This window comes from Xenopus laevis, chromosome 8L (assembly GCF_017654675.1).
Source record: "Xenopus laevis strain J_2021 chromosome 8L, Xenopus_laevis_v10.1, whole genome shotgun sequence".
Lineage (NCBI taxonomy): Eukaryota > Metazoa > Chordata > Amphibia > Anura > Pipidae > Xenopus > Xenopus laevis.
In genome coordinates this window covers 81,511,212-81,618,961 of record NC_054385.1, presented here as the reverse complement: position 1 = coordinate 81,618,961, position 107,750 = coordinate 81,511,212, and the positions used below count along the sequence as shown (strand labels likewise).

General features: G+C 38.4%; 1 protein-coding gene across 2 annotated transcripts; it reads left to right on the top strand.

Moving 5' to 3' along the window:
- Positions 1–16,817: 16,817 nt before the first annotated feature.
- ccdc85c.L (coiled-coil domain containing 85C L homeolog) lies at positions 16,818–93,330 on the top strand. Of its 2 annotated transcripts, XM_018241578.2 has the most exons (6): positions 16,821–18,252; positions 71,287–71,363; positions 83,315–83,410; positions 90,497–90,592; positions 90,974–91,072; positions 92,956–93,330. In XM_018241578.2, the coding sequence occupies exons 1-6, from the start codon at positions 17,550–17,552 to the stop codon at positions 93,043–93,045; spliced, it is 1,161 nt and encodes a 386-aa protein (XP_018097067.1). In that variant the 5' UTR covers positions 16,821–17,549; the 3' UTR covers positions 93,046–93,330. The 2 variants fall into 2 exon arrangements, with proteins under 2 accessions (XP_041428967.1, XP_018097067.1); XM_041573033.1 differs by lacking the exon at positions 83,315–83,410 and having other exon boundaries at positions 16,818–18,252.
- The last annotated feature ends 14,420 nt before the right edge of the window (positions 93,331–107,750 follow it).

Here is a 107,750-nt window from a genome sequence, read left to right as displayed (position 1 = left end):
GCCACAAATTTTTTGGGACACTCCGGGTTTTTTTTCATCTCCAAATTTTCACAGCAGTTCCGCAAAAACATTCGCCGGCATCGAAACACGGAAATTCCCCGTGAATCCATGCCTGCCGAATTTATTCGCCCATCACTTCTCACCACCAAAGTTCAAAGATATGGATGAATTCTAAAAAAATAGAAGAGTATGATGAGGTAATGTTCAGTCCACACACATCTTTACATGCTTTCAGTTGTTGAACTAGACACCCACAGCCCCCCACCAAGGAACTACTCACCATTCCTTTCAAGTATTATCACTGGCTTACCCCATTGGCCAGTTAAATTACAGTTGTACCCCCTGACTAACCAATCAAGGGGAAGAAAATCATGATCCACTTCAATAGATTTTTCGTCAATATTGTTTTGAAATAACTCAAAATCGATAATGAATAAATCAGTCTTCCCCTTCAGAGAGCCTTGGAATGTGCTTTATACACATCTGCAAGGTATGTGATTAAACACAATATTGAGTGTGTATCTCTCTCTCTTTCTCTCTCTCTCTCTCTCTCTCTCTCTCTCTCTCATATATATATATACATATTATAATATTATATTTGGTTCCTCAAATTCTCAGCAGTGGAAATATCAGCTTAAACATAAATAAGCACCCAGCTTAGACACCAGTTAGAATAAAGGAAACATGTTGGTTCTGCTGCCAGTAAATCCAGACACAACAGTGTTCCATGTTATACATGCTTCTAGTCATTACTTCAGCTACCTAAGGCTAGTCAATGGTGCTTATAATGATGCTATAATGCAGGTATGGGGTATGTTCAAGTTTCTATTGATGGAGCCTAAGCAATCCTTGCCTCCAACCCCAAAGCATTAATTCCAGACTCCATCAGTCTGAAGACTACGGGTACCAATTTTAAATCAACTCAACTGAAAACATGACAAAGAAAATTGCCACTTCTAAATGCTGGATTCTTCTAACCAAGGCAGTATGAACAGTTTCACCAGTCAGGGACTGATTTGTTTGGGAATAAGAGAACGGACCATGAATATAAGAGCAATGGCACATGTTGGGCTTTGTTGCAGTTATTGCCTAGGATCTGTTTACCAAGTGACTGAAAGGTTTGGTAAATGATTCCTTAGTATTTTACATTAGTGCATTTTTGCCTATTTTTACTACTTTAGGCATGTTTATAAAGGAAGTAAAAATTGCTGCATCCCTGCAGCTTTGTTGTGTTCTGTTTCATGGTTCATTAAACAATGAAAAAGTCCTCCTTTTATTAGACTTTTTGTTCTGCCAAATTAAAATGCAGCATGCTAAGATTTGCACTTTCTTTGAAGCGAGAGAAACTAACTTTTATATAGAGAGTGGCAGCCTGTGACAGTGGTGCTTACCACGGGCAGGGATCTTTTCTGAATATCTTTGTCCTTAAACCCAAGATGTTCATCAAAGATCATCACCTCCACTTGCTAGAGACCTTTATCCTGCTTCTTTGCTGAAAAGCTCTCCTTTAACCACGTCAAAGCTACTGCTACTACAGTCCAAGCTGGCATTCACTCATATGATTTGCAAAGGGCCTGCTCATATGCCATTAGGCAACCTATCAAAGTGCAGCTCTGCTGAATGGATCTAGATTTAGAAAAGATGGATTCCAGATGTGGTCCTCACGGGGGGGGGGGGGAAATACATGGGTCGGGGATGTCCAGCTTGTACTTTCATGAGTTATTGAGCTGTAACTACCAACCTTCAGTTGTGGGTCATTAGAGAAGTTGCAGGTCAACAAAAGCTTAAGCATGGATGTTATATGTATTGATCATATCGAACAATAGTATACAACATCATTTCTCATTTGTACATTAGCAAAGTATCTTTCTGCACTACCATAAAACCATCCCTCATCATAATATCTCACTCTAATGCTACTGACTTGCCACCTCGCAATGACATTTCAACCCAGTGGAATCTGATGGATGGGCTGTCCATGCTCTTCCCATATTCTACCCAGTGGGGAAAAGTAATTCTGGAATCCAAAAAAAGAGTTATATTTGGCTGGTTGTGTAATGAAGGCTTTTGTTTAAAACATTACACCAAGTATATATATATATATATATTTAAATTGTCTTTTTCTAGGGTGGAAATAGGATAGATTGTCATTTACACAGGATTTTAAAACATGATTGTTAAAATTCAGGATATTCAGCACTTATTCAGCAATAAGGTTATTTGGAGCCTAATATCTGCAATACAAATTAGGTCTCTTGTCGCAATATTTCAATAGAAAATGTACCATTTAATGATCTTTCTATAATGACATTTCCACTGGGCACTCTGGTTGGATTGAAATTTAATAGGCAGTGGCACTGTCCCTTTGGCATTCAATTACAGCCTGTTCCATGGGAGTCCAGATGCTGAGCTTGCTTTTGATTAGATCCTTGATTAGTGCTAGGCAGTGGCAGATATTAAAAGGCTCTTTAATCTAAAAATGGAAAATCAATTAGTGCAACTGGGATTTGGATCAAGGTATAATAAATAATTTAAAAAGGCATGATGTTTTAAGCACAGCATATCTTACAGTAAGCCATTGGAACTAATGTAAAACAATTTGTAGAACATTATGTAGGAAGGAATTAAGTCTCCCCTTTTTAAAATTTGGATGCTCCTGCTCTTAATCCTCACTAACACTTTTGGACATAGTGGCTTGTCACATAGCTGTAGCCCAGGAGACAATTTAATTCGCCAGACAAGCAGCTCAATTGCAACTCATAGGAGGAAGCTTTTTGCCATGCTAAAATTACATAAATATGGTTTTAAACTATAGATCCAATATATTAGTGGATTGGTTTATAAAATAAAGATGTGGTCTGTTTAAATTATTTTGTATTGGCACATTCATTGAATCCTACCTATTAGCAGCATTTTCTTTAATGTTTTTATTTTCTGTCCATCTCCTGCCGCAGACTGAAGAAGGTGATCTATTTAAGTTTGTCAAAGAGCCACAGTTATTTTGTAAAGAAAATAACATACCAGAGCAGAAGTCAGTGAACTCTGACATTCTTCTCAGACTTGTCATGTGAACAACATTTTAGGTGAAATGTCCTGTCAAGGTCACATATGCCAGTGCAGTTGTCCATTGATGGCTCCTTTGTTGTTTAACTTATTTAATGATTGTTATGTTGGCTAAAGTTTTATAATAGAACTGAGATACAAGAACTGATGTGGCCCCTCTTCTCTATTAGCTCTACACTCAGTGGAGTAACTAGATGCTACTAGGCCCCACAGCAAATAAATTTTAGGGCCCCCAATATTTCCAGAGGTTGTCCTGTTTTACCAATATATATATTGACATTTCTCATTAATTAGGGCCTCATAGGCCCCCTATACCTCCTGGGCCCCCCTGCAGCCGCAGGGTCTGCTTCCTCTGTAGTTACGCCCCTGTCTACACTGGAATCATTCCATACAAAGGAAATCATTTTCTTAAATATCCTTTGAAGTTTTGTGGTTTTTTGAAGACTTCATTTTATGGTATAAAATGACTGCTTAATAGAAGAAAAACTGGCACTCAGAGCTCGATGCATGCGGGCAAAGCCCTGCGTGTTTATTACAATGTAACGTTTCGGGGGCGGGCCCCTTCGTCAGACAGAAGGGGCCCGCCCCCGAAACGTTAATATGGAAAGTCCTGCTGGTGAAAATGAGATGCTTTATTAAACATAGTACTTTAGACTTCTGATGCAATGCATGAGCAATTGCTTACTACTGTTACACAACATCTTGCTGTGACTGCTAATATACTGGCTGTTTGCTTGAGCATGGGTTATACATTTAGGGGCACATATACTAAGGGTCATTGTGAAATTTCAAATTAAAAAACTTCGAATTAATTCTTAGTAATTTTTGGGTACTTCAACCATCGAATAGGCCAAAATTTGATTCAAATAGAAAAAACTTCAAAAATTCGACCATTCGATAATTGAAGTACTGTCTCTTTAAAAAACTTCGACTTCGACCTTTCGCCACCTTAAACATGCCGAATTGCTGTTTTTGCCTATATAACCTATGTGAGTCTTTGGCTAAGTTTTGAGAAGTTTTTTTTTTGTAAAATCATTTGAATGGAAGGATTTAATCATACAATCGAACAATTTTAATTAGATCGAAAACAACTATATTCCATTTCTTTGACTATTGTATTACTAAAATTCAATGGTCAAATTTTGAAGTATTTTCACTTCAAAATTCGACCCTTAGTAAATGTGCCCTTTACAGTACTTTACAGAAATGTTGATTCACTTTGGTTGAGTGACAATACTGTATATAATATTAGCCCATATGTTATGCCTACTGCCATATTCTAAAGAAGCAAACACCATAACATTGACTTACTAGTGTGTATTATGATAAGGCACTTGCACTGGGCTCAATAAGACATCTGGCAACAATAAGACATAACAGATTGTATTTCATGATTGCAACAACAACAACAGCAATACAGATTCTCAAAGCCATTAAATACAGTTCAAATGCTGATGAATACAGGAGGTAGAGAGAGCTCTGCTCATTAGAGCTTACAGCTAACGGCGAATATAGTGCTAGGTGATTTATTCACTGGTGCAGGAAATGATAATACTGCCCCCTCTCTGTATGAAGTGGATGGATTTTGGTTTAGAAAATATGCACTTGAATGGAATCTAATGGTTATTTTCTCCCTTTCTGTTTTTTCCACTGGAGGAAGAAGAGGTTGTGAACTGCTTTTACCAGGCTCAGTACCCTTAAGTTACCCTGGCAAAAGCAGTTTCCCCTATACTGCATGAGTAGAGTACCGAACTTTTAGTATGTTATATAATAGCTAATTCTAAGCAAATTTTCAATTGGTCCTTTCTTTTGTATAGTTTTTGAATTATTTGCCTTCTTCTTCTCTTTCCAGCTTTCAAATGCGGTTCACTGACCCCATCTAAAAAAGAAATGCTCTGTAAAGTTACAGGCTTATTGTTATTGCTATCTTTTTATTTAGACCTCTCCTATTCACATTCTAGTCTCTTACTCAAATCAGCAAATGGTTGCTAGGGTAAATAAGACCCTAGCAACCAGATTGCTGAAATTGCAGACAAAAAAGCTGCTGAATAAAAAGCTAAATAACTCATAATTCAAAAACCAAAAATAATAAAAACCAATTGCAAATTGTCTCAGAATTTCACTCTCTATATCATACTGAAAGCTAATTTCTGGAGGTGGGAGGCCAATTAACAGTGAACTGCAGTAGTCAATATGGGACTGTGAATTTTGTTGCATCTTATGGGACAAACTGTCTTATTTTAAAATGTTGCATAGGTGAAAGTGACATCATTTAGTTATTGATTGGATATAAGGAGTGAAGGAGAGGGCAGAATCAAATATAATCACTGGCCCTGGGCCTGGGGAAACAGTGTGATAGTGGCTCACTTCTGGCTAATGCTGTCACCCAAAGGGCTTATTTAAATCTAGTATTCTACAAACATATAGGGCGAAGGATGCACTTAAATATTGTAAAGCAACATAATGAACTGTATTAAAAGTATTGCACTACCAATAATCCATAGTTACATTAATCATACAACCACTGGTCCTCCCAGAGATTTTAACAGTCCAAGGTTTGTTGAATGGTTGCTATGGGTAAGTTGCCTAGGATAGTGTAAGCTACATAAATGTATCATCTTATCTAAATTGAATTATGATGACAGCCAGATAGGATGGATCAACTAGAAGTTACAAAGAGATTACATGGAGAAAAGGTTTAACTTCATCATCAAAATGTCTTTACATATATCTATGTATGTAACGATGATGTTTTAATCATTATATGGAAGAGAGTTGTACAAGCCTATATAAAAAAGGATTACAGTGATTTAATGCTGTCCAGTGCCTGGCATAAAGTGACGAAAAGCTCCCAGCGGGATAGCTTCATATTATTCATGCTCACTTTAGCTCTGATTCACATCTGGAAAAGCACATTTTATTTAGCAGTTGTTGCATTTTTCATAGGCATTTAAATTCTGTCTAGAACACGTATTTCAGGTCTCCACTGTGCAAGGGACGAAGTTACTAAGCAGCTGACGGCTTCTCTATCTCATCAGGTTTCCAGGGAAACTAGTGTGCTGAGCTAAGAATGACGTTTTTAGCAATGCACATAAATGACTGGTATTCAATCTTTTTTTTTTATCTTCTTAACTTGCCTTTTCTTTTTAGCAGTTTCAGTCTCTCTCATTTCAACAAATATATGTAATTTTAGGTTTTGCCACATTGGAAAGTCTGTTATACACAAACCAATACAGTATGTTGGTTTTAGATGAACTGACTGACCATTGTTGAAGCACTTTGTTTAACAGACCATCCTGTGATGAATCCTGTAAGAATTCTAGCTGTCTGTCATGGCTGAAAATTTGGTAAGTTGATTATATATATCAGAAAGAGTGCCAGCATATGGGGGAAAAAGCCCCAGTTCTGTACTTCTGCTTTTGGTATCCATTGTTTCTGTCAGAAGGCTAATAGGCCGATTACTAAGGAATGAACTTATATATGGCTATTGTTTATTTTGATACATTATTCTTGTATTGGACTTTTTTTTCAGCCAATATTAAAATTAAGGTTTTTCAGCTGATAGGATCCTTAAGTTCATGCCAAACTGGTCATTGAGTCTAGTTTGTGTTTTTTTTTATACCCTTTCCAAAATCTAATTTGCATATCAAAATCTGAGACATATCAAAAAAAAATAAAAAAAACAGAGCTTTGTTGTTTTTAGTTGTCACATGTCTTTAAGTGTTTAGATTTGGTTGAACTAAACACAAATGAGATTATGTTATAAAATATGTAATGGAATAAAAAGGTCAGAGTCACTAGTTTCTATGAGGTACTGCCTTTCACTAAGATCCGAAGTTGCGCCAGCGACAGAATCACCGCACTTCACCAGGCTTAGTTTCCCCAGCGCTACGCAAATTCACTTAAATGCGAAGTTGCGTTCAGGGAGGCGAATGATAGCGAAGTTGCGCTAGCGTTAATTCATCAAGCAAAGCGAAGTAACACTAGCGATGCCTAATTTTCATACATCGGCAAGTTAAAGTACAATGGACGTATATGTAGCAGCAAATACATTACACTACACAAGCCTGGGAAAGCTTCATAAAATAACATAGAGTTGTTATATTGCCCTATACATGTGCCCACTGTATAGTTTAGGTGCCATATGTTAGGAAATGTAGGGGGAAGGAGGGTACCCCCAAAAAAAATTGACGATCTTTTTCAGCCTATCACTCTTAAAAAAGGAAAAGACTCCAGCGTTTTTTGGGACTTGGAAAATTTTTCAACTAAATTTTTAGGTTATCTACTCTATTGCACTTCGCCTGGTCTGAGGTGGCGAAGGTAAGTCTGGCGCAAGAGGTAACATTCAATAAATTACAATAAATTAGTGAATTAGCGTAGTTACGTCCCGTCGCCATAGCGCAACTTCACCTGGCGTAAGGGTGCGAAGTAGCGATAGAGTAGGTCCACTTCGCTATCGAATTTACGGCAGCGCCCGTTAATAAATCGGCAAAGTAACGAAATTACGTCACGCTGGCGAATCTGCACTAGCGTTAGTCGCTTCGCGCTTTAGTGAATTTGCCCTATAGACTCTAGCGCTACTTCGCATTCTTACGCCAGGCAAAGTTTCGATCTGGCGAAAGAGCATTACTTTGCAAATTCACTAAGATGCACATTTTACTGAACATTACCTGAATGTTCGCCAGCTCAGACCAGACGTAGTGCAATGAAATGTATAGGGCTTCTTCAATTTTTTGTTGAAAAATTTTCTAAGACCCAAAAAACGCTGGCGGCTTTTAGTTTTTTCAGGGTGATAGGCTGCAAAAGTCCATAAATTGTTTGGGTATCCAGGCTTCCCCATACTGGCACATATAGCACATAAACTATACACTGGGCACATGTGTAAGGCATTATAACAACTCTATTTCATTTTATTAAGGTTTCCCTGGGCTTGTGTAGTATAATGTATTTGCTGCAACTTATACTTCAATTCAACTAGCCGTTTGCAAATTAGCTAACGCTATCATAACGTCGTTTTGCTTGGCGCAGTAATGCTAGCATAACTTCGGCGCCCTGGACGCAACTTCGGATTTTAGTGAACTCCTGTTATCCTGGCGAATCTACGCATGGCGAAGTGTTGCAATGTGAGCAAAGCCGTCGCTGGCGAATTTACGGAGGTTAGTGAATTTGCTCCATGGTGTTACTTTTATGCTGCATTTTTACCTTGATGTGCTTTTTAGATTCAGCGTTGGTATCTGATTTGCTCACTACTGCCCCACTGTATTCTTGGGTGTTTCTGCCACCTAGGTTTTACTTTAATTAATTTTTTTGGTAATATGTGACTTTGTATGATATGATAAGCTGAAAAATAAACATTTTATTTAATCCTAAATATAATATGTAGGACTGTGCAGTCAGGATCCTGTTTATCTGAGTTCAGCCGCAGGCAGTCAGCTCTGCACCATGCCTAGCACAACACCCTGGAGAAAATAAAGAAGAAAGCTGCAGGCTAAAATGTTGGGTTTATGGTGAACAAAAATATTTTTATTTTATAATTTCCAGAGGTAGTGGTAATTTCCGTTTAGGACTCCAGTTTGGTTAGCTGCTGAGCTGTCTGCTGTTCTTGCACAACTAAATTATATTTTATAATTTATATTAAAGTCAGGAAAACATAAAGGTGAAAAACAGCTGTAGATATTCTTAAAGTAAAACAAATGCCAGTGTAACAACTGTTAGTTATTTAGTGGGTTAGTGAAATTATTTGCCTGTTTGAGACCAAGGCTTCCTGTAAGTATTAAATTGTTGTTTTTTTTGAGGGAACAAAGAATGAGTATATTATTGCATAATTAGCAAAATGAGCATGTTTTGTCTATTTAGAAACATATTATTCATGCGTATACCATAGTGGTCACAGTGCTTTCTTTTTGCCCCTAAATCATAGTATATGGCATAATTATGCATACTTTTATATACACATATACAGTATTTTACCACAAAAAAATTACAGTATTTTTATTACATGAATTTTAAATTGCACTGAGGTATCACTTTGCCTTTATACTATTTTAAATATATGCACAGAATTGGCTATTTAATCCTTTACACAAGTGCACACAATCACTCTGATGAAGTGCCCAGCTATGGGGCATGAAACGCGTTACAATTGTACATCCTCCAATGTTTTCCTTCTATGTGTGAATAAAGCCGAATCTTGATGTTAATTGTGCCGGATTCCTGATATTCTTGATCAGCGCCTTGACAGCGGTCTGTGGTTTTGAAGTAGAAAAGTAGTATAGAGTGAGAACAGCAGAAGGTTAGACAGAGCTTTAGAGGAACTCCAAAAGAGAGAGGGAATTTCAGTGGAAGTAAAGTTATAGACAGTTACTTAAAAGAACTACCATGAAGATAAGACTTAAACCAAGAAAAAGCAGTGTCACAAATGCCAGCTCAGTAGAAAATGTCTATGAGGAATGGGTGGTCACATGTGTAAAAGGCTAAAAGAATGAAAATGGAGTTGTGAATGAGATATTGAACCAGGCAGTTGTATAAAACCCTTTCCAACAATTTGGATGCAGATCCTGAAGTAGGGAAACTGGACAATAGTTGGTGGGATAGCTGTGACCAAGGGAAAATTTTAGTGAGGATGGGACCGATTAAGTGCTTGTTTATATGAAGACAGAAAAGTACAAGCAGAAAGTGAAAGGTTCAATAGGTGGGTAAGTACAGGGCAGAGTGTCATAATCAGAAATTAGGTGAATTAAATGAGGTCAGAAGGTATGGGGTCAAGGGAGCAGGTGGTGGGGTTGGAGCAGACCAGACATTTGATAACTTGATCTATTGTTGCAGGAATGCAAAATTATAATATAAATTGTAATTTAAATTAAGATTGTCATTAAATAGTATGCTCAGTCTAATGTGGTTAAGTTTGTTCTTAAAGAATGATGAAAGGGGGTGAGAAGTCTCAGAATATAAGATCAATAGCATGGGCCTCACTAAGTAGATGAGTAAATCCACTGAGAAAGGCCACATGAAGTTGTTAGTGAGAGGCGTTTCGAGGTACTGTAGCTGGAGAAGCACACAGGAGAGAAAGTGTAGAAGCCAAGCAGCAAAGGGATCCTGGAAACTAGAACTGGGACCAGGGGGAAAATATATGACTGCAACACGTAAAGAGATTGGGGAAATAAGTGTATTATGTCGAAGTGAAGGAAAAAGTTGGTGGAGTTATAAAATGAAACCTACATTTGAGGAGTGAAGAATTTAGTTACACAGTGTCACAAGGTGCAGGTTGTATCTGGCAAGAAATTAGAGTATACAAAAATGTTGCCCCATAGAAAACAATGCAAACTAGTAACTCCTACTGTGCAATAAGATATCTGTGCTATGAAGGCCTTAGGGTCGGACTGGGTCGGTGGGACACCAGGAAAAAAACCCTCATCTCTTTCAGCACCGGGAAAACATACGTGCACATGTGGGGCCGAGAAGGAATCGGCAGCATAGAGGAGTTTGGTTAGAGGAAGCAGTGGTCAGATATGCAGACGTGGCCTAGGAATAGGAAGAAAATGTTGGTTTTTTAATGGAGCAACATTGTTCCTCTTGCATGTTTGCTTACAGATTGACTACATAAATATGCATCATGAATCACAGGAGTGCAAACACATAGAAGCCTAAGATGAGAATTATAGGACATATTCATTTATTTACATGCTCCAGAATTGGCTGTAACTTATTCTGCAGCTAAGGGACTAATTAACCAGCGTCATATTGTTTACAACAATGTGGCAATAATTTTCTTTGTCTTTTTATGTGTTCACCCTCTTCACTATCAGTACATAGACATTTTGTTCTAGAGGATGTGCAGGGGAAAACTATTCTGAAACTTGAGGGCCTAGGGGCTTTCTTGTTAATGGTAATTGATATCTCTCAGGTGCTGAAGAACTCAAGCAATGTTATATAACCCTTGTGCAATAGAAATCATTAAATATTTCTCATCCAGTACTGCTAAGGGTGAGATGTCTGCATCCTCAACTTCTCAAACTATTTCAGGCATAAATCATTAAAATGTCTTACTGTTACATTCCATTTCTTCATTTTAAATTGGGTTATATTTAGAAAGTCTTTTACTTCTGTATGTTTACTAATATGTATTTTGTGACATTTATGCTGCACAATCGCACACACGTGTGTTTATATATATATATATATATATATATATATATATATATATATATATATTAGCATCCCAGCATTCTGTGTGATTCCATTTAACAGTACATTTAACATTTAGCTATTAAACAGATCACTTGTAAATAGTTTTTATTGTTTTTTCCCCATCTAAGCTAATAAATGACATTGCTTTTATAAGGCTATTATAACATTTTCACTGGCAGTAAAGATTTTACACCTAATACAGTTATTTTTGATTTTTCAAAAGCTCTATGCCAAGAAACTATACCAGGCACAAAGAAAGAGATTTTCTAGACAGCTATAAAATCCTACACTGAACAAATCATGCTATTTTATAGCTTCTCTTTCCCCCAAAGTGCCAGCTAACCCTTTTTTTCTTTCTCCCTCCCTCCCTCCCTCCCTCTCCCCTTCTCTTTCTTTCTCTGTCGCCTCAGATGGAAAGAACATTCCAAAAAGTGACTGTGACTCATCTTCTGCATGGTTTGTGCTGTGTTCAGTACTTTACAACCAATGACCTGAAGATGAACAGTCCTCTGAGTATACTGGCTGGGTAATCCACTGAATTATTTTTATTTGGCCATACCTTACACGTTACATTTATGAAGCACTGAAAAAAGCTTTGGTAAAGCGAACATAGACTAAATCTAACTGCATGCAACCCCAATGTCCAAGTTCCTTCTTATTACATAAAAAGAAAGTCCACTTCAAAAGTCAAACATACAGGCCTTTAACTGCCAGGTTGAGGTAGTAATCACTTTTTAAATATTGGAATCACTTCAGTTTTCTTCCGGTCCATCCCCATTTATAAATAATCTTTCTATAGGCTGGGGTACAGTTTATTTAAAAATTGCTCACAATCATGTAGTCAACATATGTTATTCTCAGATGAGATGACATCTACATAGGTTTCATATGAGTTATAAACCCTTTTTGCCCAGAGTGTTTCTGCCATATAAGTAACCTGAACTTTAATACTTCAATATGTACTTTTCTAATGTAATAGCAAAGATTTTCACTGAAAAATTTAACGCACTCATTATGTGTGCAATAGAACATCATGGGAAACCTTCAGAGCATACTGTAAGGCATGCATAAAGTTGGACTATTGGACTATTGGACACATAGCAGGATTGGTGCTAAACCCCATATCAAATAATTGTTCTGTTACAATAAAAATACACATACATTTACCTATTTGAACTAGAAGTATGTAATTTGCACTTTCACCACTAGATGGCAGAACATCCTTGGTGAGCATTGGTTACAAATATAGGATTGTGTATGTATGTTGTGAGCTAGAAATGTATATTTAAGTTCTGAAAACAAAACAGGGAAACACTACTACATTATTTTCTTTAGTTAATGTACAAACTGTCCCTTTTAACATTTATGAACATGTTTGGCAAAGCTACCAGTACACCATTTATTACAGTATACATATAAAATATCACCTTTTTGGCTGATAAAAAATTAGGCAATAACTAACAGAAGAAAAAATTCCAGCTGTTATGGAAATTTGTCAGCCGTAAATCCATAGCAATTGTCAGTTGTAGGTACAGCAGACAGAACATCAGTTCTTGGTCAGACTCACAGACCAATGCAAACAGCTATGTTCCCTCTATGCTTTCCACTCATGCATATAAACACACGTTAAGATACCAGCAAACAATATATTGTGCCACAAACTGGAAATATTGCATGCAAGTATACTCATTGCTTGCTCAAGCTAGTTTCAAAAACATGTGCAAGAGGCCTATAAGAATATTGGTACATATTATTTGTACTCTACCTCTAAGAAATAAGAGGGAACAAATTGATGCGCTTATGAATTGAATATGAGTCTGTGAGTTATGCTTGCTGATGAAAATTCAAAGCTTTGTATGTTTATGTAGAATGTATATAAACATAATGTACATCTACAACTATAGTAGTATGTGCCAGTGGATAATCCTAAATAGAATAAGGGCCACCACCTGGGACCATACAATTCACAGGGGACACAAACAAGCCAAGGGCACACATACATGTTAGGTCACATGAGCCAATTACTGAACAAAGATTTGTCTTTTACTTTCACACTTCTTTCCATTACAGTTAGAGCTGTAGTATTTCTGGTCAGGTGATATCTGAGGCAGCACAGAGAATATATTTAAATAGTGGCTCAGGGTAAAAGATATAAAAAGGGCAATATTTCCTGATAAAGATATTTCCGTTTGGTACGATTCTTTAATAGGCCACTTAATATGATATAAACTGTTGATTCTGGAGTTCTAGTTCTCCTTTAGGGTAGCGGAACACAGCTCGCATTTTTTTCTGCTCGGCTTCGGGCGACAAATGTCCCGAAAATGCCTCTCCATTGCCAACAACTGAAATCGCTGGCAGTATGCCCAACATATCACTAAATCGCCCAAAGTTTCCTCCGGAGGCAACTTCAGGCGATTCAGCAATAAGTTGGGCATACCGCTAACGATTTCAATTATTGGCAATGGAGAGGCATTTTCTGAAGATTTTTAGCCAGCAGGTGAGCATAAAAAATAACAGCCAACAAATCTTCCCATGTGCCACTACCCTTAACAGCCCTGCTTATCTAGCTATAGAAAGTGTCAAAGTCTGCAATAGAAAAAATGATGGATATGTTCAGAACTTTTCTGCATGATTGCTTACTCTTCTCTGCTCTTTCCATTTCAGCGGCAATTGCTAAATGGCATTAAACATAAATGACAGTAGTTTATATTTTTTTTTTGTAAAGTGAGTGAGTGAATTATCACAAAACCAAGAAGTATTGGTATTTTTTCTTTTCAAAGGAATATAAAGAAAAGAACATACTGTAAGTGTTCTAGAAAGTGGTACTATAATGATTTTTACCAAAGGCAGAGGAAGAATTACAAGGACAGTGGGACACTTCAACTAAAGCCATTTATAGTTCTTTTTTTCCCTTTTCTAAAGAGGATTGCAGCTTTGGAAACCAAACTGTAAGAATATTGAGCTTGTTCCAGGAAAAGAGGTGCTGGACTTTACAACTGCCTGTGGCCTTTTATGCTCAGTTTTTGTACATGGGGCCCTTGAACAATTCTTTTAGAGCCTCCTTTCTTCTTAGTAGGACATCAGGAAAAATATACTATGCTGCAGAACAGAAATGGGGGGTGTATGAAAGTAAAAAGTAAGAACTGAACCGGAAATAGAACACAGGTGTAGATTCCCAGCAATGCCTTAGGCCTCCTGTACATCTGTGTTTTATATGTGATTGTAGTTGTTCAAAATCAGATGTTAGTGCTCCCAGAGGACTCACATTCACTGAAATTGTTTCATGTATGCAAACAACGAGATTTACTGTATTTTCACTGTCACACCAAAGTTGTGGTACACTGCAACTCAGTAGCAAAGCTGCAAGTGGAACCCCCCCCCCCCGTGCCACTGTAGGAGTGAACTGTTCGCACTCATATCTGTTTTTATTTGTTTGAAGTCAGAAAGACTGCAACCACTAAAAAAACACACATACAGCCAAAGGCGTCTATGCACAGACTCATAGGTATGATCAATTGTATACGTGGTTCCTTTTCACCGCTAATCTAAGATAGTATGAATTGCTCCAAGGAACAGTACATCAAGTTTCATTAAAGGGCACATGTGGCCCTAAAATATATTCCCCCACCAAAGGTGTGGGCTAATAATAGTGCTAATAGAGCCCGCACTCCAGTTGGGGTAATAGTAGTTTCTTTTTTTTACAAAAATTGCCCTGCCAGCGCTCGGACACCTACACTTACAATAGTATCCCACAGATGCGGCTGAGAAATGTATTGACTAATGTAGCAAATTGTAAGAGTTCAGAATCTGTGCCTCAGTTATTGGGCCGCCAGAATGAAACACTAGAGACAGGAACATTATACTTTAAACTTCAATTATGGTATGAAAACAAAAAAATGGAAAGCAGTTGGAAAAAGTCTTTATTTCTGGCGAACAGAACATAAAAAAATAGTTTGGAAGGTGAAAATCTCCTTTAAGATACAGATCATTACAAACATTGCTAAAGCTTCCAAAACAAATTGTAATGCCAGCAAAATATTAAACACTGCAGCAATGCCCAACATATCACTGCAGCAATGCACAGGATCAATGCATAACTTTACAATTAACAGCTACACATTGCAGAAATGCACAATGCATGACAAATCACTACAGCAATGCATAACAAAGCACTGTAGTAATGTATAATGAACAATGCAGCAATGCACAATTATGTACTGCAGTAATGCACAATTAAGTACTGCAGTAATGCACAACTGTAGACTACACAAATGAGCTCTAAAGCAACGCACAATTGAGCAGTAATGCACAACTGTAGACTACACAAAAAAGCTCTACAGTAACGCACATCTGAGCAGTAATGAAAAACGAAATACTACACAACTGAGCAGCATCGCACAAAAGCAAGGAAGCAAACACTGCAGCAATGCACAACTAACCACTGTAGTAATGTATAATAAAACAGTGCAGCAATGCACAATTAAGTATTGCAGTAATGCACAACTAAACACTACACAACTGAGCAGTAATGCACAACTAAACACTACACAACTGAGCAGTAATGCACAACTATCAGTACACAACTGAGCAGTAATGCACAACTAAACACTACACAACTGAGCAGTAATGCACAACTAAACACTACACAACTGAGCAGTAATGTACAACTAAACACTACACAACTGAGCAGTATTGTACAACTAAACACTACACTACTGAGCAGTAATGTACAACTAAACACTACACTACTGAGCAGTAATGCACAACTAAACACTACACAACTGAGCAGTAATGCACAACTAAACACTACACAACTGAGCAGTAATGCACAACTAAACACTACACAACTGAGCAGTAATGTACAACTAAACACTACACAACTGAGCAGTATTGTACAACTAAACACTACACAACTGAGCAGTATTGTACAACTAAACACTACACTACTGAGCAGTAATGTACAACTAAACACTACACTACTGAGCAGTAATGCACAACTAAACACTACACAACTGAGCAGTAATGCACAACTAAACACTACACAACTGAGCAGTACTGCACAACTAAACACTACACTACTGAGCAGTAATGCACAACTAAACACTACACAACTGAGCAGTAATGCACAACTAAACACTACACAACTGAGCAGTATTGTACAACTAAACACTACACTACTGAGCAGTGATGCACAACTAAACACTACACAACTGAGCAGTAATGTACAACTAAACACTACACAACTGAGCAGTAATGCACAACTAAACACTACACTACTGAGCAGTAATGCACAACTAAACACTACACAACTGAGCAGTAATGTACAACTAAACACTACACAACTGAGCAGTAAACTGCCAGTACTGCACAACTAAACACCACATAACTGAGCAGTAATGCACAGGAGCAAGGAAGCAAACACTGCAGCAATGCGCACAACTAATGACTGTAGTAAAGCACAACAATATACACTGCTGCCGTGTAAACTGAAAAGTGGATAATTCAGTGCCTGTGCTGTAGAACTGCCGCTGCAGACAAAACACCTGACATACAGAGTAGGCAGGAAATCCTTTTTTAAACACCTGTCTTCTTGCTACACCCCATAACAGTACAATGTAGCGGCTTCATAAATCGGCTAATAGAAAAGTTCAGGCTGACACTGGCTCACAGTGTGAGGGTTAGAAGGCTGGTGTGGAGTGATTAGATGTGTGAGCTGCAAGCCCTTAGCCCCGTGTCACACACTCCTTCCCCGGCCGCTTCTCAATCTCTACAGTCAGTGGATTTGTTATTTTTTAACCAGAGCTGAACGTTGACCTAGTTACATCTCAGTGAATACTGCTCACTCTTCGGGACACGCCTGCGCGCTGTGAGTGCCAATAAAGCTTGTTTAAAAGAAGAGGTAAAAAAAAAAATCTCCGGCACAGACAGAGGGAAGGGGGAGTCTGAATGTTTAGTTGAGAGGAGGCAGCAGAGCGGTGGGATCGAGTTGGAGGATTATCAGCCGGCTGGACATCACCACTGAGGGAACGAGGCACCTTCTCGGCGTGTGGACAAGAGGCACCGGCTACACATGAGCCCCTGCCAGTCCCTGTTCCCCCCGGCGTTGTTACTCCGCTCACTGTTGTGTCTGTCCTGCAAGTTCCTAGGACCCTGGGATATGTCAGCAATGAATGAAGCTTTGCAGCCAGGACTCTGCTTGATTGTAAATCCATTGTAAGAAGAGACATGGCTGGTTAGTTAGACTCTAGCGGAGGATAGTCCTATTTCTGCTTTAACTCCTGAGTGTCGGCTCAATTGCAATGGCCACACATTGTCCTGGAGCAGAAGACATCGGCACCATCTCGGACGAGGAGCTGCTGCGCTGGAGCAAAGAGGAGCTGATCAAGAGGCTGAGGAAAGTGGAGAATGAGAAGATGAGCCTGATGGTTGAGCATGGGAATATGATGAAGGATGTCAACAGGAGGCTTCAGCTCCATCTCCATGAGATCAGGGGGCTAAAGGATGTCAACCAGAAACTTCAGGATGACAGCCAGGAGCTAAGGGAACTCTGCTGTTTCTTGGATGATGACAGACAGAAGGGCAAGAAACTGTCCAGGGAATGGCAGAGATTTGGTAGGCACTCATCCACTGCAATGTGGAAGGAGGTTGGGGTTTACCAGCAGAAGCTGAAGGAGCTGGAGGCAAAGCAGGAGTCCTTAGTAAGGGACAACCTGGAGCTGAAGGAGATCATCCTCATGTTAGATGAGGAGAGGAATGGTGCTGGCTCCAGAAGCTCTATCGATAGCCAGAACAGCTTGACAAATTTGAATGGAGGTTCTGGCCCTAGAGATGTGGGGGATGGCAGCAGCACTTCCAGCACTGGCAGCGCAGGTAGCCCCGACCACCACCACCACCACCAACACCACATTAAACCGACCGAGAACAAAGCTGGGACAATCCGGAAATCAACTGATGATCTGTCCATCCCCCCTCACCACAGAAGTATTCCCAATGGCTTGAATGGTAAGATCTCTTCTCCTTGAGTGCTCTGCACATAACCTTTTTTGTCATTACGGTTACCCTGGTGATGTATCCGTTTATTTGGATGAGTGTAAAGTTCTCTGTAAAACCCAGCGTTTTGCACATTTACATATGAATGAAGTTTTAGGTTTGGGGTCGAAGTTTTGTATCAACTATATTCTTTATCATTATGTTTAAAGAAGAATGTTCTATTTCAAAAATACTAAAATTTTTCTATAGTAGTGAGGAATATAAAGAAATAATGTTATGAACAAGCAATGCAAAAGGAAACAACCCAATATAGTAGTCCAAAGACCCAGCCTCTGACAGCTTGCAGCTCAGTGACCCAGAGTACACCACATCTAATAATAATATTTGTAACACTGATGGTGTGAAGTGGTTTGTGTTGTACACAAATGCCAAGGTCAAAAAAACATTACTTAAGTTTAGTCATTTTCTTCAGTTTTGAATAAATATTTGTTGCTTTCAGATGACAACTGATACAGACATAGATGTAAAAATTATGGAATGCAAATAAACATTGCCAACCAGCACTTTCGCTGCAACAGTGATGGAGTAATATGTCCCCAGTGTCTATAATATGATCATGTCATTCATGTGCAGTTGTCATGGGGCTAGCAGTCCTACATTATTAAATCAATTTATTTGTCAGTATACATAATAGTGATCCTTCTGAATATGGAATTCCATTAACTCATGTTCCTGGAAATATAAAAGTGCCTTGGCTAATTCATTATGTATTATTCGCTGTTTGGTGTGGTCACATTTTTATTATTGACAATGTTTTTTAATATATAGCATATCTTTTTACATGTAATTGGGGCTGTCTAGAACTCCCAGGAGAGCAGTAGGCTGATGATGGTGCCAGGGAATATAGAGTGGTACCACCAAATTGGCAGGAGGCAAACTGAGTCCTAGCCCATATGGTTAAAAATACATGTCACAAGTAAATATGGCTGTAAATGGGAGAACCCTGTGTTTTGTGTTAAAGATTTGCGATTTAAGTGTATATTTGTTAATTGTGTACCTATAACCCAATCATTTTCACAGTAATGAAAACTGCAAATAAGGTATGTGTGTGCATACCCTATGACTTGTGCAACCTCAAACTCTATAGGGAAGACTTATGCTTGACTAATTGTGTACTGTGCCGTGTCATGTCATAGCAATCATTTAATTATACTGTGTACCCTGGATAAATCCATAGAAAGGATATTTCATTATCTAGAAATTAGAAACAATTCAGGCACTGTCCCAGCCACATTGGTACCACCTTATTCAGAAAACAGAGTATCTCTGTGTATAAATAAATAACTAGTCCAGTGTGCATGGCTGCAAGGGAACCTTAAATTGGACACCTGCATTTAGCAAGCTTCACTTACACAGCTCTCATTTTGTGTTGCACCTTCACATGCTAATGGTATTTTGAGAACTGTGAAACTTGCACGTGATTTACCTGGTTGAATGCAAATTAGTGTCCACGGTGGTAAACAGAGCTCAAGTTTCAATGCAAGCTATTTAGGGAGAGTTGCACTGTGGGTAAAAACATGCAGATTTACATGTGTTTTAGCATATGCACATAGTATAAATAAGCTGCCTAGTCTTTTCAATGAGTCTGTTATTTTGATTGATTTACCAGTAGTAAGTTAGGCATATTTGTGTGGGTTTACACCTTTCAAGCACTTGTGTGGGTTTACACCTTTCAAGCACTTGTTTTAAGGTTGTTCACTGGAAATAAATACTTTTGTCAATTACTTCCATCTTTTATTTTTTACAGTTTTACCAAAATCTAAGTTTAAATTTTAATGTCCCTGTCTCTGGTGTTTCAGCATGGCAGCTCAGTAATTCAGGCGCAGACTCTAAACTGTTACAGGTTTGCGATATGTAATTGATACATTTTCATCATCACCTTTGGAGTATTAGCAACTATTGTATCAATTTTAACAGCTGCCTTTAAAGGGGTTCACCTTCAAAATAGTTGTTTTCAGACAGATCACCAGAAATAACAACTTTTTCCAATTACCTTCTATTTTCTATGTGTCACAGTTTTCTAATATTGAAGTGTGAAGTGTAAAGTGTAATTTTTCACCTTCTGAAGCTGCTCTGGGAAGAGGGGTCACTGACCCTCTAAATTGATACATTTAGTTGATACAATTCTTATCTTTGGCCCTGCTGAGCATAATCCCTGCGTTTCATTAAAGGCAGCTGTTAGGATTGATACAATAGTTGCTAATACTCCAGAGATGCTGCTAAGAAATGTATTGACTAAATGTTGCAAAATTGTAATCGTTTAGAGTTTGCGCTTGAATTACTGAGTTGCCAGACTCAAACACTAAACTTAGACTTAGATTTTGAAAAAACAATAAAAAATAAATAATGGAAAGTAATTGAAAAAAGTGTTTTTTTCTGTGGAAGAATCTGAAAACAACTGAACTGAAACAAGTGTTTGGAAGGTGAACATCCCCTTTAATGACCCCAGAGATTCTGCTCAGCAGCGACAAAGGTAAGAAATGTATCAATTTAGAACAGTTTACAGAGTGCCCCCGCCTCCCAGAGCTGCTTTAAAAATAAAACGTTACACTTAAAATACAGGTATGGGACCTGTTATCCAGGTCAACAACCCTTTAAATGTTACTGTTTAGTGGCACTTGAGGTTAAGTACTGGCTTGTCTGGTTGTAGCAGCTTGTGGCCAGGAGGCATAGAAAATAACGTGCTCATTATGGTGATATGTAAGATTACTTGTCTTTGGATAGCAATGTAATTGACAGGAAAAAAAAGAAATATGAAGATTTGACACATAACCTTTGTTTGCATATAGCTGCTGAACCCACAGGCGGCTGCTTTTATTCAAATGTATGGTATGCTTGTGTGTGCTTTAATGTGTGGCGCTGCATGTAAAAATAAGCTAATTGAAGCTTATATGCTGAACCCGCAGTAAGTGGGGATCCGGTCCACTTTTTTCTTGGTCTCCGTGTGGATGATTTTCAATCATATGTGTTTAATTGTGCACCCATAGAAGCCAATCAGGTCTTTGCTTTAATTTTCAGTATCACATGAGTTGTTTTCTCTGCCAGCGTAAGTGTACAATGACAAGCACTGAATGCTACCTGGGCATTTGTATGCTGAAATCTGCCCTGTGTGTGCACTGACTGGTGGATACCATGCTTGTTTTAACAGCAGGCGTTATCTTTAAAGTGCTTAAACAGAGTCGTTTTCCGAGGGCATACTAAGGACAGCTTACATCTCGGCAACATTTTATCTAAAGCTGGCCATAGATGTTGAGATTTTTAAAAGATCCGATCCGCATCGTGAGACCACGATTTTCTCGGTACGATCGTACGAATTGACCATCAACTAAAAAGACCAATTTGCCAGGAAAACAAAGGGGAGCTGCCTGCTTGGCTCTGCAGTCTGCAAACATAGATAGATTGCACTTCCCTAAAATCGGTCGTTCGGCAAGAAGAATCGCGCGTCTATGGGGAGCTTAAATCTCTGCATCAACCCAAGGGGCTTTTTGAAAATATTTATAGAAATAAAACTTATCAGTTTTCTCACTATTTCATCTGCCTCCTATTAACCACTGCAATTCTTCATATAAATCTTAGATATTTTCTTTCTATAGCTTGTGGTAGATAACCATTGCCAGTTCTGCCACAAATAAGTCTTATATACTACAGGAACAAAAAACAAAAAAAAAAGCACAGCCACATTAATAAATAAGGCGTCCAGTCTTTGCAAAAGATTAGGACACTAGGAATCAATCAATCTTTGCAGAAAACAATGGAAAACTAATTGTGATAAACTAATGACTGGCAAACCAGACATTACACAAGCCATAAGATAAGGAAGGAGAATCCCGTAATACAGCAGCTGAACAGCAATTCTTTGTGATCATGTACAGGATTTGGGCTGCATCCTATGGCAAACAAACCTCTAGGTTTTCACGTGTGTGAAAATGAAGGAAAACCAACAATGCTTTCTGGTATCTGTTGGTGTGACTTGACCAGTATATGAACATTTAACTTATTTTTTTGACTTTTAAGCAACCTTTTGTGTCACATAAGGGCCAAATATTCTGGCAACTGGGGCCTACACATGATCAACAAAATTGAAAACCTTCAGAGAGGTTTCCCTCACGTACAAAGCTGTAAGATTAATCTTAATCGTTGCTAAAATTACAGGTTTTGAGGCAGGTTTTAAGAAGTCTTCGACCATTACCCGAGCAGGAACAATATATGTGTACATTAGACATGCAGTCAAATGGACATTAGGAGCATTAGAGTGGAAAGTTGGGATTTTCACAAGACTACATTTTGCAGTGTGGGTGCATGGGACCAACAGACTTGAATGTTGCATGAGAAATTTCTGCATGACATGCAAAATCTCCCTGCTTCAGTTTACTTAGAAACAGAAGCCACACAATGTGAAGGGGGAAAAAAGAAAGCTTGAGGATATTAGCATATGATCATTCTTCCTCATGGATACTGGGAAAGTACAAGTCAATTGCTCTGTAAACAATGGCCTAAATGAACATACGATTAGAAATATAAGGCATTCACAGTGCATGAAATACATTTTATTTTTATTGCTAAGGCACACCGCTTACTTTGAGTTGTAACACACTGCAATAATCAGCCCCTTGCTGCATCTGCAGTACCACTATGTAGAATGGCTCACTATGCACAGATATTTCAGCAATGCTTCTTTGCCCCTGGTTTGATTCCCATGCTTATTTTATTACCAAGTTACTCTTTGCTTGGAATATTTAATCACTGCCCTCTCCTAACAAGCCACAGGAGAAGGCTTGTGTCTGCACTTGGCTACAAATGAATATGGACTTACATGACCAAATTTGGTTGGGTAGTTTGGTATATTTTGACAATGTTGCCGACCCACTTTGGCATGTACAGTACCTTGAGAGTGAGTTTCAATAGACTATCTAGTTGGTCGTTCAAGTGCAAGGGGTCTCAGCAGATGAGGAAGTAAAGGATCCCCTCTTCACTTCACTGCAGTGTTATTGTTACATGTGAATATCCTTCTCCGTGTAGCATATTGCAAATCTTGAAAACACAATATATTACAGCAAACTAGACTGGCTGGATTCCTTGTACCTTCATTCCACACTGTACAAATACATTTTGAGCTGCGTATACTGGAATCCCATCAGTCATAACTTCCTCCTTGTCTGTCACTCACTGAACCCTTGACTCTGTGCCTCAATACACTTAACACCGCATATTAAGAGTGCCAACTGATGAGCATTTATGACATTTACAAGAAATAGTGCTATTACTGTTTATAAGAAATGTTCTACTTGTTTCTTTATCCATTTAAAGGGAACATACAGCCAAAAAAATTCAGCTGTAAAACATATGATGCTTAATTAGTGGTTATAATATTATATATAATAAATGGGTGTATACATTAAATATACACAAAAACATACAAAGAAAGCTACCAAGAGGTAAAGGTCACAGGAGCTTCGAAAGAGTTTGAGGTACATACTTCAAAATCATCACCTGTGGTTTTTGGTAAATTGTTTGTCACGCTGGTACTTTAATTGAGCATACATGGGCCCATTTTACTTGACCAAGGTGCCAGATCATTGGTCCATGTGTAGATAGATGAAAAAAAATTGGCCAGAAGTTCAGTTCTCTATTGACTGAATGTTACAGTTTCTACATAGGGTTCCTACATATGATCCAATCTTTAGTCCAGGTAAAGGAGCAGATCCTCGTGTGCTTTATTTTAGGAAGCAATCATTGACAATCCTTTGATTTGTTTAGACCTTTCCTAAGTAATCCAGATTTACAAGTTCAAACAATAAAATAGTTAATGGTTAAGCAGCATTAATTGATTTTTTTAGCCACTATAATTCATTCCTGTTTAGACTTCAATAATGGCTTAATGGAACAATCACTCCCTGCAGTGCTAACCCGATATCCCTGTGTGCAGAATATAATATGCATAATGTGTCAATGAACGAGAAACGTCCCCTGTGGATCTGTATTGATTTCATTTAAAGCTCCTTTGTATTAATCTTGATCTTTAACCTGTTAAGCATTTTATTTATAGACTTCATCATTTGCACATTAAACACACCATGAATAAGCAGTGAACTTCTCACTCAGCAGGGCTTTTGGATGAGATGTTTTTCATTATTTATATTATACATATGGTACCCATGCAGCTGCTGGAAAAACACACTCAGGGAAAAGCTGATCTACACATAAGACATTCCAATGCAAAATGGCATGGCTGTTACATTTTCAATGCAGCTGATGTATTTCAATAAATAGATTATGAAGGGGTGAATGTGTTGCATTTTTAGGACAGGCATATTTGATTATGGTACTCGGAGCAATCATCTCTAACTTCTAGGTTCCTTTAAGAATTTAAGGCCAAGTATAAATATAATATTCCGGGGCACTATTCCAATTTAATCCTTAACGTTCTGTATTGTACCGGTTCAAATGCTTTAACAAAATCTAAGTAGATAACATCCACTGCCATCCCAATTTCTAGGCTTCTGCTCACCTCCTCCTTATTTAACCAGCCATCAGTTAAATTAATGGAATTATTTTAAAATGTAGCCTGACCAAGAACCCAGAATTGCAGTGATCCCACCCCCCTTTGTGTACATGTTTGCGGAAATTATGACCCTTTATGTGAGTTTACATTTTGGACATATTTTTATACAAAGATGGATCTCCTTTATAGCAACACAATTAATCTTATCGAAGTTTGAGTGAAATATACATACTGGCTTCAATGCAAAAGAAAGCATCACTGAGTTTATCTGTCAATTTCTCTCTTTTACTTTTCTCCCTTTCCTTCCTTCCACCCACCTTCCCTCATATAACCCTGTGTAATACAATGAGTGACAGTTGGGGAAGGGATAGGCAAAGCAACATTTGTCTAGTGCTTGCAGCAAGTTGTAATACAATGTACTAGCAAAACTGTAGATAGTAATAATGCCCAATTGCTTATTACTGCAATGGAGTTTATTATAACAAAAATATGTGCTCAGCCAAAAGTTGGTTCTGTTCTTGTTCAAACTTGCTTGCTAACGGTTTGAATTTGAAAAACAAAGCAAAAACATCTCATCCTGAACCTTGCTGAAATGACACGAATGTCAAAATATATCTTCAGGAAAGGCTTACTATAATATTTGTGGATAAAAATGTCCTCGATTTAAGTACTTACCAGAAGTACATTTATTTAACCCATGCTTCCCCATTCTGACAACTTTTCCCTGGTGGAAAAGGGAAAGCAGGGAAAATTAACAAATTACATTTTAAAACAGTATTAAAATGTATATGTAAACTCCCCTTTAATTTTGCTGATATTTATTAGCACTTCAAATGCATAAGTGGTTTTAGGAACAATAAATGGCCTCTGTAGCTTTGCCACATGTCAGCCCTATCTAGACTACTCATTATATAAACCTGCCATATGCTTCACATGTCAGCCCTCTGCATCATAGACAGACACAGATGTGTACCCCATGATATGGTGTTGCAGTGTTCATGCAAGTCACTGTGTGATACAGATTGGGTGATGCTAGATCAGTGGAGAAGCAATTCACAAGTACAGAAGGAATCACTTGTGGTAGGAGAACTGTTTCTGTACTGCTCATTGTTAGTGTGGCTTGATCAGTAAAATATGGCATCTGGTCGAGGAAGTGGGGCAGTGCAGCAGAAAATTGCTTTCTTTATTCAGCTGAAAACTAGAACTAACATTCATACAATGACAATTGGATCACAGAATGGACACCAGTGAATGCACCAGTGAGCTATTTTTAAGAAAATGCAATTTGTATCTTAGTGCAAAGGTGGGTATACGCAGGGAGAAAGGAACCAGATTTCCTCCACAATCAGGAAAACAGCTCCAGCACAATCTGAGATTTTGGATATGTTTCTATATGCTTCAAAGTTGCTGGCTGCAGTTATCTGGCAAATATCCATACTGCAGATCTAGTTCATTTTTAAAGATACCAGTGTTAATGATCAAAATGACAGCAGGTCTCTCTTTGTACTACTTTGTTGTTTTTTTAGCATAATTTTTTTAATATATTCCTCAGCACAATTGTGGGAAAAGTAAAACTGCGATGGAAGCAAAAGAAACAAACTAATTCATGGAACACTGTAACAGCTTCCTGACTAATTAAAGAATATGGAGAGCACTTCTCAATAGCAAAAAACGCTGTGGTTGTGTTTATTTTGGGCTACTACACAACATGTTTTGGGTCATTACATACCCTTTCTCAAGTGACACTTGAGAAAGGGTATGTAATGACCAGAAACAATAAACCCAACCACAGTGTTTTTTGCTATTGAGAAGTGCTCTCCTCATTCTTTAATTTGCTGCCGGATGTTGGGATAGCAGTGTACCCAAGTGAGGATTTGATGCATTTTTGACAAACTGAAAGGGCAGTGCAGAGAACGTCTTTTGCTTATTCTGCAGCTTTCTGACTAATGTTCAATTGGCTGTTGTCTAATGAAACGGTCTGCAGAACACCAGAGCTTGAATACTGAGCCAGTTCACCATACACCTGCATCTTTACATAGTTACCTAGTTAAATCAGGTTGAAAAAAGACCAAAGTCCATCAAGTTCAACCCCTCCAAATGAAACCCAGCATCCATACACACAATCACACCCGACCCCTCCATACACTCCCATAAACTATATATGCACCAATATCTATACTAATTGTAGATTTTAGTATCACTATAGCCTATGATATTATGCTTGTCCAAGAAATCCTCCAAGCCCCTCTTAAAAGCATTAAAAGAATAAGCCATCACAACCTCTTCTGGCATTGCTTTCCGCAGCTTTTGATCTGTTTATTTGAATTTAATAAACCCCATAACTCCAGATTACGTTCACTTATCAAATTATCTCTCTGATTAGTTCCCCATTTTCTTTGTGAACCAATATATATATATATATATATATATATATATATATATATATATATATATATATATATATATATATATATATATATATATATATATATATATATATATATATATATATATATATATATATATTTGTGCATGAACACTAGTTCCACTCTATACTATTTATGTCAGAATGTCACTATTTAAATAAACACACACACATACAAACTGGTTTAGTTTTAAATAGCTAGTTTCTCTGCTTTTAATACTGTACATGTATGGTGCTTTTAGTTATTAATGTAACATGTGTTGTGTGGTTGTGCAAAGCATAATATAACTGTGCTCTGCACCTTTTGTACAAATACAGCTTGCTTCATGTTTTTAATATTTATGACTTGATCATTTTCTCAAGTGCCCAAGAAAATTGTAAAACATCACACAAGGTTTCCATAGACTTTAATAGTAAGCCAACTTTAACATTTCTAAGAAGTCCTGAGATCTCTTGAGTAACAGGAGAAAGATTTCCATTCAAACACTGATGTGCCCATTGGTTTGAGTGGGTCTCAACAGCTTTGAACTCCCTAACCTGTAAGAATTATTGATAAATACCTAAAATCCTCTACTTTTCCTGGAGAAACCCGTTTTTTCCTTTTTTTTAATCAAGGTTGAACTAAATTCATTTTGTTTTTCGGGTACTTGAATGTGTACTATTTAAAGTTCCATTGAAGTTAGCAGAGCTGATAACAAGCACGCTGCAATAGCAGCCTGGCCTTCTACTTGAAAGAAATGTGTTTTTTTTTTTTTTTGTTTTTTTTTTTAAATATACATGATAGGGGAAAAAAATATGTTCTGTAAATGTAATCATATTTGCTGTTACAGGTCTGTTTAATCCGGGGATTTTGCTTTTGCACAGTGCTATGTAATATCTTGCCTTTTTGTTTATAAATGACTGTAAATGTTTGCAAAATTCATAAAGTGGCTAATACATGAAGGCCTATTTCTCAAAAGGTCAGATTTTAGTGGTTTTAGAGGTTTTTGAAACCACGTCTAAACTCACTTTCTCTAAAATAATGAATATCATGACATTTATTAAAAAATCCAAATAAAAAATGTAAAGTTAAAAAAAAAAAAAAGTCAAAAGTAAAGGAAATATCCGAAAACCTCTAAAACCATAAATCAAAGAAAGATCTCCAGTTGTAAAATGGACATCTGCCACAGAGTTCTACATGTTTTGACAGGTTTTAGCTGGAGTATTGTCATGTTGAGAATTGTCGCAGTTTTGTCTCATACTAAATCCTGAAAAAGTCACACTTTTTCCCCTGCAACTTTTTCAGACTTTTGCTGTCAAAAAGCACAATCCGCACAAATCGCAGCTTCACATTAGAACATCCTTTGGATCATTAAATTTAGACAGTTTCATTGGTAAGGGCAATGCTGGATCACTTTTTGAAATGTATTGGAACAGGAATGCAAAATAGATAAAATGGCACCTTATCAAATGTGAAGTTATATTTGGACTTTTTTCACAAGCCTGGTGTGATAATGTGAATCATTGTTGCTTCAGTGTAGTCCACAGTCTTGACTCAGCAACTGAAGCTTAAATCTATATGCAGATGTGAAGTAGAAATAGCGCATTAATGCAAATAGGTCTATAAACTGCCTTGTTTGGGCTTTTCTAAATGTCTGTTCAGTGACACCCCCCAATCATTCTGCCTCCACATAAAGTACCAGTATGGGATCTATTGTCCAGAAACCTGTAATCCATAAAACTGCATTTCCCCTTTTTTGAAATAAATCTTTATTTTTGTCTTATCTGTAAAAACACAATAACTTGTAACTTAACCAGCATAAATCCACATTAGCGCAAACAACCCTACGTTTTTTTTTTTTTTTTAATATTTTTAGTAATCCTAAAACATGGTTCTCTGCATTAAAGAGAGACCCCCTTATGTGGAAAATTAAATGTCCGCATCCTGAATAATAGGTTTTCTAGTTTAACCTACCAATATAGCTGTTGTATATCACAGATCTATTGTTTTTAGGCAAGCAGTGCATTGCTGATGTCTTTTCCATTGCATAAGCATGGCACCTTCCAAAAAAAATAAAATGACTGTTCTATTTCCATGTTATTTTTGCACCTGCTTGCCAGTCCCCAGCAGTCTGTGCCAGGAAAGCCTGTGTGTTATTGGGTAAACATTCTGCTGTTTTCCCACACTTCTGCACATATGTGTGAAGTAAAGCAATTGATTATCTAGCTTACCCGTCTGTCGTGCTGGCTAGGAATACAGCCTCTGTGGGCCGTGTTACAGTTTAACGTTGCATCGTTTGAACCTAGCTACTCTCACTGAAGGTCCTAGCACAGGTCCTAGCACATGAGAATAAGTAGTGCGCAAGCACACACTATGCTTAGAGCATCATTTTACTGTATAGAATTGTTCTCTTTGCCAAATGAGTGTGAATGGGTTAAAGTTCTGTTCCTAAAATGAATTAAAGTTTAAAAAGTCTTGAGAAATTAACCCCATTCTAATAGCAATGAAAACAGTAGTAAAAGTATTTATAAAAATTATTGGTTATTTAATAGGACATGTAAAAGGGTAATTTGTTTTGTACCAATGGGCACTTATAAGCCTATTGGCATGAAACGAGTTAAGCTTAACATGTCCTAATAAATGACAGCTGGCTTTTAGTGCATTGTTTCATGTCTTGCATAAATGTTTGGGTTGAGTTCCCCTTTAATGCAGAAAGAAATTAAATCTAATGCAAGGTATTTTCAGCATACAGGATGGTTGTGGCAATACATTAGAATAGTATAATTTTGATGCTGGAGTCCTCTTTACTAAATCTGGAGTGAAGCTGGCCATCTGCAGAAATTTATAGTTACCCTTAAGGAAGTAAATGTGTCAGAAAATAGACTTGTCACTGAAGATGTTTTGTTTTACTTTCTTCATAAAATTTACAACCTTTAACTGTAATATAAACATCATTGCTGTTCAGTTCGCAAAAATTAGTTCAGGCACTACTATCCTCAAGGCAACCTGTTCCCAATACAATTTTCATTGAAAAAGTTCAGCTATTTCCTAACCACAAAGTGAAAATAAAGCAGCAGGTTTTAAGTTGCTTTGTGTCTTTGCACTTTAACCATTTAATAGAATCCTTAGCTGTATCCCTAGCACAGTATGTAATAAAGATGAAAGTTTTGTAGTACCACTTGACTGATCATGCTTGATTTGCATCGAATTGCAAGTGTTTCAGGCTTGTAGGATTAAGAAGAAAAGCTAAAATCATTGAGTTTCTAATTCATTAATAAGAGCTTCTAAAGGGAACACGGAAGAAGTCCAGATTAAGTGGCAAGACTCATGTAGAGCAAGTTGTTTTGTGTTACCACGGGGAATGAGTAAAACAAATACCTAAGCATTAAACCTGGTAGCTGTTGCACAATGACGCCAGTCACTTATTTAAATTGGGCGTTACCCTGGCCAATTATGGATTTAGAAAGCAATACATGCTTTGCCATGTGTGAAATAAATAATTCATGCAAAACATATTGCTAAATAGACCCACTGGGCACTGTTTCATTGCAGAATGAGGTTTACCTGTCCAAAAGCCCTGGCAGCCGTTACTTATAAAAGGGAATGCAAATAAAATCAAAGGGAATGTTAAATCAAAAAGAACCTTTTTTACTTTATATTAGCTGTTTCTCTGTTGGCTGCTAGACTGGCATGTCTAGGCGTCATTAAATATGCAGTTGAATTCTTCAGTGCTCTGCAGCTTTGAATATGGCAAATTTATAGCCTCTATTTTCTCTATCTCAGATAATCCAGGTAGCTAAGTTTCTAGACAAACAGGCTGTTCATACGTTATGGCACATGTGGCGTATTCTCTGCTGGTGGCAAAGCTCCTATACCTGGCTAGTCATTACTTATCATTGAAACAACTTATCACCAGTGATGGGTGAAAGAAAACACCATCTTGCTTACTGAGCTGCTACTGGGAAAAAACGAGAGGGGGAAAACAAATTCATCTTTAAAACCGACTTGGTGAACAAATAATACCAGGGTTTGGGCTATCTACTGTTTTCTAACCAGTGTACTAGCATCTGAAAGACAGGGGGCAGATTTATTAAGGGTTGAGTTTTGTTTTCCACAAAAAAACTTGTTTTTGAGGTTCTTTTTGAGCCAAAAATCGTTTTTTCGGGTTAAAAAAAACGAAACTTCTTGTTTTGTTTTTTAAAAAATACTCAAATTTTTCGTGATTTATTATACCCGACCCTTGAAATAGTTAGAATCTGAAAATATACCATCTAAAACCTGTAAGTGTCAATGGCAGATGTCCCTTGAACCATTTGAAGATGTTTATAGCCATTATGATGTTAAAAAAAATTTCATTCAAAAACTTGAACAATTTGAGTGATTTTTTTTCACCAAAAACTCGATTAATTTAAGTTTTTGAGTAGTTAAACCCGAACTCGCTGATTTTCAATTTTTTTTCTTAAATTAGAAACCATTCGAGCTATGAGTTCATTCAAAGTCTAAAAAAAGTTCACATAACTCTCTAAAATTCGACCTTTGATAAACAACCCCCTTTATGTGTTATTTGGGTTAGGTTTAGACAACAGGAAAGGTTTTCAGTCTTATTTAGAGGAAAGTGGCATACCCCTTTACACAGGCAAGGAATGTTTTGGCAAAATAAACATGTTTGTTTAGACTGTGTAAGGTGGAAATGATGGAATGTTTTTAGCCAGCCGCTAGAGAGAAGAATGATGCTGGCAGTTATTGGGAGGTTGAGTAAAAGGTCACTTGCTAAGTAATTGCTCTGGAGCTTCAGCTGAAACTGCAGGAAGGTTTTCAGGTGACTGAACAGCACTACCAGACTGGCACTCTGCTCACTAAATTATAGAGGAGCTGTTGTCAGAAATGTAAAACCTACCTGCATGCATTTGCTTTCTGTGTCTCAGGCTTACAGAAACAAAGGGTTCAGTGAAATTCTGTCAGTAGCCAGCTCCATGCTTTTAAACTGGTTTTCTTGTACTTGTTACTAAAGGACCAAACAATGTCGCACAACAGCTGCATGAGTCTCGCGTCCTTTTTGTGTTGCATCAGGTTTGGCATCTTTAAAATAGATGGAGAGTTACCAGAAACTGGAAATCTTTTACTGTTGTGTTTTGTTCTTCTTTGTATTCCCCTTTTGAGTGCTACACAGTAACTGCTTTTTGTTTGCTGTTTTTATGTGGTTGAAGCTATTACACAACTTTTTCTATTGAGATTGAACGTGACTTACAGTCTATGGGACAAAGCACAGGGGAACTCATTGGGCCTGCAAGACTGAATGTCACATGAATGAGTACTCATGGCTGTGAATGTCAAGATAATACAGTTAAACTGTCTAGGATGTCCATTTGCTTGGCACCCAGACTGTGCACTCATCAGCTGGCATTGGCCTTGAAATTAACTCTCTTTGTACTCTTTCTGAAAATAATGCATGTGAATAGCACACAAGTGCCAGGATAACTCTAGGGCTTCTCAGCAAAACTGTAAAAGTAGCCTGTGGGAAATAGTTCAACACTAGATGATTGCAGAAAAATATTTCACTCATAATATTTACTTAGAACAAATTGTTTTCATTACAAAAACTGCTTGCATTTTTTCTTGCCCAGGAGGTGTAGTGAAGCATGGTTTTTAAAAAAATCTAAGCGTAATGAATTAGTAATTCTGTATTGCATTTTAAAAACATGCTTTTCAAAGTATAACGTGTATTCTTAAAGTATCAAAATATTAAAATAATAAATGTATTTCCTTTATAGCATTGTTTGTCACCGTTAGGGGGGAAAGGGGATGTTCAGGAAACCCCACCTCTGGGGGCTAGAATAGCTCAGCTCAAGTAAAACATATATGATAAAAGTATCAAAATATAAAAATAATACAGTCCTTAGTTAAAGTCAAAGCTTCCTTTATTACATTGTCTTTCCCAGTTAGGGGGAGAAGAAAACGTCCAGGAAAAGCCAGTTTTTGTATTCAAAAGTCCTTATCAGTACATTTGTATTCAAGTATTGTTCGGAAGCCCCTTACATTGAAGAGCCTCCAGTCAACTGTTTTATTTAAGACAATGATTTTTAGATATGATATTATAGAAATAATTATGATCATGCATTATCATTTCTTAGCTGCCACTGCTGTTTTTGCACCTACTCTGTATTTTCATATGTTATTCTAATGCTTTCAGGCTGTAGAATGGCACAAGGCTACGTATAACAAGAACGATGGAGATCTGTGTTTTTAATGGAGGATATGAGCACAGTAGTTTATGTATACTAGATACTGTACTGCCTAGAGGCCCTAGGTAACATAATGCTCACATCAGGCTTCAGGGATCCATAGGGGTTTCTTATGAAGACTGAGTATAAATGGAATCCTTTTTGCTAAGTGCTGCAGTTGAGTGTATGTGGAGGCTGTTACCTGGATGCTCCAAAGAGCTGTGAATTGCTTCGACAGCACCATTCTGTCTGTGCCGTGAATGGGAGGCCACACCTTGCTCACAAATGCTGTGCAACGAGCGCAGTTAGCACTAGGGAACCTAGCTGGGTATTGTTTACATGAAACAAAGCTTTTATTGCCTTTTCCTGACTACTCTATGTTCTCAACCTTTTTAAACCTCTTTAAAAGCTTTGCAGCATTATAGCAGGGTCTGAATCCCCACAGTGTTTCGTAAGGGTTTTCACTTCAACCCACCTCCTTCATGCTGTTCCAATATTATTAAAATAATTCAGGCATCAGTGTCCTTTACTGAGATAACACTTGCTCCTAGTATAGTATCCAGTATGAAAATAACCATAGTGTTTCAAAGATGATCTGATAGAGGCAATGTAATACATCTTCTGGCCATTATCTAATGCATTGGGGCAAACGTAGTACCTTTAATTACATATAATGTTTAGATGTAAAAATTTAAAAAATGCAGATGGAGAATGGGAATCATACATTTAGGCAGATATTGTTTGCTATTGTGTTTTTATTTTTGTCCACACAACATGTTTCGGGCTGCAAAGGCCCTTTCTCAAGTGTGTTTTAATTAGTGCAAAACATGCATTTTAAAAGTGAAGACAGGAAATCCCTCCCCCAGTTGCCACAGTGTAAACCATTAACCCTTGCGTGGTATAGTCCTTTTAATTTCCATCAATACCACATTACAGTCATTAAACGGCAGCTAATTCCACCTCCTGCATTCCGGTTCGTCCCAAACGTGGACCATTGCAATACAAAATTGGTGATAAAATACATACATATATACAAAAGTTACAAACTTTATAAAAGTTAAAAACATTTTTTCAGACATTGCAAAGGAACTGCTCATCTTTAGAGCCTACCTCCAATTATCCTAAGTTCTATCTATATAGAAAACTTAGGATAATTGGAGGTAGGCTCTAAAGATGAGCAGTTCCTTTGCAATGTCTGAAAAAATGTTTAACTTTTATAAAGTTTGTAACACTTGAGAAAGGGCCTTTGCAGTCCGAAACATGTCGTGTTTCGGGCCTGGTTAGTACCTGGATGGGAGACCGCCTGGGAATACCAGGTGTCATAGGCTTTACCCATAAAGTGGATCACCGTACCAGAGGCCACCCCTTTAGACTAGAAGAAAAGAACTTTCATTTGAAGCAACGTAGAGGGTTCTTCACAGTCAGGACAGTGAGGTTGTGGAATGCACTGCCGGGTGATGTTGTGATGGCTGATTCAGTTAATGCCTTTAAGAATGGCTTGGATGATTTTTTGGACAGACATAATATTAAAGGCTATTGTGATACTAAACTCTATAGTTAATATTGGTATGGGTATATAGAATTTTAATTAAAAGTAGGGAGGGGTGTGTGTATGGATGCTGGGTTTTCATTTGGAGGGGTTGAACTTGATGGACTTTGTCTTTTTTCAACCCAATTTAACTATGTAACTATGTAACTATGTAACTATGTGTAGACAAAAATAAAAGCACAATAGCAGACAATTTCTGCCTAAGTGTATGATTCCCAACCTCTTTGAGTTCTCTATATAATACTTGGATGCCTAGGACGGAGTATCCGGGGAACCATTACACAGACAACATTTGTCTCAAACAGCAGCTGACTGAGTAATTACACAAGTGGTTACTATAGGTGATGATAATACAGTATCTGTAGCTAACATTGCACCTCTTACATATTCCCTATAGTATTTAACTCCTTTTATCATCTTATCATTTTAGGGATTACTTACAAACGTATTCCAAATTAATATTCTTTTATCCCACCAACAATGCAATATTTCCAAGCATTCTAGCGTATTTGTCGGCACCTGCTCCTAAATGCGTGTGTATCAGTCACGGTGCAAAATTTGTTCCTATTTTGTATATAATTGTAATATAAACAGGTGCTAAATTCTAAATAACCTTTATTATTTACTATGATTATTACAAAAGTTAGCCAATTGTTCTGTATTTTGCTAAAAGGCCACTGCCTTACAAGCCACAGACTTTTTGTGGTATACACTGAATTTCTGTTTGTCTATATGTGTGTGTACCAAAGAGCCATTGAAAAATAACCCTGTTAATAGGCCCTTTTATCTTTTGTGCTGGATGCAAGTGAATTAGGTGCAAAGGATGAACTGAAACAATGCGACTGGATGTATGGGAATGTTTGAGAATGGAGGTCATCAATTCCTGTGTGCTTGCTGCTGGCCTGGGCACATTTTGACATTAATTGGATTTTAGCTGATTCTGTCCTGCAGTTAAGAACAAGCAAGGACTGAGACCTGGTGGAAAGTGCTTACTGTGTGAAAATGAACCTGAAGTGAAGAGTCCCTGAGACAGTACAAAGACCCTGCCATCCGTAATGTCAGGAGGAAAATCCAGTCATATGGAATGGAGGCAATTAGTGAGCAACATTCAGTATGAAAGCTTGCAAATAGATTACATTGGGGATTAATGTTGCATTTTCTTTACCCCCACGTGACCGAACAGTCAGCATCCCATTGTATGTCGGAGCTTTGTAGAGCATTCTGGTATGAAGACACAATTCTTTGTCTCCAATAAATACTGGAGTTACACTGTACGTTTTTACAGATTTCTTTATCTAATACTTTAAAATACACCATCTTTTCTTTGTTTAGCTGTTTGTAACACAGTAAAAAGCATGTGCAGACAATGGGGGAGCAGATCTATTTAAATTAACATTATTAACGTTTCCTGCTTTTGTGATTGTGTCAGTAAATTTGAATATGTTTAACTGCTTTGAGCAGACAAACTCTATTCTCTGCTATGGGTTGCTAGAAAATAATTTGCACATGCAGTCAAATCTGGTTTGCATCCTGACTTGGGCAACTATTGAATTGTTATAAAAAACAATACCCCTCAAACAATGTAGGTCTCTTTAAAAAATATATTTCTTGAAACAGCTCATATGTAAAACCCTGCTTCATGTAAATAAACCATTTTCATAATAATACATTTTTTTTTAGTAGTATGTGCCATTGGGTAATCATAAATAGAAAACTGCCATTTTAAAAAATAAGGGCAGCCCCCTAGGATTGTATGATTCGCGGTGCACACAAACATACCAAACAAACTACACTTGTTAGGTCACATGAGCCGATTAACAGACAGAGTTCTGTCTTTTGCTTCCACACTTCTTCCTGTTAGAGTTGTAGTATTTCTGGTCAGGTGATCTCTGAGCAGGCAGGCAGCAGCCCTGATGCCACCCCTGCTCCGCACTTCAAACTTCTAGCATTGGAGCAGGTGGAGGAGGGAGCCGCATGGCTAGTGCAGTGAGCGCTATTGCACTCACTACACTAGAAGATCCAAATTTCCATTTTAAAAAATTCAGCTCTTAAAGTTACCAGAGACGGCTTTTTGCTTTCCTGTTTGCCCTGTTTAACTCGAGCAATAACAAAAACTATAGATTGTATATAATTTAAAATACAGGCAAAAAGTATGTTTGTCACAAGCCCCATTATGAATGCAAGGTTGTATGCTGTCCCTTTAAAGAGAACTGAAACCCTCACGCCGCACAACCTGGTACTGTCAAAAGTGTCCCTATTTTTTGTACCTCTTATAAAAAATGAGAGCTGCAAGATGAGGATGACAGGCACCATCTTACTCCATTTTCGGATTATCTTTTGTCAGACTCTTTTAAAGAAGAGCAGTTAAAGCTTTAACTGTGCATTCTCAGTGTCACAGTAGCAATCTCTGATACCTACTCATTTTAAGAGATACATAATACTGTATATATACTATTTATCAATCATGCAAGGAATCAACATGTTCCAAGTAGCATATTTTGCATATTTTGCTTGTGTTCTTAAACTTTGAAGGTTCCAATGCACACAATGGAATTTAAATCCTTATTTTAAAGCCTTATTTTTGTATGTTTGGCTAAATGACTAGTTTTCAACATATCTTTTATCACTCGTAAAACTTGTACACGGTGGTCACAGGGAAGTGGTCAGAGCTGCTCTGATGCTGAGGTTGGGTGGTGGTGGTGAGCAGGTTCAAGGGAGGGTCCCCCAGGACACTAGTTACATTACTGCTTATACAAACATGTCTTCATGGAACTCTGTTGCAGGGATGTCAAACCTGTGGCACTCCAGCTCTTGGTGAATTGATCTGCTTACATGCATTGACCGCTAAAGGGAGCCAGGAGTTGTAGTTCAACAAAGCTGAAGTTGACAACATTGTGAGACATTAGCTGGAAGGCCTCAGGTTAGTTATCCTCCTACACAGGCTTATCTGCTGTGGTCTAAATTCATTGAGCAGTAGCCAGCCCTTAAGTCATAAGAGGTGCTTTGTCACTCACAGGCAATAAACCACCTTAAATACCTTTGATTTGCTAAAATAATGTTTTATAATGTTCCCTTCCACTTTGAAAAGCACCCCATCTGCCATTACCCTCATGTAACAGCATCCTCCTCCTATCCTATTTCAATACTCCTTGTATAAAGGACTTGTTAATTCCTATTTACATGTCCCTTAGGTTAAAACAGGAAAGTCCTAAAACAGATTGAGAAGCTCGATTCCTTCTGGCTTACCCTGTTTGATCTATGCTATATCAACCGCTTTATGATAACTCCGTAATGACTGTTTAAAATGTACTCTTAGTTAAGCAGGAAAATTCAAGCAAACCAAATCTATCTGGTCTTTTAACCCCTGGAGAAATTACTGTTATTTCTAATAGCACATTTTCTATTTTATGCATATTAATAAGAATACTGAGCTTGGCTTGTGTGTTGTTTACCACTGAATGCATCATTCTAAATCAGCTTACAGTTTTGTAGATTATGGAGATATGAGGCGGTTGGAACTAACTGGTTTAAGATCACATGGCTACAATATCTAAGGGGATTAAATACATAAAAATAGTGGCATGTTTACCATGGTTTGTACAATGCACACTACTGTTGCAGAACATAACCTTAAACTGAATTTCATTGTTTCAAAGGAAAAGATGTTCAAGGCTGAAACTAGCTCTAAACCGACATATTCAGTGCTATTCACAGTTCTGTCATATGGATGTATGTTTTATTTATCGCATATTTTTTTCTTTATAGATTGGCAGTAATTATTGGGTAAAGACATGTATAAAACACTCATGCAAAGATCCATGCGTTTGCTCTGTAGCATTCACTGTTCATCATATAAAACTGTTTCCTTGGAGAGGATTGAATCAATGAAATTCTGTGGGTCAAAGAATTCTATAAGAAAGGTATGGTTTTTGGGCAGTTCCACAAGATGTATCGTTTGACCAGCAGACACCAATACCACAATAACATACATATGCTTCCAAATGTTTTCAAATTGTAAAAGTATTTTAGCTGTCATTATATTTTATTTTCATCTAGCATATATTGGTACAGACAAGACTCAAAATCATGGAATGGTTTTAATATAAATATAAGGAAAAAAGACTATAAAACCAACAGAACATTAGATTTGGCATAGCCATACATTAGCCTATGAGTTGTTGTTCAGCTTTATATGATGAGATGCTTGCTATGCTTTATTTTATGGGTAGCCTTTAGGTTTCCCAAAATCAGTGATGTAAAAAAATATATATATATATATATATATATATATATATATATATATCTAGCCATAACCCTGTTATCCAATTCCCATCAGTTTTCCTTGCTCTTAAATGAAATGAAATTTCTGGCTGGGAACTAACCTGTGCATTTGTGTTTGGCTGTCTTCTCTGGGAGTTTGCATACAAGCTGATGTTTCAAAAAATTGCTTTAAAAAAAAAAAAAAAAATGTTTGTAGTAGAATAAATAGAAGGTTAGTACTTCATTGCCATCTTTCTTAGGTGTCCACATTTGTTCCTTCTGGTTATAAATTCAACGCGTTACTTTGAGATGCAACCAGTGTACTTAGGTGATTGCCAAATGGAGTCATAGTTTACCCCATATTTCCAGTTTCACTGATCAACACTAGTGTAGTGCAAAACCTTACTGCAAGTTTTACTTGAAGTACAAGGCGTCTGTGTGCAGTTGCACCCTGCCATGGTAGTTTGTGCACAGTTTCTAATGCATACTACCCCTGGCATGCCTAAACTGTTGCACAATAACATGCAGGCAAAGGGAAGCGTGTGCTGTTAAGCACTTTCTTTGTATGTATGTATAACTTTATTTGTAAAGCACTGTTGAGCAGCACCATACAATGCATAAAAGTACAATATATATATATAAAAGTACACACAAGTCAGAAATAAATACAATAAATATACATGGTACACAGCGCTCATATAAGTTAGTAAGAGCCACAGTAGGAAGGAGGTCCCTGACCAATAGAGCTTACAGTGTAAATTGGATTTCCTGTGTCCATTGTACATGCTATTGTCAATTCCTCAGTGCTTGTCCTCAGAGAGGCTCACTAGTGTTTAATAACATTAAAAGAAATATAAATGGCTCCATCTATCATATTATGCTCTGAAAGCTCACTTGGGACTGATGCCGTGTTACAGGAAATGGGTTCCAATAATCCCTTACACTTGGATTTCAATAACCCTGCATTCATTCTCCGGAGGCCTTTCCTACAGAATGAGACGTCATTACTCAATGTATTCCTGTCAGACACAGGATTTCTATTCACCTTCCTGACAAAATGGAAGACTTCTTTGGCAGAAACATATGCCAGTCTCTTAGAGCCACATATGGGAGGATCTAATACCTTTTCATTTATTTTCTGCCAGGCGGGCATGCAGTGCATTACTAAGTAGAACCCCTGGCAGAAAAAGTTGAAAAATCACTGCTAGTTTTCGCTGACCACTAATAGTACATTCCATAAATTAATAACGCAGCAATAAATGATAAAAAATATTTTAGAAAAAACTTAAATGTTACATAAAAAATAAAATGTTAAATTAAATATAAATTCTCTTAGTGTCTATATTCTGATCACCAGTGTTAACATACTGGCTTTGGGTAATGTAAGCTGTATTTTACTGGCTCCAGAGAAACTATAATTCAGTTAATCAGTTTAGTAGTGGATATTGGGAAATGGAGCTGAATAGCTTCAGTCAATTGGGCACTTGAGCCAGTTTGCACAAAACATATACTGTATGCCTGAGGACCAGTTCTTGCTATGTTTCTTGCCTTGTGATTCCATGGGTGAGCTGATGATTTCTTATTCCACAGAGTGGGGGGGCTGCAACACATCTACAGAGATGCACTTCCTTATTGTATCCATTATTCTGAAAAATATTTTAAAAAAGAATGTTTATGGAATGCATTTGTAAGAACGTGGGAGGAAATCATTGCCTAATGTGTCTCCCTGTTGTTTTAAAGTAATTAAGAAATGACACTAAGAAGAAAAGAAAGGAATGTACACATTTTCCTTATTGCTGTCGTTTCCCCCCACACACACACACACACATACGCTCACATACTCACCTTGTTCCATGTCTAACTATTTTCTGCAGCTCCAACAAGATATTATAGTCAAGGAAAATTCTCACCATTTTTTCATGTTGACGTTTTTCAGTGTTCTTAAGTGTGTTTTTTTCTACATTCAGACCTTGCTGCTGTGATAGATTAATGTACTGTAACATGTGAGCTATGGTCACAAGGTAACCACAGGATCAACTTATTCCTTTTGCCCAGGGAGACATATTTTAAAGAACACCTGACTTTTTGACCCTGCTGGATCTGAATGAGTGATAATTTCCTATTTGCCACAAAAAACGAAGGGGCCTGTGCTGGGTCAGAGGGGCCCATGAGGGCTAGGTCTCACCAGGTTTTTTCCCGATGCCCAGCCAGCCCAGTTTGACCATGTACACAGGCCAAAAGAATCCAGACACCTGTCTGCCTAGCTTTTTTATTTTTTACTACTATAGCAACCCTATTCTGGGAAGGCTTTTACTTTTATTTTGGAACATTATTGGTGGGATAGGTTTTCATTTAGTAACAAGACCATTAATGAGGTTATTCATTGATGCTGGGAAGTCAGGCCAGTCTCATAGCCTCCATTTTAACTCAATATGCAAGTAAGGGTGAGGTCAAGGCACTATGCAGGCCAGTTAGGTTCTTCCACTTCCACCTGGGCTAAACCCATTCTGCATGGGGTATTTGTGCACAAAACTTCTCATAAAGTATGAAGCAAATAATTGTTTTTATTAAGCATGGGAAAAGGCCTGCAGACTATTATTCCTCCTTCACCTAATATAACACTGGTGTTAGACTCTAGGGTTGGTCCTTTTGCATCTACCAGACATGTCCTTCTGAGTGCCAGAAGGTAAAAATATTTAGCTCTCTAGAGTTTGGCAGTGACCTTTACACCACTTCACCCAAATTTTGGTATTATACATAGTGGTGTTTGGCTTGTGTGTGCTGCTCACCTTGGAAACACCTGCTTCCCAACAAATAGCTCTTGATAGCTCTTGTGCTGATGCTGGCTTCAGAGACTGTCAGCACAGTCAATTACAATTCAAGTCATTGGAGATGCAGTACAGGAAACGAAAAGAAAGAATCTCCTAACCTGTATGTCCTTTATTTATCTTGATCTTTGGAACTAGGCCATACATTGTATGTTCTACACCGGAGCAGGAAACTGCATGCAGACTTTTTTCCAGCAATATTCATAAATTCTGTGTGTGTGTACAGTGTATTGTGTGCTGATCTCTAGACCAAGGGTCCCATTGTGCGAATTACTCTGTATTTTGCAGTAAAAAAAAAAGTGTCATTCACTTTCTTACTTGTGCCTTATAATTTGTGTTTCCTTAATTATACTGCATTAAATGTATGCTCCTGCCAGCGATTGTCATGGTAATTAGCTAAACACCATTATTACAAGCACTGCACTTGCATATTATGACTCCCTTTGAAGATTAATCATCTTATACATAAACAGACCTGATTAGGGGGTTGTTAATGGTGGATTGTTTTCCAGATTCCATGTGGTCATTAATTTTGATTACAAGAAAAACTGACATTTTTGCATGGTCATTGTTAAATATAGTTTGATAGATATGGCTCTATGCATCAAACTTCATTGTTCTTTTATGTTAGGTTTCCATATTGATATTCTGGCATATGCAGAATAATCAAATCTAATTGATATTTATATACTATTGTGGGAATCACGAAATTGTGGAAAATTTAAGCTATTCCTTTCTTTAGCTGTGTTCTGTTAGCATTGCCTGCATATATTTGTGTTTTTAGGTACTGTTTATGTTCCAGTTAAAAAAACAATACTCATACAGTATATATAATTTTACGGGATATGCCTTGGTCATCCCTGGCCTTACACTCCTTATGTAATAGTTGCAGTAACCTATAGCAATCAAAAACAACTTTTGCTTAGATTACAGCATAAAGTTAAAAAAAAAACTAAAGAGTTGTTTTTATTTTATTGCTATCCTTCTGCTTTCATCTGAAACTTCCATTCTCAGCCCTAATTGGTTTATGATGGCAAAATTAGTAATTCCACCTTTGTCATTGTAATTATTTTTGACCGAAACATATCCATTCTAATTGCTTGCGCCATGACCTACATCAGTGATCCCCAACCAGTAGCTCGTGAGCAACATGTTGCTGTCCAACCTCTTGGATGTTGCTTCCTGCAACCTCAAAGCGGGTGCTTATTTTTGAATTACAGGCTTGGAGGCAAGTTTTGGCTGCATAAAAAACAGGTGTATTGCCAAACAGAGCCTTAAAGTATGTTGACAATCCACATAGGGGCTACTAAATGGCCAATCACAGCACTTATTTGGCACCCCAGGAACATTTTTCATGCTAGTGTTGCTCCCAAACTCCTTTTACTTTTGAATGTTGCATATGGGTTCTAAAGGTTGGGGGCATTGGAGACGAGCATCGCTGGTGATGTTTCCCATAGCCACCTATGAGATCTTTGCTTTTGTTTTCTAACTTTTAGGTGACTGTTAAAAGCTAATCAATGATTGGTTGCTGTGGGCAAAATCCCCGGTGATATTTGTCTCCAATGTTAATAAATATGCCTCAGATGGGCTGATGCAGTAGTGGATTGTAGCAATGCAATTTTGCCCTCTGTGTAAAATTAAAAGCATAGTTATTTCAGGTGATTGCGTTGATGTAGATCTGTACTTCTCCATCAGTCTTTATATGTAAACATTCTTAAAGATGTGATTTTGTCTTGTGTGTCATCTAACTCCACTAACTCTTAGTTCCAGATGGCAAAAACATTTCTCACCAACTTGTTACATATCACATTGGAAGGCTAAGATGGTTTACAGTTACTTTAACTTATAACCTTAGTGCAAGGATAGCCAGTGAAGGACTCTTATCTTAATATTGTATGTTATTTGATAGGATCTCAATCAAGATAGATTAAAATGCATAACGTAAGCAGTAACTAAACAGCAGACTAAGTAGCCTATGTTCATAACTCCTGCTTTGCTATTATAGATATACAGTAGGATCTATTATTCGGACCTGGGTTTTTCCGGATGAGGAATATTTCCGTAATTTGGATCTCTATACTTAAGGTGGCCATACACGGACCGATAAAAGCTGCCGACAGACTGTGTCGGCAGCTTATTGGCCCGTGTATGGGGGCCCCCCGACGGGCTTCCCCGATCGAGATCTGGCCGAAAGTCGGCCAGATCTCGATCGGATGGGGTTAAAAATCCCGTCGGATCGCGGCCGCATCTGTTCGTTGATGCGGGTACCGCGATCCGACCGCCCGTTTGCGAGCGCTAGGATCCGATCGTTGGGCCCTAGGGCCCACGATCGGATCAGCCCGATATTGCCCACCTCAAGGTGGGCATATCGGAGGGAGATCCGCTCGTTTGGCGACATCGCCAAACGAGCGGATCTATCCGTGTATGGCCACCTTAAGTGTGCTAAAAATACTTTAAATATTAAATGAACCCAATAGGATTGTTTTGCCACCAATATGAAACCATGCAGTTTAGTTAGGATTAAGTACAAGATACTGTTTTTTTTTTTATTATTAACAATAAAAATATCCATTATTTGCTTATAATGAACTCTATGGGAGATGGCCTCCATGTAATTAGCAGCTTTCTGGATAACTGGTTTCCAGATAAGGGATCCATTATCTGTTCGATTTTAGTAAACTGTATGGCAGCGCCAGCCCATTTAGTTAGCTAGACACTAACAACTTAGAAAATAAATTATAGTGGTATAGCTCAATATTTGAAAGTAACATTTGTTTCAAAATGTTAGCATTTATATACAATTATTATTAATAAGCATTTATAAAGCGCTAACTGTGCTGCAAAATACATGGTGCATGAAACATACCATCTACAAATAAATAGTAATCAATATAAGAGGTAAAGAGGGCCCTGCTTGAATTGTGTTCGGAATTCACAATTATAATAACAGTAGTTAGCAGAGGCAAGTTAGACGAGGCAAGCAGGGAAAGTTCTTCCTGGTAAACGTAGCAATTAAATTATTTCTATATAGAAAGAATAATCCAAGATAAGGTAAATAATATTTAGAACATATAGAGTACGTTACTGCCCCAACAAATATGTTCTTTGTTTAGCAGATAACTGTTTTGTTGATGTGCCTTTGAGGCCTGGCTGTTCTCTTTGAGGGCTCTGGAAATCTGACTTAATGATGACCATCTGTTGAAGTCAGATTTTGCAGTAAGTCAGCCTGGATATCATTAGTTCTCCTGTGCAACATCCCACTGAGCACCATATTCCATATTCAGCTATATAAATAAACACAACACTGCCCTGTGAAAGGATAGAAGTTACTCTATCACCAGCAAGTTATTTACTTAAATGAAATGAATGAACTGCTGTCATGATGGAATTTTGATACCATATAAACTGACTTAGCTAGTTGTTTTGCAGTAGTTGAGTGCAGACTAAAATGCTTGAGCTTCTGCCCAGTGTTCTCCCTAGAAAATCCACCTTTCTTTGGAATAATAATTGTGTACTGTGATGTCTTCCACAACAGTAATATTAGAAATTAGCTTAAATGGATACTGGGAAGATGGTTAAAAAAAAAAAAGTTTTCAGTTTCTTTTGTGCTTTATAAAAAGTTCTTGAAAATAAAGATATCAGAGGCCTTTTACTCTGAGAGCTGGCAATCTAGAAGTATAACAACGTATTGTATGGTTTTGGCAGAGTGCATGAGAAATTAATTTTATGCAGGAAAGATAATTGGGGAAGGCAAATTCCTAACATGTAAAACGGAAACACTATTTACCCTGCAGCTATGAAAGACCTGCAGAGCTTGTCCTACCAATAACCCCCCCCACTCCTCCACATCATAAGGGAAAGTTAGGTGAGCAACAGAAAGGGAGAGCTACAGGCACATGGCCATGTGAGTTGTACAGGCCAGACACTATGTACAAGAGAGACAGTGAGTAATAAATAATATTGCTAATATGACTAGGTTATATTATTGTGTTCTACAAGCACAAATACTGCCCTTTTATATATTGTATATAATTATTAGTTTTTTTTTTGTTTTTTTTTTACCAGTATTGACGCAAAGAGCATTATGGTGATGCATTAACTGCATGTAAACAGTCCATTTAAATGCAAATAACATATGAGCTGTAATAATACATGCTTTAGTTTAACTTTAATTAAACTAAAAAAAATATGAAGCACTGCGTGTGTCATATCGCAGGAGACTTTTCATTATAGCCGGCGCAAGACAGAGGGAAGCCGTTCGGGGAGATTAGTTAGAAGACGATTAGTCGCCAGGCGAATAAATCTCCCTGAATCGCAAGGTGTGCCCTTACCCTTAAAGTGGTTGATGGCTGCGGCTCTGTCTCTTTTTGGCTGTTTTTTCCCACCTTTCATCAGAGCATAGAATAAAAGACCAGACAGAGTGACAGAGCATTGATAATTTAATGAAACCTATGAGACTATAATTTTAATGAAACCTATGAGACTGTTGATTTGGAGATGGGAGGACAGCAGATGCCACCATCTTCAGATTATGTGGATGCACAGGCCAAACCCGGCTACACTGTTTCCATGATCCCTGCTGTCACTGGCCAGGATGGACAATTCATGTGAGTGACTTGATTCACACATCAGTGCCATCTGTGCTGAACCATTGTGAATCAGACAAAAGAACCTGGGAATAGCGGGCTCTGCCTTTTCAGCAGCAGCGATTAACTCACAAAGGGGGCCCCTAAATAGATCTGCAATACAGCAGACCCTGAGACAGAGAGAGAATGCCTATTGTCACAGTTATTTTTATGTATATATGCATGTGTGTGTTTATACACATACAGTACAATACAAAAGTATTTACATTTACTAGTTACATGATCTTTTTAATGTATACAGTCACAAACACACAATCAAGATACACAAACATATATTATATGTGTGTGTATCTTGATTGTGTGTTTGTGAGTGTATATTTTGGTTTGTGCATAGCATCAACAGCATTAGAAAAATGCAATAAATACTGATGAAGTTATTTTAAGAGATCCATTAGTAAATAATGCTACTCGGAGGTCAAATAAACAATGTCTAGGATAATGTTTCTTCTTATGATCATTAGTTAATGCATTTCCCAGTTGTGTACCCCTCAATTTTTTTTTAAAGGAAATATATGCCAAGCCTGTGGCACACCAATTGAGTCAAAGGACACTGGCTATTTGAGCAACTACTTTGTAGTTTTTCTTGTTTGGAAATGACCCCCTGCCATGAAGGTAATATATTCTTTGATCTCTTGACTTACACTTCAGCTGGGCACATCAATTCACCATGATCTGCATATCTGTAAGGATCAAACAGAGACTTAAAAGTGGCCTCATTCATTTGAGTTGGGGAGTTTAGCAACAAAGAAATGATCTGCTGTGATCAGAATATCCTGCCGCAGTTCATCCTGGCCACAGGCTTGGTATACATTCTAACAACATATTTGTGCTGATCATGAACTATATACAGGCCCTATTGCTTAGCTGCAGTATACAGTATGTTTGTAGTTTAAGCCCTGGGCACTTAAACTGCTTAATTTACATGAGATATTGGCCATCTTTTTGTAATGCATGGCTGATTATTATTATGTAAGAAAAATCTTACAAACGGGAGGTTGTAATAAAGTAACAACAAAAAAAGGTGCTTCCCATACACCAACTGCTCCTAATTCAATATAGTGTACAAATTAGAGGAGGCACATGGATCTTTCTGTGGTCAATAGCCATAACACATAATTTATTATGAAGCAGAAAATGAGGGAACAAGCTTTTATGGATGACCCCCTCCTCAGTAAATGTGTCTTCTTTCCTTTTTTTTATCTGACCATTCACATCATACATCCAACTACAACTGTATGGGACCCTTCAAGGAAACATGTTAACACATGCACGTTATATATATATATTTTTTTTTTTTAAATAAAGCTATTTCTTTATTTCTGTGGTCATGTTATAACTGGAAAGCTTGAGTTCAGTATTCATGTTTGTTGTGTCTGCTATTATCAGTTAAGAACAAAACAGAGGATATCTTTAGTTGTTCAGTTTGGAACTTTTGTTTTTAATTAAGCATGTATGCATATTTCTAATACTTAAATTAAACATAGGTATATAATCCATTCATGGATCTCCTTTCTGCCGGAATGAAATCCATATGAAAAGAAATAGAGCTGCTGCTGTAGAGAAAGATTTTAATTCCTTATAATTTATATAATAAAGGATATTTGAATGTAAATACTGGTATGAGATTTACATTGAACATGGCTTTTACCAGCTAAGGTTTTTTTCTGTAACTTGGATTTCCATACTTTAGTTCTGCTGAAAAAAGCATTTAAACATGAAATCTACCCATTTGCTTTTGCCACCAATATTGATTCATGAAGCTTAGTTAAGATCAAGGACAACGCGCTGTTATATTATTAAAGAGAAAAAGGAAATCATTTTTTAAACTTTAAATGGACTCTGTGGGAGGGGGACTTCTTGTAATTCTGTGTTGTACGGATATCGGCTTTCCATATCTGTGATTACATTTATCTTTTTAGAATACAGGACCATTGATTTTTCTTCTATTATTTAGAAAGCAGCAACATTTTAAGAAGCTCTGTGTGTGAAGATATTTAAAGGGCCTCTATACCCTCATGAAACAACTGTATGGGGATATTCATAACATACATAGCTGAATAGCTGCAATGGTCAAGTTGCTGTCTAAAAAACAAAAAGTGGGTTGGGCTGATGACATTGGAGGTGGAGCAGGTCCATAATGGGGGAGGAGTCATGGCATGTGGGTATGTTTGTGCTGTGTGGGGATGGAGCAGTGACATCGAGGGTGGGTATCTTTTGCTTTATAACCACGCTGCCTTTGCACGTCCTCCCCTTACCAGTATTCACTTCTTAAAATAGGTGGCAACCCTAGTTAATAGACAAGTAACAAACAAGGTTATTTATTACATTACACCCCAAGGGGCAGATTTACTAAAGGGCGAATTGTCGCCATCGACCATTTCGCACACATCGCACCACTTCACCAGTCGCAAATGCACTACGAATGCGCTTATTCACGAAAATGTGAAGTTTCGTCCCGGGAAAATCCACATTTTAGTGAATTTGTGGAGTAACGTTCGTTCGCCAGAGCGAAAAGTCGCCTGGCGATAGAGTGTGACTGACCGATACCGACGGTCTGTTTCGCTACCAAATTGGCGCCTGTTAGTAAATTGCCGATTTCCCTGTGGGTGGCAACGCTGGCGAAAAGTCGTTGGCCACTTCGGTAAATCTGTCCCCAAGTGTCTTGTGCTGAGGAAAGCATTCATAAACTCTATAATATACCCTATTATCTGGTGACATTTATGTGTATGTGTAAAGAATATAGAAAGCTTTACTGGGGCAGACTTTAATGTAAATTCTTTCTTGGTAGGTCCTGCATTATATGTTGATAATATCATTTTGACAATTACTGCTCTTTTTCAGAAAGGTAGGGCAAACAAAAGAGAGGAACTGGAAGACGTTTTTTGCCCTGAAGATTCATTCACCGTTTATATGGTTACTAAATAAAGCATAGTTGTCTATAGCTAATGCTCTGGCATTACAGTGTTTCCATATTTATCTTGCTGATGCTCAAGTATGATGATACCATAATACCCTTGGTTAAATCTGATATGAGGAAAAGAATATGCTATTCTTTTTGCTGAGATTTGACATTTGTCAATTTCTGTTTTGCACATGTTACATTTGCACATAGGTTAACCCAACCAGGGAATGGGCAGGCCAGGCAGGAGAGCTATGATATTGATGGAAGAGGAATGCACGCTGGTTTGCATTTGTGAGAAAATCACAGCCGCCCTGTGCTCTTACACATTGTCAAGGCCAAGGAAAATATATTTTTCTTTAATTGTGTTTGCCTTTAATGCTACCATCACTTCCTGTTGTATCATGCTGTTCCAGACTACTGTCTCCAGTCAAGGAAGTGTAAGGAGTCTACAAAAAATGTTGATTCCACTTGCCTGCTGAGAAACAGCATGGCTTTTCCAGAACTATATATTCTGATTAACTTTGTGCGTAACTGAGCAATAATATCGGTCATATTGGTGTATAGTTGCCCACTGATTAGCACCTACTCTGGCTTTGCTTGTGGTCTATGACACATGGGATGTTCTCAACTGTTCCGTTTTTCACAGGACAGTCCCAATTTTGACAGCTCCAGTATTATTTACCAAAATGTCCAAAGTTTCTCTTTGATCTCTTGCACTGATGCCAGAAAAAAATACAAAGTTTATGAACCATAATTAAATGAGAGGCTTTTTGGCAGAGAGCCCAGAATACTCAGCACCTGCACTTAGATACATTTGTAACTATTTAAGATAAGCAAAGATACAATTGTAACTAAGATAAACACATCTCTTGGGAAGACTGAGATTTGCAGCTAAAGGGCAAGTCACCTTCATTAACAAATAGTAATAATACATAGAATATGGCCCTGAAACCCCCAAAAATGTGTTCAAGCTTTCCATAACCTGTCAATTGTCAAAACTTTTTGTCCTTTTTTTCTCATTTCCAAATGTTGGGAGGTATGTGTTTTGACTGCTGCTCTTGTCCAGCAAAAGTAGCGGATTTCCACACAAAGATGCTCAATTGATGCCCGTATGTGTAAGGGCACATTCCATTAAATAATATTACGAGCAGAGACAGACTTACTGGGACATTTATTATATAGGCAAACAAAAGGGAAGGGCCGCACTAGCTCACCGCTCTCCCCTCTGATCAGGTGCACAGTCAGACAGTGACCCCACTGTGTATACGACAAGACATTCGACGGCAGACGGCACTTCTGAAAAAAGAGGGTTTATTGGAAATCCTGCTGGAATACACCTAACGCGTTTCGGGAGTTATCCCTTAATCATAGGAACCTATGATTAAGGGATAACTCCCGAAACGCGTTAGGCGTATTCCAGCAGGATTTCCAATAAACCCTCTTTTTTCAGAAGTGCCGTCTGCCGTCGAATGTCTTGTCATTTATTATATATGCCACTGACTGTGACTATTTGCCTTTGGGTGGCTACTACTGTTTTTGTTCACATTTCTGTATCAAAACCCTGAGAATATTTGCCATAATGGCATAATATGATGGGCAATGTTTTTTTTCCCTCAAGCACTAACACTTGCACTTTTGCATATTTCCCATGGGAGTCGTGGCAGTCAGCCATGGGCATTTCTCTTTATATGAGAGAGTAGGCTATGCTGGCATTCATTACATGGCCCCTTGGAAATTGCACTAGAGCAGATGATTTATATAAAGGGCCTTCATTACTTCTAATGCTGGGTAAAAAGCCAACTGAATTTTCAGTAATTAAGAGTAGATTCCTGGCAAAAATTCCTGGATGAACAGACCTTTAGGGAGCAAATTCACGGACAATTCTGAGTTAGTGCATTACTCGCAGCAACTAATAAGGTGAACAACCCCTTTAACACATTGTGAAACACATGCACACTTTTGCCTTCCATTCCTTATTTCACAAGTCTAATGATAAAAAAGGGTTAAAATGATTAACCCTATTGGTTGGTAGAACTTGTGCTTGGGGCATGTTCCACAAATAAATACAATTCTGTCAGACACTTTAGTTTGAAATAGTTGCAGGGCCATATATTTGCCAATGTAATGGGCTACAGTAAATTGGCAGCCACCAAGAATCAAAAGACAAGAGATCAAAAGAATTCTGCTTTCAGCTCAGATAGTTAAGAGGTAGGGATACAAATTAATCAAAATGTATATATCTACCCTACACACAATTTTAGTGACTTTTAGAATAGCAGGGCCAGAAGTAGGGGTAGGCAGGGTAGGCGCCCAGTAAGCACTGAGCAGAGAGGTACAGACTGATCTGGGCTGTGGCAATTTTCGTGATGCTGCTGACTTAGGGGGCAATGCATTGTTTGTTGGCACTTGGCACAACAGGTACAGACTTGGGGTGGGCAATGCATTGATGACACAGACTTGAGGGGGCAATGCATTGGTGACACAGACTTGGGGGGCAATGCATTGGTGGCACAGCCTTGGGGGCAATGCATTGGTGGCACAGACTTTGGGGGGCAATGCATTGGTGGCACAGACTTGGGGGGCAATGCATTGGTTACATAGTTACATAGTTAAATTGGGTTGAAAAAAGACAAAGTCCATCAAGTTCAACCCATCCATACACACACCCCTCCCTACTTTTAATTAAAATTCTATATACCTATACTAACTATAGAGTTTAGTATCACAATAGCAATTTGATAATATGTCTGTCCAAAAAATCATCCAAGCCATTCTTAAAGGCATTAACTGAATCAGCCATCACAACATCACCCGGCAATGCATTCCACAACCTCACTGTCCTGACTGTGAAGAACCCTCTATGTTGCTTCAAATGAAAGTTCTTTTCTGCTAGTCTAAAGGGGTGGCCTCTGGTACGGTGATCTTCTTTATGGGTAAAAAGGTCCCCTGCCATTTGTCTATAATGTCCTCTAATGTACTTGTAAAGTGTAATCATGTCCCCTCGCAAGCGCCTTTTTTCCAGAGAAAACAACCCCAACCTTGACAGTCTACCCTCATAATTTAAGTCTTCCGTCCCTCTAACCAATTTAGTTGCACGTCTCTGCACTCTCTCCAGCTCCTTTATATCCCTCTTAAGGACTGGAGTCCAAAACTGCACTGCATACTCCAGATGAGGCCTTACCAGGGACCTATAAAGAGGCATAATTATGTTTTCATCCCTTGAGTTAATGCCCTTTTTTATGCAAGACAGAACTTTATTTGCTTTAGTAGCCACAGAATGACTGCCCAGAATTAGACAACGTGTTATCTACAAAGACCCCTAGATCCTTTTCATTTAAGGAAACTCCCAACACATTGCCATTTAGTGTTTAACTTGCATTTATATTATTTTTGCCAAAGTGCATAACCTTGCATTTATCAACATTGAACCTCATTTTCCAGTTTGCTGCCCAGTTTTCCAGTTTAGACAAATCACTTTGGTGGCACAGACCTGGGGGGGGCAATGCATTGGTGGCACAACAGGTACAGATTGGGGCAATATTTTGGGTGCTGCTGGCACAGGTACAGATTGGGGGCAATATTGGGTGCTGCTGGCTGGCACAGGTATACATTTGGGGACAATATTTTGGGTGCTGCTGGCTGGCACAGGTATACATTTGGGGACAATATTTTGGGTGCTGCTGGCTGGCACAGGTATACATTTGGGGACAATATTTTGGGTGCTGCTGGCTGGCACAGGTACAGATTGGGGCAATATTGGGTGCTGCTGGCTGATTTAAAAAAACTGTAAGTGATTAGGTGGGAAATGGTCCTACAGAATGGGGGGGGGGGCGCTGATTGAAGTCCTTGCCTAGGGTGCCAAACTACCTTGGCCCGCTCTGACACACAGAATGCCTTTTCGATATTTGAAAACAATGGGGGGGGGAGTCTTGTGAAAGTGTTTATGGTCTGTTAATTGGAACAGAAAATTGTGATTTATTATTTCTTACTGACTGGTTGACTGGGCCTTGTGGATGAAAGGACATTCCTATCCATTGAGAGAAGAATAAAGGAAACCCAATGCCCGACTAATACCAGTTCATTAAAGGAAAAGTCAGTGGTTATTTTATCAATGAATTTCTGGGAGAAGAGCACTTTCCTGATCTAGTCATTATGGGAATACCAGAGCCTGGAGAGAAGGCAGGACCTGTGATTTGTTGATTTGTTCTTTAAAAAAAAATCATGCTACGTCGGCTTTAAAAGTTAAATTGCTGCTATCTTGTAAATAGCAGGATGTTGTCAGTACCACTTTAAATTGATACAGGCATGTTGTGATCACTGAAAGAAGTCCTGTCAGTATTACCAACATTGCAGTTCTACCCTCTCATTCTTCCTCAGCCATATATTACCTTCTCCATCACACTTAACCATGTTATATCAGGAGCGCTGGATAAGTCAGAGATGGGATGGGAGTGATGTAGTCTTCCGAATATGTTAAGGGTATATACCCCATGCAGAGTCCTACTTCAGATGAGCACCCAGCCTTTCTTTATTGGTGATGCTTAAAGTATTCCTGTGCCTTATACGAATATGTTGGTGACAGTAAAGAACAAAAAAGTACATCGTTTTTTTTTAATATTCTTATTTGAGTATTAATGGACATTACTACTAGCTTCAGAACTGCAAGAACACTCTACCATAAGTTCTCATGCTTGGCTCACTGCTTGCTGCTGAGAATTTATCTCTAGAGAAATGCTTGCTCAGGTGCTACCCCAAGATACAGCTGAGAACCCTCATTCTCATCTCAGATGGTAATTGAAAACGGGCCTACAGTAATTGGCAAATTCATGCGGAAATAAAGAGGCCTTCTGGTTCCGAAAAATCACTCTTGCTAAGGGAAGCAGAAGATTAAAACCATACTAGATAGACGTAGGGAAGCACTTTCTGCACAGGCTGTCTGGTTACATCTACAGTGCCCAGAAATGTCATTGCATATCAGTGTATAATGGCTGATCTCAGCAGTGTACAGCAGAGCCCTGCAGAGACCAAACTAGACATGTCTATACAGCTACAACCTAGGTGGGAGCACCTGTTTTGTTCACTGTATATATATTTGGTTCAATGAACAAATATACTTTCCTTCTATAAACATATTTATTGCAAATTTGCTGTGCGCTGTAAAATACAAGGTCACATTTTCCTTGTCTGAAGTTTTTCAAAACAAAGGCTGCCAAATGCCCTAGCAAAAGAATCAACCCTAGTAGAACTTCTGTTCCATGGCTTTGTCATTTGTGGTCTGGTCCTCATTTAAAGACCTTTTCATGTGTGGGAAAGTGACCTTCCAGACCTGTATCATTTACACTTATAAACCATTGTTATTTTCTAGTATGTTTGTTTTTCTAAACCTCCAGCCTCCCCCCCCCCTACATAAAAAGCTCAAAATAAACAAACCTGAACATTTAGGAAATAGCCAGATTAAGTTTATATTAACTAACTGCACTTTTTAGCAAGTCTTAGTTTGGAGACCTCTAAATATTTAGCACAATCCATTCTTTCTTTGTTTACAACTGATAAATAAAAGAGACCAGTCTACTAGAGCTGACTGATATCTCCGGTTCTACCAGGTAGAGAGAGAGACACATTGGCATTATGTGGCATGTGGGGGCGAATAATTGCAGGATTATTTTATTCTGCAATGCAACATAGCTACCTGTCATTATCAGACTTTCCTGCCAATTATAGACTTGGCACATTGACATTGCATAATCGTGTTTTTGTTGTTGGCACAATGCATTTTTTGACTTTTTGCTTAAAATGTTGCAACGGTCATGAAATCATAAGAAGGAAATGTTATATTTTCTTCTCTGTTTGTTAAGAGAAACTTGTAACCACTCTTAACCAACCAGTTTGCTTAATTGTTGTTTGTGCTCAGCTACTCTGTATGTGTACAGCAGAGGTGGACAATAGAATTAATCCCCTTCCTGCTGTGAGTATAGTCCTTCCAAACATGCTGGTGATTGACATTTATATTCGTGTGATTTGTTTTCCCATCTTAATTTCTAGAATGGGTTTTTAAACAACAAAATCAATGTTTTGCGCTACAGAAGTAGTGCTGTACAGGGTGCCTTTAACCTATTAAAAATCATAAAACCAATGTTCTGTTTTCACATGTATATGAATTCATAATCTATACCTTATGGCTGCATAGTAGAGCACATATAAAATTTATGAATATGTTTTGTTTTTTTTAAATAAAGCCAAACATATTCACTCGGGCTAAAGCTGAGTTCTGTGAGATATGTTGATTAAAGGCACTTTGATCAGGCTAACATGTTCTCTGTAGTCTTAGAAATAAGTATTTTTATCATTAAATTACTTTTCTCTCCCCTCTTGTAAAATGTACTTTATTTTATTACAACACCTGCTGTAGCCATCATCAACTCTACAAGTTGATCCAGGGACTAGTCTGATTGCCATTTTGGACTTTTAAAGGAATTTTTCCCCCTGAGGCAAATTTGAGAGATTTCAAATGGGATTTTTTGCCTTCCTCTGGATCAACCTAACTTACTATGTTACTTTGTTACTTTAGCGTAATGCAGTAAAAAGTGCAAACTTGCTACAGATCTCAGGACAACCAATCAAAACAGACTTTTGATTGGTTGCTTTGGTTAACTAGACCCCTTTTTGTACTACCCCAGTGCTGTACATAATTCTGCGGGGCTTGTTTTCAGCAGTTTGAAGAAAGCAGTTTTTCACTGTACCACTCAGACTTTGTATTATTTCCTTTGGCAGCTAACGCCAGGATAGTTATTAGATTTGAATATAGACAAGGTGCAATTGCGTGTGGCGGGTAGTGTGGTTTGCTCATTGCCTTTGTGATATGCTTACAAAAGGAGTTTATTTTACTCTTGCCTTGTATTGAAATCACCATGTATGATCTCGCTTTTCCACCTGTTTGTGTTTCTTTAATGCAGTCACCGTGCTGGGAAAAGGCGTTGTAAAGGATGGAGCTTGTCTGGGGTTTTGTCTGGCATGATCTTATTTTGTGTGTTAAGTTCACAGATATTGCACACAAATAGTTCAGCCTTTGCATAGCTTGAGTAATGTTTGCTCATGATGGCAGTAGGAAGTAATTAGATGAGCATTATTGGAAACCCATATACCGACATTTCTTTGCACAGCAGTCATTTGTTTTATCACTTTATCACCCATTTACAGGTTTCGAGGAATAGTCAGTGGGATTACTAGATGTGAAGAGGGTTCTCTAGCAGAACCCTCTGTACCTGAGATACAAAACATGCCATCTGTTGCCATTATAGTATATGCAATATATATTTTTTAAAATTTTCAAAATGTAAGCCTTGGTTTATGTTGTATATATCCGTGAACTCTAAATTAAGGTTGGCTATTTGGGGATGTGGAAAGTTGCAGTTAACAATAGCCAAACGGCCACTTGTTTGACATATAAAATCTTATATCCCAGGCAAAACTTTAAAATGGGCCTCTCAAAATCACTCTGTTGGAGTTTCTATAAATCCTTTTCTGAATACCCATCTACTGTAATCATATAGTACTTGTTGTTCCATGAAATGCTTGTGGGCATCTCGGCAACACTTGAGCCTACAATGAACAACCTGCACTGCATACACATATGCTAAAGCAACAAACTAAAATAAAATACAGCAAGTAGCTCATATCTGCTACAGTAAGTAGTTTCCAATTGATCTTGCTATTGTGACTTCCATGCAAAAAGACAGAAGCATACTTTGTGAAGAAAATGTCAAATGTGAACACAAATGCTTTTTTAAAATAATTTTTAAAAAATTGGATTATTTTGATAAAATGGAGGCTATGGGAGATGGCCTTTCTGTAATTCTGAGCTTTCTGTATAATGGGTTTCTGGATAAAAGACCCCATACCTGTAATGCAAAAATGGACAGACGTTGCAAAGCAAAAAAAATATCTGAGCCTAGTAACAAACTCGTACATAGTGACCAATTGAATGGTATGTAGAGAGTAGATGTCTGCCCTATGGTGCTTTCATTCTATAATTAGAGGCTGGGTGCTAGGCTGCTCTAATAGTCTGGAGCTAAACATTCCAAGATCAGGAGCAAAGTGCAATGGTGTATTACTAGTCATAATATGCCCCTTGTGAGGTTTCATTCTAAGGCCAATAGCAGATCACACCAGAAAAAGAACATACTTGCTGTAAGTGCACGGACAGGCACAATGTCAGCATTTGTGCTCACTCGGAGCGAATTTTGAGGCGAAAATGTTGCTAAAAATATGCACTGTGTGTGTGCAAGGTGATACATCCTTGCGACTTACAGCAAGGAGAGGATTGGAGTGGATCGGTTTGGGTTAAATATTTCTGTGCCTGTTTCTAAATAAAAGATAAACCGCCTTGCGCGCCATTGTCCAAAAGGAAAGAGAGTATCCTTGTAAGTCACTGTAGAAAAGTTGGTTTGTGTGGGTCATCCCTCTGGCAGGGACAGGTTCCGTTGACTGAGTAAGAGATAAAAATATGTTTTAGGCACCCGCTAGGAAACATCGCTTTGATCCTTCCACTCCCGATTCTTGCTTTAGGGGTTGTACAGCAGTTGGGGATTATCTACATATCTGGTGGACTTGTCCAGTGGCAAAACAATATTGGGCAGAGGTTTATAGCTTACTTGAGCGAGTATTTCAAAAGCATATAGTCCCTGAAGCCACTACGGCTCTTTTAGCCTGCCCATCCAAAGCCCTTACGAAACTCCAGAATACCTTGATGAATCAAATCTTAGCTGCTGCACGAACCATTTTAGCGAAACACTGGCTACAACACGCTATTGATATTCATGCTGTCACTGCAAAAATTACTCAAACACAGAATATGTTATATTTAACAGCTTTATTAGCAGATAAGGTGGAGAGACATATGCAAATTTGGGCCCCATGGAATATGTTTCTACAACCTAGAGCAAAACAATACGTTTAATGTATGTTTCACTACTTGGAGTTGTACTGTTGTGAACTAATTACAATGTTCTGTACTGGAAAAGATATTTACGTTATTCTCTGTCAATGTATCTATTTTTGACAAATAAAAGAGATTACAAAAAAAAAAAATATGTTTTAGGGCTGCTGGTGGAAGGCAGGTGACCTATGCTCAATGCAGTATATAGATTCGTCTCTCTCTTTGCTCTTGGTAATGATTCCCTCAGTGACTGAACATTCATTCTCCGACAACAAGAAAGCAGAATGTGATCAAAGACTATGCCCAAGCTGAAGATTTTTTTTTTTTTTTTTTTTTTTTTTTTTTTTTTTTTTTTAGAGAACTTTGCCTTTTAAGTGAATTTCAAGGCAGAAATGGAAAAAAAAAAACCCTTCCTTATTTAAAGGCTGCTGTAGTATAGTACCAATACATTAGCATTTGTAATACTGCATTTTGATATGAAGCAGCCCCAAGCTTGCATCTTATTATTCTGTTTTAGGATGTATTCAGGATTGAAAATGTCTTGCAGGTGGTCCGCTCCCTCGTGAATAATGGCTGCACTGGTCACCTGTAGGGAGCAAGGTATCCTGTACTGCATAAGGAAGCACACCTGCTTCTTGCTATTGTATCAGATACAGAAAGGCCAATTGCTTTAATGTTATTTTTGAAAAATTTGTTTGCCGCCCTAATTACAAGGGGTTGTCTGTTCGAATGCACAGGGTGCGGTGTGCCAGTGGTCAAGTGAGGAATTCAACCTCTCCCTTTATGAACACAAGCTGTGTAACCGAAGCCTGCATCCCGCTGCCTCGATCACTGTTCTGTATTGGTGTGATAAGAACTGAATCATTCAGTTAGGGCACTGGAGGCAGGGCATACTGTGTTGTTCTATTAAAACCTGAAGAGGAACCTATTTATTCGGTTCCCTTGCTCTAAAATGTAAAGTTACCCAGGATCCAGGGGTTGCACCCAGGGAAATATGTATTTACAGATGAACCTGCAAGTACATGATATTTCTAAGTATTTAACCCATAGGATTGTTTTTGTTGTTAAACATCCAAGGAGAGTAATTTTATTCAGCTGAAGAACGTAGCTGGTGTTATCGTTAGTTTAGTAAGGGATTGTAGGAGTAAATGATAACAGCAGTGGGTGCATAGGAAGGAAATTATTCCCATGTGATGTTAGCTTAGCTGTTTGGCTTTCATCATGCAGAAAGGCCCTTAACCTCTCTCTCTTAGGGGTCCTTTATAGCCTGTAAAGGCAGAGAAGATGATTTCTGTACTCTACATGGAAGGCATGTACGTAAATAAAGGTATGACTGTGGCCCCACAAGTAGAATCTGCTAATCGGCTTGGTCTGCTATTGTGTCATGTGACTGCATGTTACCTCATGTCTCCTGGATTAAACTAGCACTGTGGATGGTAAGAGGATTAGTTCTGCTGGGTACTCGGCTGGTCATTTTAACCCATTCCCACACCACAGCAACTTTAGAGTCTTCCACAATAGATATTTTCTATTTTACTTTCATCCCGATTATTTCAGCCCTGCAGATTGAGCCTACAGGTGTCCTTGTCCTCAGAAATATAGAATGAGGGCATCCATACCTACAGAGCTTTTACAAAGGACATTCCATACATTTACTTGCTGCTGAATTTCTGACTTGTGTTCTGTTAGATACCACATTCTCCAATCTGATCTGGCTGCCTTTGAACTGTATGTGCAACTAGGAGGTATAAAATATCCAGAACTTGGCCCTATGCTATCTAAAAGGATAGACTTTGTGGTGACATTATTCCAGGCTTGGTGGTGCATATACCCAACTGGAGGCACTGCTTACATTGGTGTTAAATCGTATAATGCCTGAGGAGTTTAGAGAATACTAAGGCTAAATTTTAATCAGAAAGGACATAGAATGTGAGCCAATTGCTTCTATAACAATCACAATATCTTAACTTATTGAAATAGTTCTAAAAAAACATGTATGTTTTGACAGTAAAGCCCATGTGAAAAATTATCCCCAACCTATGTATTACAATGGGAACTAAATTAGTGATAAACCCCCCCCCCCTGTTATTCTGTCACCTCCCCACTATTGGAAGATTCCTGCCTTGGAGTTGTAGATGAGCCATTGAAGAGACCCTATTTTAAAGACTGTTTTTTATTTCAAAACATGATCACAGTACAGTGCACACCTGCATTCTTATCATAGGTGTATTCTATCTGTATTGCCAAAGAAAGAATAGATGTTTACATGCCCTTGCTGTCCCCTCCCACAGCAGACCTTCATTGCTTGCTACCAATATGTGGCAATTGAAAGAAGAATGTTATAGTGTGATAGCAGTTTGGATGTTGTTTTATGGAACCTGAGGTTGTAATATTAGTGTATTATCATAGCTATACTTGTAACCTCAGTTAAGATATTGTGATTGTGTCTTCACTGAAAACCCAATATGAGAGAGAGTATCCATGTGGTCAGGAAGTGTTTGAAAAGGGTATGTAGAGATAGTGGATATTTTACAAAGTGATCAGTTCCTCTCTATATTACGTCTGTACAGTAGTGCTACAAAGTTATTCAGCAATATATGGCTGGAATATTCTCATTAAAATGACTAATGTTTGTGCCCAACAGCAACACACAGATCTATTTTGCACTGTAGCAAATTTATTCAGCTCATCAACAAAGCCAACAGTGGCTAACTTGCCAAGAAAAAATAAAGTCTTTGCTACATTTTCAAAACATATCTGTTTTTCCATGGGGCATTAAACTTCAATCATTTTAATAAGCAAAATATAACAGCCCAGTATTGCTGAATAACTTCCCAATGCTGTCCCACCAGTGTAAAATGAAGGCCTTGCTCACTGTAAAATAACCCCAGGATGAAAGCAAAAGTATTTGGGAAATGTTCCATAAAAGGCAAAACAGTCTTTTAGTTCTTAGTGATGAAGAGTTCTGGCACTCTCTGCAGAACATTAACAGGACTCAAAATTCTGTTGCTTTTACTAATGCCAGCCAAATTAAACAGTACACACCTAAAGTGCTTAGTTACTCTCTGCTTAAAAGTTGACTTATAAAGCCTCATACTCACCACTCTGAGTGTGTTTAAAACATTTAAAAGAGTATTATACTGAACGACTATGAATTTAAAACATATTATGGGTTCTGTATAGCTTTATGTGATGGAAATGTCATAATGGGGAGAACTTTACATAGCAAAAGATTGTGCCAATATATATATATAATTAAATACTTTTTTCCCCTCTGCTGAACCTTAAAGGTGTCTGAATGATGTATATTAAAAGTGAACTAATGCCTCAAATTAACTTAGCTTTAATTACATTGTCATTACTTTTATGACATTGAGATGCTATACCAAGTCCCGCAGCTCTATACCCGCATTCTGCCATAACTTAGCTAATGGGCTACTTGTTTGGCCTTTCAGTGCAGTGTACTTATTATATTAAAGGTATGGGACCTGTTATCCAGAATGCTAGCGACTTGGGGTTTTCCGTAATATGTATCTCTGCACCTTAAGTCTATTTAAAAATAATGTAAACATTTAAGTGTTTTGTGGTGGAGTGTTTTGCCTCCAATAAGGATTATGTGTATCTTAGTTGGACTCTAGTATCATGTACTGATTTATTATGGAGAAAAAATAAATACTTTTTTAAAAAAATTTGAGTTAGTTGCTTAGTATGGAGTCTGTGAGAGATTGCCTTTCTGTAATTCTGTGCTTTCTAGATAATTGTCTTATAAATAATTGATCCCATAACTGTGTATCTATTAATACTTTGTGATTTTTATTCTAAAAAGCTGCCTCTAAACATACCATAAAGTTGTAGTGATTTTTAATCGAATGCTGATCGGAATGATTTGACTTAGGATTTTCGAAGTTGATGTAATTCGAGGAACAATCACTATCTTTGTTTTGTCAAGAGAAAGGAGAGTTCTGGTTAGCCTACAGGATTTGAGCAAGTTAAAGTAATGCCAGATCTCTCTGCTTAGTTAAGGCATTTTACACCATTTTTTCTATTCTATAGAATGTCCTTTAAGTTTAGTCATATATCATTTTTGACTGTTGAACCTGTACCTGTTGGAATAAAATATTTATGTTTTGAAGATATATTATCCTTTCATCCAGAGCTGTAAAGCCTACATTTTCCTACCATGTATTTAAGTTTGACCTATCCAAGCCACATCAGTTGTACTGCATATACCCCCTCCATTTGCCAGAGCTATAACATTTTCCTAAAACAAATAGAAGCTTTCACCCGGAGGCCATTTTCCCTCTGACACATCATCAGTAACATTGACATCTGCAAACAGGACATGTATGCTGTAAAGTTCATGCAATGCAGAATGCAGGTTTACACAGGCACAACATACTTGAATAAAAAAGTTCTGATGGTGTTAAGCACTGTAATGGTTAGGCTGAGCTCAGGAAAGGGGTTAGGAGAAAAATTAGGATCAGAGAGACAGAGTTTCTATGGGAACCATCAATGCTGTCTCTTCATTGGTTGTTAGACTGGAGGGTATGTTTAGTAATATGAGCATGCTCATAAGTCAACAGCCAAAGGAAATTCTTGAGGGAGAGGGCCAAGTGGTTTAGAGGAGGTGAAGGATTTCTAAGTTATTAAGGGGATGCTGCAACCTTACTGTTAGCCTTTTAATAACCAGACTGGCAGTTATCTAAAGATTTCAAAGAGGCTGTAAACTGATTACAATTTTGTGGAGGGGGTTAACATGTCCTTTTAAGATGTTAAATTGATTAAACCTAATCTTTTACTAGGCATAACAAATAGCTAGCCTTATGTTGAAAAGGTCATTTACATCTAGTGTTTCCATGACTACCTTATGCTTGAATATTGCATTGGATACTTTTATGTAAAACATTTAAGTGCATTTGTCATATTCCTCTACTCATAATAAACTTGGGTAGCAAGAGGTCTTGCCAGGGAACACAACATGCTTAAATTTAGGATTATTGTCTCTAAAAGAACACGTAACCTTCATATACATACGTATATGGGATCATCCAACACTTTAAATCCATATAAAGCCCAAAATGTCTTTAGATGCTGATCCAAAGGGTTAGGGGAAATTCTCTGTTTTTCATCTGTACCTTTTATTATTAGTACAATTGTTTCTATCCTTGTATGTTTAACACAGTAGTTTCACTTTTACTGGTTTCACATGGGCTGAAGGATGGACTTTGTGACCAATTGTGTTATGGGATGATAGGACATATATTTGTACAGTATACTCACGCATGTGTTAACATTTTTCATTAGTTGGTGGAATCATTCAGCATGAGTGCAATTGATAACTCGGTTAACCTTGTGTTTTGCTGATCAAATTTGAGGAGAGGTTTATTGTACAATTACTAATTTCTCCACAAGAGACTCATCTAAATTGTAATCTGCATGTTAACATTTGAGCAAAAGGCCAAAAATTGCATAATGCAAAAAGAAATTGTCACCTTAATTTGTCCCATAACGTTAAGGTTTTGGACTTGGGTAAGCAGGGTATTCAGGATTCAGCCAAATCTAAAACCTGCAAAAAGTGCTGAAATTCAATAGAATATCAAACCAAATTCTTGATTTTTGTACATCACTAAATTGTAGTAACTTGGGGATGTACAAAACTTAGAAAAGGCTTTCAAATATCATTATCTAATTGGAATTGTTTATGTAGCATTAATCATATGCAGAATATCTCTTCTGAAGAAAGACAACTAGGAGAACTGTGCCAGTGCCTCTAAGGAATGACCTTTCCACTGTGTTCCTTTTGATGGAAACTTAGTGTGTGGCCTATTAATGAAAAATAAACTGTTGGTGCTTGACAGCTCCTCAATAGCCATTTTGAATGATCCAATCAAAAAGAAACACTCACCTGGTGACCCTGATCATCACTTGTATGCGATATTGACTGACCTGATATCATAAGCAGCCCAGGCTCTCTTAAAGCCAAAGTCTCCTGCAATTCCTTGGTCCATTTGTGTGGCTAATTTATATCATGGCTCATATAATAAGATAGCCTGGGAGCTGGTTTGTCTATAGCTACAAAATCAGGTCAATTTGATCCAAAATTGGTCATTTTAAGTTAAACTAGAGCCCATCTCCACACACATGTTTCTCTGAAACCTCAACATGAAAACTGCATAATGTGAATAACTGTCTGTATGTGTGATTGCATATAAAGTTATATGAGAAAGTTGTCTTTTTTGAATCTGCTGTATGGATAAATAAATATCACACTGGAGGTTTATCTGAAGCTCACAGACAGACCTGGAAATGGTAAGCCTGGAGACAGATCTAATGAAGTGGAACAGAGTCTTAATTAGCTGGCTAGGGGATACCTCTCCATAAACTAGGCTCTTGCACAGCAGAGTGGATTTATAGAGAGTAATAGATGTCTCATAGGAACTGCTTTTTGAAACAAAGGGGTTATAATGCATTCACATGATACCTTTTTTAGTTTCTTGCATTTGTTTTAAAATCCTTACATATAAATACTGTATAAATATAAAAATGATTTATAAAGTACAATTTCTAAAAAAAATGTTTGGTGTTGATTTAGAGTGTTCCATCACACGGAGCCCTGACCTTAGCATTACATTTATCATAGACGTACAACTCTCATCATCTTCAGCCAGTCCGTTCTACTAAAGGTGGAATTATAGTCCCACAAAAAATGGGCCAAACAATAACATTGGCATATAAAGAATGTAATTATGTGTTTTGGTTTTATTCAACTGGTAGACAGTTATTCATTTACTTTTATTTGTGTATTGTTTAACCCTGATGAAGGGTATTTTGCAGTACATTTGTTAATCATGATTATTGGACTTGCCACAAATCTATGGACTATAGTATACTAAAATCATACATAGATGTCTAAAGACTTAACTTATTGCTGATATTAGCAATGTCTACGCTAATTCCAGCTCTGTACCACCAAATGGTGAGGCCCTTACTGACACATTCCAGGATGATAAATGATTTCACTGATAAGAAAAAGACACGTCTAAATATTTCTGTGAATGCAGTCCCAATAGCTGGAAAACCAAATCCTTCTGCTGTTTCTGGCAAGTCTGTTTATTTTCATGTCTGAGAAGGGTTGGCTGACATTTCAGGTACTTTAAAGACTTGCTGTAACTCTCAGCAATAAGAAAAAGTGGGCTGCTATATATATATATATATATATATATATATATATATATATATATATATATATATATATATATATATATATATATATATATATATATATATATATATATATATATATATATATATATGTCTGAAAGAGCGGTGATGTTGATTAAACAATAATCTGCGGGTAATATCCTGCTTGATGTGGATGACAATAATGCCTGTGCTACCACATCCCATGTATCATAATGGCCCTCTTTACCGCTTGTTACCTCTTGATTGATTATCAAATGTTTTTGTATTTTTGGTGTATTCACCAATATGTTGTACATGGCTGCAGAATATGTTGACCGTTTATAAATATGTAATAATCCGAAACATAAATCATTCCTCTTGCTTACAATATTTGTCTTTATTTTACACTTTGTCACCCTTTCTCAACCAAAGTGGTAATGGGCATTTTTTAGGCAAGAATCCAACCCATGTGCTGTATAAGTCATTGTTTCCTCCGACTTTAAAGTAGTAGTCATAGAATATCATATGACCTACATTTTTGTTGAATAAGGCGGGACCAGCAAATAAGTAAATAATTAGCTAGAATTGTTCCTTGTGCAGTACTTCTGTAGAGGAGGCAATAAAACTTCTCCAGCGTTTATTGTACACACTCTCGCAGCGTTCAGGTGATGTGGTGTTGCAAAGGCAATAAAATATATAGATAATGAGAACCCAATTTAAAAAAAATGAGTCAAAAACATTATACTTGTGCATTTATTTATTAAGAAAGTTGATTGAAAATTGCATATTTGTGTGTGGCAAAAGTATGTGAGTGTCAGGCCCAAAAGGCTCTGGTTGGGAAATACTGACCAAGGAGGAAGTAGCAGGCACCAAACACAGTTTGAGGTATCCAAGGGGTTAAGAAGTTCAACGTAGTCAAGTTCAGGCAGCAAGAGTTCAATAAACGGTGAAACAGGCCAAGGTCAGGATCAGGAATCAGTAGAAAATAGTAATTAGCACACACAGGAACACACAAGGTAGAACCTATAATCGGGCAATGGCTGCAGGGCTCTGGCGTCTATTTAAGGCCAATTATCGTGCCAAAATAAGTGTGATGACGTCACATTTCACGCTCTGACATTTCGCGTTGAAGCTGCACATTTTGACGCACAGGTGTCGTGACGCGTGCACGTTTTGATGCGTTGGTGTCAAAACGTCACAAAGTGCCACGCGCACCCTCTGGGTGCCACCATCTTGCCAGCGGCACTGAAGATGGAAAGAGCGCCAGCGGGCGCTCATTACTGCGAGGCTCTAGCATTTTTGGGAGCAGAATAGTCCAGATCACTAATGATAAAAATAAAAAATGCCAATATCATTTTAAGGCAAAGAAATGTATACACTGTCTGGTAAAGACTGGAGAGGGAATTCTAGAACATGACCCCATTTTCACATTACTTTTGATCTTGATCATATGGGAAAAGAATTTCCCTGCATAAACTATTCACACACATCCATCTAAACACATTTTCCCCTGGAATTATTATTTATTAAACCAATGTCAAGTGATGGTCCTCTCTCTAAGTGTGATTTTTTTCTGATGGATATAATACATTTGACAAATGTATATCAACAATTCAGCTTATGAATCGCCTCCTGATAATTATCATTACATATCCCAGCATGCAGCCATCTACTAATAATCTATTTTAGAAAAAGATGTTTGAATTAAAGATTATTGTTTCTGGTTAGATTACCGAAATCACCTATACTGCTGTCCTCAAAGAGTTTGCTTTTTATAAGGGCAATTAACCTACAGAAATGTGGATGCCATTTGCTTTAAAAGTATTGAAACTAGGGTTGCACCAAATCCACTATTTTGGATTCGGCCGAACCCTCGAATCCTTCACTAAAGATTCGTCCAAATACCGAACTGAATCCAAATCCTAATTTGCATATGCAAATTAGTGGTAGGAAGTGGAAAACGTTTTTTACTTCCTAGTTTTGTGACAAAAAGTCATGTGATTTCCCTCCCCGCCCCCAATTTGCATATGCAAATTAGGATTCAGATTCGGTTCGGCCTGGCCGAATCCCGAACCAAATCATGGATTCGGTGCATCCCTAATAGAAACTGTGGAAGTCTGCTTTTGGTACATAAACAGAAGACACCTCTAAAGCATGATGCAGCTATCATGGCAACAATTGATATTTGTGTGTTAGTCCTAGATACTGATTGTTATCTTAAAGAGGCATATTGTAAATTACATGATGCTAATGCTAATACATATTGTAAACTGAAGAGTGACCCTACCTCTGGCAATGGTTATGCCCTCAGGTCCCTTGCAGGCCCGGACTGGCTGTGGGTTCTGGCAAAAGTCAGAGGGGCTGCTATAAGGTGCCATAGAAAGTCAGTATTTAGTGGGCTGGTGGGAGCTGTTTGGGCCTCTTTGTGGGCTGATTGGGCCTCTGTGTACCTGAAATGCCAGGGCCTATTTTAATTCTTAGTCCGGTCCTGGTCCCTTGTGTCCTTTGGGGTATCACTCTGTAGTTTAACTTCAGCTGATATCAATTTCATTATTAGAGATCATCCAGTGATACCTATATTTCACCATTTGCCAAAGGTACACAAGCGTCTAAACACGAGGAAGGAGACAGATTCAGAAAACTGGGCATAAGAAATGGGACAAAATAACAATGTGTTTGTAAAAGGCAGATTCTGCAAGCTGAATTAGTAGCACACTTGTAAAAGCAAGATAAAGACCTTCAATGGCATTATCAATAATTAATCTCTTAACATTTACATTAGATTTACATTAGACAAACACAAAAATAAAATAAAGTTAAAAGCATAGGGTGCCTTAAAAGCATTGGAAAGATCCCACTGTAGGTGCTATTGAATTGCATTATGTACATGCGATTGTAAAGCTACACCTAGTCTTTTTATGTAAATGAATTGTATTTTGTTAGTGCCTTCCTCATAGACAGTTGTTATGTCTCTGTAGGATGTCGGTCTGACACCTAGAGGGTGTCATTTTCCTCTTTCCTATAATCAATATATATTTGCTTACAGTTTCTGCCTGAATTGTCCGCTTTTAAGCATAACACAACCCCCACAGTTGATTTTTTTTTGTCTATAACTCCCTACATCGATGATGAAGGCTTTGAACTGAATGGAAACTCTGTTTAAAATGCCTTGTTTTTGTGGAATAAAACGTATAACAACGTCATTCTGTTAAAAAAAAAAATCTGTTAACTTTAAATTACAGTGATGCATTTAGTCATGTTATCATACTCTGCTTGCCTTAAATGAATAAACAGCAGGCTAGTGGTATGTTATGGCTTTTCTCATAGAGCTCTATTGTCTGTTACAGGATCACTGTGAATAAGATACAGGCATTCTTATGTTTATCCCAGTTTAGCAAAAAAATGAAAGCCTTTACAGATTTTTTGAGGGAAAATCTGTAAATTCCAAATAAATAAGTACAACCGTTAAGCCCACACATTGATTCAAATCAAATGTTGAGGTGGGGCAAGTAATAGAAATGTATACATTTAAAGGAGAACTAAAGCTTAACTAAAGAAGTAGGCTAGAAATGTTATACATTATGTTTTGTGCTTCTGTACCAGCCCAAGCCAACCACAGCCCTTTAGCAGGGAATATCTGTGTCTACAAAGATGCCCCAGTAGCTCCCATAGATATATATAGTTATATAGTTACATAGTTAAATCGGGTTGAAAAAAAGACAAAGTCCATCAAGTCCAACCCCTCCAAATGAAAACCCAGCATCCATACACACCCCTCCCTACTTTCACGCAAATTATATATACCCATACCTATACTAAATATAGAGTTTAGTATCACAATAGCCTTTGATATTCTGTCTGTCCAAAAAATCATCCAAGCCATTCTTAAAGGCATTAACTGAATCAGCCATCACAACACCACCCGGCAGTGGATTCCACAACCTCACTGTCCTGACTGTGAAGAACCCCCTACGTTGCTTCAAATGAAAGTTCTTTTCTTCTAATCTGAAGGGGTGGCCTCTGGTACGGTGATCCTCTTTATGGGTAAAAAGGTCCACTGCTATTTGTCTATAATGTCCTCTAATGTACTTGTAAAGTCTAATCATGTCCCCTCGCAAGCACCTTTTTTCCAGAGAAAACAACCCCAACCTTGACAGTCTACCCTCATTATTTAAGTCTTCCACACCTCTAACCAGTTTAGTTGCAGGTCTTTGCACTCTCTCCAGCTCATTTATATCCCTCTTAAGGACTGGAATCCAAAACTGCACTGCATACTCCAGATGAGGCCTTACCAGGGACCTATAAAGAGGCATAATTATGTTTTCATCCCTAGAGTTAATGCCCTTTTTTATGCAAGACAGAACTTTATTTGCTTTTAGTAGCCACAGAATGACACTGCCCAGAATTAGACAACTTATTATCTACAAACCCTAGATCCTTCTCATTTAAGGAAACTCCCAACACACTGCCATTTAGTGTATAACTTGCATTTATATTATTTTTGCCAAAGTGCATAACCTTGCATTTATCAACATTGAACCCCATCTTCTTTTCTGCTGACATTCTCTGTGATGCTGTCACTTACTGAGCTTAGCGACAGCGACCCTCTCACAATATACAGTACACATAGAATAGAAATGTCACAATATAAGGCTGATTATTAATTAATACAGATAATTACTACATGGCAGAACGGAAACCAGTGCAATTAGCAGCAGAATTTCATAATCAGCCCTGTAGCATCATCTTATATTACAGACCAACCTCATTTTCTGCTGGATAATTTGCTACAACCCCTAAGTTTAGCTTCTCAACAGCTGCTCAGAGCCCACTGTGTCGCAGACACTTTCCAAGATGGTGACCCCCTGTGACAAGTTGGAAGTCCAGGATCATTGCTGCTTATTGAAAAGCTGAAACTTTAGGCCTGTGCAATAAGTTCAGTATGTAAAATATGACATTTTTAGCCACATTCATTTTTAAGGTTGAATTCTCCTTTACAAAAAGGTGAGAGCTGACAAGATGACTTTAATCTCATAAAAACCTGCTCAGGGTTTCATTGAGAGATGACCAGCTGAACTGGTATAAAAGACTGAATGAGATGATCCAGGCATATACTTTCAGAAATTGTTTTGTATAAATTCATGCATATTTTTCTTAGTTGTCAGGTTGTAGCAGTCTTTCTAAGCACTCATTACTTCTTAGTGGACTGTAATGTACTTTGAACTATAAAGCAGGAAACAAAATTGCACCAAATTGTACTAAATTGAAAGATAAACCTTTTATTTTGGTTTTTGAATTTTAAAACATGTTTGTTTTCTGACTGATTTAGTCAATGTACTTTCAAATCTGCAGAAAGTACTTTAAAACAAAGTGGCCAGTAAGGGCCAATTTTTTAGATTTGTACATAATTTCATTATACACCACAATATAGGAATTTTGAAGTATACATTTTCACAGTCATAATAGCCTTTTCTGATTACATCTAAGTTTATATAAGAACGGTTCTGGTCTCGACATATGACTTATTCTTTTTATATTTGTCTTTTTTTAATCTAGATTCCTCGACTACTTACATTCGGCAGCTAGAGACCAGAGTCAAACTCCTTGAGGATGACAACAAGCTTTTGTCCCAGGTAACACTTTCTCAATTTCTCTTTAAGCTGTAGCTGTGTATTTTTTTTAAAGGGGTTGTTCACCTTTAAATGAGCTTTTAGTATGATGTAGAGAGTGATATTGTGAGACAATTTTGCAATTGTTTTTAATTTTTAATTTTTGAGTTATTTATTCAGCAGCTCTTCAATTTGCAGTTTTTACTAACCCTGATTTGGTTAAGAGACTGGACTATGAATAGGAGAAGCAATAATGATAAATGTGTAGCCTTACAGAGTATAGTGACCCCCATTTGAAAGCTGGACAATTCAGAAGAAAGCAAATTATTAAAAAATATGAAAAATAACACCAATTGAAAAGTTGCTTATAATTAGACATTCTATAAAATGCAAAAAGCATCTTAAAGGTGAACTACCCCTTTAACGAAATGCTGAGAATCAATTTGTTACTTTTTATTTCTTTCATTCCCAAGGATCATGTTATTTAACCCTAATGTGGTGTATTTAGGTTTCTTGGGGTAATTTGTCGATAACAGTTTATTTCATTTGAAATAATTATGGGCTATTAATCAGGGAGAACTGGAGGACATATATGGTTCTTTGCATCTAATAATAAACATTTATTTAATGTTTGTGTACAAGTGTTTGATGCAGCTTTGTCAGATAAGATTAGCTGCGAGCCAGTTGGTCCTTCTATTCAAGAAAATGCTGTTTAACTCAATGAGAATTGGATTGGCTGTTGCTGAGAGCAGCCTCTGTATTGTAGTTTGTGAAACAGCTTAGGAATGAATGTGTCTTTTCACATCTAACTAGGCGGGTTGCCCACTGTGAAATTTGACCATTTTAAAAACAAATACTCGTGTGACTAAACATTCACTATTTAACCAGTTGACCATACTGGAAGAAGCTTTAGGTAAGCTCATTGTGTTCTGAGATCAGTCTTCTGACCTCAAAAGACAGCAGTTAATTGCAGGGCTGCTTTTAGGGTAGGCCAGTGGAGGAAGGATCCAAGTGGGGGAGTAACATGGGAAAAGTTCCAGCAGCCATTTATATTCCACCATATACAGATATACAGGTTGTAATTCCATAACAGCTAGAGGACACTGGACATTGTTATGATTATTATTATGTATTTTTAGAGCACCAACATATTGTGCAGCACTGACATCTCTGATCGATTTGATTTATGTAATTTTCTCACCCCCTTGGCCTTTCAACATTTGACTATTTTTTCCTCCAACTCTGACCCTGATTAGCCACATTCATTTTATTCACCTTGTTCTGTGTTTATTGTCCTGATCAGAGCTGGGGGCCTGCTGGATGTATATGGCTCCCCAAGGGGTTTTTATGGCCTCCAGCATGCTGAAATCTCCATAATCCTCTTTGTTTTCTGGCTGTGAAACATGTGAACCTCCAGTTACCCAGTGGCATAGAAAATTTTGGAAAGCACTGGTCCATACGATAGTACATGGACACATATGAACATGAATTAAAGCCAAATTAATCAAATATTTCTAGCCTGACAAACATTCATATTGTTTGTTGGGCATACAGGTCCACATAATCACATGAAAGCTCAGATTAGATGTTCAGATCTAATAGTGTATGGATAATTTACTGCATTGCCTGCAAAAGTAATTTAAACACAATAGGGATCACTTATTGTTTTAAATGCAATGTCCAAAGACTGAAGTTGGGCACATTTTGTTACACTTTGAACACTGCTTTCTTTAATAGGGACCTGTCACCCAGACATAAAAAGCTGTATAATAAAAGTCCTCCAACAAAATATTTTAATTATACACTGATAACTGCTACAAACTTGTTTAAAAGTCTCCGTTGATGATATATTACCTGCCCCTCCTCAATCCTTAGGCATAGAGATGGGGCAGGCAATTAATTTCACTTTCTATTCAGCACTTCCTAGATGTCATTTCATTGTTTAGCCAGTGCCTTAGCATGGGCATCAGATGCCCCATTCAAGCACATAAACAAGATTTTTACGCAAAGCTTGCCTTAATAAAAGAATCCACAAAATGGCACCTGACTGCATCATTTGATTGAGTACGAAGACTAAAAAAGCAATGTTTATTTTACTAGCCTAACATAAAAAATAGGATGTGGAATGATTTCTTAGGGTGACGGGCCCCTTTGATTAAAGAATTGTTGCAGGTGACCTCATGTTTAGGGTATTAGGGGGGACATGTCCATGCCTTCAAAATGGACTGTATAGACCTGCAACTACCCCATTGAATACCTTGCACCAGATTTGTTATATTCCGCACAAGATACAAACTGCAGCCAGACTGGAGAGGAAGTGCTTGCTAAATGAGCACTAAGAGCTATGCTCTTGTGCCCCCTAGTGCTCTGCACTTCTTCCCCTAGTCTGTCGTAAATGACCCCTGATATTTTTGGCTTGATCAAGAAAGACAAAAAAAAGTGTTTTATTTTCCTCTATGTATAGTCTATCCAAAAATCTATATATCATGTGTATTATCTTTATATGAACTTATTATGGTGTGAAAGCTGAACAATAATATTCTCTGCACACACTGGAAACTGAAATAAAATACAATATAACAAATAATGGTTTTATCTAGTCTATGGGCATATATATTTAAGTGTTGTTTTCTATTTTCTGTTCCACTTCTTTTCAGCTTAATGGAACTAAGCAAAAATGTGGCCTATGGGCTTATAAACAGGAGCATACATAAATGCAATGGTTTATGGGGCTTTATTGCTTCAACCGTGCTCAGTGGGGCTCATTTATCAACACTAGGCAAATTTGCCCTTGGGCAGTTACCTATAGCAACCAATCAGTGCTTAGCTTTTTGAAGCCAGTTGCAGGTAGAACAATGAATTCAGCAATCTGATTGGTTGCCATGGGTTACTGCCCATGGGCAAATTTGCCCAGTGTTGATAAATGACCCCCACAATGTTTATAAGCACACAACAAACGTCCAGAATATGTGGATGTCAAATGCATAAGTTGCTTTTGACATGTTTGAAGCTTGTTGGTACCTTTGAATCTGATCTTCTACTGACCCACGTTAAAAGGACTGTGAAATTTAAGCTTAAACAAATGGTGAAGTGAATGTGTAAATGCCAGGCAAGCAATAGAAGCACAATTCAGTGGCGCACAGCCATTTGTCTGCATTATTAAATACATCTTTATATACATTTAATTGTGCCATACATTACAGCAGATTGTAAATACCCCAGTACATATGATGATAGGATAATCTAAACTGCCAGATATGGTGTTCTCATATATTAAAGTTTGGCAAAATGCTTTCTTTGGAATGGAATACAAGTTTTTGTTGAGCTGCCGAGAGGCGCAGGTTGCAGATTGCTGATCTATTTATACCCCCTGTTGCTAACAGCGGAGAAGTGAGCTTTTAAAGAGCATTAGCCGAATCTCAGTCAAGTCTAATATTGTAGCTAGAGACATTTATGCTTCAGTTCTTCATCGAGCGCTAGATTGTACTCTGCTAGAATCTAAAAGCCGGGCTTGCTGAATATACCTAATTGCAAAATTGAGCTAGTTAGGCTGATTTTATAATCAGTTGATATTCTGGAAATGCATTTATTCTTTACGCTACATTTTCTTGAGAAAGATGGGCCTGCCCTGCATATTTATATGCTGCGAAGCGGAGTGTGTAAGATATTAAAAACTGTACTCTCATCAACCTATATAACACCAGTGTGTTCTGCAGTGCTGTTCAATTGACCTATGTATGTGTCAAGCCTACAGTTGACATTCAATTAGTGATCAATTTAAGTGTTGAAAAGGGATCTGCTCATTAGAACTTACAATCTAAAAGAGACTTCTAACCATAACAAAGGAGCCCCTGCCCATGGAACTTCGATCTAAAGCTTGTGGTAAGATTTGGTTTTGAGTAAAAGTAATATCTGTGTGTAGGAAAAAAAAACACACACATACAAGTAATATAACCTTTCATTATGTCATTCTGAAGAAACCACAAAACTGTGATTAAAAAGAACTGAGATTGGCCTCATCTTGTATCCTATATATCTGTAGAGTTACTGTGCACATAGATGACATTTATGTTATGCCAAAAAAACACATTTATTGTAGAATAAAGGCAAATTTGTAAAGCAGTTGTACGTATGTATCAATTAAAGCTGGCCATAGACGTTCAAATTATTAGGCTATATTGGACAAATGAATGTCCGTTACAATCTTCCGACCTGCAGCTAACCATTCACATTAATATAAAGTAGTAAAGAGAACAAATCACACAATGCTCAGGCCATTAACTAACAGGCAGCAATCGTAGGACAGTCTCCCATTGATATTGTCAGATGCAGAGATATTATCAGTAGCCAATATAAATCTTTTCATCTTATTGTCTGATCGCCATGGCACGAAAAAAATGTTTGGATAATTCACACACGGTCTGATAATCATTCAAATCTTCATTTTGTATTGAAGTTTCGGCCCTCATTGAGGCCTTTGGTGCCAGTCCAATTTGAACTTTGTATACTACGCTTTGACCAAGCACCCACCATTGAACTACGTACGAGTGCAGGTACTTTTCAAATCAAGATATATATATATATATATATATATATATAGAGAGAGAGAGAGAGAGAGAGAGAGAGAGAGAGAGAGAGAGAGAGAGAGAGAGAGAGAGAGAGAGAGAGAGAGAGAGAGAGAGAGAGAGAGAGAGAGAGAGAGAGAGAGAGAGAGAGAGAGAGAGAGAGAGAGAGAGAGAGAGAGAGAGAGAGAGAGAGAGAGAGAGAGAGAGAGAGAGAGAGAGAGAGAGATACACACACATACACTGTATATATAATTATTTATATATGTCCAGAAAAATAGGTGCACACTGGGATGTATAAAAAAAAATTAAAAATTCCTTCATTTTATGGACGTTTTGGTCTCCCTCTAGTACCTTTATTAAGGGGTCTTGATAAAGGTCTTAGAAGGAGGCCGAAACATTGACCTGTTTTTAAAAGTAATAAATAAAATTATGGACTTTTAATTTTTTTTTTAAAGAAAAAAATCCCAGTGTGCACCTATTTTTTTTGGATATGAAATAACTCAGCATAATGAAGTAGCACCTGGGTCTCCTCCAGTGAACGTGCGGTGGGTGGGTGTGGGTGTATATATAGTATGTTCTCATAAAAGGGCACTTCAAATGCTTATATATAATGTAATTCCATACCAAAGCAAGATATTAGACACATATAGCTTTTCCCGTATCAAAAAAGATTACTTGAAATAAATTGCACATGCATGAGGTTATAAGAAAAATAAAGTAATGGTCCTTGCATACCTTGCTTCATCATCCAATCTTCATCCAGTCTTATAATACCAAATACAGGGTATGTACAATGCTATGGGTTTATGGTATTACATACTCAATATACTATACTATATAGGAGTATATAACAAACTGTATTTTATTATTCCACCTGAATATTTTATCCACCTAAATTATTAAATGTTAACTCTTGAAATAATCTGAACATACCGTTCAGTCTATGTACGATTTCCAAATACTTCCATTGTGGGCAGCAGCACTTGAGACCTTTGAAACCTTGAACAAGTTTGTGCTGTTGACACTGTTCATAACGAACGTGTCCTCATTGCCACTCTGAAACTCTGAAGTCTCTTTTGAATTGTGGGTAAAAACATGGTAATTGAAATTTTCTTTGCATTTGTAAATAAGTCTTTATATTTATATACAGTTTTTTATCTTTGTGAAATATTTTTATTTGATAAAAAAAAAAAAAAGGAAATACACAGTCATATAGATATAGTGTCCCCTTGTACATACAGTTAAGCCCATGAATATTTGGACAGAGACAACTTTTTTTTTTTATAATTTTGGTTCTGTACATTACCACAATGAATTTTAAATTAAACAACTCAGATGCAGTTGAACTGCAGGCTTTCAGCTATAATTCAGTGGGTTGAACAAAAAGATTGCATAAAAATGTGAGGAACTAAAGCCTTTTTTTAACACCATCACTTCATTTCAGGGGCTCAAAAGTAATTGGACCAGAGGTTCGAAAGTAATTAGACAATTGACTCAAAGGCTATTATAAAGAGAAGACTGCATGAAAGTAAATATAAGATAGAGGGTGCACTACAAGGTGCAAGGCACTCATAAGCAACTCGTAAGCATCAAGAATAGAAAGGCTAGATTGGACTTTGCTAAAAAAAAAAAAACTTCTAAAAGAGCCAGCACAGTTCTGGAAAAACATTCTTTGGACAGATGAAACCAAGATCAACCTCTACCAGAATGATGGCAATAAAAATGTAAGGAGAAGGCGTGGGACAGCTCATGATCCAAAGCATATCATCTATAAAACATGGCTGAGGCAGTGTGATGGCTTGGGCAAGCAATGGCTGCCAGTGGCACTGGGACACTAGTGTTTATCGATGATGTGGCATAAGACAGAAGCAGTCAAATGAATTCGGAGGTGTTCAGAGACACTGTCTGCTCAAATACAGCTAAATGCAGTCAAATTGATTGGGAGGCGTTTCATAATGCAGATGGACAATGACCCAAAATATACAGCCAAAGCAACCCAGTAGTTTATTAAAGCAAAGAAGGGGAATATTCTTGAATGGCCAAGTCAGTCACCTTATCGGAACCCAATTGAGCATGCATTTCACTTGTTGAAGACTAAACTTCGGACAGAAAGGCCCACAAACAAACAGCAACTGAAAGTCGCTGCAGTAAAGGCCTGGCAGAGCATTAAAAAGGAGGAAACCCGGAATCTGGTGATGTTATTGCCAGCAAAGGGTCTTAGAAATGAACAGTTTATTTTCAGTTTTTTAATTTGTCCTATTACTTTTGAGCCCCTGAAATGAAGTGAGTGTGTTAAAAAAAAGGCTTTTCACATTTTTATGTAATATTTTTGTTCAACCCACTGAATTAAAGCTGAAAGTCTGCAGTTCAACTGCATCTGAGTTGTTTCATTTAAAATTCATTGTGGTAATGTACAGAACCAAAATTAGAAAAAAAAGTTGTGTGTCCAAATATTTATGGGCCTAACTGTATACACTAGCCATGGTCAAGAATGCTCACATTTCTAATCTATGAAATACAGCATTTTACCTTGCACCTATGAATTCAGGTTATGCTTATGTAAAGGGCCTTTTTTATAGCTTTTTCCATTTATATTTTAAAATGTTGTTTTCCCCCAACTTGGTTCCATTTTTGATGTAAACATGAGCTATGAATCTTCCACTTTACTGCCACTGGAGAGAAATAAGTGATTTAATCTCACTTGAAGTTTTGCAGTAAGCCATCCTGAGTATTTCCATAGCAGCACATTACTTTCGCTTCACAGAAGTTATTGGGTCAGTCTTTCTCTACTGAAAATAGTGTTCATTCTGCATACGCTATGTCACTTCTCTCTGTCTACAGCAATAAATAAAATAACAAACAATGACCCATTTTTATCCTCTGGGGGAAGCGATCAACAAGAAATTTTTAATGGTGATGATTATTTGCTATAATTATCTAATGATTTTGTTGGACGGCTTATTAAAATCCTTTGCAAATTATTTTCATGTTTCATTTAATTTCCATCTTTATATTTAGGCAACTAAAAGAGAACAGTCATAGCTATTAAATTGGTCCCAAGCTGTAGTGAGGGTTTAATATGTCTGCTTTAAAGGGAAAATATATTGCAATATATTTAAGTTGGCCAACCACATCAAAGTCATCCCATATCTGGCCAGTCCTATGCTCAATTTTCATCTGATTCATTAAGAATTCTATTGCTTCATTATACATTTTACAAAGGGACTAAGTTTTACCTGCAACTTACTAGCTGCTTTCAAAGTAAAACTCCCAAACTTGGCTGCCCTTTTATTAGACACAAGTGGGATCACCTGACTATAGCTGGGAAGGGTGGGAGCTACAACATGGAGCTGGTCACTGCTCCTGTATAACTATAGCAAACAAGGGAAAGTTGTGCTCACCACTAATTTTTAAAATCATTAGGCGGGGGTGCAGTGAGGCTGTGACCACAAAATACATATAGACAAATACAAGAGTCCTCTGCACTCAACCCATTATCAATATATTTAAGACAGAGACATTTACTGCTACTGAAAAATGCCTTGCCCTTTAAACAAAACAGGGATTGTTTGTCCATATATTGCAATATATTTAAGCTGGCCAACTACGTCAAAGTCATCCCATATCTGGCCAGTCCTATTGCAGGTCTTTATAAAATAATTTCACATACAACAGCCCACATGTAAAACACTGTTTTGTGATAATAAAGACTTTTCATCAAAAATATAGTACTACGTGCCATTAGATAATCTCAAATTAGAAAACTGCCATTTTAAGTATTAAGCTCTACCTTCTGGCACCAGGGCCACCATCAGAATTCACGGGCCCCCCTACAAGTTAAAAAAAACAAAAAAAAAACCTTGCTTGACATCCCAACCCCCCAAGTTAAAAAAAAAAGTGTTCAGGGCCCCCCCAAGTTAAAAAAAAAAATAGTGCCCAAAATATTCGAAAGAATAAGCACAAAGTCCTTTCCCATGTTGTAAAGTGTGTATATAATGGTATACTACCTCTTTAACTGCTGACAAATTGTATAGTAAATCAGTAAATCAGTTTATTCTCTTGCTAAAAGGCATCCAACCCATTTTTCAAACTTCTGATTACTCACTAAGTACCAGCTTTCTCTGTAAAGCGTTATATGGCTTGACTCCCTGTCTTTCCTATGCCTTAATGAAATTTTTCATTCCTGCTGTCTCTGTATAGCACCGGAGAGTTATAAATCACTCAGAAATGCACACTGAACGTTTTGTGGCCATGATTGTGCCGATGCACGATACTCATGTGTGAATATCATTTATTATAACAATATGATCTGGTAAATTATTTGCCATGTGTCTTCTCTTATGCTGTTTCTTTAAAGGAGAGTCAAAGCCTAACTAAAGAATGATAGAAATGTTGTACATTATATGTTGGTCTTCTGCACCAACCAAAGGAAACCGCTGCCCTTTAGCAGTAAAGATCTGTGTCTGCAAAAATGCCCCAGTAGCTCCCCATCTTATTTTCTGCTGATTCACTGCACATGCTCTGTGCTGCTGTCACTTACTGAGCTTAGGGACCCACTCACAATATACTGTATATACAGAATAGTAATGGCACAATGTAAGGCTGATTAGTAATCGTCACAGATAATTACTACGTCGGCTCAGAAACCAGTGCAGTTAGCTTCAGAATGTAATAATCAGCCTTATAGCATCTTCTTTATTTAAATTTGCAGTGACCCCTAAGCTTAGCTTCTCAACCACTACTCAGAGCCCACTGAGCATTTGATTGTTGCAGACACTTTCCAAGATGGTGACCCCCTGTGCAAGTTTGAAGTCTTGGATCATTGCTGCTATTGAGAGCCTGAAATAGTTTTAACTATATTCATTTTTAGGGTTTAGTTCTCCTTTAAAAATTAACAAGTTAGACGCCTTGTTGCATGAATGGAGACTGTGTGGAATGGAGACTGTGTGGAATGTAATAAAAATAACCAAAAATGTTAAGTATAACATTTTGATCAGGATAAATCCATTTGAGATATTTAACTACTGCATTAGTACAGGTATAGTATTGGTTTTGCGGAAACCAGTTCTCCGGTAACGTTAAATTATGGCATGACCAACTCCCCTAAGCTCTATAATTTAAAATTTTATCATAAATTTCCTTTTTCTCTGTAACAATAAAACAATAGCTTGTACTTGATAGTAGCTAAGATGTACAAATCCATATTGGTGGCAAACCAATCCTGTTGGATGTATTTAATGTTTACATGATTTTTTGCAGACTTTTGGTATGGAGGTCCAAATGACTGAAATATCCCATATCCTGAAAACCCCAGGTCCCAATCATTCTGGATAATAGATCCCATGCATGTATGTTAGTCAAAACAAGGGATATCACTCAGGATTATGCAAGATAGTTACATGGCTACATTACATTACATTACATTACATGGAAAGCTTGAATAAAAAAAACATGACGGCGCATGATAAAAATGCGCAAATCCAACTATTCCTTTCAATTGTCTATATGATCTGGGCGTTCTTTACCTATCCAGTTCACCATCTGCGATTCATCCAGCTATAGCAAAAAGCTTAAAGAAGGCACTCAAGCAATTGGGTTTTCCTTTATCCATGTTCAGGTAACCAGAGGTGCCTGTCTACTTCAATTTTATTTTATATCTATTACTTACTATAAATGCCTGACAGCACCAGTATTTGTATTTATCAGCCTGGAAAAGCAATTTTTAATAACTTGAGGCAATCGGTAAAGCAGATCCTTCTTGTGAATAGATGTAAACCATAGAAGGCATGTTCTGTGCAGACGCTCTATAAAATCAGATTACTACTATGTGCTGTAATTAAGGGAAAAGAGGCTAAACACTACACAGAGGAGGCTATGTATTCTCTCTAAGATGACAGATGCTCGTGCCAAAGAGGTAGCACATTTCTTATCCTCTGCTCGCTGGCTTTACAGGGGATAAACATAATAGAGCGCTTGCCCCAAGACTCGGCCGTCTGCTTCTTGAGTCTTGCTGCCAGCTGGTCTCCGTTTAAATAAATTAATATGTTGACTATTTCACAGCATGGGGCTGCACATTATATTGCTGAAGAGCTGTGCTGAGCATTGACATTGTAAAACTAAAATTAGCAATGGGAGACTTTATTACATACTATATTAAATACCAAAGATGAAACAATGAATCAGTATATATATAAAAAAAAAGGATAGTGATAAAAGCCTTTGTTCATTTTACTCGACCTTTAGAGTAAATTAAAGAATATCAATAGGTCATTTCTTATTTAGATACTCAGTTCATATTTAATACTAGCTATTGGTAGTTTTTATTGCTTACTAATCACTTCTCCTATGGCGAAGGTAGTACCCTGATGTTACCCGTAACTGCTTACTTTATTGTTCAACTTCACATATGGTTCAGAGCATTTAAAAGGATTAGAGACCTGTTAGAGCAGAGACCATGATACAGCATCATATCCGCAATTGAATTACTATGACTAGGGTCTGGAGTGGAATTGATCTTTTATGAAGGAGATTTGCTTGTAGGTGGAAATTTACCATTAGCCAGACATAAAGACCATTTCCATGATGTGTATTTCTATATAATGTGTAGAGTCAGAGGGTTCTGCAATACCATTTTTCTGTCTTGTTTTGTGTTAGACAAATGTCACAAGCCATTGTGATCCTTAAGATTATCCTAACTGGTTTGTCTTTACTTAGGGTTTTTTTAAACTTGCTGAATTGTTTCCTGGATGAGATGCATCCAGTGTAATTGCTGACACTGCAGAACAGTGTGAAAATCCTGGGGTCTGTGTGGGTACCTTTAAACCACAATCCAGAATGCCAGAATATATGGCAGAGCCAAAAAGCCTGGTCACCGGATACTGTCCCTCTAGAAAACTGGCAAAGGAACTTGGCACCTTATTTCAAAATAAGGTTTAAAGTCACTTTATTTCCATGATGTAAATATGCAGTGTATAGACCCAAACACTACCAATGTGAGATGGACTCTGAATGGGCTGGTATATGTTTAATTGGCCCTGCAGTAAATTGTACACATTATATCCCAAAATGCCATCTAGTGCAGATTATGCAATGTGTATAGTGCGTATAATAGTTGCTTGATATGTGCATTTGGGGCAGCTATCTGCCTCATTCTACTTCCCAGAATGTAAACTCTATAACTGCACGTCCTATGCAAAAGCACATAGGGTACTTTCATTATCTAGTCATTTGTAAATAACTACACAGGAGGTCTTCTTATCCGAATAAACTTCACAGTAATGTGAAACATGGAATGTGTTTGTTATTGGCCAGGCTTCTGACATACTGTGCTCAGTGGGTAATTATACAGTGGAAGACTGTCTCATCAAATCTACCTCACACACAACTGCTTTTGTGCCCTTTCTTTTGCAGCACTCTACCTCTGGAACTTTAAGAAAAGGCTTATCTCCATACCACTCTGAATCCCAGCTGTCATCACTGCCTCAATACCAGGAGCCTCTGCAGAACGTAAGGAAACTCTTCTTTCCCACTCTCATTCAGCCAGGGCTTTAACTGAATGCCAAAGATCTGAGTGGATGGAGGAGAGACAAGCCTCCCTTCTTCACTGAAGCGTATTAAAAAAAAATGAATATTTATAAGGCCAGACAATAGGCAGGAGTATTGTTGTCCCTAAATAATGTGCCTCTTGAATATGTATGGACATAAACCCTGAAGTTCCCATAAATTACCCCTGGAACCTGTGTTAAAGTTCTCATGTGTACAGATCAATCTAGTTCAAATAATATTCAGGCAAGAAAAAATTGTGTTACTACTTTAATATAAGGGGTCTTATATGAGATTTAGTATCAAAATGTATTACTGTTTGTGTAGGGGAAGCACAGTTCCTTGGCACCCTTTATTTCATATTGATCTTAGATGCTTTGAGCAGTTTGGATCAAGTACTAGGTACTGTTTTATTATTACAGAGAATAAAGGAAATAATTGTTAAAAATTTGCATTATTTGAATAAAATGGAGTCTATGGGAGTTGGCCTTTCCGTAATTTGGAGCTCTCTGGATAACAGGTTTCCGGGTAATGAATCCAATACCTGTACTGTAGTTTACATGTCTTTTTATACAACTCACGTTACAACTTTCAGGCCAGTAAGGCATAAGGTTTATGAAAAATCCCTATTATTGCCCTGGGAACTTTTATAGGGTGTAATCACACAACAAAAATAAATAATTATTTTCTTGGTTTTCTTGCAATAATATTCCCTGTGAGACCCTGTTGCACCAGTCTTGCAATTATTTTATGCCTAAATATAACTCTGTATAAAAGTAGGTATAAAATAGTTGGTCTATACGGAAAGCTTCATTATAGTCCCTGTTCTCATTAGCATATTTAAAGGTGTGTCCTTTCTTTGTTTCATGGCAAAATTAGACCTTAATCGCATCTTCTTCTGTTGAGAAATTTGGTGAAAGCACTGTATAAAACATGGTAAGATTTTAGGGGTTTATTTTCTGCTATGTTGAGCACCTCTCAGTGATTCAAGTTGGTTACCTTCCTTCCTGGGGCTGACACACAAGTGCAGCAGTATTGGATTGGTCTACCTGGAGAAATCCCAGTGGGCCCTTCTGCTCCAGGTCAATGTGGCAGGTATGTAAATGGAATGCAGGAAATGGCAGTGAGAGGCAATGTTCTGTGTAAGCTGTATGCATGCATGCAAATTTCAAAAGTCCAAAGCATACAACAAACTGTGGTGCACACAAATAACTTTTTGTGACATTATTTTCCATTTATTATGACCTGAGCTCCCAATTTTTAAAAATGTACGCAAACCAAATGTTTAGTTCACATGGCTGAGAAGGAATTAGAGGGAATGTTTGTGAGAGGCATCGGCAGCATGAAGAGGACAGAACTGGGACACTGGGAGAAATCCTGGTGGTCCCCATTGCTCTGGGTTCTTATGGCAGGTATATGTACAGTGGGCAGGGGTTTGTGGTGATGGAGCGGGAGGCATTAGCAGCAAGTAAGGGTTGGTGGGTGACACTGCAGCTCAGGGTACTGTGTGCTTAGCTCAGAGCTTCCATTTTCTTTCCTTCTCTCAATGAGAGCACATGCACAATACAGAAATCTTAGAAAAGTTCTATACTGTACATGCACTCAACCAAGCCTGACCGAACAATGCATGGAAGAGCAGAAAATTAATGGCGGTACTTCGTCCAGTAAACAGTACCCTGGGCTGGTGCATTTTTTGAAAATAGGACCACAATGTGCCAAAATCCTTAAACACTTGTGATATTTTGCCATGCAGACCTCTAATTTATGCAGTAAACCGGTTTTACACTAATATGGGCTGTCCTCTAGGCTTTTCATTCTTCCATACCTGCTCCAGCAGCTCAACAAAGAATTAATTAGTTGGAAATGAAATAAATTTAGAGGAGTGTGGAATGTAGTAAAGTAAGGACAGTCCTCTAATGCTTAGAATTAATGGGGCTGGCATGTCTGCTATTAACCCTCCCAATGCTGGTATGCAAATGACTATATTGTAAGTAAACGGCTTGAGGCTTAGAATGCAAGAAGTGATTTTGGTTTGAATTTCTAACAAATTCCTACCTTTTGTATTTGAATAGAAGAGTCAACTGTTTAAATATTTGCACAGGACTTTCCTTTCAGTGTTTCTTAAAACTCTGCTGCACAGGAGTGTCTGCACTTAGGTCTACTACACTTTCTGACATTGAGCTTTAAGGGAAACATAACTACATAGATACTGAGATTTTTAGGAGAACAACATCGAGATAGCCGATGCTTAATGGGATTTTGTCACTGGAAAAAGACACATCAGTTAATAGTGCTGCGCCATAAGACTTCTGCACTGAAATCCATTTTTCAAAAGAGCAAACAAGATTTTTTTTATATTTAATTTTGAAATCTGACATGGGGCTAGACATATTGTCAGTTTCCCTGGAGCCCCCAGGTCATGTGACTTGTGCTCTGATAAACTTCAGTCACTCTTTACTGTTGCGCTGCAAGTGCAAGTCCCACTGCATCTCCTCCAGTTACATTGAGTAGGAGAAACAATAGCTTATCTGAAAGCAGTTCCATCATGAAGTGTTGGCTCTTTCTGAAAGCACATGATGAGGCAAAATGACCTGAGATGGCTGCCTACACAACAATATTACAACTAAAAAATACATTTATTGGTTCTGGGAAAAAATGTTATATGGTAGAATTAATTATTTATACATGGTATCTTTCAAGCAGTTAAAACACCAACTTAAACTTAAATTAACAACAGACTGACGACTGACTCATAAATAGACAAGTTAAAACTTAACTTTTAATAGTTCAGAAGTAAAATAAAAGTCAGGACCATGCCCTTATACAGTTCCACACATAACAACCAGACTCACTGCAACTTCCCTATTCTGCAGTGCAGAACAATTGCCTTAAAAAAATAATTAATTAAAAACCAAAATAAGTTGATGTTGAAGGGGTAATCAGTGCCCTTTAATTATTTAGCACTATGTTAGTATCTGGATAATCTCTGCTACAATGCGATTTCCTTGTCCCCCACCCCTCATATAACCAATTTCCCAAGGTGCCCAATTCTGCCTAGCTACATTGGGACAGGATGGGAGCTCTCCCCCACCTACACAGGGCTGTAAAGTTGCAGTGAGTCTGGTTGTTATGTGTGGAACTGTATAAGGGCATGGTCCTGACTTTTATTTTACTTCTCATCTATTAAAAGTTACGTTTTAATTCGTCTTTTAGTCAGTCGCTATCAGTGTCGGACTGGGATGCCAGGGGCCCACCAGAAAACCTTTGGCTGAGGGCCCTCTTTCCAAACTATTATACCTCCTCTCCTCACTCAAACTCTTTATTCTCCTAGTCTCTTTTCTCTACATACTATACTCTATTCTTCCATTATGTAGCCACTTTGTTCCCATTAAAAAACAGGGAATGATCATGAAATAGGCCAAATGGTTAGAAGCAAGAGGCCTAGTGACCCCTGGGCCCACCGGGAGTTTTCCTGGTATCCCGGTGGGCCAGTCCGACACTGGTCGCTATAATGAATACCACTTGAACTGGTTTGCATTAGAGTGGAAACCTGCATTCCTTCTCTTCTTGGGCTGCAGCCCTAAAACTCTTCTTTTCTTTTTCTGTTGAGAATTAATTATTTGCAGTGTAAACGGTATACTTTAAAAATAAAAACAACACTGTAAAAATCCCTTTAACTGCCATGTGCCAAATTGTGGCATACATTGTAGCAGTTTATAGGAGAATTAATTCATGTAAAATCCTTATAAAAGCACCATTTATAAGGATCTATAGCAGGGCCGGAACTAGGGGTAGGCAGAGTAGGCACGTGCCTAGGGCGCAATGCTGGAGGGGCGCCAGGCACGTACCTTCTCTGCCTCCGCTATCCCCTAGTCCGACGTGCGCGTTTGCGCTAGTGCGCATGCACGAAAAATACTAGTGAGCATGCGTGAAAAACGAAAGTGCGCATGCGCACTCGTATTTTTTCGCACATGCGCACTTGTCTTTTCGCGCATGCGCACTAGTGTATTGGGCGTTTTGCCGGGCCAGGCTGCCTAGGGTGCCTGCCCGCGTTGGCCAGGCACTGATCTATAGAAGTAGAGGCTGCACATCCCTTTCACATTTTACCATCCTTATAGGTAGTTAAAGAGGTTTCGACTTCCAAACACTTCTTTCAGTTCAGTTGGTTTCAGATTGTTTACCAGCAATAGCAACTTTTTCATTTGATTTTTATTTTGACCATTTTTCTAAAATTGAAAACTTCAGTTCATTTTCAGTCTGGTAGCTCAGTAATTCATGTGCAGCCTCTGAACTGTTACAATTTGCTCCATTAGTTGATACATTTCTCAGCAGCATCTGTGGAATATCAGCAACTATTGTATCATATATAACAGCTGCCTTTAACAAAACTCATTATTCTGCTCAGCAGGGCCAAAGATAAGAAATGTATCCACTAAAAATGTAGCCAATTAGAACAGTTTACAGGGTCCGTGATATGGTGACTCCCTCCCAGAGCTGCTGTGGTAATTGATACAATAGTTGGTAACATTACACAGTTGCTGCTGATGTATCAACTAATATAACAAATTGCAACAGTTCAGAGGCTGCCCTGGATTATAGAGCTGCCAGACTGAAACATCAGAGAAAGGAACATTTAAGAGAAACCAATTTCTAGAAATGTTTTATTTTTTTATTTTTTAAATATTTCTGGTAAACTATCTGAACGCCAAAGCTTTTGGAAGGTGATCAAAGGACCTATTTGGAAGGATTTAAAGGACCCCTTTATATCAAAAAGTCTGCTCCATTAATGAAAAATAACTGAATTAAGCGTGCAGTATTGCTGTTGTGTTCTTTAGGTTTTGTTGTTTTAGTACTTGCACTGCCCTCTACTGGTGTTTCCCCATTTCTGTGGACAAGAGTTGCAACTACATGTATTTTATTTTATTTATTGGTGAGATAAAATTACCCCTCTCCAGACATTAAAATGTTAGTGAAGTTTGATATTTTTGGTGCTTCATCACAGTATCCTTCTGCAAAAGAGCTCACGTATTCACAAAAAGCAGATGTGCTACTTTTTCTCCACTTATTCAATGGGAAGGTTATGTCCCTAGACTCTTTCTCATCGAGACCTGGGCCTGATCATTTCTTATAAATGTTTGTATTCAGTTAAACATATTTTTATATAAATACATTGTCCATTGCAGGGCCTCTTAACTCATACCAGTCTCCCTTCAGCAGAATAAACCCTGAAAGTTCTAGCAGTAATCTCAAATCTCTCTGGCAGGAATCTGGGTAGGGTACCCATAGTAGATCTGCAGAAGGCATGCTGCAATTAAGGCTTTACTCATACAGCCGGCTAAGGAATAGCTGAGGTGCCTCCAGTGCTACACAGTGTTTTGAATCCATGTGCAGGAAGCCTGCTCATATTGTAAAAAACTTGTCATGAAGTTAGTCATATCTAATAAACAGGTGCCAGTATCCTGGGGATTTTTAAGAAAAGTGCTGCATTTTAGAAGGTACAGCAGCCAACACATTAACACCCACCTGCATTCAGCATTTTAGGCAGTGAAGTTGCTGCCTACTTCCATAGCAGCAAGCTGACTGCAACCCGAGCAACAACCTGATTTCCAGTCTGTAAGCAATCAGGTCTATATTTTCAGGATAGTATAGCTCTCCCCCTCCCTAAAAAAAAGTCCTGTTGATATTCCTGTTGATTGGATCCTGGCAATGGCTCTGCTGCATTATTAAAGGATGTATTTCAAGTACCAAAAACATGGTTATGTTAATTTTCACAAACCAACCATAACCACAGTGAGCCAAGTCCAGCAAATCTCTATCTCACTTCAGACAGCAGTGCTCAGTCCTTGAGCCGTCCTTTCCCCTTCTTATGATGGTTTTCCCTCCCTCTGGTTCCTCTCACACCTTGTGTATAACCACCCTGATTCCTCACCCTTGTGCAGTTCCTAAAGGCACTCGCTTACCAGTTCTTTACGGTTATACATAGGGATAGGGAGAGGCTCTCTACACCTGAGCCAGGAAAATAGTGTGCTATGAAAGAGTCCACCATTGTATTCACATAAGCCTGCAGAGATACATATTGCTTTGCTGACATCTTGACGTCACTAGTTCAGAGATAACCATAAGCTTAAGCAGGCAGGTCACTGAACAAACATGCCCTTAGGTTATCCAATTGGCTCTAGATTCCACAGTGTCACAAAGATTTATATTCACCAGCAGATGAAAACACATCTTTGTGAGTGCCAGGCATGTCTGTGGGCTCCTAATACCTCCCAGCGGGAAGGCAATAAAAGAGGCCTCTATCCCCAAAGAACAGTTATGGAGCCTGATTTTCACTTTCCTAAATATATTCAAAATACTTCAGTTACTCTCTTTCCCTGAAATATATGACTGAAATAAGAGGCACTATTATTATCAGCTAAAGCCCTGCTCATATTGTTGTGTTTTGTTAAGTTCATGAAAAAATGTTTTATTGTTTATTTTAGTGAAAAATTATGGAAAACAGTAGAATATTAAGTGAGATCAGCAGCACATAGTAAATGCCCAGTAACTGCAGGAATATTGCTCAATGCTCAGTACAAAGTTTAGTGAGTTTCCACAAACTATAATATAAAATTAGCTCCAGACAGCTCCAAAATACAGCAGTGCTATTTTTCATGGTGCTCTATTTATACAGATCATTAAATTACAGTATCTAATCATGGTAACTTAAGTGCATAAGCCCATTCCGGTGGCCAAACAATCCTATTGAGGGGGGTTCAAAGTTCAAAAGGTCATCCACATTATGGAAAGACCCCTTTCACTGCAAAACCTGAAGTCCAGGTAATAGATCCCACACCTGTAAAGTATCACCATATATTACATGTCATTTTATAATGATAATAAGAAATGTAATCAATATGGTGAAACGCTCTTGTCTCTTCTATCATGCAGGAGGCAGATAGAGGGATAGTGTTTTCCTGATGTATAAATACTTGCTAGCGTTTGATGAGCCTATCTGTCAGGATGTGATGCTAAACATTCTTCTCACTCTATATCTCTCATTCCTGACAGGGCTCCGCTCGCGTTACACCTGAGATTTCATCCACTTCTCCTGCTGGCTACATCCCTGTGGTGCAGAAACCAGAAGCAGTTGTCCATGCAATGAAGGTACAACATGCCTTAGTTCGCCATAGTTCACTCATTACAATACAGAACCATCACAGTCGAAATAGTGATCCTTTATTCAGTAAATTGCACTACATGTTTTGGATCAAACAATCCTTCCTTAGGTGCCTATGTTAAGCTCCATGGAGCTTAGAATAAAAAAGGATTCACTATAATATGGGGAGGGTTGTCTGTTATGTTTCTTATTGGGGCCCGATCTTTCTTCATTGTAGTGAATGCCCTGTTCTTTACCCAAGGTTGTCCCATGTTCTTATATTGTCATAGAAGTCTTTGGTGGTTTCTAACAGAAACACACACACACATATACATACACAAATACATGTTGCAGTAATCCTGGAATAACTATATATTGTTTTTATCCAGGTTCTTGAGGTGCATGAAAACTTGGACAGGCAGATGTCAGACACCTATGAGGAAGACCTCAGTGAAAAGGAGAAGGCGATTGTCCGAGAAATGTGCAACGTAAGGATTTGATTTCAGGGTTTGACTTAATTTGGAAATGTGCTCAACTCGGAAATCCCTAAACTGAATTGTAATTGGTAATGTATCTTTTTTAATTGCATATTCTGATTAGAATCAAGAAGGTGTAGAAGATGGTGGTCTCTACCCAATACAACAGCTGTAGACATCTACATATGCAAGCTCTTGTACACAGGAGTCTGCCACTGAGCAATACAGAGAGTTCAGTTATTTAAACAAAGTTTTCATGTTGTTGCGGCTCTGTCTGCTCCACTATTCTCTTTCTTATAAATAAATCTGCCTTTTATCGTAGCAAACAAAATGAAATTTGTACAAGGTCTCACCATGGAAAATGCCAAAGGAGGTTGATCATTTGTATACTTCTTTTCTCAGCTTGGCAATTGCCTGTTCTGACTTTACATAAAACAGTTTCCCATTTGAGACCTTTTAAATGCTCCTGAGGGGAGTAAAATAATAATTATACCCCAGTGATGTAAAAAAAAGTAGTGATAAAAAGTAAAGCTTTTTAAAATTGCTCAGGCTGCTTTTCTAAGCACTTTTGCAATTTACATTAAATATTTCAAAACTATTTGAGTTTTTATGAACTGTCACAGTAATGAATTTTGTAACCTCAAACAGGTCAGTTCCTGTAACTATACAGTCAAAGAGATAAACCTGCAGGCAGAAATCGGAGAAGTGTGCTGATGTTGCTTTTCAGGAAAGAGATCAGAAGTCTCAGATGCCTTTTCCCATCTCCTTCCTGAGCAGAGCAACATCGGAATGCTTCTGTTTTCCTTCTGAAGGTAGCTGTACAATTACAGGAAACCGACCAGCAGGTGGTGCTGCTGTTCTGAAATTTATTGTATTAGCAGTTAATAAAATTGCATAAACAATTAACATAAATTGCAAACGTGCTTAGAAAAAGCTTGTTTTTTAATGGTTACTTATCCTTGCTGTCTATACTGGTGCATGTAAAAGCTAACTGACTTGCCCCATACATTGATCTGCTTCCGATATTCCCTTCTATAGCTATTTTCAGGTATCAATGTGCATCCCTGTAGCAAGCCTTGTACCAACCCAGGGTCAGACTGGGCCAGCAGGACACCGGGAAAAAACCCAGTGGGCCCAGACCCACTCCCCTGATCGGCTGGCCCCAAAAAATTAAATGTGTGTCATGCACCAGGGTTCACAGGTGCTCACAGTGGGCCCCAATGCTTCAGTATGACCCTGCACCAACCTAAAACCAGGCCAACCCCCCACACAAAACAACTTCAGAGGTGCCAAGGAACATGCAGCGACTTACCTGCCCCCACATGTGCTGAAGTGACATCTACTTGCTGCAGGGGGCCTGCAAATTTTCCAGGCAAGAGCTGCTATAGTGGAAACACCGCTTCCCCCCCTCCCGCAGCCACAGAGTCTGCTTCCTCTATAGTAGTTACTCTACTGCCTGTAGCCATAAGCAACAACAAAATGATGTGCTGTTCTTTGTGAGCCCCTGTGTGTACCACCTGTATTGCCCTATACTTTCTGTCTGCAGAGTAGATTTTTTACTGGATAGACAGTGAAAACTATGTGGTGTCAATGTCTTGTGTTTGCTGCAAGTGTAATGTGAGATAACAAGAGGAACTCAATCTCCTGCTTCACTTTCCTACAATTTCTTACTTTTCTCATTCATTACATTGCTGTCTGGCCTCACAGGGCATGATACAGTACACTCTCTCATTGGGTTACTTGATAGATGCATTAGTACTACAGAAACACTTTCGACTTGTTATTTTATCTAATTCATTGTCAAAATACATCCAGTAAAATACCTAATTCAACAAATATAAATCACAATATCTTGTGGGATCTGTACTGAAATATATATATATATTCTGCCGCAGGTGGTCTGGCGAAAGTTGGGGGACGCAGCTAATTCAAAACCATCCATCCGACAACACCTTTCAGGCAACCAGTTCAAAGGACCCTTGTAGGAACCAAGAATGGAGGCACTAGAGAAAAAAAAGCATCTCAAGACAGCACAGGGCACATTTTCACCAATAAAATGTGGATATTGTAAATATGGCTTATTATATTACCAGGAGGACTGGTCTAATAGACTGTAAATATATCTGACTGCCTGAAAAGAAAAGAATACATATTTTGTATTGTAGATCACTTGCTGTACAGAATGTAGATAAACTCAAATATGGTAGAACCAAAGCACTAACCTGTGAATTAGGTGTAACAGTGCTTTCATTTGATAAATGGTTTACTTACAACTTGTGTTTCTCAGTTTACACACTGCTGTTAAAGGAGAAGGAAAGCCATCGAAGCAGTAAATTGCCAATAGATTGGCCACAATAGTGCAAGCTATAACACTATATTCTGCAGAATGCTTTACCATACCTGAGTAAATAGCTCTAGAAGCTCTCTCTATTTGTTTAGGATAGCAGCTGCCATATTAGCTTGGTGTGACACCTGAGTCTCTCCCTGCTCACTCACAACTTTGCACTCAGATTACAGCAGGGAGAAAGAGAGGAGCAAACTGAGCATGCTCAAGCCCTAGCCCTGGAGTTTTATGCTGAAAACATAAAGTCTGATACAGAAGCCCATGCATACACAATAGAGTACAAAATGCTGTGTTTCTTTTGACAGAAGACAGGGGAGCAGCATTACTTTGAGGGTTTACTGATGTATTTATATAGACCTTTCTGATAAAGCTTACATCATTTTAGCCTTTCCCTCTCCTTTAAATAGAAGACTAAAAGATCTGGCGTTGTGCTTAGGGTTAGGAGCGTATGCTTGTGGGACAAGGGGAAACTAACTGATACTGGGACACTTCACCAGGCCTGGTCCATACAAACAACTGCCCTGTAGCAAGAGTCAGTGCGAGAAATCACAGCATGGTTCTAGTATTATGTGAATGCTTAGCAGACATGTTGGTAGGGGTTGTTTTAGGTAGGGTGCTTGGGTAACAACAGAACTATCTCATTAATTATAGAATAACTATATCCATTACCCACCACCGACTGCTATGAAGGAGACATGACTTACTGGTTTTGGATATCAAAAGCATTTTGACAATTAAGGAAAGTTTGTTACAGTGTAGTTTTTCCCTGTATAAAACAATGTGCGTCATTTGCAATACAACATGTTGGATCTCCTTTATGAGCACTTAAAGTAACATCCTCTTGGATCTGCTAGCATTGTGATAGAGAGAGCTTTAGTAGCAAGCCGCTATGAAAACCCCACTCTAGTTCAGATACTGTAAATTCTGTAGAATTATGGCAACCGTTGCTGGTTGTAATATATAACAAAAAAGTATGATTTTTAGCTACAACTTTTCCTTCAACTTAAACGTATTCATTTATTGCTGCACTGGACGAGTGTCAGAGAATATGTCCTATTCACATTTAATGAAAGGAGAATTTGGACACAATCCCTTTGAATTAGCAGAATCTCATATTTGCCTCTAAAAGGGACGTTGAATTTCATGGACAGGCATCACTAGCAGTTAGTTATATATCAAAGATTTCCCCACTGAAAAGCACCATCACTACAAAGCTAAAGTATAGTTTTGGCTTTTCCAGGAGAATAATCTTATTGTTTCCAGTGGAATTTAGTTTGTTGCCAACTGTGTTCCAGATAATGTCTGATCACATGAGCTGGAAGAAAGCAGAATATGAATGGGGAGACACAGGCATGTTAGCGGTAATCACTGGCTTGTCGATAGTGTAACTCAGAAAAGATGTTAACCATTTAATAGCTGGTTCAGTCTGAACTCCCAGGCCTCTTAAATTAAAAGTATCAGCCATTGGTACTCTTGAAATGCAGGGATACTTGCCAGTATTTTTGGGCTCTATGGGTACTAGCTAACTATATTTTGAATATAGAAATTGTATAGAATGTACCCAAAATTGATCCAATTAGATTTTTTTATAATTTTTAAATTATTTCCTTTTTCTTCTGTCCCTTTCCAGCTTTCAAATGGGAGTCACTGACTCCATCTAAAAGCAATTGCTCTGTAAAGAAACAAATGTATTGTTATTGCTACTTTTTATTACTCATCTTTCTACTTAGGCCTCTCCTATTCATATTCCAGTCTCTTATTCAAATCAATGCATGGTTGCTAGGGTAATTTGGATCCCAGCAACCAGTTTGCTGAAATTGCAAACCCGAGAGCTTCTGAATAAAAAGCTAAATAACTCAAAAACCACACAAAAAAACAAAACAAAAAAAGTATTGCTCTCTTCATTATACCAATAGTTAATTTAAAGCTGAACTGTTTAGTGGCACCAGCATGTTATTATTATATAGTATTATTTCAGTAACCAGATATTTTTCTTTATGTGAAATATATATATATATATATATATATATATATACACACACACACACACACACACACACACACACACACACACACACACACACACATAATAAAGCAATTCCTAGAGGAAATTTTTTATTTTTTTCTAAATAGGATCTGACCATTCCGTTGTGAGGAATTACAGCAGTGTATTTGATTTCTGTTCAAATGTTCATTATTGCAATTTTAGACTCCCCCCCCCCCCTATAGTTTGGGATTATTGTTATTTTATTCTAATGACTGCTTATTAACAAAGTATATATATTCTTATCTTGAGATCTAGAAAGCAAGATCTCCCATCATTTTGAGGTAGAACATGTGCCATTGGTAACATAAATTCATGTATTTTTTTTTTGTGGTTCTTAGAAAGAGACACAAGCATGAATTACCTACAATAGACAGGATCATGGGTTATCTATGTTTATGTGCCAGCTGTGTGTTTTACTATAAGAGAACCTTACTATTTGGCAAATGGTTGATTGTAAGCTAAGTGATGGGTTGAGATGAGCAATGCTGCCCTCAGGAAGTTGTACAGAAGGCACTTAATGGAAAGAGAATTATTTTGTTATTTCAGCAATGCTACTCCTCAAGCCAACCTTTCTCTGTCTCTGCTTTGTTAAACAGAAAGATGTATCATTTATCCCCCCCCAGTGGCTCAGATTAAAGAGATTTTTTTTGTTTATTAGAACTCTGCCTTTATTTCTGTGTATTATGAAAATAACCCGGATATTGTGTTCCGCGCAGTTTCAGTATTGGCCAAGCTATTCTTCCTATGTGCTCAGTCTGTTCCTAAACTATAAGATAAACAAACAACTTCTGCGGGCAGATTTTCAATATATTTTTACATATCTACAGAGCAGAAGTTCTGCATGGGCAGGTCATGGTGACCCAGCTAAAGATGCAGAGCATCTTGGCTGCCTTTCAATACATGAAATCATGTTTGTGTAAAAGAAGTATATAGTTATTTTTGGGCCATGTTTATGCACCTTTTCAAATTAGTCCAACTGAACAAGTTTACTTTTTCCCCTTTAAGGGTGAAAACACACAGAGTTACTAGTAACAGCTGCTTGTCACAGCTGCAAAACAACAAAGGGCAATTCTCAGTATTCTCAATGACAGGGTATTGTTTGGCATTTTGTAGCTGCATTTTGGGTGGCTTCCCCATCTGCCCTCCTACCCAGGCATTTGCTTCTGGTCTATTGTTCACCATCTAACACCTTGCCGGTACCTTGCCCTTACCTTGGATCAACTTGGGGGGACTCCCCATATAGCAAACACCCACTACCCTGCTGCCTGAGGAAACAAGCACCACATGGTTTGATAGAACTTGCTGCCTGAGGAAAGAGTGAATGAGGGAGGGCTTGGCTACTGGAATAATCAAGGTGGGCGACAGGGACTGTCTGCCTGTGATGGAATGAGTGAGGGCTTTCTTCTTACAGGGGTTGCCCTTTTAACCCAACTTTGGATCGGTTCCCCATATGGTCTACCTTTCTAAGCTACCCAGGTAGTTGCTTCGGGCTGGGGTTCACCATCTAGCACCTTGCCCATACCTTACCCGTACCTTACCCTTACCATGCATCAACTTGGGGGGGGGCTCCCCATATAGCAAACACCTGCTACCTGCTGCCTGGGGAAAGAGCACTGCATGGATCATTGGAAATTGCTGCCTGAGGAAATGAGCACTGCATGGATCAATAGAACTTGCTGCCTGCAGAAAGAGTGTAAGAGGGAGGGCTCAGCTAACTGAATAGTCAAGGTGGGGGGAGACAGCTTGCCTGTGACAGAATGAGGGAGTCTTTTTGAAAAAATTGGCTTGGCAAATTGCTCTTGCTTAATAAAACTGTATTTGCCTGGCTTTCTTCTTACATGGATTGCCACTTTTAACCCAACTTGGCATCTGCTTTGGATCAGTTCCCCATCCGGCCTCCTACCCTTCTAAGCAACTCAGGTAGTTGCTTCGGGCTGGGGTTCTCCATCTAGCACCTAGCCCATACCTCACTCTTACCTTGCGCCATAAGTGGAGGGTGATTTTTTTTTTGTTTGGAGGGCTAAAGTTGACCATACACCAGCTGGACTCATCACCAATGGGTCCAAAAACTCCCAACTAACTGATTTTTTTTTTTTTTAAAATACCTTCTGAATTACAAGCAGTCAAGCACTAAACTCATTGTATGCCTGCTCTGGAAGCACTTCTTGACAGGCAGACAGCTAGTGTCATCTCCAGAACATAATACCATACGAAAACAAAAAAAAAGGTAATGGGAAATTGCATCACAATTTTATTATTTAATGAGTATAGTGGGTTCTGCACCCCAAGCATAACATTAAACACTGTGTGACTGACACCTAAGCACAAATATACACAGACATAGTAAAATAGTAATTTAGGTTGGAAAATGCATGTACATCAGATTCAACCCTTTGGCTAAATTAGTGCTGTCCAACTGTTTAACCACACCCATGTTACCACGACCATGTCCACATTAATGGTGGTAGCACATCATATGCTAAATGTTACAGGCCCACGGTGTGGCCGTGGCAACAGTGATTCTGTTAAAGAAAATGAGTGGAGACACAGAGCCAATGTTACTGGTGCGCTGCTGCTTCTCAACTTTTATTACATTGTTATTTCTCAACATACAGTTTATTATTACCTGTCATTTACAATTCATGTGTCACATACATGCATTCTCAAAGATGCTAACATCTGAACAATATTGTACTTGAGCCTTCTCTCATAACTTCACATTCAAGGCAAATAACATATGTGATGTCAGCCTCATCATAGCAGTATTATATTTACACATATAAGTATATATACTTTATTCACAGTATTGGCTGCAGCAATAAATACATCAGTTGAATGTATAACCTGAACAGGGTGAGAGCTAACAGACAGACAGGCTGATGCTGTTGGTTGGCCTCAGTTAAAGAGCAACCTCTTTAACTGGCAACAGCCTGATTTGTAACACTTTTCAAAAAAAAAACAAGGTTGCATCAGACATTTTGTCACTCTATAGATACTATGTTACAATTCCCATGTTAAGGCAACATATAAGCCTTTCTAAGCAGTCACTGCCTTCAACATGGATCTGTTGTTTAGATGACAATATTGTACAGCCACATTTTGAACCAAACAGGTGGCAAACTACATACCTGTTAAAGAAAATGAGTGGAGACACAGAGCCAATGTTATTGGTGTGCTGCTGCTTCTCAACTGACAAAATAGCAGCTCTCTGTGTCTAAACTCCCTCACATATTTACTGGGGTCACACACTCCCTGACAAAAATTATAGCATGACTCCTGACATGTCTAACAATCAGTACAAAAAAAATATTTTTAAACATTCAATAAACCGGTACATGATGTGCATTTGGAATATGCATGTACAGTAAGTAAGGCTCTATGTGTGGAACATAGGGTGGAACATTCCACCAAGTCACATTAGGTTGAGTGTGAGTCACCATGTTCACTGTGGGATGTGAACGTATTGACGGCTGGCCAAGAGTATCATATGTAAACACTTGCTTTGGCCTTCACTCTTGGTTGGAACACCTAACCTCAATTGGCAGATTTGTGCTTTGGGGTCTTCCTTTTTGGACTGATTCACTTTCTGTCTCAGGCAAAACTTCTGAAACAGGTGAATCTTCCAACTGGCACTGCCCTTGTTCTTTTGCAAGTGATTGTTCCTGTCCCATTGCTCCAGATGGGCCTTCCACACCAGGCAACTCCGATAATCTTTTCAGTGATTTTGGTTGCATTCTTGTAGATTATTGAGTCACTCTCCCTTTATCTCTTGATGGCGAACTGTCCTGATAAACTGTGCAGTGTTGATGTTTTGATGAAGGTACTCTTACCCAATAGCCTGTATCACCTTCATCTCCAGAGTCACTTGAACTGTCACTGTTAGTCTCTTTGTTCAAGTTTCTGTTTCTTAAACATCTTTTCCTTTGATGCGGTTGTTTTTCCTTATTACCTACAGTTGTGTGTGGTAAATCTACAGGCAAATCATTCACTAATAACAGCAGGTTTCTATGTAGCATTCTTGTCTTTGTTTTATCCCCAGATTCTAAATAAACCACATATAATGGGTTTTCATTGACCTGCTCTTTTACTATGTAAATATCTTTTTCCCAGTATGACCTTAGTTTACCAGGTCCTCCTCTCTCACTGTTATTTCTGACCAGTACACGATCCCCTGGATGAAGAATGACGCCTCTCATCTTCTGATCATAGTAGGATTTTCCCCTTGAACTTGATCGCTTACTGTTTTCACTGGCAATCTTATATGCTTCTTTCAACCTCTTTGCCCAATTTTCAGCATAGCCTCTTGCAGTTACTTTCTCTTTTTCACCCAAAAGACCAAACAGTAAGTCTACTGGCAGACGTGGATGAAATCCATATAATAGGTAGAATGGTGAATATCCAGTTGATTCATGTCGGGTACAATTATATGCATGTACTATTTGCTGCAGGTAATCTTTCCACCTTTCTTTCTCTTTATCTTTGAGAGTTCGTAACATTTGAAGCAGTGTCCTATTGAATCTCTCAGCCGGATTGCCTTGGGGATGATAAGGTGATTTTCTGGAATGTCTAATACCTGCCAATTGCTGAAGAGTACGGAACAACTCATTTTCAAACTCTCGCCCTTGGTCATGATGCTGCTTTGCTGGATATCCAAAGCGTGGAATGAAGTCATTGAAGATATGCTCCGCGGCAGTATGACCTGACTTGTTTTTTGTGGGATAAGCTTGAGCAAACCTTGTGAAGTGGTCCACCACTACTAGAATATATTCATATCACCCTTTACTAGTCTCTAAATGCAGAAAATCAATACAAACGAGTTCCAATGGTGTTGAGGATGTAATACTTCCCATTGGAGCTCTAACATGAGTGACTGGTTTCTTTTGTTTGATGCAAGGGCACTTACTGGTGATATAATTTTCAATCTCTTTTCTCATAAATGGCCAGTAGAATCTTTCTCTTGCTAACAATACTACTCTCTCAGTACCAACGTGACCCATGTCATCATGAAGATATTTCAAAGCTATCTGTGTGTACTTGGTTGGAAGGACCAGTTGTCGTCTTTCACCAGTTATCCTCTACAAGAGTCCTTGATCCAGATGTAATTTTCTCCACTCATACAACAGTTTCTGTGTAGCTCTATTAGCTGCCTGTCTTACATCTCGCTGTAGAACTGCTCCTACCTCTTTGAGTCTGATGACTTCCCCAATCACTGGATCCTCACGCTGGGCTCTCATCAAGTCATCACGGCTGATTTCTAGTAGTAAAGTTGAAGGCTCCTCATGAGTGTTTGAATCCATATTGAGAGCAGCAATCCAAGCAACATCTCCCTTCTGGCCTGCTTTACTACCATCCCAAGTGGCACAAATGACATCTTGTGACAATTCTTCTGTACACTGTGCCATATACCTATCAATATCCAATGGGATACGAGACAGGTGGTCGGCAACTGTGTTTGCTTTTCCTGGTCTGTATTTAACAATGAAGTGAAAGTCTGACAATTCTCCAACCCAGCGATGGCCTACTGCATTTAACTTTGCAGTACTCATGACATATGTTAATGGATTGTTATCAGTATATACAGTGAATTGCGTTGCATAATACAGGTAATCCCTGAACTTCTCACACACAGCCCATTTCAAAGCCAAAAGCTCCAACTTTCCACTATGAAGCCTGTAGTTCTTTTCTGCAGGAGTTAATGTACGGGAACCATATCCTATCACTCGGAGCTTCCCATCTTGATGTTGATATAGGACTGCACCAAGTCCCTTTTCTGAAGCATCAGTGTGGAGTGTAAATGGAAGATTGAAGTCAGGGTAGGCTAGGACTGGTGGACTGTTAAGCATGTCAATGAGCTGATCTAATGCTTCCTGTTGTGTGCTTGTCCACAGGATTGCAGTTCTCGATGGTAACTGAGGTCCTTTAGCTTTGGAATGTTGTGATTGGTTTGTTGCAGGCATTTGCTTCATTTGCAAAAGCTCAAAAATTGGTCTAGCTATTCGTGAAAAGTCTTGAACATAGCTGCGATAGTATCTGAGAAACCCCAACAATCTTCGTACATCACTAACTGTCTGAGGAATCTTCTCCTTTAGGGATTTTACAGCCTCAATATATTTGTATCGATCTTTACTCCTTCTGCTGATATTATACGACCTAAATACCTCACTTGATTGAGAAACAGCTCATATTTCTGTGGCCTTAACTTCACACCATGCTTCTGAAGTACTTTTAGAACTTTACGAACCCCTTCAACGTGCTCCTCAAAAGATTTTGCATAACAGAGAACATCATCCAAATATGGGATGCAGCACTCATCTCTCAAAGAGTCAAGCATCTCTTCCATACTTCTCTGAAAAGCAGCAGGGGCATTGGAGAGGCCAAAATGAATTCTTACCCACTCATACAGGCCCCAAGGGGTAACAAATACAGTAAGGTGTCTGGACCCTTCAGCCATAAAACCTTGGTGGTACGCCTGTCCTTGATCTAATATGCTAAACCAGTTATTGCCTCCCAAAGTGTCTATCAAGTCCTGAATCCTAGGCAGTGGATTTTGATCAGAAATGGTTTTCTGGTTCAACAGACGATAATCTATACATAACCGAAGTGAGCCATCCTTCTTCCGAACGCATACCACAGGAGCAGCGTACGGTGACTTTGACTTAATTATCCATCCCTTTGCCAAGAGGTCTTGAATGTAGTCCTTGACTTCCCTAAACAAAGGTTTTGGTATTGATGTGTAAGCTTTTTGTACTGGTGTGTCATCTTTAAGATTTAGTGACATTTGCAAACTTGGTATGCAGCCTATGTCCTTATCATTTCTTGCCAAAGCTGCCGATTCCTCATACAACATGCGTTTAACAGTCTCTTGTTGTTTCTCGCTAAGATGACTTAAGTCAACTGGTGGAAGCCAACGTAATGATAACTGCTCTTGGGACAAGGAAGAAATTTTTTTGTTCATCTCCATTTCCCATTTCTGTTGATCTGGCATATCTGTCTCTACAATCTTGTGAATGTTCTGAATGCTGCCAATAACTGCTCTCGGTTGAAGGATGACATCATGCTTTGTATGATTTCCCACAGGTACTACCACATAAGGTATTTTGTTGTTCTGGACTTCCAGAAGGCCCACTCCTATATCCAATTCTTGGAAAGCAAAACTATTCTCCTCTGGCTCAAACAAAACTACTGATTCATTCACTTCAAAGCTTAGAGGAACTCTACACCTCACTCCCAGCTGGTATGACTAGTTCTCTTTGACCAGTTCTTAAGCGTGTATGTGGGTTTCCATCTTTTCTGATTTGAATCGGGTTCACTATGTTTCTGGCTTTATCACTTGGAACTGAAATAGCACTACATAGAAGACTAATAAGGGTAGGTATTACTCTTTCTAGCTGCCCTTGAATTAGTTCTTCAATTATGTTGAACCCAAGCAGTGGTCTGTCCATTGGGTGGCGACTCACTAGAAAAGGAACATTTATTGCTAAATCAGGGTTTTCATTTCCTGGCATGTTTACAGTTATTACTACCCAACCATCAAATGGTATTAGTTCTCCATTAATAGCATACACTTCCAGTTTATCTCCACCACCCATGAGCTCAGCAAGTGGTCTGACTGCCAAGTTGGGTAAGTGCTTGTCCTTCCATTGCTTATCTACAACACTGACCTGAGCACCAGTGTCTAATAAAGCAGTTACAGTGAGACCATTGAAGTTACATTTTGCCAGGGCTTTTTTTCCAATAAGTTTGATGATCCTTTCTTTTTGCTGGTGGATCTGATACGTTAGGTGATAAGGTAGTGAACTGTCCCCGAGGTTTACTTCTTGCCAGTGGTGACCTTCTGTAGTTATTCTCGTTTCCCTGCAACTTAGGGTTCTTCAAGCAACCAATAGCTCGATGATCCTCTCCCCCACACACCCAGCAATGATTACAAGTTGAGAGATGTAGTTCACTACACTTTGTGCACGCATAGGTTTTCCCTCTTCCCCTTGTTGAAGAGCTGGTGTGACCTGAGGCACCACATTGAGTCACTTCTGGTTGCTTAGAAAGTCTCATTGAGTTGATTACTTTAGTTAGCTGATTAATCTTCTCAGTCAACTGAAGTATAACATCAACTTCAATCTTACTATCATGACTGACCTTGTCTGTTTGCTTGTCTTTCACTTTTACTGTTTCTAGCTGGGCACCATGTGCATCTGCATGTTTTTGACGTGTATTTGCACAAAGTCTTCTTTTTCTCTCATTCTCATCACTTGTGATCTTTGTTACTTGCTTCAGTATAATCTCATCAGTAACTCGCCTGTCAGACAACAAGTGTTTCAGTTCTCGTCTAATGTCATTGTGTTTAGAGCTTATGCCCTGGTACACTGTATGCAAAAATACATCCTGTACTGTATCTGAGTTATATTTGATGCCGGAATCTACTTGTTTGGATGTGAAAATAACCCGTCTTTTTAACCCCATGACCCGGTATAAGAACTGCTGTGGACTCTCTTGCTCTTTCTGTTGAGAATAGCTCTTGGAATAACTCTGTGCTGTTCTTTTCCCCAAGATGTGATTGTAGTTCAGCCACTGTCATACCATCATTGTTCATGAGCATATCTTTAAAATGGCCAGGCTTTATTATCCTAAGCACCCCCCCGAATAATTTTTGTTTCACTGAAGTTCTCCTTCACACCCTCATCTACAGTATTTGCTTGCATAAATGTGTCATCACTAATCTGACCTCCATATATTTTGAATTCTCTGCGATGAAGGTAAAGGTCCCTTATGGCAACGTCTCTCTCAGATTTCTGGTGTTTTCCGGAGTCTGCTTGGCTGCTATTAGAGTTGTCTGAGCTTAAGATTTGAGTAGAGCACTGTGTTGACTGAGCCGAAAGTGCGTGCATGCACTGGAGCAGTGTTTTTTCCAAATCTCCATAGACTGAAGGTGATCCCTGAGTACTGCATAAACAAGACTGGGATCCTGGGGCACCAACCAATGATTTAGCATTTGCACTGCTTGCTAATGGTTCATTCGTGCTACTGGAGGGCAGGTCGGAAGGTATTTTAATAGAAATTACTGTATCTGCTACCTCCAATGCCTTTTGTGTTGTGGCTGCACTCTGTAATTGTACTCCGTTGGCACTCACATTACTATATATGCTAGCATTGCTTTCAGTAATCATAGCATCAATAGCATCTTTCAGTATTAACAGTTCCACCATTCCCTTATCTTCTGATTCTAACAAATGTCTACTGTACATAAAGGACTGGATGTACTCAAAACACTCCTCCTCATTCCCCACCTCAAGCTGTGATGGGTCTGTATCTGGTACTGGACCAGCATTCTGGGCAATCTGTAGAAGTTTCTCTGCTGGCAAGGTGAGCAGGCGCTTGCTGATGCTCCATGTCAGGCTCCTCCTCTCACTGTCTGCTGCCATGCTGAATACTTCTCTGGCGCTGTTACACAGATTGTCCTTTCTGAATACTCAGCTTTCAGTCTCTGGTCTGTTGTCCCTCTGTTCTGTTGATCAGCACTTCACCAACAGGTAGCGCCGATCCCGGACGAGCCCCCAAGAAACTGTTACAGGCCAATGGTGTGGCCGGGGCAACAGTGATTCTGTTAAAGAAAATGAGTGGAGACACAGAGCCAATGTTACTGGTGTGCTGCTGCTTCTCAACTTTTATTACATTGATATTTCTCAACATACAGTTTATTATTACCTGTCATTTACAATTCATGTGTCACATACATGCATTCTCAAAGATGCTAACATCTGAACAATATTGTACTTGAGCCTTCTCTCATAACTTCACATTCAAGGCAAATAACATATGTGATGTCAGCCTCATCATAGCAGTATTATATTTACACATATAAGTATATATACTTTATTCACAGTATTGGCTGCAGCAATAAATACATCAGTTGAATGTATAACCTTAACAGGGTGAGAGCTAACAGACAGACAGGCTGATGCTGTTGGTTGGCCTCAGTTAAAGAGCAACCTCTTTAACTGGCCTGATTTGTAACACTTTTCAAAATAACTGATAACCCAAAATCTTCAAATCAGAGAATATACATAAGTATCAATGTATCTGAACAAGTATAAAAAAAACAAGGTTGCATCAGACATTTTGTCTCTCTATAGATACTATGTAGAGTGACAAACTTGTTGAAACCGTAAACTTGTGAAGGCAAAGCGAGTGTGGGAGCTGCCTAGCGAGTGTTGCATGTGATCTAAGTGTTGCATGTGAATTAAGTGTTAAGCAGCGTTAAAAACCTTAAAGGGGAAGGAAACCTAGTCGGCGCAAACCCCCCGTTTGTTGCCCACCCTCCCTCCTCCCCCCTGGCCTACCCGTCCCACTGGGCAAATGCCCCTAACTTGTTACTTACCCTTCTGCGCAGGTCCAGTCCAGGGAGTTCACAGACGACATCTTCCACACGATCTTCTTCCTGCTTTGAACGGTGCATGCGCAGTAGGATCATTTCACCGGTACGATCTACTGCGCATGCGCGTGACTTTTGGCGCATGCACAGTAGATCCGTACCGGCGAAATGATCCTACTGCGCATGCGTCAAAACGCCGTTCACAGCAGAAGATCACGTGGAAAAAGTTGTCGTCGGTGAACTCCCTGGACTGGACCTGCGCAGAAGGGTAAGTAGCAAGTTAGGGGCATTTGCACAGCGGGATGGGTAAGCCAGGGGGGAGGAAGGAGGGTGGGCAACAAACGGGAGGGGGGGTGGGGGGTTTGCGCCGAATAGGTTTCCTTCCCCTTTAAGGCGTTGGCGTTTGCTGTGCATGCTGGGAGTGCTGGGTGCAAGGAGGGAGTAAGTGCAACTAACTGACTGCTGTGTGTTCTGTGAGTTATCTGACTGAGACAAACAGCTTTTTCTTTTCTCTCTTTGGGGTAAACTAGTTGATAAATTAAGTGCATTTATTTTCTTTTTGTGTTCTAGCTTTAGAGGTCTAAGGGGAACATTTTTTTAAAAAAAAAAGTTAATAAGGGGTTGTTTTACTGCTGGTAGCAAATAGCATTTTTTTTTCTCTCCTTTCCCTCTTTCTTCTAATTAAGGGGGAGGGGTTAATCAGGTAAATTCTGAGTGGGCTTTGTGTGCTCTGGTTGAAACCTTAAACTTGTGAAGGCAAAGCGAGTGTGGGAGCTGCTAAGTGAGTGTTGCATTTGATCTAAGTGTTGCATGTGAATTAAGTGTTAAGCAGCGTTAAAAACCTTAAGGCGTTTAAAACCAAAAAGGCATTTGTGAGGAATTACATTTGGGAGACTGTAAGTACCCAGTGTAAATATGAGTGGGTTTGCTGGTATTACTCAGTGTGTGTCTTGTCACATGTATGTGGTGTTGGAGCAGCAGTTCCATGCAGTATTTACATGTGAGAGATGTCGGTGGGTTTTTATCTTGGAATCTGAGCTGCAGACTCTAAGGGGTGAACTTGCAGCACTGAGAGCATCGGCAAACGTAGGGAATGACAGGAGGCTCACAGAGCAACCACTGGCAGGGGCTAGTGGAGTGGGGGGAGGAGAAGGGGCAGTGGAGGCTAATGAGGGAGGAAGGTTTGTGACAGTCAAGAGGGGAAGTAGGGGACAGAAGAGTAGGGGGGCTGGTCCACAGTTTGTCCAAAACAGCAAATTCGCCGTTTTGGCTGAAGATGCTGGGGAGGAAAACTCAGAACTGGCGTGTATGGAGCAGGCTGACTCTCTGAGCACCCCGGGAGGCAGTGGCTCTAATATGGGTGGTGGGGGGAGTGCAAGGAAGGAAAGGCAGGTTCTAGTTATAGGGGATTCAATTATTAGAAAGGTGGATAGGGTCGCAAGGCCCCTACATGCTGAACAGTCTACTGCTTGCCTGGTGCTAGGGTTCGGCATGTGGTGGAACGAGTGGACAGATTATTGGGAGGGGCTGGGGAAGACCCAGCGGTCTAAGTACACATAGGTACCAATGACAAAGTTAGAGGAGGTGGTGAAGTCCTCAAAAATGATTTTAAAAAACTAGGTGCAAAGCTGAGGGCGAGGGCTTCCAAGGTAATTTTCTCAGAGATATTACTTGAGCCACGAGCAATGCTAAGGAGACAGCGGGAGCGTAGGGAGATTAATGCGTGGTTGAAAGATTGGTGTAGGGAGGAGGGTTTTTGGGTTTTTGGAGAACTGGGCTGATTTTTCAGTCGGCTACAGGCTCTTTGCTAGGGATGGGCTGCACCTCAATGATGATGGGGCAGCTGTTTTGGGAGAGAAGATGGCTAGAGGGTTGGAGGAGATTTTAAACTAGGTATGGGGGGAGGGTTCAGTAAAAGATTCAGTGGAAGACA

Bases quoted from the DNA above. Each gene is read 5' to 3' on its own strand.
- ccdc85c.L (XM_018241578.2), top strand. From the start codon at position 17,550: ATGGCCACACATTGTCCTGGAGCAGAAGACATCGGCACCATCTCGGAC. The intron at 83,411-90,496 runs GTAAGGAAACTC...CATTCCTGACAG, and splicing joins ACCAGGAGCCTCTGCAGAAC to GGCTCCGCTCGCGTTACACC. The intron at 91,073-92,955 runs GTAAGGATTTGA...ATTCTGCCGCAG, and splicing joins TTGTCCGAGAAATGTGCAAC to GTGGTCTGGCGAAAGTTGGG.